The sequence below is a fragment of the Megalobrama amblycephala genome, linkage group LG20, assembly GCF_018812025.1.
Source record: "Megalobrama amblycephala isolate DHTTF-2021 linkage group LG20, ASM1881202v1, whole genome shotgun sequence".
Lineage (NCBI taxonomy): Eukaryota > Metazoa > Chordata > Actinopteri > Cypriniformes > Xenocyprididae > Megalobrama > Megalobrama amblycephala.
The window spans coordinates 20,032,660-20,155,046 of NC_063063.1; the positions used below are offsets into that span (position 1 = coordinate 20,032,660).

At 38.6% G+C, this 122,387-nt stretch overlaps 3 protein-coding genes across 5 annotated transcripts; all 3 read right to left on the reverse strand.

Moving 5' to 3' along the window:
* Nucleotides 1-1,320: 1,320 nt before the first annotated feature.
* On the reverse strand, nucleotides 1,321-93,316 carry myo1d (myosin 1D). Its single transcript, XM_048169777.1, has 22 exons — nucleotides 92,602-93,316; nucleotides 75,100-75,308; nucleotides 73,175-73,268; nucleotides 71,524-71,689; nucleotides 71,152-71,205; nucleotides 70,754-70,849; nucleotides 69,780-69,896; nucleotides 69,481-69,684; nucleotides 62,678-62,823; nucleotides 62,450-62,564; nucleotides 62,138-62,308; nucleotides 52,653-52,723; nucleotides 51,653-51,727; nucleotides 51,421-51,553; nucleotides 50,216-50,382; nucleotides 47,690-47,897; nucleotides 30,563-30,786; nucleotides 29,508-29,646; nucleotides 29,306-29,410; nucleotides 29,078-29,191; nucleotides 25,216-25,370; nucleotides 1,321-3,215 (listed from the first exon to the last, which is right to left on the reverse strand). The coding sequence occupies exons 1-22, from the start codon at nucleotides 92,694-92,696 to the stop codon at nucleotides 3,059-3,061; spliced, it is 3,015 nt and encodes a 1,004-aa protein (XP_048025734.1). The 5' UTR covers nucleotides 92,697-93,316; the 3' UTR covers nucleotides 1,321-3,058.
* Nucleotides 93,317-94,564: 1,248 nt separating this feature from the next.
* LOC125255956 lies at nucleotides 94,565-100,669 on the reverse strand. 3 transcript variants are annotated; one of them, XM_048171564.1, is made up of 8 exons: nucleotides 100,618-100,669; nucleotides 96,677-96,751; nucleotides 96,493-96,555; nucleotides 96,341-96,403; nucleotides 96,057-96,126; nucleotides 95,489-95,938; nucleotides 95,317-95,412; nucleotides 94,565-95,199 (listed from the first exon to the last, which is right to left on the reverse strand). In XM_048171564.1, the coding sequence occupies exons 1-8, from the start codon at nucleotides 100,633-100,635 to the stop codon at nucleotides 94,796-94,798; spliced, it is 1,239 nt and encodes a 412-aa protein (XP_048027521.1). In that variant the 5' UTR covers nucleotides 100,636-100,669; the 3' UTR covers nucleotides 94,565-94,795. The 3 variants fall into 3 exon arrangements, with proteins under 3 accessions (XP_048027521.1, XP_048027523.1, XP_048027522.1); XM_048171566.1 differs by lacking the exon at nucleotides 100,618-100,669 and adding an exon at nucleotides 99,758-99,955; XM_048171565.1 differs by lacking the exon at nucleotides 100,618-100,669 and adding an exon at nucleotides 97,023-97,518.
* Nucleotides 100,670-110,593: 9,924 nt separating this feature from the next.
* Nucleotides 110,594-118,782, reverse strand: pdk2a (pyruvate dehydrogenase kinase 2a). Its single transcript, XM_048170575.1, has 11 exons — nucleotides 118,574-118,782; nucleotides 117,510-117,651; nucleotides 116,765-116,836; nucleotides 115,995-116,179; nucleotides 115,816-115,905; nucleotides 114,864-114,941; nucleotides 114,612-114,688; nucleotides 114,422-114,520; nucleotides 113,813-113,923; nucleotides 113,025-113,138; nucleotides 110,594-111,966 (listed from the first exon to the last, which is right to left on the reverse strand). Exons 1-11 carry the CDS (start codon nucleotides 118,689-118,691, stop codon nucleotides 111,823-111,825), a joined length of 1,230 nt encoding a protein of 409 aa, XP_048026532.1. The 5' UTR covers nucleotides 118,692-118,782; the 3' UTR covers nucleotides 110,594-111,822.
* Between the last annotated feature and the right edge of the window lie 3,605 nt (nucleotides 118,783-122,387).

Sequence of the window (122,387 nt, forward strand, 5' to 3'; positions counted from 1 at the left end):
ATTACAATTTAAAATAACTGTTTTCTATTTGAATATATTTCACAAAGTAATTTATTCCTGTGATGGCAAAGCTGAATTTTCAGCATCGTTACTCCAGTCTTCAGTGTCACATGATCCTTCAGAAATCATTCTAATATGCTGATCTGCTGCTCAAGAAACATTTAATGTGTACAATTGTACAAAATATTTGTGTACAATATTTTTTTTCAGGATTATTTGATGAATAGAAAGTTCAAAAGAACAGTGTTTATCTGAAATCTAATCTTTTGTAACATTATAAATGTCTTTACTGCCACTTTTGATTGATTTAATGCATCCTTGCTGAATAAAAGTATTCATTTCTTTAATTCCTTTTCAAAAAAATAAAAATTCTTACTGACCCCAAACTTTTGAACGGTAGTGTATAATGCTACAGAAGCTTTGTATTTCAGATAAATGATGTTCTTTTGAACTTTCTATTCATCAAGGAATCCTGAAAAAAAAAAGTACACAACTGTTTTCAACATTGAAAATAATCATAAATGTTTATTGAGCAGCAAATCAGCATATTAGAATGATTTCTGAAGGATCATGTGACACTGAAGACTGGAGTAACGATGCTGAAAATTCAGCTTTGCCATCACAGGAATAAATTACTTTGTGAAATATATTCAAATAGAAAACAGTTATTTTAAATTGTAATAATATTTCACATGACTGTTTTTACTGTATTTTTAATTAAATAAATGTAGCCTTGGTGAGCAGACGAAACTTCTTTTAAAAACATTAAAAATCTTAGTGGTTCCAAACTTTTGGACTGTACTGTAATAATATTCATGTCTGTAAATTACCAATGGTTAATTATTGCATTAATATACAAATGAAAAAGCTCTTTTTTAAACAAACACACTATAAACTGGATTCCCTTCTCGATTTGGTCCAAGCATGTGTAACATCTTTCAAAATTTTAAAACATTTTAAAATATATTAATTAAATAAGAGAAGTATAAAAGTAGGCACATCATTTGATCAGATCAGGCTAAATCTACAATATTAACCAAAATGAACAGGTATAATTACAACAAAGAACACAAAAGATCTGGGAACTGAAATTATTCGGCACATAAATGAAATCACCGGGGATCACGACAAGAAGGAAAAAAATGATTATATATTATAAAATGGTAATATATTGCATGTCAGAAAAAAGCAGACTGCTCCATCCACAAAATGGGCTGGATTGTATGCAAATGAACAATCATGTAACTCAAATTAAAAGAGTTTCTATCAGGTTTAGTGTTTGATTCAAGAAAAATAGACCTTCACATCTTTTAGAAAATGCTGTTAGTCCATTTATTGTGTTCATGTCTTTGAGCTAAAAAACAGGTGTCCGAGTTTATCTTCCTAAAGTACTGTTTTCATGCTTTTACTGACACACTTCAAGAGTCAAGAGAGAGAACAGGGACTGATGAAGAGGATGAGAGAGTGTTGAGAGAGAGAGAGAGAGAGAGAGAGATGGACAAGACATAAATATTCCTTCCTATGCAAAAGCAATTTAAAGAGAGCCACTGTTTGAAGCAAACATAAGCAGTAAAGCAAAATGGAGATTACGTGATCGGCATTCACATGTAGCCCGGCCGATCACTTGCTCATCAGTAGTAGTGGCTCACTAGCGAATCCACTTCCCCCATTTTAATCACACACAGTGGAACATCACTGACACTACTGATGTGAGCTTAGTGATATTTTTGGCCATGAGACACGATCCTAATTAACTGATAAAAAGATCTCTAGCAACTAGCCATGAACAAAACAATGAAACAATTATGGAAAACAGATTTATGCAAACGCTTAGAAATAAAGAACAGAAGTCAGTTTTCAGTTTGGCACTTTCTTTATCAGTTGCGAAAGCTTCAAACTGGGTCAGACATCTTGGGAGTTTCTACTCAGAACTCTGTTGATTTTGTTCTATGAATCAATACTGCTCTCTTTCTCTCTCATTTGAACACATTTATACACAAATGTGCAAGTTCGTAATATCAACACAGCTGTTTGCTGTGTTTTTCAAGCGATGTTGACAATATATTGAAATATGACTAGATATAACTGGAAAAGTAAAAATGGACCCTAATTGAACAACTATTATCTTGTGTTTTTGGTGACAAATGCATTTTTGGCTCATGTAAAATGGCTTTGTAAACATTTGAAGCAAAATGGCTTTATCAGTACAGAAATGGTTGAAATAACTTTTTTTTTGCTATAAGCCAGACTAAAGGGACCACTATTGGCGGCAGGGTCTATTATTTAAAAAATGGCAATTGAAAATAACATTGTCACCATCACTTCCTTCTCTGTGCCGCCCCGTCTGATTCTACTCCAAGATATGTGAAATATGTGAATAAATGACAGTTCTCCTCCTACCTACATTATATATATAGTGCATATACAGTACATTATATAAGCTATATCAAATATACAATGTGCTATAAATGACCAGCTATATGCAGAAAAAGAGAATGGTTTAAATTACGAGAGAGTTTAACGCTCCTCTCAGAGCAGTTAATGAGTTTAAGGATATGATCAACACATCCCGCTCAAGAACATCCGATCAAATTCAGCAGCAACCGCAGGACTGCTTATGATCTGTGCAATACGTCGGGACACAAGCAGAGCTATTCTTCATCCCGCATGAAGCGATGATCAAAAACCAACATATTCCCTTTTAAGGAAAGACCTCAAAACACAAGTTAGATGTTTTTAAAACCCTTCGTATCCTGTTCCTCATAAATATTACATTTATGATTACCCATCATTTTGGTTGTAATGTTTAATAAATAAACAGAGCCGGGTCTGGTAAATCTTCTTTGAGGGTCTATCTCACTACTTCCATGTCATCTTGTAAATAATCTAAACTGAAGTTTGGAATTTAGGGACAAACTTATATTCTTCCTTGCCTGTCTTCAGGCAAATTTGGTATGGCTTCATTTCTGAGGTTCAACTCAAAAGATTTGACTAGCAAAAAATAGATACCCTGCTGTCAATGTCCGGTTAAAGGGGCCTTTTTTGGATCCCCGGTCCTCTAGTTGCCTGGCACTGAGAGAATGTATCCCGATCGGCTCTTGGTGAAGTCTGGCTGTGATTGGTTGATCTTGGTTTCCACGATGATGGTGCACTTCCTCCCATTCATACTGCAGTGAATGGGGCTGACAATGTTCACCTGTAGCTTCCTCTTCTCACTAGAAACAGAGAGAGAGAGAGAGAGAGAGAGAGAGAGAGAGAGAGTCATTGAAATATTCCATATGTTCTTGTTTTTGTTTTGGTCCACAGAGCTCTGTGTACTTGTCGCATCTGGTTGGCTGTTTCTGGGTGGATGGGCATTTTACGCCAGACTGTCTCACTGAGGGGATCAATGAAGCACAAGAGTAATTGGCTGAGAGAGAGTGGCTGAGTTTTTAGAGAGGGGTGAATGGAAAAGAAAAAGTTCAACTGTATCACACACACTGTGCAGACTGTGAAGTCAATAGATACAACCACTAAAAGCCTCATTACACTCAGGAAACCTATTAGCTACATTTATATATATATATATATATATATATATATATGTCCTCACATCCTAACGGAAAGCTGTATTTCGATATTGTACAGCCATTTTGAACATGAAATTGAATATTCCAGGTTCAGTAGTACAAATCGAAAACAACATGAATTTCCACTCGTATCGTTTTCTTTAAATGCAAGTAAAGCCACACAACACAAACAATATGTGTGTTAACATTATTGTAGAAGAAACAATAGTTTGTGTGTGTGTGTGTGTGTGTGTGTGTGTGTGTGTGTGTGTGTGTGTATATATGTAAAGTTATATCCAATATCAGCCTTAAAATGACCAGAAAAATGACAAGAACAATTATGGATCAAATTATGGATACACAAGTTTTAAAGGGGACCTATTATGCCCCTTTTCACAAGACGTAATGTAAGTCTCTGGTGTTGCCAGAATGTGTCTGTGAAGTTTCCGCTCAAAATACCCCACAGGTAATTTATTACAGCTTGTCAAATTTGCCCCTATTTGGGTGTGAGCAAAAACACAGCGTTTTTGTGTGTGTCCCTTTCAGTGATGCGTTACTAACGCCGTTACTTTTTTCAGTAACGAGTAATCAAATGAATGACTTTTTCTCCCGTTACAACGCCGTTACCTTTACTGGCAAAAAAAAAAAAAAATGCAGCGTTACTATAATTGAGCTCACTGAAGCGGTTTTCATCCGAGTAGGCTCTCTCTCAGCCATAGGACCTGCAAAGTTTTTTCTCTGGTGTGTGCTGCGGTTAGTCATACACAAGTATAATTTTAAACTGATAATAATGAACTATGCTCTGTGTGTGTGTCTGTGAGCATGCGAGCTGAGCGCGAGCTCAAACCAGAACCCTGACATCCTAGATCGAAAATATGTAAAATAAGTTTCTTCTACTCAACTAGTTATTCATTTAAGCAATTAGTTGACTAATCACATTTATATTAATTTAATTTCTTAAATACTGGAGAGAATAAACCATAATAACGAGCGTTTACGTAATACAGTGGACTCAAGCGCATGCATAAAGCTTGCCATAAAGAACCGGCAAAAGTAATAATTATGAATGTGATAAAACACAGCAAGGAGACATTTTAATGGTTTATTAATAAAGTAATGTTTTCTGAATCAGTGTCAGCTGCGAAGATGAAGTTGACATTGCTGACTCTCATCATCTCCGCATAGCCGCGCCTAGAGAGAGAATGCACATTTCATTCGGTTTAGGCTACATGAGTAGCCTATTTCTTTTCGTTTTTAGATATTTCAAGCTTTCTATAGATATTTTTCTCATGTCTGTGAGCCAAGCAGCCTATACGCTGAGTTTCGGTTCATGTAGCAGGCTGTAAGACGCGCTCCAGTTCACGCGCCAATGATTGCGCCCGCGATCGCGATTGCGCCATGATTATATTGTATGCTATATTTGCTTCTTATTTATTAAATCCAGGCAATTGGTTGATGAAACATTGATTAAAATGAAGATACAATTTTTACAAAACGAAATTCACTTTAAAGAAAGGCTTTCTACAAAACAAAACTTAATGAAGTGGTCAAAATCATGTCTGACCCACTCCATGTCTCCCGATATATTGCACATCTTATGATGCATCTTACTCATGCTGTTCACTTTTCATAATCAAGTAAATTAATTTAAAACATAACATAGGACTATTTAAACATACATATGAACCTACATTTTCTTTAATGGCTACCAACATTGTACAGTACAGAGAAATTTCATAAGCAAGAGCGGATCATGAGTCACGAGTCGGATCAAGAATAATTTTATTCTTAGACTTATATTTAATATTAGGGGCATCCAAGTTATTTGACAAATTTTTTTAAAGTAACGTAATAGTTACTTTCCTTGGTAATTAGTTACTTTTATAATGATGTAACTCAGTTACTAACTCCGTTACTATTTGTGAGAAGTAACTAGTAACTATAACTAATTACTTTTTGAAAGTAACGTGCCCAACACTGGTCCCTTTAAATGCAAATTAACTGCTGTGCCCCCCCCCCCCCTTTCCAAAAGAGAAAATGGTCTGTGGGGAGCTTTAACAGCTCGCGCTTCGGTTGCTCAACAACAACAAAGCTGGAGAATGTCACACAGCCAAAATGACGATTGTCAGTAATGGTGTTCAGCCTTATATTGTTTAAACCAGAGTTGGACACTGATGGAGAGACTCAGAAAGAACTTACAACTTTTAGACTGCAACTAGACGTTTCTGAATGGTTAGTGGATAAATTTATGTAGTTGCTGTGGAGTTGATTCAACTCATTGACTAGCATGTGCCATCATGTTAATCTTTTGTGCAAATCCAGCGTTGAACTGACTCTCGTTTGTGAAGCAGTCCGGCGTAAAATGATGGCATGGCAACAACACTCTACTATAACTCTTCCTCTTCTCTAAAGAAGTGGAAACTGGTACACCGACACCGTTGCTGCTTGCGAAAACAAAATGGCGGAGCCGTGGGTAGAAACATGCAGGTTAAGGGGTGGTAATATTACAGTAACTTCCCATTCCTATGACACTAGGGGAGCGAAATCTGAATGGCTCTTTTTTTCACATGCTTGCAGAGAAAGGCTTACCAAAACGAAGTTACTGGGTTGTCCTTTTTGACATTTTCTGGGTGGCTAGACGCACCGTGGACCCGATTATGCAACTTAAACGCGGAAAAAGTCAAATTTTTATGTTATGTCTCCTTTAACATAAGAATTAGTGTACAGTATAGGGCTGGGCGATATATATCGCATGCGATTGTCACGCGCATTTCGTCAGTAAAGCCGGGTCCCTGATTACCGCTAAATCGCCATCACCTGCTTTCAAATGGAGCGGCATTTAATAGACAGAGCCGTAGATCACTGAAAAGCCACGCAATATCGCGCTCATATCGCAGATGAATCGCCTTCGATAATGAACGCGATATTGCGTGGCTTATCAGTGATCTACGGCTCTGTCTATTAAATGCCGCTCCATTTGAAAGCAGGTGATGGCGATTTAGCGGTAATCAGGGAATCGGCTTTACTGATGAAATGCGCGTGACAATCGCATGCGACATATCGCCCAGCCCTAGTACAGTAAATGCTTTTACTATATAAAAATTATAAATTTCTGCATTTAAATCCTCTAAAACTGGCCCCATTTACTTTTTTAGTGTAGGTGTTTAACGGTTTGTTTTAAAAAAAAAAAATGAGAGAAGAGTCTAAATAAATTCACAGATTCTGTCAAGCATTGATCTTAACATATACTGAACCCAGAATATTCCTTAAATAAACTCACATGAAGAATTCTTTAACAATAACCTCCTCAAACTCAGTTGTAAACATTACTGAAGGTTTTATCTTTGTGTTTATTATAGTAGAACCACAACAACTCAATCATCTTCTAAATTAGAAGTCTGATTCAGAGGAGTGACCTTTACCAGGCAGCTTATGTAAGAAATCATGCAGATGATAAACTCTCCATAAGTTACTGTACCAGCAGGATGCTCCACCAGACGTTTCTATGGCAACCCAATGAACCCCATTATTTCTGTTGGCTGCTCCAGTCAGCCAACAGACTGTCTAAACCAGCATCAATCTCTCCTATCATTCACAATCATTTTCAAGGGTTTATAAACTCTGTTTTTACTCAGTGTACATGGTATAAAGTATACAATTCCTTCAGCTTCCTGTTGAGGCAAGAAAGAAAGGTCAGTCGATGAATTGCTTGAGGTGTAGTGGAGTTTTGATTGTAGCAGCAGGAAACGGCATGAAAACTGTAGATTTCCCCATACTGTGCGTCTCTCTGTGAGCCAGAATCTCTCACACAGTGCTGGTCGAGCAGACAGCTCTGCATGGCCCACTGGAAAATCAATTCTTTCCAGCCCTCCTCTCCCCTGTGCCTGTGCCCTTCACGCCAACTGACTCACCACCTTTGAGGCCTGCTCTGCTACCCAGAATAGAAGGAGTGTTAAGGGAAGGTAAAGGGGGAGGGGAATTGAGCACTCAGGAGATGCAGAGGTAACTGCTAAGTACCACTCAAGTCCAGTTGTCTATTGGCAGACAGCATCATGACTGTGTCTGTATATATAGCTCTTCTCATTCACACATTATTCTGTGATTTTTCAGTTGGGGGAAATTTTCAGTCCCAAAGCATGAAAGACAGTTTCTGACAGTTTCTGGTTTCTACAGACACAAAATGACACCAACAAGTATTTTTGACACTAAAATCACACACTATATCAAACCAAGTAGCATTTATTTTAAAAAACGATTTCCCAAGCATGCTTTGCAAGAAAACATTTCACCAAAAAATAAGTTTGTTGTACTTGTTGTAAAATGATATTTACAGTACATCATTTTAAAGAAATTTTATGTATACATTTTATATAAATTAATATATTATTAAACTATGCTATGTATGCGTGTAAACATGCACATATGCCATGTGTCATCATGTGTTTGCAGATATATTTGGTCATCCAAACCCCTTTGACAAAATATTTTCTTGAAGTAAAGTAACCCCTGAAATTTAAAATTCAGTAATTTTAACACACACATATATATATATATATATATATATATATATATATATATATATATATATATATATATATACATACATACATACATACATATATATATATATATATATATATATATATATATATATATATATATATATATATATATATACACACACACACATATATATACATATATATATTTTATTTTATTTTACATTTTTTTTAAAATACATTTTATTTTTCAAATTATTTATTTATATTAGTTTTACATTGGGAAAGTATGACATAGTGTCTCCAAATACTTTGGGACCACTTTATATTAAAATGACCATCAATGAATTATTAAATGAGCCCTAACTGACACTTTCTCTCCTACTGCCACACCAGCAGATGCAACTGAGGTTCAGAAAGCTCTTAAACAGTGTCTTATGTTCACTATTCTGCATCTGTATTTATCTGCAAAAGCAATTTTGGCTCTAGTACTGTAGATTTAGTGGGTCGAGGAGAGAGGGAAAATGGGAGGAGAGAAGAATGAATGTGTGTCTGCAACATAGTGACGCCCCACCTACCAAAATAGCAGATATGCCCTTGGGCTAATCCGTCTTTACATCCTCAAAAAAAAAAAAAAACTAAAAAGTATTATGCTTGCTGTGCACTTGAGAGAAGAGAGGCAGCATCCCAGCATCCTTCACTTCATACCACCCCACCCCAGTAATCAGACTGCACTGCCTTTCCTCACATGGTGCTATCACATACTTCACGTGTCTCTCACCCTTGCTCTCTCTCTGTCATTCACACACACACTTTCTCAGGCTGGAAGCACCTTTTTGAGGTTGCTATTATTAAACCTTGTCCTAGGGATTAGAATAGAGAGCACATGTTGTGATGGTGGAAGTAATTTTTCACCATGATCCCTAAATAAAAACTACGGAATAAATCCGGTCAAATTATACCTCATTGATTCATTAATGAACAATTAAGCTTTGCTACATTTGATTTTCATTGGCATTTAGTTGATTTTCAATGTGTGAAATCTACCAAAAGGAACATGATGTTCATTGAAGCACCAGCACCGATGATGAATAAGCTGAGTAGATAGATTACTGTAGGAAATATAATTATTCAGATTCCTCAAATCTGTCTGTGCTGTAAAGCCCGCCCTCTAAAACTACTATTTATCAAACACAAGCAGGAGCTTTAGCTTCTAATATGTATCAGATTAGTGGCAGGGCTTCATTGCCTTTGCTCTTTTTCACAATTTTAAAGAGAGCTGTTAAGGAGGAGATTACAAAGTAGGTCATTTAGAAGAACGGGGAGAAAAGGCTTAGCAAGAAGAAATATTGATCAAAGCTGGGGCTCTTCTCAAAGAACAGCAGGCATGAATGCGAAAGAGGGAAACGAGAGTGAGGAGGGGAAAAGAGATAGAGGGATGAGCAAGTAAGTGAAAATGAGAGAGCTGAAGTATAGGACAGGGAGAAAACAATGGACGACAGAGAGGCCAGACCTACAGGGACAACAGTTAAAATGTTGTGTCAGGTAACCTAAAAAATGTGCCTTATGTGGTAACATCTAAGGGTATGTTTACACGACAACGATGTACTAAAAATGGAAAAGTTTTTCCTTTGCGTTATTGCATACAGACGACAACATTGTCAAAATGATCCCCGTTCACAAGGATCCTCGGAAAATACTTCAAACGCTGTATTGTTCATGCCAGGCCAGTAGTTGGCGATGTCACTTTGTAAAGAAACACTACGTGCCTATAGACTAAACACGTAATATGCATTCACATGACGTCACCTTTTTCAAAAATTCTTTTTTTTGTTGTTTACATGGAGACAATAAGAGTATAATTCTTAAAAATTTGCACTTTGAATCCCGTTTTCAAAATTTTTAGGCCCTTAAAACGCTGTTGTCGTGTAAGTGAACGGCTAAAACGCACAAAAAGTTTTACGTTTTTAGTTAAAAATGGTAAAAGTAATTAAAAAAATATATGTATAATGCATATATTATTATATTTAAAGGTGCCCTAGAATTAAATATTGAATTTATCTTGGCATAGTTGAATAACAAGAGTTCAGTACATGGAAAAGACATACACTGAGTTTCAAACTCCATTGTTTCCTCCTCCTTATATAAATCTCATTTGTTTAAAAGACCTGCGAAGAACAGGCGAATCTCAACATAACACCGACTGTTACGTAATAGTTGGGGTGTACGCCCCCAATATTTGCATATGCCAGCCCATGATCAAGCCATTAGACAAGGGCAGAACGTCTGGATGTGCACAGCTGAATCATCAGACTAGGTAAGCAAGCAAGAACAATAGCGAAAAATGGCAGATGGAGCGATAATAACGGACATGATCCATGATATCATGATATTTTTAGTGATATTTGTGAATTGTCTTTCAAAATGTTTTGTTAGCATGTACTGTTAAATGTGGTTAAAGTTACCATCGTTTCTTACTGTATTCACGGAGACAAGAGCCGTCGCTATTTTCGTTTTTAAACACTTGCAGTCTGTATAATGCATAAACACAACTTCATTCTTTATAAATCTCTCCAACAGTGTGTAATGTTAGCTTTAGCCACGCAGCATAGCCTCAAACTCATTCAGAATCAAATGTAAACATCCAAATAAATACCATACTATGATCCGATGTATGCAAGCAGTATGCATGATGAACATCTTGTAAAGATCCATTTTGAGGGTTATATTAGCTGTGTGAACTGTGTTTATGCTGTTCAAGGCAAGCGCGAGCTCCGGGGGAGGGGGAGCACGAGAATTAAAGGGGCCGCAGCTTGAATCGGCGCATAGTTAATGATGCCCCAAAATAGGCAGTTAAAAAAATTTATTTAAAAAAATCTATGGGGTATTTTGAGCTGAAACTTCACAGACACATTCAGGGGACACCTTAGACTTATATTACATCTTTTAAAAAGAAGTTCTAGGGCACCTTTAAATATATAATAATGACAAGGAAACCAGACATATATAAGGGTCAAGGGTCAAATCAATCATGAAGTTTTGGATTCAAAAAAACTCTGGTTAAAACGGCTCTTAATATACATCAAAGAGTTAATAAACATGACTCTAATATTAATCAACATGATTCTAATCAGATCAAATCAGGAAGTTGTACATACTTCCTATGGAATATCTGCAAGATTTCAAGCTTAACAGACACCTGCAGATCTGCTCATTGACTAAAGACAGACCCCTGTGTTCCAGTTATCAGGAAGTGAAATTATCAGGCAGCAGGTGCTGATGTGCATCAGTAATATTTAGGTGATAAGTTTGCTGATAGAGTGCAGATACACTTCCTGTTGAGAGTTCACAGAGACCAAAGTGGGATGGAAATTACCTGTGCTGAAGGTTTAGAATCAATAGAACTGAATCTGATGAACAGCAGGTGTGTAGGGTGCAGTATGGACCTAATAATCTGAACATCTTCCAGACTTCTCTCCCCATCTCTGGGAAGGTTGAAGAAAATTATTAACTGATTCAAAGTAGACAATCTGTTCCTCAATAGTCACAATACAATAGGACAGATGCCCCATGAAAATCAGCACACTTTATACATACGCCACCCATTGTTATGAGCCCTGCTGGCTACTGAGGAGACAATGTCACTTCCTGAAAGAATCCCCATGGGAGCTGCACAATCAAAATGACATTTTTGGGTGGGACAATACACTAAAACAGTCTGGGTCCATTTCTGGTCACTCAAATAATCCTGACTGGTAATGGGAGACACTTTTTAAAAATCGACATGCTGATATCATGATATAAAGGCCTAATAGCAAGAAATCAATAGTGTTAATGCAGATTTCCCAGAGCATGGTGGGTTGCACTTCATTTGCAGCAAGAGGCTGTTGCTGGATCTAAGCATGACTTACCAAACGTCCAGATAATGTCTATTTACCCAAGCTCCTTACTGTCATTCATCAGTGTCTAAACATCAAAGCACAGAGTAAAGCCTCAGCAGAGGATCACTGCAAGAGGGTCAGTGTAGGTGACAAGTGAAAGAGTTAGGTTAATAAGATGATAGAGATGTGAAGGAAAAGAGGATAGACTGAGAGGAAATGAGAGGCTGACTGAGGATGAAGGTGCTTTGAGTGATTTTGGATGTTTTGCTAACTCCACACCATTTCTCCAAAATCAAGCTTGATATCAGCAAAATGACTGACAGAAAGAGGTTGACTGGACAGAAGAGAGATGGACTGTTTTGCTCATTGACTAAAAAGGCTGTTTCTTTGACTAGTTTGGAGTCAGTAAGATATGTTAAATGTTTTTGAAGTGCTTATGCTCACCAAGGCTGCATTTAATTTAATTTAAAAAATAGTAAAAAAAAAAAAAATACATTTTAAAATGTTATTTATTCTTGTGAAATTTTCAGCAGTGTTACATGATCCTTCAGAAATCATTCTAATATTTGGTGAAAACAAGAAACATTTATTAGCTATTATTAGCTGTGTTGTTTAATTTTTTTTTTTTTTTTGTGGAAACATACATTTTTCAGGATTTTATGATCAATTTAAAGTTCAAGTTGAAAGAAAAAACATTCGTAATATTATTAATGTCTTAACTGTTACTTTTGATCAATTTAATGTATCCTTGCTGAATAAAAGTATTAATTTCTTTCTAAAATAAGAAACACATTACAAAATTAACTAGCAAATATACACATTAATCATCAGATACATACTTAAATTAAGTCTTTATTCTCTGGAAAACTCGACTGAAGTATTGATGACACATCCTGCACTACACAGATTTTCATCCAATCAAATGCTCTCTCCTTCTAGCATCATCTGAAATGACTAGTATGGCTAAATGTAACAGAAAACCTTCATTACATTAAAACAGCACATTAAAAAAAAGGAACGAGTCCTTCAATAAGTATTGTCCAAAACTGTGTGTGCTTTTAAATTCAGTTTAATTCCTGCATTTTAATTAAGGTAGCAAACAAGAAGGAAAATTCTAATTTAATTCAACTGATTTAAATCAAGTAGAATTAAAATAAACAGAAATTCATATAACTTAAATAAGTGTAATTTTTAAAAGGATGGACTATACTACACTATAACGTACAATATAATACTATACAAAAGGCCAAAAGCCAAAAAAATAACACTAATAACTGTAATAATGAGTAATATTGTAGCAGTAATAGAAGCAAAATAGTCATAATAGCAGCTTTAGAAATAACGTGTAATTGTATTAGTAATAGTAACAATAATAGTAGCAGCAATTACAAAGACAGAAACTGTAATTATGGTAGTGGTGTAAAGATAGCAACACAAATGTTAATGTATAAGCATTTGGTTATGTTCAGTTAGTGAGTGGAGATGAAATGAGAGGAACAGGAGGTGAGGTAAAATGGCTGTGGAGACATTAGATGCAGAGCAGGTGAGAATCACACAGACGAAAAGAAGGGAGAGGAGGGGGTTGTACATGAGCCAACTAAGCATCCTCCCATAATCACATCTCTGGCTGGTTGGAACACAGAGAGTGAAAGAATGTAAGACACAAGGGCAGTGGGGGTGGAGCGGTGTGAGAGAGAACGAGACGCAGCAATGCAGAGCTAGCACAGGAGAAAGTAGGTCAGATTCATCCACTCCAATTCAAACGCACACTAGCACAATATCATATCCATCCACCAACACTCCAACATCCATTTAAACCCCCCAACCTGTTCGTCAGCTAAGCCTTTCTCTCCATCAGTTCAGTTCAGGATGACTAAACACACAAACACATCCAGCTCATTAGATAGCACAAAGCTAATCTGACAGAGAAACAGCAGTTTACTGTACGTACTTGATGTGTTTGAATTTTCTCCAAAGACAAAATATTCTTATGATAAAGTAGATGAATGTCATATTGAATGTGTACTCTAAAAAACAGATTTATTCTGAAGCACTGTCCATAGTGGTGAAGTTTCCTCATTGTGTTTTTGAGTGCTGTGTCCATTTATGGAGCTGGTAATACAGCATGTGTGTTAATTAATTGTTGTGATTGATTGATATGTTGTGCCTGACAGTGTTTAGTGTTCAATTTTTTATGTCTGGAGTTGTAGTTGCACCACCTACTGGAATGGATGGTGAAGTGCTGGATGGGACACAGGAGAGCAATAGCGGTTGCTTCAACTTTACCGTAATGATAATAGACAAAAAATAGTAATAATAAATTAAAGATACACAACATGTTCTGGTTACTGTAATATTGTACACATAGTATATTATTATACACTATATCATTCAAAAAGGTGTAATATTTAATATATATACTTTTGTTCAGCAAGGCTGCATTAAATTGATCAAAAGTGACACATTTATAATGTAAATTTATAGTAAAGACACATTTATTTTACAAAACATTTCTAATAAATGCAGTTCTTATGAAATTTCTGTTCATCAAGGAATCCTGAAAAAAGTGTCATGGTTTTCACAAAAATATTAAGCAGCACAACTATTTTCAACATTGATAATAATAAGAAATGTCCAAATCAGCATATTAGAATGATTTCTGTAGGGTCATGTGACACTGAAAACTGGAGAAATGGTGCTGAAAATTCAGCTCTAACATGACAGGAATAAATTACATTTTAAAATATAATAAAATGGTTAACAGCTATTTTAAATTGTAATTATATTACAGAGTGTTACTGTTTTTACTGTATTTTGATCAAATAAATGCAGACTTCTTTTAAAACATAAAAATCTGTATTGACTCCAAACTTTTGAATGGTAGTGTAAATACACTATAAAAAAATATAGAGGTCTATTTTGAGTCAATAGTGTAGCATAAAAGGTTCCACCTGCCTTAAAACTTCAAACTGTTGACTAAAAAACAAATGCAGAGGAGACTTTACCACTGAAGTGTGTATGTATGTACATTGGAGATTGCAAATTCCCATTTTTTTTTTTTTTTTTTTTTTTTTGCTTGGATGGGGTGAAATGAGATTTCCCTCTGCAGCCTACTGTAAGCGACTCATTTACATACAAATTCCAGTATAATCACTGCAACAGGCAATTCATAGCAGCCTTTACCTTGGAAGGATAGGCAAATGGAGCTATTTAGAGAAGCATTGCTCCCTCTCTCTCTCTTTTACTCATTAGTATTCTAAACCGGCAGGCCAACTAATGGACTAAATATCAGACAGACATGGATAGTCTAGTTGCTATGGGAACTGCATCTGCAGCACCAAGAGTGAGGTGAGGTGAGAAATACAGAGGAAAAAAGAAAGAGAGACAGAATGAGAAACAGAGCTAGTGGAGGCTCAGATAAATAATGGAGGACAAAACAGAAGAAGGAAAAGCAAAAATGAAGCACTGGAGGGACAAGAGGGGTGCAAACTGGACAATCTGGAGCCTGAAAGAGCTTTCAGCATGATGATTGACCTTGCTGAAGGACACAATGGTTACAGCCAGCACCTCAACACAAAGTCGCTGGCAAACAGACTAATGAGGCCTGAAAAAAACATTGCATTATTGTGTGCATTTATAATACAGCACATTAGGCACAGAGTAGCTTTCTTGCTGTATCATGCCCGCTTCTCATTACACTGATGCTAGAACACACACTTAAGCCAGCAAGTGTCTTTGGAATTAGAAATCTGATCCCATCAATGGAAGAAATTCACTTATGCCTCTGCTCTGAAACTCTTCTCTCAAAGTCATGATCGATTTATAAAGAACGAAATGTGCTGCAGCACAAATTACGGCCTGGACAGAGATACTCTTATTCATGTTATATTTTGTGTTTTTACACTGACAACATAAATGTGTTTATGTGCAATTTTATACATAGGAAACTCGTATTTACGATAATTCTGTGAGCACGTGAAGGCAGCATTATAGGTTTATGGAGATTATTGCAATTTATTTGGAAGAAAATGATTAGCCACACTGTAATGTATCACTACCGTTCAGAGGTTTAGGGTCAGTAAGATGTTTTTGGATGAAGTATCTTATGCTGGCTAAAAACAGCAATATTGTGAAATATTACAATTTATTTATTTATGATCTATTTTTAATTTATTTTAAATTGTAATTTATAGGCAAAGCTGAATCTTCAGCATCATTACTCCAGTCTTCAGTGTCACATGATCCTTCAGAAATTATTCTAATATGCGGATTTGGCACTCAAAAATATTTCTCATTATTTTCAATGTTGAAAATAGTTGTGCTGCTTAATAATTTTGTGGAAACTGTGATACATTTAAAAAGTAAGATTCTGTGATGAATAGAAAGTTCAAAAGAACAACATTTATTTGAATTATTTATTTAGTTTTTACTCTCATTTTAGATTAATCTAATGTGTCCTTGCTAAATACTGACCTCAGTAACAGTAGTGTAGGAACAAATCATGTTTAACTCAAACCAAATGGCTAAAACTGAAATTTAATTTAAAGGATTAGTTCACTTCTGAATGAAAATTTCCTGATAATTTACTCACCCCCATGTCATCCAAGATGTTTGTCTTTCTTTCCTCAGTTCAAAAGAATTTTTTTTTGAGGAAAACATTCCAGGATTTTTCTCCATATAATGGACTTCCGTGGGGTTCACTGGGTGGAAGGTCCAAATTGCAGTTTCAGTGCAGCTTCAAAGGACTCTACATGATCCCAGACAAGGAATAAGGGTCTTATCTAGCAAAAGATTCAACATTTTCTAAAAAAAAAAAAAAAAAAGTATATACTTTTTAAACACAAATGCTCATCTTGCAGTAGCTCTGCGATCCGCACGCATGACATAATCACATTAAAAAGGTCATGCGTGACGAAGGCGGAAGTACAGATCCAGTGTCTACAAAGCAAACATGCAAAGATTAAGCCAAACGCCCTTTACAAAAAAAAAAAAAAAAGGTAAAACAAAGATATCAGACGATTTTGTAGTTGGAGGAGAAAATTAGATGAAGTTTTTCGCCCTTTTGTGGTACGTCATACGTGACCTTTCAACGTAATGCGTGGCACATCGCAGTGCAAGACAAGCATTTGTGGTTAAAAATTATATAATTTATTTTTTTTTTTAAATGACAGATCGTTTTGTTAGGCAAGACCCTTAAGGCCTGTACACACCGGGACGAATATCGCATGCGTTTATCGTCAGCATTTTTCGAGACGTTTTTTGTGTTCACACCCAAGCGATTTTCACCGGCGATGCGCCGAGTGAAAGTGCAAATTCACTCCCTGACAGTATGTGGCACTTGTGCTTAATGGTAGTGCAAATAAACATATGATATTAATAAAGTTAAAGAAGATAAAAAAAATATAAAATGGCATATATATATATATATATATATATATATATATATATATATATATATATATATATATATATATATATATATCAGAGGTTGCGTTAGACTTTAACATTGTCCGTCATTTTGACGGACAGGGTCGTAAAAATTCCGTCATAATCTATTACTACCCGTCATTTTAATTTCATATTTTAATTATAATAACACATTTAATTGCTTTTATTTTTGTTCACAAATAAAAGCAATTAAATGTGTTATTATAACATTTGAACAAAAATAAAAGCAATTAAATGTGTTATTATAATTAAAATATGAAAATTAATATGACGGGTAATTCACACGCGAAATTTCTCTGTAACGTGACTGTTGTATAGGCTACGTGTTGGTAGCCATTAAAGAAAACATAGTTTCATATTTATGTTTAAATAGTCCTATGTTATATTTTAAATTCATCTATTTGATTATGAAAAGTTAACAGCATGATGCATCATGAGATGCGCAGTATATCCGGAGATATGGAGAGGGTCAGACATGATTTTAAACACTTCATTAAGTTTTATTTTGTAGAAAGCCTTTCTTTAAAGTGAATTTCGTTTTGTAAAAATTGTATCTTAATGTTAATCAATGTTTCATTAACCAATTGCCTGGATGTAATAAATAAGAAACAAATATAACAGACAATATAATCATGACATGCATGGAGGCGCGGGCGCGATCACTGGCGGGTGAACTGGAGCGCGTCTTACAGGCTAAATGAACCGAAACTCAGCGGCTGCTTGCCTCACATACATGAGAAATATATCTACAGAAAGCTTTAAATACCTACTTTAACGAAAACGAATTAATTCAAAACGAAAAGAAATAGGCTACTCTGATTATGTAGACTAAACCGAATGAAGTGCATTCTCTCTCTAGCGCATCCATAGATGATGAGAGTCAATATCAACTTCATCTTTGCAGCCGACACTGATTCAGAAAACATTACTTTATTAATAAACAATTAAAATGTCTTCTTGCTGTTTTGCGCATTCATGAGACCAATATCGATTCGTAAACCATAGTCGATCTCTTGGTTGGCTATGCTGTTTTCAGTTGATGATTAAACAGTGCATTGTGCGCCTCCCATCCAATAAATCGCAATAGGCTTAACGCTTTGTGTTGCTTTTGATATGGAACAAAAGTCTCAGATTTCAAATTCTGTCCATTTCATTAAGAAATTCAAGCAATAAATACCGTTTTGGCGCTCTTTAATGTGGCGTGATAGAGAGTTGTAGCTTCTGGGTACTCGCCTGTGCGTTATCAGTATCAAACGCATAGCAAAAGATTCGTGCCAGTTTTTTTTTGTTCTGGATCCAGTGCTCTGCTGCTACATTGGAGCGCACTCGCCACCAACTGGACAGGGGTGTGAATTACAGTTACAATTTACAGTAGATCACCCTCAGTGTAATCTGTCACCGTGACGGACGGCCTTCAGATTTTTCCGTCATTGATAAAAAAAATTCCGTCAATGACGGAAAATTTTCGGTTAACGCGACCTCTGATATATATATATATATATATATATATATATATATATATATATATATATATATATATATATATATATATATATATATACACACAGTACAGTCCAAAAGTTTGGAACCACTAAGATTTTTAATGTTTTTAAAAGAAGTTTCGTCTGCTCACCAAGGCTACATTTATTTAATTAAAAATACAGTAAAAAACAGTAATATTGTGAAATATTATTACAATTTAAAATAACTGTGTACTATTTAAATATATTTGACAAAGTAATTTATTCCTGTGATGCAAAGCTGAATTTTCAGCATCGTTACTCCAGTCTTCAGTGTCACATGATCCTTCAGAAATCATTCTAATATGCTGATTTGCTGCTCAATAAACATTTATGATTATTTTCAATGTTGAAAACAGTTGTGTACTTTTTTTTTTTCAGGATTCCTTGATAAATAGAAAGTTCAAAAGAACAGCATTTATCTGTAATACAAAGCTTCTGTAGCATTATACACTACCGTTCAAAAGTTTGGGGTCAGTAAGAATTTTTATTTTTATTTTTTTGAAAAGAAATTAAAGAAATGAATACTTTTATTCAGCAAGGATGCATTAAATCAATCAAAAGTGGCAGTAAAGACATTTATAATGTTACAAAAGATTAGACTTCAGATAAACACTGTTCTTTTGAACTTTCTATTCATCAAATAATCCTGAAAAAAAATATTGTACACAAATATTTTGTACAATTGTACACATTAAATGTTTCTTGAGCAGCAGATCAGCATATTAGAATGATTTCTGAAGGATCATGTGACACTGAAGACTGGAGTAACGATGCTGAAAATTCAGCTTTGCCATCACAGGAATAAATTACTTTGTGAAATATATTCAAATAGAAAACAGTTATTTTAAATTGTAATAATATTTCACAATATTACTGTTTTTACTGTATTTTTAATTAAATAAATGTAGCCTTGGTGAGCAGACGAAACTTCTTTTAAAAACATTAAAAATCTTAGTGGTTCCAAACTTTTGGACTGTACTGTATATATATATATATATATATATATATATATATATATATATATATATATATATATATATATATAGTCAGAAACGGTAGTGCAAATAAGTCACAATGACAGTAGTGCAAGTGAACGGTAGTGTAAATAAACATATTTATGAAACAGACACTCAACTATATTGAGACTCATTTTGCGCGTCAAACCAAAAAAACGAACTCAAGGCGTTTTTTTAAAAATGACGCTTTTACGTCTCGCGTTTTTTGCGTCGGTGTGCACACTCACATTGGCGCCCATTGTTTAGTCACGAGGCGTTAAACGTCGGCGAAAATCGCGAGCGATCCTTGCCTGGGATCGCATAGAGCCCTCTGAAGCTGCACTGAAACTGCAATTTGGACCTACAACCAGGTGAACCCTACTGAAGTCCACTATAAAAAATCCTGGAATGTTTTCCTCAAAAATCTTAATTACTTTTCAACTGAAGAAAGAAAGACATGAACATCTTGGATGACATGGGCGTGAGTAAATTATCAGGGAATTTTCATTCAGAAGTGAACTAATCCTTTAAGTTTAAAAGTTATGGAAACACAAACTAGATTAAAGCAAAACTAAGTTTCATTATTTATTTATACATTTATTATTTTTATTTTTATTACTTAAAACTATTTATTTTTTTTCTATTTAATAAAATAAAGTGATCAGATGTACTGCTATTATAATCGTCAAATTGAGCTTAGTGTTTAAGGACAGCACATTGTCTTTACAATTAGTAATGTGAAACAAGACCTTGTCAGTCTTTGTCACACATGAAGCATGTCAACTCCAATTTAATTAACTGATCTGCTTCCTTCTCAAAAGTGCACTGGAAGGACAAAACCATGTGCTCTGATTGTTCAATGTGGCTTAAATCAACATCTCTGTCAATGAAAAACATTCTACAAATGGATCTTACTACACTACAGGATATTACATACAGCCTAGTTTAATCAGTTTAACAAGAAATCAAACTGGGGTAGTGAGGAAGCACCATTATCCCAGTCCCGTCATGCCTTGCAATCAGGTATCAACCCAAGGACTACTGCTATGAAGATTGCTCTAAATTCCTTCCCCTTCACACAAACACACATATTCAAAGTCTTTTTGCTGTACTGCAAATTAACAGAGTTACAGAGAAGTGAAGAATGGAATCCAGCCCAGTTTTGTTAGCGAGGTCATGCAGGTCATTCTGAGGCACTCTGGGTAATAAGCACGCAGAAAGTGATCAAAGAACAAACTGGGATCAATAAAGAGTAATGGCATGTGATTTTGCTGAGTTGAGAAAGCAAACAAAGAGAGAACAAATTAAAAGCAATAAAGCGAAGCCCAGAAGCTAAAAGAACGCTGAACCTGAAGGATGATTTCATATCAGTAACTTCTGATTATTGTCTGAGAGCATTTCAATGACCATGTGACCTTTTATATGCACATAAATATATAATTACAGTGACAGGAAATGCAAAGCCCCCCCACTTGCTTTCCTACTGCCTGAAGCACAAGTCTTTGACCCCTAATCCTTAACACTATAATGATGTCAGAGGTTCAGAAACGACACTCACTCAGACATCCAAAACTCCTGGTTACTCTCCCAGGAGCTTTGAAACAGGATTTGAGTCCAAAAGGCACCATTCATTCCCTCAGAGAAGTGTTAAAAGGAGACAGACTTAATGAATTCCTGTAGAGAATTCCTTCATTTAATTTCACAGGGCCTTTTAGTTCAAGCTACAGTGATCAATAGAGACAAGGGTCCTCATTCAGATGAGACACTAGCTGAGCTGACACCAACACCTTTGTTTCGAGCCCAATTTAAACAGATTACACAAACACACTGGATTTGGCATCTCTCAGTGGAATTCCCTCTTTTGAAAGAGTTACACAGGCTAATAATGGAGACTGAGGACTTTTCTTGCTGCAACAAGGTAGTCAACAGAACCTCTAGACTCGAAATAGTCTAACTAATCCTGATCCAGGTCTTCACACGTTCTATTTAGTGCATGAGTGAAGCGTTCCTTGATAACTGTGACAGGATGAGTGACAGCTACAGTGATGCAGACAGATGTGTGCGAGAGTGTGCGCATGTCGACCAGAGAGTGTGTGGGTGTGTATCTGCCGGGCTGTGGTTTGAAACTCTTTGAATAATGCTTAAAGGCAGGTGTGATGGCTGGAGCGTGGAGGCATTCCCTCTGTAGAGAGAAAGAGGTGCAGTGCTTCCTGTGTGCTGTGCATGCCAATGATGAAGAGCCCGGTTAAAAATAGAGCTGCAGTCACACAACCTTAAATATTTAATCTCCTACATCTCATCTCTGGAAAAGAGAGAGAAAGTAGGGTAGGATAAGAGAAATATTGAGCCTCCACAGGCAGCATTTTAAAGTGGTAGTTATAAAGAAGAAGAAAAAAATTGATTCTTCAATAAAAGGAAAATTTAAAAAATGTTGGCTTGGCACTGAAATAATTTTAAGCTGAAGCACTAAAATTACTAACTGGGAAACAAATTAAAAAAATAGCTGAATTTAAAAAAACTAAAACAACTAGTAATTTCAATTTCAATTGTCAAACAAATCGTTTAGCAACAGAATACTTCAATGTAAGAAAGAAGAACGTCATTTGAGAGTTTACGAATTTGGAATGGCATAAGGGTGAATAAATGATGACAGAATTTAAATTTGGGGGTTTACCATTCATTTTAGGCATCACACAGTAAGTAGGAACCCAATGCAAAGTTTGCTCCAAAAAGGTAGGCAGCATAATTTGCAATTTCAGTGGATATTCGGTATTAGCCATGCCCATGAACAGCATTGGCCAATACTGAGTGTGGTTTATATACCTCTCGGATATCATCTAAAATATCTTAATTTGTGTTCAGAAGATGAACGAAGGTCTTATGGGTTTGGAAATAACATAAGGCTGAGTAATTAATGACAGAATTTTCATTTTTGGGTGAACTAACCCTTTGAAGTACTGCATTGTTAGCTTAGCAATATGCTAACATAAAACTCAACAGTGAAACGAATGATACAGTGAGTCACCTGTGTGGTTTACTTGAGGTTCAGTGCTACCTAAATAGAAAATAGATGTTTTGTAATCGGGCAAGAGATGCTGCAATGATGGTGAGGATAAACACAAAGCAAGTTTCAGAGAAAAATAAAAATGTGGAGAGAGAAAATGGGCACTTAGAGAAATAATCCTCTTTTTACATAGAACTCGATTGAGTTATCAGAGACTTTGTTGACAACATTCTTACTGCAGATAAGAGGGTTACGATTATACTCGCATATGGCATAGGCTTTGCCAGTCAGACTAATTTTCAATAAATGGGATGCTCTTCCGATCTATTAATAGCACAGAAGAAACGGTTATGTCTGCAGTTTTCCCGTAAAGCCACTCTGGCAGAAAAGTCAAACCAGCTCAGTGTCAAACCTCACCGAAACGTGCCCAGAGATCCAAACTCACTTAACGTCCACATCATGCATAATGTGATGAGGTTCGGTATAATTGAAAATAATTTAAACAGACTACTATTTTTGTGTTACTAACTCTCAAAAGCTGCTATACAAGCTCTTTCCTGGATGTCACAGTTGAAATGGCAATAGGAAGTGAACTGAGAGAGGAAGGAACAGCCCTCTCTGCAGTGGCTAGTGCTCAGGCTGTTGTGCAGGACAGCAGAGGAGAGATAAAGGTTAAGTACACATCTACGGGGAGAGGAAAGCAGCAGAACACAGCAGCCTCAGAGCCTGGCCTTTTGTTCAGCGAATGGATCATGCTGATGGATGGATTCGGAGAGAGCTTACGGCTGCAGGTCATTAGCACCGAAACGTTAGCAAGGTGTTTTCTAAAAAACACCCTGCTTGGGGGACACAGGGGCTTTATTTACAGAAAAAGCAGTGAAGCATCTTTGTAAGAAAAGTCGATATCACTTAGCGCAGTTGTTTTTGTAGTCAAGCAACAGTCTTCATCTATCTGCCCAAGTATACATGATACAATGTGCATCAAAATTACATGTTGAGCTTTACCTCTGTATTTCAGAGCAAGCCTGAGGCCAATTGTAGTCCGATTAACGTGTATACATTCTGGACAAAGCCTAGGTCTGTTACTGTGCATGTTTTTAAAGGTTGTTTCAGGGCACTGTATATCTAGGGACACTGAGTTATGGAAGCTTGTTTCCGCCACTGAATAAAAAATAAAAAAGGTAATTGCGACTTTTTCTCTCACAATTCTGACTTTTTTTTCCTCGAAAATTGAGAGTTTACATCTCACAGTTCTGACTTTTTTCTCAGAATTGCATGATATAAACTTGCAATTGCATGTTATAAAGTCAAAATTGTGAGATATAAACTCGCAATTCTGAATTTTCTCAGAATTAAATTTATATTTTGCAATTCTGACTTTATGCAATTTTGAGTTATAGTCAGAATTGTGAGATATTAACTCGCAATTCTGAGAAAAGAAGTCAAAATTGCAAGATATAAACTCGCAATTGCAAGAAAAAAGTCAGAATCGCAAGGAAAAAAGTCAGAATTGTGAGAAAAAAAAAAAAAAAATCAGAACTGCGTGTTTATACAATTCTGACCATTTCTCACAATTGCATGTTTATATCTTGCATTTGTGAGATAAAAAGTCACAATTATCTTTTAAATTGTGTTATTCCGTGGCAGAAAGAAGCTTCCATAGTGAGTGACTTGTATTATGGAGTGTTTTCTTTTAAATCATAATCTGCCCTGTCAGGCTCATTTGACAAAAACACACAGATACGTAAAATGGAAACATTAATTCAGACTACCTTCATCTTACTCATATCTCTTGGCTTCCCTCTAATCTCAGTACATAGACAGACACACACACTCTACATACCCCAAATAACCTTTTGAGTCAATCTCATTTTTTTCTGATTCATAAGCCATATAAAAAAAAAACATCAAAAGGGCTGTTATAGTGTCTACCGCCCGTCGATTTCAGGACGTGTAACCCTTTAGCCATCACAGTATGACACACCAGGGCATAATTTAGCAAACATCAAGCAGAACATCTATCTCCTTTCTGCACCATGCACGGCTCTTGTGCAATCATTTGGCAGCTTCTAGAAAGCTTAAAGTAACTCTCAAATCTAAAAGACACAATTTTTCCTCCCGCTTCATAAAAAGCCATAGGAGGTACCAATCCGACAGGGCTAAGCTGGCTGCTCTGTCCTTAAACGCCCTGAACTGGCACCACATACAACAGAGTGGGTGAATTATTACGATTGGCATTCTTAGCCTTATGTGCCCTGGCCCCGTCCCCAGAGTCCTCTCCCAAATCGCTCTCAGGAGCGCCCCCTACTGGTGTCACCTTTTGAAGTGGCTGAGCAGGGTCCCCACCAGCTCTCCGATGCGGCTGTCCCCCGCTGGCACCATGCCTTGCAGGCACACGATTAGGTCCCGGTTGTCTTTGGTGTGGAAGACGACCAGCTGGTCCTTCCCAGGGGAAACACTCACTCCAGTCACCTGAGACAGAAAGACAGGGCGATGTGAGTTAAAACAGCACTCGTACAGACACAGAAGACCGGCGTGCACTAATAAGCCCTGCCATAATTTAGTTCTCATTATAGTCAGCATGCAAACGTGGGCCCTGGGTTTTGTAGGTGCACTCACAGGAAACATTACACATCTGTTGGTACATCAAAGTGTTGGAGCAACTCATAATTCACTGTGTTACAATGAATAAGGTGAGACGCACTTCCAGAGCAGATGACCTTCATGTTATTTTAGTATAATTTATATACTATTATAGTATTTATAAATATTATATTTTCAGTTAATTTAGTAATTTTGTTATAATTTAGTTTCATTTCAGTTATAGTTTTAGTAATTTTAGTACATCGACTAAAACTTAAGGGAACATTTCATATATTCTTTTAAGTTTTACATCTAATGTTTATCTTTTATTTTATTTCAGCTTCATTTCAATTAATTTGTAATAGTTTAATTTTAGTTAACAGTAACAAAACAATAATTTAACATGGGGCTGATGATAATTAAAGGGATATTAGATGTTTGAGTGCGGTGGGTTAGTGTTTGGGACCTTAGGTTCTAATTCAACCAGAACAGACTGCATATGTCAATGATGTTACATTTCTATTATATGCAAAAATAAATTAAAAACATGCTAGTCAAAAAGGCAAGGACTTAACTTGAAAACACCTCAACTATCTTCATCTTTTTCAGTGTAGGGCTTTAAGCAAAAATGTCAAAAACAATCTAGAGATTGTAATATAAAGAAAATAAAACCATGGTTGGTTTAACCATCATATATGAAGCCACGTTACTGTCAATTGACAAGAAAACCCTAAAACAGGAAATGATAGAGCTGTAGACACTCATGATTGGTCAGCAAGTCTCTTAAAAATATCAGATAATAATCAACCTTTTTATGACATGGCAAGACTAGCTCAGGTTGGCAAATGGAGAAAACACAAAAAAAGTAAAAAAAAAAAATCATGATATTTGTTAAAAAAAAAGTAACCTTGAAAAACAATGACTGAACATTATGCTGAAAATGCCAAATGTTCTTCAAAAGTATTTGAAAACAATGTGAATAAAGATTATATTTCTAAAACCTAGACTTTCAGACATATACTTATTTGACCCAAATACAACAGCAAGCCTCCGTACATAACTGCTCTTATCCAGATAAAGCACTTGAAAATGTGTGTTGCAGTTTCCTTAAGGTAAAATTTCTTTGTCTTTCATCCTCTTTATCTCTCTTATTCACCCAGATGGGGGCTAGGGTTCAACGAACACAGTCTGGGCTAAGGTAAAAAACAGCTAGGGGCAAATCGAGTGTACTAACTCCCCCATGGATCAGTATTCCTGGGCAAAAACCACCAGCTGAAACTAAGGTAGACTAAGAAACTAAGGATTCTACACCACACTGTCAAAAGATTTATCTAAAAATGAGCTTGGCTAGATGGGAACCATCTCTACAACATCTAAGATCTTGGCGATTGGCACATACAGAAATGATGCAAGGGGGCGACAGCTGGTGTGACCAAATTAGGACCGCATGATAATACAGTCATTATGGGATGCCGGATATGAGCAATTTGTCACTTACAGTATGAGTAAATATTTAAAGAACAGTTACGAAAGACAAATGTGATCATGACACTGATGACCAGGCCAGAACAGGTTGTGTTATCCTGATATCCATATAATGCTTGTGGAAATATAGATCAGGCACCCCTGGTGTCTCTAATCGGTAGGGAATGAGTCACATTACCACTGACTCCCTGTGTTCGAAAATAATTGAAGGAGTAGTATTGCTCTCACTGTTATGTCAAATATTTATTATGTAAGTATCATGCATTGTGATTTTGTGCATTATAAGCTACATATCTTCTTTTCCCCCTTTCTATAGTAATACTGGACAATTTTATTATCATTTCTTATTATCATGCTGTTATTAATGCACCAAACAAACAGCATTCGGGAAAATAAATAGAATACAAAGAGGTCTATGAAGAGTAAAAACAGCCTGCAACAGGAGAGAAGAGATGAAAACAAAGAAAGTCTATAGAAGTGTGAAGACACAAGCAAGCCTGAGCAGAAGGAAAACACAGAGGAGGCAAATCTGTGCACATGCCGGAACGATACTAGACATCAGCTGATCTCCCCTCCTGCTCCGTCACCATGACAACCCCATCCCCTGGGATGTTGGCATGACAACAGTGGAGAAGGAGATGGATGAAGAAGGAGGAGCGTAGCCGAGTTGCAGAATGGATTGTTTGGGGGGGGATTAACGTGGTGATTATTTATTTATTTTTTGGATAATATCGCTGCAATGTTTTTTTTTAGGACATGGTTGCAGCCCAACCATTTAATAATGCAATCAGTGTCCTTGATATCCTTTTGTCTTTGAGGTGTTAGCTGTCACATAAATCATTTTATCCATTTTCCTGACCTATGCGTTCTGTGACACCGGAGCAATAAAATATATGTGAGGGGCAGGAAAGGTTTAGCTGGGCAGTGATCTTTCACAAATCAAGAGATGTTAACTGCTCTTTTCCAGCACCCAAAAAGCAGATATTTTCCTGCATTGGGCAATTTCTTGTCCTATTTCTAATTCGTTTTGAATGAAGAAAAAAAGAATACTTAATTAATCAATAATTTTCATTGTGCGTCAGTTTCACAACTCGCTTCTTCTTCCATTACTAGTTCTGTAGAATTATAAAGTTTCTTGAGCACCAAATCAGTATATTAGAAAAATTTCTGAAGGATCATGTGACACTGAAGAAAACTCACATATTTCATATTGCGATTTTACTGTATTTTGATGAAATAAATGCTGAGACATAAGACCTTAAATAATTTTTTACACAGCCCAAACTTTTGAACAGTAGTGTATATGATTAAAAATACAAATATCACTAAAGTTAATTTGTTTACTGATAATATATTTATTGAATAATTTATAAAAAAAAAAAAAAAATAGCTCAAGCACTCAAAGTCAGAATTCCAGGTCTATATTTAAACCTAATCCCTGAGACAAAAGGTTTGATGTGAGCTTTATTTCAAGCATAACAGAGAATTAAAGACACAATATGTAAGATTTTTGCATTAAAATATCCAAAAATCACTAGCACGGTGTTATGTATTTTGTTCACTTGTGTACTTACTACTTACATTATCCCAAATGTTTCCAACAATGTTTAAATCCAGAGAAATGAGCAATTTTAATCAGTGTAACGTCCATCCTCATTGTGACGCCCAGATTAACCCCCCTGGAGCCACGTGGAGTATGTTTATGATGGATGAATGTATTTTATTTTTGAGCTGGTGGATGGGTGGTTTCTGTGCACTGCCATTATAAAGCTTTGGAGCATCAGGGTGATTATTAATATAACTCTGATTGTATTCATCTGAAAGACGAAAGTCATATACACCTTGGACGGCTTGAGGGTGAGTAAATCATGGGGTGAAAGTGAACTGATCCTTTAAGAAAATTATTGAAATGACTGTATTGCAATACTACAATCTGAATAACCATCAAAAATCTTGGTTACAATGATTCTCAAAATTCAGTTGACTTCTGATAGTCATTCTCTTTAAATCACCAAACTGTATTTAGCACTCTAAGTATGACTGGCAGTCAATTATGCTGCTGTGTGAACGCAACCTATGATTACATATGTTAGAATAAGGTAATTATTTACATTATAGAGTGGGATGCTCTTCATGGGCTTGTACAGCTTGACAGGGTCCATTTTGTAGAGGTGGCGATCAGTGATGAGCAACGCTCTGTCTTCTGCTTTATTGAAGCGATTGATCTGTTGAAATAATAATATTACATAGGTTAACATTACGTGCAAAGCAAATATCTAAGACTGGAGCAATGATACACATTAACTGAGAGTCTGAACAAATTATGATCAAGGACATACTTTGCGGACATTGCAGGAGAAGAGGATTCTCATGAACTTATCTTTCCTCTGCAGATCACTGGACACCAGAGTAAAGGAAGACGCTGTCCCAGGACTGTCCCTTTTCTAAGAACAGAAAAAACTTGGTGTTAAACATACGAAACTAAATGTATATTAATTTATTTTAAATCATATGTTAATCTGCATGGTTTTAAACACTGACCAGGTAGTTGCCCTCCCAGGTTCTCTGCAGTCCTAGATCTGCTCTCTGCCCCTTCAGGCACTCTAATGTGGCCACTTTAGCCCTGACCTGCACCATCTCCTCTGGAGACAGGTTTTTAATGAGAGTCCAGGCCCACCATCTAAAATGTATTCAAATAAATATCATAAACACAAACCCATCACCTGCAACAGACATATTAATTGTTAAAAGAATGTACACTGTAGCCTAAAAAGCTATCACAAGTCCATATAAATATACTGAAACCACACAAAAAATATGTAAAAAAAAAAAAAAATTGTTTTTGTTTTTTAAAAGAAGTAAATAAAGAAACATTAAGAAAGATTTTAAATAATTTTTTCAATAATTTAACAAAACGTTTGCATATTAACGAGTTCATGACATGAGAAATCAAATTGTACTTGATCTTTTGACATATAGGAGGTCTTTGTTCCATTAAAAGCAAGTTTCATAGTTTAAAACAAAGCATTTATTTAATTAAGCTCCAACAATGGCTCGTTTTGATATTGTTAGATTTTACACTCAAGTCGTTATGCTGATAATATAATTTATATTGGGGGATTTTTTTCTCTCTCTTTTTTTAAATGTTGTAGGTGCACATCTGCTGTGAGATTAAAAATCTAAACAGCAAGAATATTATTTTGACTTTCAGGTCATTTTCTACATTGTTTTCAGGGTCAGAGCTGTGTTAAGGCTCTTGTGAATAGATCTTCAACAAGGCTTTGATCCAAAGATCAATATGTGCCTCAGGCTCAACAGCCCTGTTGAACACAAGACAGCCTTTCCATACTTAAAGACCTAGGAAATACACAAGCCTATAGCTAAAAAATAACATTTCCTTGTCCAACAATGATAAAGAGCTGAAAGCATTGGAGTGAGTCAGAAACATTACATTGTTATGGTAACATTAGGCCAAACCGTGTTCCCAGTCACACGTCTGACGTTAATGCAGCACAGCTGAAGCCATACATGACTACCTCATGAGTCATGCAGAGCACCAGTGAGCCTGTCCACATCCTGTCCTCCGTAATTCTGACCTGTTGTAGATGTTCCTCAGCGCCTCCTCAAACTTCCGCAAGACCTTGGGCGGTGTGGGCCACTTCACGTGTTTGCCATGATCCTTCATGCCACGGACGTTTTTGAAGCGGCGGTTAACCTCTCGGATATATGACTTAACCTTGTATCGTCTGTATGCTCGAATGATGATAAGAGCGGCACGCATGCGGCGGTATCGCATTCTGGCCAGTGTCCCACGCCACACCTGAGTGAAAGAGTGAGAGAAAAGAGTGTGGGTGAAATATCAAGATTAACATTGTAACCTAATGCAAATATTACTATGAAAGGCAAATGCAAATAAAGAAAAGAGAAAAGCAATATCAACTACAGACGATCTTTACTTAAAGGGTTTGGAACGACATGAGGCCAAAATTTCATTTTTAGGTGAACTATCATTTTAAGTAAAGATCATCTCTAGTTGATATTGCTTTATTTGCATTTGCCTTGTAATAGGATGAGATAATTTCATTCCCAGTATTTCCGTTACTCTGTCTAAATATAGAAATTTTTATCTTGTTTATTTGTGTATGAGAATACCCCTGGTAGAGATACAGTATACCATTGTGCCATATATAACACATCTGCTCCTGTGTGGGATATAGCTGGACTCTCTAATGATATTTATAATCTGATCTGTGGCACCCAAAGTGCATTTCTGAGAGTGTAAGGCCTGTCTTAGACATGAATAATAGATGATAATGGACCTCTGGGGAGCTGTTTGAGTGGCTCAGTACTCAGTAAAAAACCCCACCATATGTTGTATCCACTTTACATTGACTCAGGTGGGAAGAAGTGAAAGGAGCCTTATGTCTGGCATATATGACATCATAAACATGTGGTTAAACTTGATGTGTTGTCCAAAGATATCAATTTCAATGTCCTTTTCTATAATACTGACTTAAAAAGTGAGGATGCCGCTTTTTTTTTGACCTGGACTGTCACTCATGCATGCATTATACTGTATTCAGTGTAAAATAAAATAAAAATCAGTGAGGGGCAGAATGGATTGCCCCTACATGGTCTCTAGTCTTTGCCTGTGTGCTAGCACTGACCTCAGGGAAGAACTTGCTTTGAGTTTCTGTGCTACCGTGACTGAACCCATTACGTAACGTAACTGTATGACTAATGCAGAGGAGTGAAAGAACAGCAAGACTCCACATTCATACTCAGCAAATCTGCTACCCTAGGTCCTGCATCACCAAATTGATGTGATGGACATGATGTACACAGGTCTCATTTCTAAAACACATACCAATCAATCAGTCTGAAAGAAATACAGTGCAATTCAGAAAATAACTTATTGATATTACTGATTAGGCATTAATTATGATGTACTATAGAGTACATAAAGGTAATTAGCTTTGCTAATTAGAGGTTGAAGGGTCAATTTCAAATCTTATACAATTCTGCATGTTGCCCAGATGTAGATTATGGGTTTAATACCTTTTTTTAAACACTCTGAAATTTGCTTTAACTACTGTCCTTAACTGGATGGAAATGAAGCTAAGGATGATTTACAACTGTAATGTCAAACTGTATTTACATATTACATAAGGGAATTGCTTATTGCATAACCAATTGTTTTTGTCAGACTAAAAATCTGAAAAGCTGTATTTATGCTGTTTCCATTCAAAGGGGTGAAAATGATTCTGAAATAAATCTTGACAACAAGGCATCAACAGTAAATGCATGTAGGCTGAATTTAAATTGAGCCACACATACAGTACATTTAAAGAGTTAGTTCACTCCCCAAAACAATTCTGTCATTAATTACTCACAAATCCGTAAGACCTTTGTTCACCTTCGGAACATAAATGAATACCTTTTTGATGAAGTCTGAGAGGTTTCTGTCCCTCAATAGAGATCCAACACAACTGCCACTTTCGAGGTCCAGAAAGGTAGGAAATGTGACTCCAGCAGTTTAACCTCAATTTTATGAAGTGAAGCGAGTGCTTCAAAAAAAAAAAAAATAATAATAATAATAATAATAACTTACCACTTTACTTAGTTGATCTGCAACATGTGTTCACAAGAGCATCACGACGATGTGCGTGTTGTGTTCAGACTCACCCGTCAACAATAGGCACATGCCCGAGTGTTCACTACAACACCAGGATTTGTGTTCACGTGAGAGATGACATTGTTGTGTGAACACGCTTTGGATTATATTATTTTGTGAATAATGTGGTAAATTATGTTTTTTGAGCAAACAAAGCACTCACGTCACTTAATAAAATTGAGTTTAAGTCACATGGAGTAACTTGATGTCTTTCCTACCTTTCTGGACCTTGAAATTGGTAGTTGCTTTGGATCTCTATGGAGGGACAGAAACCTCTCTGACTTCATCAAAAAGATCTTAATTTGTGTTCCAAAGATGAACAAAGGTCTTACGGATGTGGAACGACAAGAGGGTGAGTAATTAATGACAGAATTTTCATTTTTGGGTGAACTAACCCTTTAATATAAATTAAAATTAAAATTGTGTAATGCACACCTAGCTATGGATTGGTGACCTGGACTGTCACCACGGATGCCTCAAGCATGCATTATACTGTATTCAGTGCAAAAAAAAAAAAAAAAAAAATTGAAGGCATGAACAGTAAATGCATGTAAATTTAAATCAAGCCTTTACACATAGTGTACAGCACCATGCACATATACAAACAGCAGGGGTGCCCAATCGTGTTCCTGAAGATCGATCCTGCAAAGTTGAGCTCATCCCTGATTCACAAAGACCAACCTCCTTTAGTTACTGTTGCTATGTCCGACAAGCCATGCCACTCTCACGCCACACACCATGTTCTCACACAGTGAAAAATACATCGCGGAACAAAGAGGACACTGACAACGTATCGACAGACAAGACAGAACAGGTTACTTTTGATATGAAACAAATCTCAAATTTCTAATTTTGTCATTTAAACAATAAATACCGTTTTGTGGCTCTTTAATGTGTCGTGACAGATTGCTGAATCGCCTCAGATCAAGCGGCTCATGAAACGATCATCTCTTCTTACTAGTTAATTTATATCATCAAATAAACATGAATGAACCACATTTCAACCACAGAAAGACATCAGTACACATCATTTTTCAAGTTCAAGTCCACCAACATTAATACTAACTCCCCTGACCAGGGTTGCCAGGTTTTCACAACAAAACCCACCCAATTGCTTCCTCAAAACTTCGCCCAATCGCATTTCAGGTGGGTCCCACGATAAAAACAGTGTTCCGGGGGGTAAAATTCGCGTTATTGGAGGGGCTCCCCTGGTAAAATTCGCATTTCAGGGGGTAAATATCACGTTATTTTGGTCACTGCAACAGTGTAAAAGTAGCCCAATTCTGCGGGAAAACCACGGGCATTCTTTGTTATGATTGGTTAGATCGCCTGTCAATGCAAGGGTCAATTGAACCAGCTAATTGAGATTTTCAGGAACACTTGATAACTACAGATAAGTATGTTGGATCAGGGTTGGATCGGAACTGTGCAGGTAGGTAGATCTCCAGGAACAGGATTTGGCTCCCCCGTCTTACTTGGCAAAATCACGGTGACCACATTCCTATGCGAAAATTTAGTCCTAACCTTTTCCCAACCCCTAAACCTAACCCTACCCATAACTTATCGCTAAAATCAGAGGGAAATGATAGTTGAATAACACTGTTGTGGAAGCACCTAACCCAGGTTGTAAGCCTAAACTTGACATAAATGGTAAACTTGTCACTCAAATCTGATTGGTTGATTGGAATGTTGTTCCAGGATCAACACAGATGTTGATCCAGGAACATGTTGTACTTGGCGAAATCACGTTCACCCCTGATATACAGTGTATATATTGCATATATCAAATTAGCAAATAAATGTTTATGCTATATGATAAAACAATTGACATATATGCAAATATCTAATTTTACAAATGTTACTAACATAAAATCTACATCATTTCAATCATAACCAATAGCAGAATGTCTGAGTGAAAGCCAGCTCAGAGTCAACCAGAGCTGTTCAAATTGTGTTTATGGTCATTTAGGGAGTTTAGGCCAACTGCACATTCACACTGGCCATGCTGATGACATTGGAAATGCTTAAACAGTGGGGCGGACAGACGGTCTGTGTTTTTTTTTTTTTTTTTTTTTCAGAGAGAATGGTGGTAGTAGACGACACCCAGGGGAATGTGGGTAAATCAGGCCAATAACAGGACCTCAACTCACCCCGCCCCCACCAGTCAGCTTGTCTGATCAGCGTTTAACAAACCCAGCACAATACCGCCTCTCCACAGCAGATTTACACTCATCAAAGCCAAACTGAAAAAAGCTAAGACAAAGAAATCTCATGTATAAATAATTAATGCATAAATCTTTCAATCAAACCCATTGTTTAGCACTTTTTCTTTTTAACTTTCTTTTCGGGGCTGCCGAAAATGTTTGATTAAAAAAAAAGTGTGACAGGATAAGATCTATGTATTTTAATGGCTGTAACTGCTGCGCAAACATCTTTACTGAGGTGAAATAAAAATGATATATAAATAAAAATCTGTTGAATCTCTCATCCGGCAGAAAACAGGACAAAGAAATTCTAGCAGAATCTATTCAGATGTGCCATCAGGTGTCAAAATGCAATTACAGATGGCTGACAGAATGTGAGGTGACTTATCATTAATCAGAGAGGCAGGCAGGCAAATCCCACAATCCCTCAACACACACAATTTCACATACTGGCAGGACAGAATCACGGTCAGGGTATGTGACAGAGTTAAACGCATACACAAAAGATCCTAACCACAGACAACCCCACGAGACGGTGGGGGAGGAAGACACGAAGGAGCCATTTTCATAAATCAATAACATGTGCTTGGCAAACCATTGACTTTGTGATAGAAGCCTCCATCTTCCCTGTGTCCTCAGGCAGATTGTTGGACTAGTGTATGTGTGTGTGTGTGTGTGTGCGCGTCTGGGGTAGATGTTGGGGTGCTGCCACTTTCTTAGCCAAATAACAGCAAGGCTCCTTTTGCAGCTGTCACTACCTTCACATTTGACTGCTGTAATATTTATCTAAATTTGAATATTTTCTGAATAAAACGTGAGTTGTGCAAAACTAGGATACTGACATATATTTGTTAAATTGTTCTTAGTGTTTTCAGCATGTTACTATGTGGTTGCTAGTGTGTTTTGAGTGGTTGCTAGGTGACTAATTACCGTATGAAGTCAATACTTAAAGGGTTAGTTCACCCAAAAATGAAAATTATGTCATTAATGGCTCACCCTCATGTCGTTTCAAACCCGTAAGACCTTCGTTCATCTTCGGAACACAGTTTAAGATATTTTAGATTTAGTCCGAGAGCTTTCTGTCCCTCCATTGAAAATGTATGTACGGTAGACTGTCCATGTCCAGAAAGGTAATAAAAACATCATCAAAGTAGTCCATGTGACATCAGTGGGTTAGTTAGAATTTTTTGAAGCATCGAAAATACATTTTGGTCCAAAAATAACAAAAACTACGACTTTATTCAGCATTGTGTTCTCTTCCGGAATCCTTTCCATTGAATTGATTCCATTGAATCCTTTCATCTGTCGGCGTTGGTAATGCACTTTTACGCCGCGACATGCACACTTACGCACCATTTTAAAAAATATAGCAATACCAAAATACAAACAATGTAGAATAGCTTGAATACAGAGTGCGTCTCCCTCAGGCTGTAAACGAAGCTCGGGCGCACCAGAAAACACGTCAGCAGCGTCTTACATCAGCAGCGTCACTGCGGAGTTGTGAACCCGGATTGACAACAGACCCGGAAGAGAATACAATGCTGAATAAAGTTGTAGGTTTTGTTATTTTTGGACCAAAATGTATTTTCAATGTTTCAAAAACTTCTAACTAACCCACTGATGTCACATGGACTACGCTTGATGATGTTTTTATTACCTTTCTGGACATGTCTACCGTACATACACTTTCAATGGAGGGACAGAAAGCTCTCGGACTAAATCTAAAATATCTTAAACTGTGTTCCGAAGATGAACGGAGGTCTTACAGGTTTGAAACGACATGAGGGTGAGTCATTAATGACATAATTTTAATTTTTGGGTGAACTAACCCTTTAATTTCAGTTATACTTAGTTAAGCTGTTCACGTCCTAAGTATGAAAAATTGCAGCGGTATCTGTACTATATCTGTATTTTTATTCTTAGCCTCCACTACATTTCATAAAATTGTATTGTTCCTCAAAATTTCAAAATGAATAAATTGATACTCAAATTTGTAAAGAGCTGATTCTTTTTAATGACAGTGAATTATTTATTCGTGAACTGGACTGATCCGGTTGCAGCTGTTCTCAGGTCAACAACTTTGATTCAATGATCTAGTCAGACTGCATCTCCAGTTAACAATTCACTGAATTCTTTATGTCTGACATAAAATGCAAAAAATCTATAATTCACAGCTTGAGTGTGCATGTGGCTGATGGCACAAAACATTAGTTACTAACTGAAAAATTGTTTAGTGATGCTTGCCTTAGACATGGTTTGTCTATTAAAATCGTCTCGGTTACGTATGTAACCCTCGTTCCCTGAAGGAGGGAACGGAGACGTACGTCAGTAGTGACCGACGAATTGGGATATCGCTTAGAGAGCCCTATCAGCTTCGTGTAAACTAAAACAAGCCAATGGAATTGGCGTGCGATATTTGCATAATGCGCACCGCCCCCGACAGGTGTATATAAATAGGAAGCAGATGCAATCGCACTCTGTTTTTCGCTGAGGAGACAACTGGTGTCCGCGCTACAGCGAGGGTACAGAAACTGTGGCGACGGGACGTACGTCTCCGTTCCCTCCTTCAGGGAACGAGGGTTACATACGTAACCGAGACGTTCCCTTTCAGTCGGTCACGTTCGACGTACGTCAGTAGTGACCGACGAATTGGGATCCCAACTAAAGCGCCACAGTTACGAAACCCCTTCCAGTGCCCAGCGCAAGCTCAGCCGCCCATAGCACCGGCTGGCGGTGAAGGGGGCGAGCTTACACCGAGAGAGTCTACTGCTGTCTAACCACTACCCACTAAGTAAACTAGACACACTGGGGAAGCGAACCCGAAGGGACGCTGCGGAGACCACTACCTACCCAATGGGGGAGGAGTTTACGTGGGAATACACATATGGACTGGCCCGGGGGGCAGTACGCATATGGAGTCCCTGGGATGGCTCCACCTGGTTAGGGGGAGACTCATCTGACAGGTGACAGCAGAGCTGGCTCTGCTAAGGGAAAGACACGGACTCGGCCCGTAGGGAGTTTTAAACCGTGGACAATTACACATATGGGACTGCTCACGTAGAGGGGTCACGACATATGGGCCCCAGCCAACAGACAGCGTCAGCGACGGATGTAGGCCTGGCATCAGACACTCCGCAATGTCCGAGCCGAAGGGGGAGGCGGAGGAACTCGACAGGGTTCGCCAAGCGGGGAACTCGACTGGAGTGAAGTATGCACGTATCCGGCCAGTGGCGGGAATGGCATTGCAAGCCGACACTTAGAGCAGGTACAACACGTCTACCGACTAGTGGATGCGAGTACACGTGAAGATACTGGCTCTACACGTAGGCTATAAAACCTAGCGAACGTGTTAGGTGTCGCCCAGCCCGCAGCTCTACAAATATCTGTCAGCGAGGCGCCATGAGCCAGCGCCCAGGAAGAGGCCACCCCTCTGGTGGAGTGGGCTCTCAACCCGAGCGGGCAAGGCACGCCCTGGGATTCATATGCCAAGGCGATGGCATCCACTATCCAGTGGGCCATCCTCTGCTTGGAGACAGCCTTCCCTTCTGCTGGCCTCCGTAACAGATGAAGAGCTGATCTGAGGTCCTGAAGCTTCGCGTTCTATCCACGTAAACGCGCAGAGCGCGGACGGGACAGAGCAAAGCTAGGGCTGGGTCTGCCTCCTCCGAGGGCAGCGCTTGCAGGTTCACTACCTGATCTCTGAAGGGAGTGGTAGGAACCTTGGGCACGTATCCAGGCCGGGGTCTCAGAATAACGTGAGAATCACCGGGCCCGAATTCTAGGCACGTTTCGTCGACCGAAAATGCATGCAGATCCCCTACCCTCTTCAGGGAAGCCAATGCAACCAGAAGAACCGTCTTAAGAGACAATAGTTTCAGGTCGACTGATTGCAAAGGCTCAAAGGGATGACCCCGGAGAGCTGTGAGAACCAGGGTCAAATCCCAAGAGGGTACGGAGGAAGGGCGAGGAGGATTTAATCTCCTCGCTCCCCTCAGGAATCTGACGATCAGATCGTGTTTCCCCAGGGACTTACCCTCAACTGCGTGGTGATGTGCGGCGATAGCGGCAACATACACCTTCAGGGTGGAGGGAGACAGCCTTCGCTCCAACCCTTCTTGCAGGAAGGAAAGCACGGATCCGACCGAACATGATCGGGGGTCCTCTCGGCGAGAGGCGCACCATTCGACGAACAGGTTCCACTTCAACGCATAGAGACTCCTAGTGGAAGGAGCTCTAGCGGAAGTGATGGTGTCTACAACCGCTTGCGGGAGATCACTCAGAACCTCCGCATCCCGTCCAGGGACCACACGTGGAGGTTCCATAGGTCGGGACGCGGGTGCCACAGGGTGCCCCGTCTCTGGGTCAGGAGGTCCTTCCTCAGAGGAATCGGCCAGGGAGGGGCTGTCGCGAGGAGAATGAGGTCTGAGAACCAGGTCCGAGTGGGCCAATACGGAGCCACTAACAGAACCTGCTCCCCGTCCTCCCTGACCTTGCACAGGAGTTGTGCGAGAAGGCTCACTGGGGGAAACGCATATTTGCGCAGACCCGGGGGCCAGCTGTGTGCCAGGGCATCCGTGCCGAGCGTGCCGCCGGTCAGGGAATAAAACCACTGGCAGTGGGCAGTTTCCGGGGAGGCAAACAGGTCTACCTGGGCCTCGCCGAAACGCTGCCAAATCAGCTGGACCGCCTGGGGGTGGAGCCGCCACTCGCCCGCAAGTGGAGGCTGCCGTGACAGCTCGTCGGCTGCACGGTTGAGCACACCTGGGACATGAGTGGCCCGAAGGGACCTCAGATACTTCTGACTCCACAACAAGAGATGGCGGGCGAGTTGCGACATGCGACGGGAGCGTAGACCACCTTGACGGTTGATGTACGCAACGGCCGCAGTGCTGTCTGAGCGGACTAGAACGTGCTTGCCTGACAACAGCTTCTTGAAGCGGGCCAGCGCAAGACGTACCGCTAGCAACTCGAGGCAATTGATATGCCAATGCAGCTGAGGCCCCGTCCAAAGACCTGCCACTGCATGCCCGTTGTACGTGGCCCCCCATCCCGTGGCAGAGGCATCTGTGGAGACCACAGCGTGCCTGGACACTTGTTCGAGGGGTACTCCGGCCCGCAGGAACGAAGGGTCCGACCACCGGACAAGGGTGCGACGGCAGCTCGGTGTCACGGGGACACGGAGCGTGCCGCACTGCCACGCCCATCTCGGGACCCGGCCGCGGAGCCAGTGTTGAAGCGGTCTCATATGAAGCAATCCGAGCGGCGTGACCGCGGCTGCAGATGCCATATGCCCCAGGAGCCTCTGAAAATCTTTCAGTGGAACCGCTGTCCTGCGCTTGAGCGAACTCAGGCAGTTCAACACCGACTGGACGCGCGCCTCGGTGAGACGCGCAGTCCGTGCAACCGAGTCTAGCTCGAGACCGAGATAAGAGATCCTCTGCCCGGGGGCGAGTTTGCTCTTGTCCCAGTTGACCCGAAGACCCAACCGGCTGAGGTGAGCTAAAACCATGTCCCTGTGTTCGCACAACTGCTCTCGCGAGCTGGCCAGGATCAGCCAGTCGTCGAGATAGTTGAGAATACGAACGCCCTGTTCCTTGAGGGGAACAATGGCCGCCTCCGCAACCTTCGTAAAGACGCGGGGTGACAGGGCCAGCCCGAAGGGTAGGACTTTGTACTGATATGCCCGACCCTCGAACGCAAACCGGAGGAAGGGTCTGTGTCGAGGCAGAATCGAGACATGAAAGTACGCGTCCTTCAGGTCTATTGCTGCAAACCAATCCCGGGGACGGACGCATTCGAAAATGCGTTTCTGCGTGAGCATCTTGAACGGCATCTTGTGAAGATACCGGTTCAGGACGCGCAGATCCAGGATTGGCCGTAGCCCACCACCCTTCTTTGGTACAATGAAGTAGGGGCTGTAGAACCCCGACTTCATATCGGCTGGAGGGACCGGCTCGATTGCATCCTTCGCCAGGAGGACAGCAATCTCCGCCCGGAGAACAGGTGCACTGTCCAACGACACCTGAGTGAAGTGGACACCCCTGAAAACCGGGGGACGCCGGGCGAACTGAATCGCATAGCCGAGTCTGATAGTGCGAATGAGCCAGCGGGACGGGCTGGGAAGCGTGCTCCACGCCTCCAGACTCCGAGCCAGCGGGACCAAAGGCACCACAGACGCACCGGGGGTGGGGCAGCAAGGCAGAGAGGGACCCGACTCGGACGGCATGGGAGCGGCCCGGAGTGAGGTCGGACTCTGCGAGGCAGCAGTGCGAATGGGAGACGGCGCACGGGACGCGGTCTGCGGCACCACACTGTCGCCTACTGGCGAAATGGGAGGGGGTTGCGAGTGGCGAGGCGGGGCCTGGCACACTGGCAAACGCGCCCTCTTGTGACCTGGAGTTTGAGGAAACTGCTCTTTTTGTGGCAAAGTGGGTACCGCTGGACTCCGGAGAGCCAGCGGCGGTAGATGGACAGACGCCACAAAATCCCCCCGGCCCTCCTCCGGGGGTGGGAGAGCAGATGGAATACTCTCCCGAAGGGCAGGAACCTTCCGCTCCAGGTCGCCCGTCTCAGGGCCGAGTTTTCCCCGACCGCTTGCCACCTGGCTTGGCAGAGACGGGCTGGGCACCACGTCCGCGACCGGCACCCTGCTGTTTGGCTGGTGTAGGCTGCTGCTTTGCCGACTTAGCAGGGGCGGAGGAAGACGCAGGCGGGCGCCCTCGGCGACGAGCGGGCTGAGGCTGAGCCACGGGCGGCTGGGTGGAGGCAGCAGCGGACCGCCGTGGCATGACATGTCTGATAGCCTCAGCCTGCTTCTGTGCAGCGGAGAACTGTTGGGCACAGCTCTCCACCGCGTCGCCGAAAAGGCCGACCGGAGACACGGGGGAATCCAGGAACCGATGTTTGTCGGTCTCCCTCATGTCTGCCAAGGTCAGCCAGAGGTGGCGTTGCTGGACTACCAGAGTAGACATCGCCTGGCCAACAGAACGCGCTGTCACCTTCGTTGCCCGGAGGGCAAGGTCAGTGGCAGCGCGCAGCTCCCCAAGCAGCTGTTGGTCAGGACCTTCCTGGGGCATCTGCGACAGCGCTTTTGCCTGATAGACCTGCAAAAGGGCCATCGCGTGCAGGGCAGAGGCAGCCTGCCCACAGGCACTGTAAGCTTTCTCAGTCAGACCGGCTGAGAATTCACAGGCCTGGGACGGGAGACGCGGCTCACCGCGCCCGCCAGCGGCCGTTGGACACAACTGCATCGCAACAGACCGCTCGACTGGCGGGAGCTTCGCGTACCCCCTGGCTTCCCCGCCGTCCAGGGAGGTGAAGGCGGACGAGGGACCAGGCCCTGTACGAGCCCCATACGGAGCTTGCCAAGACCTGGTCACCTCATCGTGTACTTCCGGGAAGAAAGGCATTGGGGCGGGACGCTGGATTTGACCAGCGCGACCCCCCCCCAAGTACCAATCGTCCAACCGAGATGGGCCGGGACAGGGTGGAGGGTTCCACTCAAGCCCGACGCACAAGGCGGCCCGGGAGAGCACAGCCGTGAGCTCGGGATCCGACTCGGGCCACGCTACCGTCCCGGGCGGCAGCGCGTCCGGATCTTCCTCCCCGAGGACTCAGGCTCACCTTCCGATGCAGCGGTCGACATCCGATCCGCCGCCGGCACACCAAAGGTAACGGCTGGACAGTCCGTAGAGGGCCCAGCGGAAACCAACGGTGGCACGATGGGTTGCGGTGCTGATGAGGCGGCAGGGGCCCGAGGAGCGTTTCCGCTCGGCGGGGAAGCCCTGACCGTAAGCCTCAGGTCACCCTTCCTATACACCGCCGAACCGTCATCCCGGCCCGGGCCGGAAAAAACGGTCGAACGGGGCACAGGGGAGGGGGCCCCCGCTTCCTGAGACTTCAGGAAGGAGAGTCTCGACCTCAGCACCGCGATAGTCATGTTCCCGCAATGGGAACATGAACCATTCACAAAAGCTGCTTCAGCGTGCTGAATGCCCAAACACGAGATGCAACGATTGTGCCCATCAGCAGGGACCAGGGAACGACCGCACCCATTAACGCACAGACGAAATGACATACTGTCAGGGTTCGTCTGTAAAGCTCTTTTAGAAGGGGAAAACAGTCAACTCGCTCGTGCCGAAGCACACAGGGAGTGACGCGATGTGCCAGGTACACCACTCCCTGGACACACCGAGGAACCGGCCCAAATCGCAACACACACACTTTCACTCTAGGCGTGTGCTGTGAAAACAGCAGTTGAGAGCTATAGCTCGGATCCTCGGGAGCTCGCGACCTCGCTGTAGCACCGTTACACCGGCACACACGGCTTGCTGTGAATCCTCTTCGAGGCAGTTTAGTTCACACAAACAGTCTTCTTAAACAGGACACCACTGAATGGCTCCGAAGCGAAAGACAGAGTGCGATTGCATCTGCTTCCTATTTATATACACCTGTCGGGGGCGGTGCGCATTATGCAAATATCGCACGCCAATTCCATTGGCTTGTTTTAGTTTACACGAAGCTGATAGGGCTCTCTAAGCGATATCCCAATTCGTCGGTCACTACTGACGTACGTCGAACGTGACCGACTGAAAGGGAACACTGAACATTTCTCATCTTGTCTTATCTCTTGTCATTTTGTGTCCATACATTTCCTGAATATAAATATTTTCAATAAACAATAAGTTAATATTGAGTAACTACCATTTTAAACAAATAATTGCCAGTTACTTTGTCCATTTTTCTCCAAAAATATTTCCAAAGTAACAATAGAAATGTTCCGCTACTAAATAAATCCTTTTTTAAAATGAATCAGTTGAATTATTCAATGACTCACTCATAAAGACATTGACAAACTGGTTAAATGAATGATTCAGTGACTCACTCTTTGCCACCTACTAGCGCAATGATGTAACCTGCATTAAGAGAGAAAAATCCCCACCAATAATAGTATAAAGAACAAGAACGTTTAATGCAAATGTCAATAGATTCCTTGATAATGGAAACGGGTCGAGGAAACAGTAAAGATATTTTAATATATGGAAGACCTTGAGCACATCTGAATTGGCTCTTTTCAAGGACAGAATGGTAAAGCACATTCATTAGATGCAGTACATTTCCATTTCCCACTTTGCCAGTGATGGCGTGTCCCCATTAACTGTTGTTTCCTGAGCCATCAGGATGTGGATACTGCAATCATACATCACAGAACCAGGCAAACGTTTAACAAAAACCTACAGTTTGACATGACAAAATAGAACTAGAAGATGCCTCGTTTTCTTACAAAACAGTGTTCATCTACCACTGCAATCTGACGGAGCAAAAGGAAGAAAATGCAGTAGAAAAGATCTGAGCAAAAACAAACAATCCTAGAGGAGGCATAAGGGATTTATGGGGGGAAATATAAGAGATTTATACGGGGAGTCTGACATCTCTGTGCATTGAGTGTTTGTTTGACTCAGCATATGCAGTAAAAATCCACAGTGTATTTGGAAAGTCTTAAACCTGTTCTATCATTTCAAAAATTAGTGATAAGGGATTTAACCCAGTCCATAAAATAAACAGAGAGGTTCTCTCACAGCAGAAACCACAACTAACATGGCCGACGACGTGGATGCTGGGGCTTGAACGAATGAAATATTAATTAAAGGGAGGAAATTCATGAATAATTCAGCCACTCAATATTTGTGTTTTGTACAAGCTGATCCGATTGCTTCAAATTGCCTCCATTCAAAGACACATCTTGTTGATGAACCAAAACAGAGGGTCGTACGGCGAGAGTCAGCCTAGCATCTTGCCTCTGCCCAAAGGAGCTCGCTGGCAGAGCAGAGGATCCTGGGTATATTTTCATCACCTACGGGAGAAGCGCTAAAGTGTAACGGCTTAGAAATGGCAGTGGAATGAGGGGGCGGAGGAAGGCAATGGCACAGAAAAATGGCAGGAGATCTGTGAAGCAGTGGTGGGGTGAGACAGACAGGAAATCAGTGAGGAGAAAGTGGGAGGTGAGGAATAACTAAGCATTGATTGGGGGATTGGGGGGTTCTTTTGGTTTACATGCTTAAAAAAGATGAAAGATAAATGCATCCCCATGAGCTACGAACTGAGAAATGAGAGACAAAGAAGAGGAAGCAGAACTCAAAAACCTACAAACAAGGAGATTCATACAGATGAGCGTTGCATTTTCAAATTGGGTTTATTGGGAGCCTTTGGCACAAATGTTAGAACCGCTGGCAAAACCGGCACACTTGGCACGAGTCAATCCAGTCTGCCGTATGCTGATAAAGGGATTGTGTGTGAAAGAAATATGATCCAAACCTAAAGACACACACGGTTTCAATGTTTAGGGCCGACCATAAGCAGGTTTTTTGTTGTTGTTTTTTTGGTGCAAAATAACACATTAGCGCCTGTCACTCACTGGAGATTGACACAGGTGATATCAGCTCTGCTGGGACGCTCAGTTATTGCCTGGAGGTTTACAATATGATTAATACAGAGACAACATTCCCCCAAATACTGTTTTTCCCCCTTAGGGAACTCAAGATGAACCCGTTTCAGGACGACACCTGCTCTAAATCCATACAAAAGATCAAACAATCAATCTCCGATCCAGGCAGAGCAAAGATTTAACACTTTGATATCTGAATCTGCTCATGAATGTAGCAGTCTGGTGAGACTACAAGACAGAAAAACTGAGCCTAGAACTGAGAGTTTGATATTGAATGTAGGCGTGGTGGAAAACCATGTCAGTTTGTGTTTAAAAGCATCTCGATAACGGGTATCCCCTTATAACATCTTTTGAAATAGAGAATAAGATCTTGCAACAGGGGGAGTGGTAAAAAAAAAAAAAAAAAACACTCAATGTACAGACAGAGGCTGACAGAATAGATGCTTTGATTTCTAATAACTGTCAGTCACTGAAGACAGTAAAGCGAGAGTGGGGAATATAAGGTAGCGTGCTTGGACCCCGCAATCATTTTGTGTGACAGTGAAATGACACTGGCAGTCAATAAATCTGCCATTCAAAATATTTTCATGCTCCCGAGGAAAAATAAAAGTAGAAACATCCCTTTAAAAATGCCACAAAGCACTGTGAAAATGATACAAGAAAATGCTGTAATTCAGAGGGATTTACATGCCATATTGTTTTACTGTTGTCTTGTTGTTTTGTCTGCTGTGGTGTGAGGTCTGTTGTTGAAAAGTAATGGTGTCAATGAATCACAGGAACTTATGGTGCGGATAGTGTGTGCCGTAATGGAGTTTCATGAAATTCCTGATCAGAATTCATTTTTGAAAATCAGCTGAATACCAAATGGAATATGATGAATGTCTTATGAAAAACTGGCACCAAATCAGCATATTAGAATAATGTCTTAAGGATTATGTAACACTAAAGACTGGAGTAATAGCTGCTGAAAATTCTGTTTTGCCATTACAGGTATAATAGATTACATTTTAAATATATCAAAATAGAAAACAGTAATAATATTTCAATATTAATATTACTGTTTTAATTAAATCAATGCAGCCCTGATGAGCATAAGAGGCTTCTTTCAAAAACATTAAAAAATTCTTCCTGAACCCAAGCTTTTGAACAGTAGTGTATAATGAGTTAAATAAGGTTAGCCTTAAGGTCTAAGAATTTTAACATGACTCATAGGACCAAGCATGGATGAGTCTTGCACTTTGTGGGAGGACATTCGATTTTAAAAAGCACATCTATTTACACAGTTCCCCAAAACAGTATATTTGGAGACTTTTGTACTGAGAAGTCAGACCTGAAAATGTCTGAATGTCATTGAATTAGGTAATAAAATATCAAACCAAGTAGCATCAGCTAAAAATTGATAGTAAAGCTTTTTTTTCAGAACTAACTTAATTTTATCTTCAATTGAAGATATGTAAAGTCAAAATACAAATGCCATTGGTTTTAATATTTTGTTATATCATACAAGGACATTCATACATCTTAAGTATTTAGTATATTAAGTATATCTTAAGGCATTTAAAGGGATAGTTCACCCAAAAATGAAAATTTGATGTTTATCTGCTTACCCCCAAGCAATCCAAGATGTAGGTGACTTTGTTTCTTCAGTAGAACACAAATGATGATTTTTAACTGCAACCGCTGCCGTCTGTCAGTGGTATAGTGCAAGTCAGCGGGAACTTGGACTATAAGAGTAAATAAAACACGACAGACAAATCCAAATTAAACCCTGCGGCTCGTGACGACACATTGATGTCTTAAGACACGAAACGATCGGTTTGTGCGAGACACCGAACAGTATTTATATCATTTTTTTACCTCTAATACACCACTATGTCCAACTGCATTCATCACTCGATTCGTTTGGTCTGATCGCGCTCTGACAGCGGCAGTGATGTTTCGCGCATATACTTCAATGAGAGCGAGACATCACTGCCGTTGTCAGAGCGCAATCAGACCAAATGAATCGAGTGATGAATGCCGTTGGACATAGTGGTGTATTAGAGGTAAAAAATGATATAAATACTGTTCGGTTTCTCGCACAAACCGATCGTTTCGTGTCTTAGGACATCAATGTGTCGTCACGAGCTGCAGGGTTTAATTTGGACTTGTCTAAGCAAGTTTTATTTACTCTTATTGTAGAAGTTCCCATCCACTAGCATTATTTGACTGACAGACGGCAACGGTTGGAGTTAAAAATCATCATTTGTGTTCTACTGAAGAAACAAAGTCGCCTACATCTTGGATGCTCTGGGGGTAAGCAGATAAACATAATAAACATAAACAAATTTTCATTTTTGGGTGAACTATCCCTTTAAAATAAATGGCATCAAGCCTAAGCTACACATAACATGTCTCGAACCTTCTGCAGAAACAGGACGATCCTCTTCACCATCTCTGCTCTCTGCTCCTCCAGGCTGAAGATGGTTCGGGGAGTACGGATGAAAACTTTGGTCTTGCCGTAGGCCACATCGTGTTCGAACCCACAGCCCTGCAGTAGACGTTTCACTGCCTCCTTATCGGATGGCAGGTCATGATTGGGCCAGGTGAACTCTGAGATCATCTTATACCTGAAAAGTAAAAAAGAAAAGAGAATGGGTCAAGGATAGAGAGCAATGCTCAACAGTCTCATACTGTTTATAATATTCTCAGTATTTTAAACTTTTTTTCAGCATTCTATGACCATGCAGTTAAAGGATTAGATCACTTTCAAATGAAAATCAGCCCAAGCTTTACTCACCTTCAAGCCATCCTAGGTGTATATGACTCCCTTCTTTCTGATGAAAACAATTGGAGAAATATGAATAAATATCCTGACGCATCTGAGCTTTATAATGGCAGTGAACAGGGGTCACTAATATGAGCTGAAGAAAGTGCTTCCATTTATATCCATCCATCATAAACGTGTACTCCATCCATAAATGTGTACTTAAGCGAAACAATGCGTATGTGTAAAAAAATATCCATATTTAACAAGTTATGAAGTAAAATATCTAGCTTCCGCCAGACTGCCTTCTGTATTCTACATACAAAGAAAGTGTAAAAGTCTTGAAGTTCAAAAAGCTTACGCTACATCCTACGCCTTCCCTATTCAATTTACGGAAAAAGTGTACCTGGTGTGACGCCAGTTTACACTTTCTTCATAACTTTGATATGGAAGGCGATCTGGCGGAAGCTAGATATTTTACTTCATAACTTCATTTTTTTTTTTACACAAACTCATCGTTTCACTTTAAAAGGCCTTTATTAACCCCCCGGAGCCATGTGAAGTACACGTTTATGATGGATAGATTTAGAGGGAAGCACTTTCTTCAGCTCATACTAGAGACCCCTGTTCACTACCATTATAAAGCTCAGATGCGCAAGGATATTTATTAAAATATCTTTGATTGTGTTCGTCAGAAAGAAGAAAATCATATACACCTAGGATGGCTTGAGGGTGAGTAAAGCTTGGGCTAATTTTCATTTGAAAGTGATCTAATCCTTTTATAATAATAATAAAACGTTTAATAAATAAATAAATAAATTTATTTATTAAATAGTTTTACAGTTATTATCATTATTATTATTATTATTTTTATAACAACCTTTCTTTAGCAGGAAAGAAATAGTTACATATTGTTTTAGCAATAATCAAACTAAATTATTTTTTTAATGTCCCTTTAAGACAAGACATTTCACTCGGCAGCCATACTTGAAACGCCTCTCGGGCAGCTATTTCAGTAATGCAAGCACAGCTCTTATTTCTTTGAATCAGAGGAAGCTAGCCTGAATTACATCTAATTACATCTAGTTCACCAAGCTTATGATTACATTTCATATTTGAAATCACCAATGAAATCTGTCAACTACTTTTTTCTAAACACTCAAATCATGACAAACAAAAAAAAAAGCATTTTTTTTAGGCTGGACCAGCCAATGCGCATGTGCAGTCACAAGTACGTGTCTCAGAACGCTGACTAAAGGCAGCTGCAGTGACGCAATAACTATGCCAATTGGTGATTGCTTCTTTTATTTAGAGGCTTTGTATAGGCTTTAAACACGCCTTGTCCAATCAGAATATAGAGTGTGAGCTATCCATTTCATAACAAGCATTATATAACACACAGTGAGACTTTATTTAAGAGAGGTGTGAGGCAGGGCCCTTCGGATCAAATCCTCACTCGTCAAGTCTCGCCTCTTTAGTAGTACATTATATTCCATGCACATCTGCAGGCTTGACAGAAACACAAATCACTCCTGTGAGTGCTGTTAACACTGCATTCTCAATTAGATGTAATTCAGTCAAACTCCCTCCTAGCGACAGACTTTTTGTCAACTCAGGTGTTGAATCTCTTCAACTCATCAGAGTTGTGGCAAGGGTGTTTTATGAGATTCTTTCCTTTGAGCAATATACAGAGGCCTCAGAAATTCTTTGGACACTACTGGGACGTCAGAGAATATCTTATGGGGTTTATATATATATATATATCTCTCAAGAATCATTGTATATTCAGTACAATGTATGCTCTACTAACACTCAAGGCTATTGAAAAAGACTTCAGAATGAACATGGACTGCATGTCATTGTTACATAAAACCCTTCAGCAATCGTGACACTTGGAGAAGAAGAGACTCCAGAGGATGACAGCTTTCACACCAACAGACGTTGCGTAAGATCTTCACAATCTGATTGATCAATCTGTAGTTTCAGATGTCAGTAGCAACCAACGACGCAACAGTCACACACAAGCTGTCACAAGTGCATTGAGTTACAATTCATGAGCTGAGACCCTAAACTAATGTGACACTGTCAATTAAAAAGACTATTTAAACAGAAGATAGAAAATGTAATGCTTTGAAATGGACACATGTTGGCTATGCAAATGGAAAAAAATAGGATGGTCACCTCTGAAGGAACCGTGGGTAGGTTTGTCGGTTAGCAAAACCAGCTCGTCGTACCCGGACATTCTCCAGGAGGCCAAGATACTCCACTTGATGCTTGCAGCGTTCATGCTCAAACAGCAGCGGTGACTTCACATCATTTGGCTTTATGCAACGCACATAGTAGGGCTCCTATATGAACCAAAAGAGGGCTATGGTTAGTAATTGCGAATCTATAGAGTGCAACACTTTTTCAGCCGTCTTGGTTATGAAAGTAATTTTAAAAAAGTCTTTGTTAAAGAGTTATAATCCATGAACCAAACCAACCAGCTATGAGGTAAATCACAACATTACTAACTTTAATTTAAAGCAAACAATTCAAAGGTACAAGACTGTGTACTTAATGCTTCAATTAAGAAAAGCTACAATCCTATGAAGCATTGCAAATGATATAATCAAATTACAAATAATGGAGAAATATACTGATTTAAAGATATTGATTTTATTTATATATTATATTATATATATATATATATACACACACATACATACATACATACATATATATACATATATATGTTTTTTTTTCTTTTTGTCACAATCTGCTTGTCGCAATTGTGTGTTTGGTGGAGATTTTTCTGCAGAATTATGGGTAATGTAGATTCTAATCAGAAATCCCACTGTTAAACATGGTTATTTTAAAAAATACTTTGAAATAATGTGGGCTGATAGCTTCAGCAGAAGCATTTACCATTGATTATCAACCCATGTAGCTCACAGTAGGTTTGTCTTTTAAGATTTATAAGTTGTCATTGAAAATCACTTCCCCTATGGAGAAAATTAATGTGATTTTTACTTCCAGAAGCTGACTGTTGAAACCAGACTCTATTAAATGGCGTTCTAGACTACTTGACTCTGATTGGTCATTCAACTGTATGATAGACAATTTTTTCCTGATTTTCTTCATAGCTATGCTGACATCACATTGTATGATCTGGTGTCTATTTCTTCTCACATTAAAAAAAATCAACTGAAACCAATATTTAATGTCAATATATTCATTTATTTGGTAAGCTGTCATGTAATAAGCAGGATAATATACATTAGTCTGCCATTATCGCAAAACAACTAATCCCATACATTATTTCACAATAATGACTGTCTGTATTATTACTCATATACTATATGCATTGGTCATGGTCTACACAAAACTACTTCAAACACACTCACCTTGCTGGCCAGGTTCTCCACCAGAGAGATCATGGAGTTTTTGAAGAGTGTCGCAGCAGTCAGGGGTCGTTTGGTGACCTCTGTGATGCTCAGCTTGCCCTCTGGCCACATGGCCTTCAGCACGGGATTTGAGCTGTGAAACACAGAAGGAGAAGGACAGATATAAGTCACAGATGTCGTGTGACATCTGGCAGGTATGTAAATAAGGGACGTACTGTATGGTAATACTGACCTGTTGTAAAGTAACCTCTTGAAGTCCTGAAACAAGGTGTCCTTGTTCTTGTCAATGAAGCCCACAACGGAGTAACTAAAAAAAAAAGTAAAAAATTTCTTCTTAGGAGAATTACTTTTTTAACGATAACTTATAAACATTTAGACCGACTTACTGCTACGAGGTTATTAATTGATGGTATATGCTTTTGTTGATGACATTAGCACTAATATTTTATTGTATTTTCTTTAAAAAAAAAAAAATGGTATCAAGGTCCCGCCCACACCCCGCTCCTGCAGACTCAATCACAAACACAGCTGTTAATCATGACACCCCATTTTTATAGTATCAAATAATGATCTAAAACCAAACTTACTGAAAAAAAAAAAAAAAAAAAAGAGTCCCAACGTGAAATGACAAAAATTATTCGTTTTTTAATTATTAGTTTGCTCGTGTCTCATTCAATTACATGGAAAGGGAGGGGTTTATGACCTATACCGCAATCAAAACATTTTGGCTTCACTTTTCAGGACGTGTGCAGCACATTTGTCACTGACACAGAGAAGCTCCAGCTCATTAATTGAGAATATATATAATTTTAGATTTCATTCCCCTATCCGTTTCTCTCTTTTTCACACAAACAAAGAAGCCTGAGCATCAACAAGGCGTTTCAACATGGTGTCACATCACACCTACACCCACAGAAGTTTAGGAAATAACTGACAGCCTGCAATCTGGCAATCCACTGAAGTGAGAATATGAAGCTGCATTCACATTTGGAATAAACTTGTTTTTGCAGCCAGTGTTTACATCATTCGGATTGACTAATATGTTTGCGTCACTCAAATGTTTATTTACCATACCTTTTCAAACCCAATTCATGCCCAAGGGAGGGACTAGATCTCTTTCCACTTAGTTAAGCCTTCTGTGGGTTACTAACAGTGATTGTTAATTACAGCATTTAGGGCTTATGGTCCCAAACAACAGAGGGTGCACTTACGCCTCCTCTAAATGTACTTACGCCACATCTCCAGCATAATGACGAATGCGGAAGTCTCGGTCAAACTCCAGGTTTTTGTCTGTGGGGGAAAGCTGTGGAGAGAGAGATGGGAAATTTGAGTATTTTTTTGAACATAAAAGTAGACTCACAAAACTCCTTAAAATACTTGGAAAGCAACATCTCTTTCTGCAGTAAACAAGCCTGCAAAAAGTGCAGCAGTGTCAGAGAAAGAGCTAGGCAACTCAAAGCCTGGGAGGGGCATCTAAGTAAATCTGCACGTATGAAAGATAGATGAGATGCGCTCTTCTATCCAGCATAAGACGGTGGAGCTGAAAAGCTGTGCTGAAAAGATTTCAGTGAATGACTGTGAAAGAAATGGTGCCCTTTTAACTACACAATTCAGTTATGAGCGGCAAGTGTGCCTACTTAAAATATAGGGGTGTAACGATACCCTCATGTCACGATTTGATACATATCACGATACTGAACTCATGATACGATATTATTATTGTGATACTCCAAGACATATGGTAAAAGGATAACAAAATTTATTGTTGATTAAAATGCTAAATTTGGTATTACATTGGGGGTGGAAATTAATAAGCTTGGCCTTGGAGCTGATGACCCAACGCACAGGACAATGGTGACACCAGAATAAAAATATTCATGATTGTGAAGCTAAAAATACAGAATAATTTTAGATGAGAGTAGATATATTTAAAATAGATATAATTAATAGATATATAAAATATATATCTATCTAAAATAATGTAGGCCACATTTTACTGGTAACAAGACATTTGCCATTATCAGGACCACAAATATTCCCCCATTGCATTATTATACATTATATTCAGCATTAAATATAGTAGTTCAATGTAGTACTGACACTAAAACAATTTTTTTTCCTCACACAGTAATTTTCATATACTATACACAATACAGATTGTCACTATCCACGATACATATCGTTGCATTTTTTTTATTGCGATATATTGTGACACAATATATTGTTACACCCCTATTAAATTACAGTTATAAAACTGATAGTTCGGACTCTAAATTTTGATTTCATAAGCTGCATTCAAAGCTGTAAAATGCAAACCTGTGTCAACATGCTTTTATCAATGTATCAAGCTGATACGCAACAATAATCAGCCTACACTTATCTTTTATTACTATTTTACCTGCCAGGAGAATTGTTAATTCCAAATAATTTTATTAATAAAAGCTATTTAGCTATTATAAAGCTATTATATAGAGGCTATTAAACTTTTGATAAAAATTGATAAACTTTTATTATCATTATTTTTTTAAATAAATATATTTAATTTAAATATATTTTTAAATTAATACAATTTAAATAAACATTTTTTTTTTTTTAAATCTCTAAAAAGTAAAAAAAATAAAATAAAATAAAATATAGTCGTTATCATCACACACACAATATAAAATCCCCACCACCACACACTTTAAGGTTGATCAAGGCCATGATCAGATTTTTTAATTCTATGAAATTAAATAAATGTTTTAATATAAATAAATTGTGTTAAATGTGTTAAATTTTGCAATGCTACAACAAATTTAAGGCTCTAAGACTCCGTTATCAGTGCCAGATCACTGTCCTCCTTAAGGAGCCTCTGTATGCTGGGCAGCTAGTGCAGTTATATAAGACTCACTGTCATTCATAAAATACAGCAGTGACATCAAAGGCAAGCAGCCTCAGCTCTCATTAAGATACAGAATGCTGCTGATCCACTGTGTGAACAGGGACGCCCATTTCTGCGGATTAAAGCAGAACGGAACAATGAAACCCCGAATCCCCTCTAGCCATAAGCCATCACATGCCCACACACCGGATTAATTAAAGGATTGACTATCAGTAACTTTTAGTGAGCTTTTGTGTCGCAATCCCCATTGTGGTAGATGCCAGCATCTCTATTCTGTGTCGGGTGCCACTTTATGGGTCTCCGTTTGGTTTGTGTATGTGGTGACTCACTCGGCTCATTTCAACTGCAATACAGATAAAATGGCCCTCTAAGGAAATGGATGAGAAGCCACTATCTCTACCAGAGAGGACAAACCTAAACACTTCAGCCGAAGTGGAAGAGCAATCAGAATCAATTTGAATGGATGGCTGGAACTGTGTTGAAAAAAATTTATTCGTTTGAAATTGCAAAAGAGATTCACATTTGATGTGGGATATCTGAAGACTGCATTTCGGAAGAGTTTAAAGTTCCTTAGGGGTAGTACCCAGACCAGGCTCCGAACACATTCACTGGGTCTCTTAAAAATGTGATATATCTCAATTAGTCATGCCCGAAAACATGCATGCACATACAACAACACAATCTGTAAATAAATTAGGTCTATCAGTGTAATCATTGAATATATGGAGCCAGGCTGCATATGCCATTGTACATAGTAGAGGACAGATGACAAAAAGTCAAAATAGAGATGAGTCACAGCAGGAATTGAAAAGCAACTAAATAAAGAACGATGTTCAGAAAGACAAAAGTTGAGTCCCAAATGACACACTATACACTTATACACTATGTACTTATGCACTATGTACTCATCCATGTAGTGCGTGAATAGTATAAGGTTATTTTGTCATTTAACATCGGTGTCTGATCCCCCCCTCCCCCTCCACTATGTAATTAAAGCTTCGACAGTCGAGTGCATGAAGTGTCCAACATTCCACACTTTTTCCGTTTTTTCCGTTAATTTAGTGCATCATCCAGGTATTTCAAGTGTACTTTTTGTTTTTGGAATTTTCAGTGTGAACACACAACTCGCACTATTTATACTTAAAAATGTCATAGAATAGTGCAAAAGTACGCGAATTGGGATGCACCTAAAGTTCACAATCACACCTTTAAACCTAAAACATCCTCTAGAGAAAGAAACAGACATTTTTAGCAGTGTTTTACAACCTTATTTTGTCATGTATCCAAGTTTTTCTCTTTTATTTTAAACTCCTAATTCGAGACTGAGGTTTTGTTTTGCTCTATCCTCTGTGCTTCCTCATTCGTCAAGACGTCATGCGTGGTGATAGCTCATGACTCCTTAGGTATTGACTCAAACTCACATCATCAAGATAAGAACCACAGTTTCGGTCCACCTGCACTAACCTCTAGGCCACAGCTTCAAACCACATGCACTCCAATTCTATCCAGTCCAAATATACAAGGTTTAAAAAAAAAGTGTTTGATTGTTCAGACACGTTTAATCCTGGATCCTGCTGGTCGCACAGATGCCTCCCGGCCCTCCTACCCCAAGCTCTATTCACACCCCCCAGGAGCACACCATCCTGTCTAACACCTGTGCTTCTCAATACAGAGTACTGGTTAAGCCAACCATACAAACAATGGCACCTGCCAGTAAAGCCCAAAATCTGCCGTTCGCACATCAACAGCCAACAGCACCCAGGTTACCAAATCACAGTGGACTCTAGACGTCTAGACAAAACAATAAAAACATTTATTTGAGTTTAAAACAAAACAAAAAATCTTAGCGAATGCTTAGATACAAAAGGGAACAACAGGACTCATCAAATGTGGTCTCAGGATGCTCTTGGTGAATTTAAAGGGTTAGTTCAACCTAAAAATGAAATTTCTGTCATTAATTACTCACCTTCATGTCATTCCACACACGTAAGACCTTCGTTCATCTTCAGAACACAAATTAAGATATTTTTGATGAAAGAGCAATTTAACGACCACTTTCAAGGCCCAGAAAGGTAATAAAGACATCGTTAAAATAGTCCATGTGACGGTTCAACCTTAATTTTATGAAGTGACGAGAATACTTTTTGTGTGCAAAAACGAAACAAAAATAATGACTTTATTTAACAATATCTTCTCTTCTGTGTCATTCTCCCATGCTGTTTACGTTCAGCGCTTCCAGGTTCTACATCAGAACGCCGACTCATTATTGGTCGACGCTGTTAGTGTGAGCAACGCGACGTATGCGTGTGATGCTGACGCAGGAGCCGGCCAATAATGAGTCGGCTGTTGCTTTCCGGCGTAAATTGCTGTCTCTAACTCTCGGTCAGATACCTCTTGGATTTCATCAAAAATATCTTACTTTGTGTTCCGAAGATGAATGAAGGTCTTGCGGGTTTGGAACAACATGAGGGTGAGTAATTAATGACAGAAATTTCATTTAACTTTCAACTAACCCTTTAAATCAGTTCAAGAACTGAGGAACTATAACTGAAAAGAACAAGAACAACAGTTAACTAACAATAAGCAATAAATTTGTTACAGTATTTGATTGTTAACATTAGTTAATAAAACTTTCTGTAAACATCAGTTAATAAAAAGACAACTGTTCACTGTTTTTCAATGCTAGCTCAGGTCTATTAAATGATATTAACAGATACAACTTTAATTTTTATAATGTATTAAAATTAAAATTAAGATAAATAAATGCTTTATAAGTATGTGTCATTGTTAGTTCAGGTTAACTAACATTAACAAATAGAATCCCAAGATCTCTTCATAAAGTTTGAATGTTTTTAAACTTTTCTTGTTGCTTTATATACCAAAATACACAAGGCATAAATCATGGGAATGATTTTGAACAGAAAGATTTCATACAAATTGGCTGCACTCCGAAAGGTCAGTAGCAAGTAAGGTCAAAGTTGAAATCGCTTGAACTTTGAGTTGTGTTTGACCAGCACTGTGGGTTAAAGCTGAAGCGGAGTTCAATGCACTGGGCAACGCTAATGTGAGCCATGTGAAAAGAACCTTAAGAAAAACAACCCAACTAATGCTAATCCTGCAAAGCTGTGCCCAAAAATTAGGTACAATGACGTGTCAACCCATGTCGCACTGGGATTTCATACACCCAATTACCCAGTAACTCAAGTGTTAAACATGTGTCAGTGCTTCACAAGTCACTACGAAAACAACTACTTCCACTAAGATGAAAACAAGTCATGATCTCTTCCTAATGAACAGTTCTGCAGAAGAGCGGGCCACAGAGGCCAGCGGAGCTCTTCTCCAGGAACAGAAACTGACGGCTAATTGGCTGGTTGCTGCGGCCTACACAAGCCTGATCGGGTAATGAGCCTGCCCTTGCCTTCACACAACCAGGCATCTATGAGCTCCCATAGCAGCATCCGCTCACACGGCCACACCTGCAATCGGCACGTGATGAAGAGAGGGAAAACAAGGGGTGAGGGGAGGGCGAAATTGGGATCAAAGAAAAGAACAGGAGAGAAGAACGAAGCCCCCAACACATACTGTCAGGCAGCCGCTTGTGTCAGCAAATAACAGTAATTAAAAGCTGAAGGGAAAAGAGGCATTTTTATAGCAAACACCTGGAGGGATCAAAGCTATTTTAAGGGTGTGATGAGAATGTGGGAAGCACAGTGAACATCAAGAGCCTGTGAGGTACATGAAGGGAGACATAGACAAGCTGATAAAGCACAATGAGAAGGTGAAAGTGGCGTTAAATGAAGCACCTTATTGAGATGAATATGTCAGCTCAAGGCTAGATCTGCCATTACATCTGATGTTTTCATCTTAGATGAAGTGTAGAGAGCATACAGGCTGAGGCAAACTCTTTTTTTCAAGCAGTTAGATATGAAAGTACACTTTTACCACCAACAATTTTGTCTTTTGACATCTAAAGAGGGCAAAGTATTCTCAGAGAGTACTGAATCACTGAATCTCCCGTATGAGCACCAAAACTCAACATCTCACCACTAGACCATGACTCCAGCGACATTTGGCCTTTAAATGACATACATAGGGCAGGGATGTTTGGAATGCTCAATGAATACAATAATAATACCTTAATGCACAAAGCACTCACATTGGAGCCTCGGAAAGTTATCAGTAATGAATAACCAGTATAATCAGTAATAAATAATATATATATATATATATATATATATATATATATATATATATATATATATATATATATATTATATATATATATATATATATATATATATATATTATATATATATATTTAAATTATAATAATAATAAAGATTTGATAAAGTTCTCTCCTTCATATGAAAATATTTGTGTTGTTTTGGGCTGATTTACTATCAGTATTACAAAAAAAAAATCCTCATTGTTCCAGTCTGCATGAAAATAACATCTTATAGCCAATGGAAAAGGGCCCAAGACATGCAGAATTTGCAGAAGGCAACCCAGCATCCATTTGCAACAACTATTAATGTTAAAATGTGGACATATATACTGTATACACTGATCAGGCATAACATTATGACCACTGACAGGTGAAGTGAATAACACTGATTATATATTAGGCACCAAGTGAACATTTTGTCCTCAAAGTTGATGTGTTAGAAGTGGGAAAAATGGGCAAGTGTACGGATTTGAGCAAGTTTGACAAGGGCCAAATTGTGATGGCTAGACGACTGGGTTGGAGCATCTCCAAAACTGCAGCTCTTGTGGAGTGTTCCCGGTCTGCAGTGGTCAGTATCTATCAAAAGTGGTCCAAGTAAGGAACAGTGGAGAACCGGCGACAGGGTCATGGGTGGCCAAGGCTCATTGATGCACGTGGGGAGCGAAGGCTGGCCAGTGTGGTCTGATCAACAAACAAGCTACTGCAGCTCAAATTGCTCAAGAAGTTAATGGTGGTTCTGATAGAAAGGTGTCAGAATACACAGTGCATCGCAGTTTGTTGCGTATGGGACTGCATAGCTGCAGACCAGTCCAATCGAGCATCTGTGGGATGTGCTGGAACAAACAAGTCTGATTCATGGAGGCTCCACCTCACAACTTGCAGGACTTAAAGGTGCTAAAGAGGATCTTTTCGTCGACTGAGAAACCAAAGACTGTTACTGAGTTTTTGAAATGAGCGCATGCATGCGTAAGAACAACCCCCCTCCTTCGAAGGAACGCCTCCCAAAACTCGTAAACACTCGTATTTGAACACGAGTGTTTACCACCGGCATTCGCTGTGTTGTGTTAGTGGATTCATTATGTCGGACTCACCGCAGGTAACTCATAATCTGCAGTTGTTACTCCTGTCTCCGGACAAAACATAGCATGCGGCGCCTGTAGAGAGTGGAAAGTTACTGGAGCGCGCAGCCGCGCTCGTCTCTCACAAGGAACGTCACGGCAGTGATTGACAAGCCAGAGGGCCAATCGTTTACGTGATGATCGCGTAAACGATTGGCTGATGTTTTTAAGGCCCTACCTCGTGCACAGATGATGTATATTAATATTATTCCTTTCAGTGCACCTAATAAATAGTCTTTTATCAGTTAGTAAAGACAGTTTCAAGTAATATTGCAAAAATGTATAAAACAAAACATCCTCTTTAGCACCTTTAAAGGATCTGCTACTAACATCTTGGTGCCAGATACCACAGCACACCTTCAAGGGTCTAGTGGAGTCCATGCCTCGATGGGTCAGGGCTGTTTTGGCAGTAAAGGGGGACAACACAATATTAGGAAGGCGGTCATAATGTTATGCCTGATCGGTGCATGTGTGTGTGTGTGTGCACACGCATTACAATGATCATTGTTCTCCCCTACTCAAAAATGTATGCCAAAGATAGCATGATGTTGCTAGAAATTTGCCATGATTTGAATGCATAGTCATTCACAAATTATACAAAACATCTTAATTTAAGAGTGTGTTCACACTTGTAACTCAGTTCTCTTGATTCTTTTGGTCAGGAACAAAAAAGAAAAATTATACATTTAGTCCAGGTTCGCTTAGAGTTCACACTGTAATTTTTAAACACCAACCCTAAAAATACACACACACACACAAAAAAAGGCTTTTATGATGTATATTTTGCGACAGAACTTGTTGAACATCCAAAACAATGCTGTGTGCTGAGCTAAATGTACTCATTGTATGTGCATACATATGATGGTATATGAGCTGAAAGCTCATGAAGAGCTTACAAAATGTATAGAGGAAGTCAAAACAGCGGCAGGAATCCCTCCGTCACACACACAAATGAATATCTGCTGTGAGAAGACGTGGTTCTGATGCCTGTGTTTAGGGTCAAATCTTCTGACATTATATCCTGTTTTTGGTTCTCTTACATGTCTTTGGACCATGTTGCATACATGTATTTCAGTCGAACCGAACCAGAAAGTTTGTACAGGGTGTACAGAGACCCATCTTTTCAGGGGTCTCGCTCCACTTGTTCAGTGAGCACCAGGAATTGGATGGCAGTGTTCACGCTTATTCAAATGAACCAGAGTTCCAAATGTAAACACACCATAAAAGTCCAAAAAGAGCAACTTTATGAAATAATGAGCTATTTATCTCTTCCTCACTGCTGCAATCTGCTATGCTCTACGGCCAGTGCAGCTTATGGCAGAGCAAGTTCCATGTTTCATGTCAGGCCCAAGTTAAGAGAAAGGAACTACAGAGAAAGAACTCCGGTCCACAGAGCATACTTTTCATACTTGAAATCAACCAAGGGTGAAACTTCCCCTCTTAAACCGAGCTTGCAGAGGAAAAAAGCAAAGCAAAGGAGGTAGTGAAGAAAACGCAAGAGACTCGGACACAGATTTTTAACAAGCAACCATTAATTATGCTGTTAAAGTGGCCTGCACATTTCTCCCACAAACAAGCCTGGAAACATCTCAGAGGTGTCTGTGAAAGATGTATTTAATTGTGAGATAAACACACCTGAACATATAAGAGAGCTTTCCTTTTCCATTTTCACCTACTGATCCATCTGTTTCTCTTTCATATGCTCATATACCATGTCAAATTCGGTGAGAGTGGTGTTTACATATTTAAAGCATATACTTTGAAATGGATACACTCATGCAGATGTTTTGCTCACACGCAGCAGGAGAAAGACACATCATCTATCTAGCTAACAGGCCTGAGATTCCTCCACAGTGAGGAGTAACCCTCTGCATTACAAATGAGCTCTGAAGGACACTTATTATTCCTGCATCCAGGGAGACTTCTGATTATTCACACAGCCTGACACGGGGAATTATCTAGGGGCAGACGATGCCTGCTCGCTTTAGCTTCCTCCCTTTGGTATGAATGCAGCATGTGTGAGCTGAGGGCAGATTCTGAGCACAGTTTGATAAAGAAGTACCTGAACTGACCCTCATCTGGGTCTGTGCCCACTGCACTGCGTGACCAGCCCATCAGTGTCCAGAGACTGTCTAGAGCTCTGCAAGGTATGTTTACATTTTGTTTTGTTTACTGCCTTTTTCTATCTTTATCTCAGTCCGTCTCTATCCATAACTCTCCTACTCCCTCTTGCTTTCTGACACTTTGCCAAGGCTGAGACATCAGTCTCACTAGCTTCCATTGGTTGCCAGTGACATCACCGAAGTCTAAGTAGTGAGAAATACTGGAGGACATTTTTTCACTAACCATTATTGCCTCCTTGTGTTGATTCAGGGTAATGCATACAATTCAATTAAGACTACAGGATGATCAATATTGCTATTTTTTTCTTTTTGATCAAATAAATGCATCCTTAGCGAAACATAAACTTTACCCAGTTGTTATTTTCAATACCTTGCGGCTAGTGTAGTGGGCATGTTTTGCCAGTTTTCCATTGAGAGCCTGCAGGAACATCTCATCCGTCACCTTCCCCACATTCATGCACGCCTCATCCAGGACCGCAAAAATGCCTTTATGCTGCTGCTCCACCAGATCCACGATGATCTGATTGTTAAAATAGTCGATCTGTTTCCATGAGCACACAAATCACAACAAAGTTTATTTAGTTGCAGTAACGCTAGATCAATACGAAATGAGTTTCTTTTTGTACAACATAAACAGTGAAGATGTGAAAAGTTCATGGAGAAACCATCAAATGAAACCCACATGTTTCCAGGGGATGCCCTCACGCTGATACTCTTCCTGCTCTTGTTTCAACACCAGTTGAATGAAGAGCTGCTGTAGTTTTTCATTACAGTAGTTTATACAGAACTGCTCGAAGCTGGATAAAACAAGGAAGATATTCAGGAGAGACACTCTAATTATAGTAAACAGAGCTGAATAATACAACCAGTAAAGATCCTCATATGTGTACGGAACAGCATACTCTCTCACCTGTTATTCTGAAAGATCTCAAAGCCATAGATGTCCAGGACTCCAATGACTGTGTTCTTCCCATGAACCTTGGCGTCATAGTTTTTCACCTCAATGACGTCATTGATTCTTCCCACAATCCAACAGAAAAGCCGCTCATAAATGGCCTGTGAGTAGCAAATAAAGAGGAGTGAAACTGGTGGAAGAAGAAACGTAGATGTGAATAGTTTAATCAGTCAAACAAATTTGTCTGTTTTGTTCAAGCTTTTTATTGTAATTGTACAGCTACGACATTTTTTTTTCTCTATAGCTATGAAAGTATTGTAAAAAGAGTACATAAAGTCTCTTATGCTCACCAAGTCTCCATTAATTTGATCAAAAATACATTAAAACAGCAATTTCTGAAAGATTATTACAATTTAAAATAATTGTTTTCTATTTTTATATATTTTAAAATGTAATTTATTCCTGTGATGGCAAAACTGAATTTTTAGCAGCCATTACTCCAGTCTTCAGTGTCACATGATCCTTCAGAAATCATTCTAATATCCTGATTTGGTGCTCAAGGAAAGTTTCTTATAATAATCACAGTTGAAAAAAAAGGTTGTGCTTCTTAATATTTTTGTGTAAACCATGACTTTTTTAAGGTTTAAAGGGGTATTTTAAATAGAACATTTTGTTTCTTTTGGAAAGAAAAAAAAAAATAAAAAAATCTTACTGATCCCAAACTTTTGGTAGCGTGTATGTATATATGATATGTGCATATACACAGTGGGTACGGAAAGTATTCAGACCCCCTTAAAGGTGCCCTCGAATGAAAAATTGAATTTATCTTGCCATAGTTAAATAACAAGAGTTCAGTACATGGAAATGACATACAGTGAGTCTCAAACTCCATTGTTTCCTCCTTCTTATATAAATCTCATTTGGTTAAAAGACCTCCGACAAACAGGCGAATCTCAACATAACACCGGCTGTTACGTAACAGTCGGGGTATACGCCCCCAATATTTGCATATGCCAGCCCACGGTCCCAACATTATCATTATGAAAGGCATTAGACAAGGTCAAAACGTCTGGATCAACGTCTGAATCATCAGACTAGGTAAGCAAGCAAGAACAACAGCGAAAAACGGCAGATGGAGCAATAATAACTGGCATGATCCATGATATCATGATATTTTTAGTGATATTTGTAAACTGTCTTTCTAAATGTTTCGTTAGCATGTTGCTAATGTACTGTTAAATGTGGTTAAAGTTACCATCGTTTCTTACTGTATTCACGGAGACAAGAGCCGTCGCTATTTTCATTTTTAAACACTTGCAGTCTGTATAACGCACAAACACAACTTTATTCTTTATAAATCTCTCCAACAGTGTGTAATGTTTGCATGACGAACACTTTGTAAAGATCCATTTTGAGGGTTATATTAGCTGTGTAAACTTTGTTAAGGCACTGTTTAAGGTAAGCGCGAGCTCTGTGGGCGGAGAGCACGGGATTTAAAGGGGCCACAGCATAAATCGGCACGTTTATAATGATGCCCCAAAATAGGCAGTTAAAAAAATTAATAAAAAAAAATCTATGGGGTATTTTGAGCTGAAACTTCACAGACACATTCAGGGGACACCTTAGACTTATATTACACCTTAGACTTATTATTAAAAACATAATCTAGGGCACCTTTAAATTTTTCACTCTTTGTTATGTTGCAGCCATTTGCTAAAATAATTTAAGTTCATTTTTTTTCCTCAATGTACACGCAGCACCCCATATTGACAGAAAAACACAGGATTGTTGACATTTTTGCAGATTTATTAAAAAAGAAAATCTGAAATATCACATGGTCCTAAGTATTCAGACCCTTTGCTGTGACACTAATATATTTAACTCAGGTGCTGTCCATTTCTTCTGATCATCCTTGAGATGGTTCTACACCTTCATTTGAGTCCAGCTGTGTTTGATTATACTAATTGGACTTGATTAGGAAAGCCACACACCTGTCTATATAAGACCTTACAGCTCACAGTGCATGTCAGAGCAAATGAGAATCATGAGGTCAAAGGAGCTGCCTAAAGAGCTCAGAGACCCAAATATCACTGTGGCTGAGCTCCAGAGATGCAGTCGGGAGATGGGAGAAAGTTGTAGAAAGTCAACCATCACTGCAGCCCTCCACCAGTCGGGGCTTTATGGCAGAGTGGCCCGACAGAAGCCTCTCCTCAGTGCACGACACATGAAAGCTCGCATGGAGTTTGCTAAAAAACAACTGAAGGACTCCAAGATGGTGAGAAATAAGATTCTCTGATCTGATGAGACCAAGATAGAACTTTTTAGGCCTTAATTCTAAGTGGTATGTGTGGAGAAAACCAGGCACTGCTCATCACCTGTCCAATACAGTCCCAACAGTGAAGCATGGTGGTGGCAGCATCATGCTGTGGGGGTGTTTTTCAGCTGCAGGGACAGGATGACTGGTTGCAATCGAGGGAAAGATGAATGCGGCCAAGTACAGGGATATCCTGGACGAAAACCTTCTCCAGAGTGCTCAGGACCTCAGACTGGGCCGAAGGTTTACCTTCCAACAAGACAATGACCCTAAGCACACAGCTAAAATAACAACTCCGTGACTGTTCTTGAATGGCCCAGCCAGAGCCCTGACTTAAACCCAATTGAGCATCTCTGGAGAGACCTAAAAATGTCTGTCCACCAACGTTTACCATCCAACCTGACAGAACTGGAGAGGATCTGCAAGGAGGAATGGCAGAGGATCCCCAAATCCAGGTGTGAAAAACTTGTTGCATCTTTCCCAAAAAGACTCATGTATGGAAGTATTTTAATGCCAAATGTTTTTGAAATAAAAAGCTTGTTGAATTGCACTAATTGGAAAAAAAACATGCATCACATTAGCTGTGCTTGCATTTAGATGCATTGTATTTTTAAGGCTTGCATTTTTATGGGCTGAAATTCAACATGGTCGTATATTTAAGCTGTGAATATTTCAATAAAAAATATTTCACACACATTTTCATTATTAAAAATTCAATAATTTATTTTCACCTTTCAGATTTCAATTCCAAAATATTCATTCTGTTTAAAAATACAACCTATAAAATTTGACTAGCAATTTTCAGTCCATTTTATTTCGCTTTACAAATTCGCTTCCACAAATTCAGTGGTTCAAATTCGACAGAAAATTCAACATTTCACATCCGGGGAACTGCAGGAAAAGCAGTAGAGTGCCGATGCATGATCTCCATCTGCTGTTAGTCGACTTCACCAGCAGGTGCCGCTAGCGGCTGTTTACAAAGACGAGCAACGGCTAGTAAGTCATCATTCATTCATAAAAACGGATTTACAGAAATGGAGCAAGCGGTAAGTGAATGTGTGATGATTATCAGGGTCAGTATAAATGCAGAAAAGCTGATAAAGACACAAAAGCTGCATTTATGTTTAATTCAGTGTCTTTACGGTTACTTTCCCTGTTTAGTCTACATGTAAGCAGCTTTCTCTCCCGTGAACGAGATTATAACGTTATTGTCCGATGCTGGTGTACAGATCATACATTAAATCTGAGGTAGACATATATTTCTCTCTGTTGTTTAGTTTCCTTAACTTTATATCGCAGCACTGTGTTGTAATACTATGGTTTCCCTCATCCGTCATAGGATTCCCCTGCCATCAGGACATATAAAACTCTTAACACAGCTTAATGGACTCGTGTACAGTGATATAAAAGAGCAAACTCGCACCTCGTTTGTGATGTAAGTTATACTATATAGGCTCCAAGAAAGCAGATACTGGCATAAAGTTGTTTTGACGCTGAACGTTTGATTTTCGCAAATTTAGGGACCGTCTCTAAAGTTACGATATTGGTATTCACGTTTCTACCTTCAGTAGCGTTTAAAGAGAATGATTTACAGTCACAAAACCAACTCTAAAGTGTTCATCTAGGTTTCAGGTAATGCAAACCTTTTAGATTTTTGATGCTTATTAAAATAAAAGGTAACACTTTATATTATAGTTAGTTAATATGAACTAATAATGAACTGCACTTCTACAGCACTTATTAATCTTTGTTAATTTTAATTCCAGCATTTACTAATGCATTATTAAAATCAAGAGTTGTATTAACATTAGGTAATGCACTGTGAACTAACATGAACAATGAACCGCTGTAATTTTATAAACCCTACAAAGATTAACAAATACAGTAACAAATGTATTGCTCATGGATAGTTCATGTTAGTTAAGACATTATGATCCATCCATATTGTAAAGTGTTTCCAAATAAACTGTCAAGTAATATGTGAATATTGCTATGTATTTCACTACTGTATGGGATCATGCAAAAAATGCCATAATTTAAAGCTCAATAGCATTTGACGAGAATGATTTACAGTCACAAAACTACCTGTAAAGTGTTCATATGGTGTCAGGTCGAACAGTGATGCGCCCTTCTCTCTCTCTCTCTCTCTCTCTCTCTCTCTCTCTCTCTCTCACTCACTCACTCACTCACTCACACACACACACACACACACACACGTTAGGTTTTTGTGAATTGTGGGGAATTTCCATAGGCCGCAATGCATTTTATACTGTACAAACCGTACTTCCTATCCCCCTACCCTACCCCTAACCCTAAACCTAACCATCACAGGAACCTGTGCATACCTTTATTTTCTCACAAAACCACCATTTAGTATTTTTAATAATTAATTTACATTGTGAGGACCGGTGGCCGGTCCCCACGATGTAGGTGAACTCAGGTTTATATTACATCGTGGGGACATTTATATACATCCCCACGATGTAATATAAACAAGAACACACACACACACACACACACACACACACTTGAACTCACACAAACTCTTGTACGCACATGCACATGCATATTCATACACACCCCACTCAAAGTACATGCATATTATATACTATTTCTATTTTTTAACACGTTCATCACACAATTCATTCTACTTCATTTTCATTTTTCCTGCTCATATATTATCCTGCTTATACAAATTTTACATTGTGTTGCCAAAGCATTTATATGAGCAGGAAAAATAAAATTAACTAAGTAGAACGAATTGTGTGATGAATGTGTAAAAAGAAAAAAAGAAAAGAAAAAAAGTATGTGCATGTACTTTGAGTTGTGTGTGTTTGAATGTGTGTGTGTGTGTGTGTGTGTGTGTGTGTGTGTGTGTGTGTGTATGTGTGTGTGTGAGAGAGAGAGAGAGAGAGAGAGAGAGAGAGAGAGAGAGAGAGAGAGAGAGAGAGAGAGTAGGGCGCATCACTGTTCGACCTGAAACCTAGATGAACACTTTAGAGTTGGTTTTGTGACTGTAAATCATTCTCTTTAAACGCTACTGAAGGTAGAAACGTGAATACCAATATAGTAACTTTAGAGACGGTCCCTAAATTTGCAAATTGACGTTCAGGGTCAAAACAACTTTATGCCAGTATCTGCTTTCTTGGAGCCTATATAGTATAATCTACATCACAAATGAGGTGCGAGTTTGCTCTTTTATATCACTGTACACGAGTCCATTAAGCTGTGTTAAGAGTTTTATATGTCCTGATGGCAGGGAGCTATGACGGATGAGGGAAACCATAGTATTACAACACCGCGCGGCTGAATTAAACACTGAATTAAACATAAATGCAGCTTTTGTGTCTTTATCAGCTTTTCTGCATTTATACTGGCCCTGATAATCATCACACATTCACTTACCGCTTGCTCCATTTCTGTAAATCCGTTTTTATGAATGAATGATGACTTACTAGCCGTTGCTCGTCTTTGTAAACAGCCGCTAGCGGCACCTGCTGGTGAAGTCGACTAACAGCAGATGGAGATCATGCATCGGCACTCTACTGCTTTTCCTGCAGTTCCCCGGATGTGAAATGTTGAATTTTCTGCCGAATTTGAACCACTGAATTTGTGGAAGCGAATTTGTAAAGCGAAATAAAATGGACTGAAAATTGCTAGTTGAATTTTATAGGTTGTATTTTTAAACAGAATGAATATTTTGGAAGTGAAATCTGAAAGGTGAATATAAACTATTGAATTTTTAATAATGAAAATGTGTGTGAAATATTTTTAATTGAAATATTCACAGCTTAAATATACGACCATGTTGAATTTCAGCCCATAAAAATGCAAGCCTTAAAAATACAATGCATCTAAATGCAAGCACAGCTAATGTGATGCATGTTTTTTTTCAATTAGTGCAATTCAACAAGCTTTTTATTTCAAAAACATTTGGCATTAAATTACTTCCATACTCATGGCTGTATTAGATCAAAAGGGTGCTTCTACTAAATACTGAGCAAAAGGTCTGAATACTTAGGACCATGTGATATTTCAGTTTTTCTTTTTTAATAAATCTGCAAAAATGTCAACAATTCTGTGTTTTTCTGTCAATATGGGGTGCTGTGTGTACATTAACGAGGAAAAAAAATGAACTTGATGATTTTAGCAAATGGTTGCAATATAACAAAGAGTGAAAAATTTAAGGGGGTCTGAATACTTTCCGTACCCACTGTATGTGCAATTTTATTATACACTATATAAATACTAAAATATACAAGAGTACAACATATAATACAAACATACCTCAGATATACAGTGTGGAAGGTGACATTATCATTATCATTACCATTACAGTGGACCAAAACAGTCATGCATCATATTTAGGGCCTGTAGAAGTTTTAATTCAGACAATGGCATGAAGTTCATATGCAAATTATTGGTCCAGCAGGTTTATTTACAGCTGTGTTACCACAATTTTATTTGTCTCCTAAAAAAATACTCCCAGAGTCCCAATTCATACCTTGGCCAAGGCATCACGACCATAACTGGCCTCTTGATGAGTATGCTGTTTGTCAATCACATCACGCCCAGTGGCCACAGTGCGATAGAGCAGAGCCTTCTCTACATTCTCCTCTTTGGTGGACAGCAAATCCCCCAGCACAGACACTAGCTTAGAGTTCTCAATGAGAGTCACATCTCCATCACTTCCAAACTTCAGATTTCCCTGGAAAGATTCAATAATTCATCAATCAATAAGTTTGGGCAATACTAGCTGCAGTTGGAAATACTTTCTGAAAAAGCTTAGGAAATACTACACACCAGATGCAAGATGGTAGCCTGGATCTTGTAGACTGTCTGAATCTCCTCTACAGTGAAGCCAATGACCTTCATGGCATCAGCAACAGCTTTATATTCAGCACTGTCATTTATAGACGACTGCAAGATTGGAAAGAGAATCTAGGTGAGTTACGGTCACAAACAAAAGCACATCCTGACAGATTAAATAAAGTTTAGTTAAAACATCCTCTTCCTGATCTTGCTTTTAACAGTACATGCTATTAATTCAGCTTTAGGGATAACAGCACGGTCGTTCTTTACCGAAATGTAGACTGGCTAAAAGCCTTTCATTTAGTGAAGGTAAATCAATGATATTGAAATGGGAGGTCATTAAACCTACTATTAGTTTCAAATTGAATTGATAGCAGTGCAATTAAAAGCTGGAAATTGCTGACACAGCTACTAAATCCCCAGACTTCCTAAAGCAAAAGCGCAACACTCAAATTGGTAATTATGCTGGCATACTCATTGCTAACAGCTCCAGCAGAGTAACACTGATTTCATACAGCAGGAACCTTTTGCAGCCACAGTTGTGCTGGACAGAGTGTGAAGTTTAGCCAGCATGTTCACCTACAAAAGACTTGGGAACTGGCATGAAATGTTCAAAACACTCCAGGCTGTTTGTTTCAGACCTCTGTGAGCTAAGCAATCCAGCCTGTTCCATGACGACACCTTGTTTGTTGCTATAAATTTGTTTTCGCACCCGCTCGTTAAACTCCCTGCTGAAGCAATGGAACAGTGCTGGGTGACTCAACAGGCTATTACAAATAGGTTTTAATATGCACCAATGGCTACTGTACCCAGGAACAACAATAATCAAATTCCCTGCACAATTATTTGTGATTGCCCCTGCAATGATTTTATTTTCCAGAGATCCCAAAGAAAGTTTTCTGTATAATATTACACGCACAATACCACCCATAATGGTCTCTTTTAATTTGTACATGGTGCAATACCTTTATCTGGCCTCCGACTTTAATGTAAGTGTATGCTGTGGGATCTCTTTGAATGTGCAGTGACCGCAGCTGAGCATCTGGAGCTCCTTTCACCAGCTGAAAAACACATTTAAAAGCACTTTTGACTTTCCCCACAGGATCATTTCTCTTGTGTTGATATGAAGAAGCATGTAAATTATAGCCTTAATAATAATGGTTTTCAGAGCACTAAAAGACAGATGGAATTGTTCTGATGTTTTGAAGCGATAGGACATTATTTTGTCAGGGCAATAAAAGTGAGAAATGATTGGCCTTTGAAGGCTCTGACAGTGGGGCCATAAACAGGTTTGGTAGGATTTGTCTGGTGTCTAGCATCATAAAAACAGCATCTCAACTCCTGCGACGAGTCCTTCACTCACCTGGTAGAAAGAGTGGAAACTCCTCTCTCCTTCCTGCTGAAAAATGACTCGGGACTAAGTAAGAAATCAAAAACAGATAAAAGTGTTAAGGATAAAAATCATATGCATTTATAATAAACATAAAAATGTCACAGCTTCTCCAGCACACATAATACGATCAAGCAAGACGAAACTGAGTGGTGTGTGCCCGAGCAAAACGGTCTGCAATAATGATAGGGTGTTGTGGGTGGTTGTTTTGTGAATGTTTTAAGTCCATTTCTAGGGTGGTAGTTAGATGGCAGCTTTTTTGGGTGGTTTTTGAATATATGATACATATATATTTGATCCTATGAAAGAGTCAGTTCTAAGCTGCTCCTCTTTAGCACCCCCTACCTTCTCAAGCAGGTAGTTGTTGATATGGCCACCAATGGGGTCTCCCTTAAAATCAAAGTTGATATCCATGTACTTGCCGAACCGGCTGGAGTTATCATTACGGTTGGTCTTGGCATTCCCAAAAGCCTCCAGGACACAGTTGGACTTCAGCAGCATGTTTTTCACCCTGTATAAACACACACTCTTTTCATTTCTACAACATTTATGAGCCACTTGTGCATCATTTCACCACTATAGCTAAATGAGCGTCAGTCTCAATATGAGGCTGATGGATCTGATTGCTCCTGACATTTGGTATTAGAATAAATACACTAATCTGTCTGTTTGAAGCCTTTATGAGCCAGTGTGCATGGTTATATCTGGCTATTTTAGTGTATATAGTATCACCATGTGGTATCCCAGCATGGTGGTTAAGTGTGCTTCAGAGGATGATTTATGGGGCCTGCTGCATTGGTCAGACCACAGAATGCTCAGCATTGGTTCTCTTGCCGTACAGACATGCATGACCTACACTGCACATTGGAGGAAAGTGCCCTGCTTAGTGCCTGACAGGCTGAAGAGGTCCTAACTCTCCTGTTGCAAGCCTGTCAGGCATTAAGCAGGATATTTTCCTCCATTTTGTGACCCAAATAGCTTCAACATCCTGTAAAATTCCACTTTGCTTTTGCATTGGGCCTACAGCAGTGTCGCCAAACTTCTTTCTCATTAGGTACCCCAAAAGCATCATTAAAGTTAATTATTTTTAATTATCTTTTAACTGCCCTAATAATTTATTCATTTTAAAGTCATATTTCTGTTTTATCGGTTTAGCAAAGCAAAAGCAAAATCTTATTATCCTCTAAAATCTGCTAAAGTACCCCCTCAAGTATACTGTATGTTACCCTGGTTGGAAATTACTATAGACTACAAAAACCCCTGTTTTGGCATAACTTTAGATGGACTTCCTGGAAAATATTTTCCGCTGATCAATGCCCAGTTTTGAAAGAGCTTTAACCTTTAGCAAGCAGAGAAAATAAACCATATCTACAGGGTGCAATAACAGTGATATGAAATGTAGCACAAAGCACTATACATCTAAAACTGGATAACAGTTACAAAGCCTGATTTTATTGTTATTACTATTACTGCAGTCATAGTTAAGATACAAAAATGAAGGTCTATGCAGAATGTTGCCGTAGGGACATATAAAGATCTTTATGATTAAATAAACATTACAAGCCCAACATACTGAGCGCTATATTTTTTTAAGCTACATAGATAAAACAGAGATAAAGAATGAAGCACAGTAGATTTTCCTATCATTTATTCACCAAGCTCGACTTAGATCCATCATATTTCAATTAGTGTGACCCAGCACTATTTTAATCTCTGCCCTACATTTCACTTCTAACACTATTGCTCCCTGTGAGGCTAATTCCAATGTATTATTCATTCACTCACTACCATGAGAAACTTTGAAAATTCTGCTTTCTCTTAGTCGCAACCAAGCAAAGATTCGTATGATTATGAACGGCATCCACAAACACAACATCAAATACTCAGCAGTTGTTGTTTATAACATTAAGGAGGCATGCTATGCAGCATGGTCTTAATATGACTCATCACTGCAGCAGCGTGGAGAGAGGAACAGAAAGGCTTTTGTTGTACGTACCTCTCTACCTCTGCTCTTTGGCTGGGATTGGTGATAGCAGCGATATATTGCATAATGTATTTACTAGCCTCTGTTTTTCCAGCTCCGCTCTCCCCTGCAAAATAAACAAACAATGACTAATGCTTTATACTGTATATATAACAGTATAATTGGATAAAATGAAGTAAATACTATTACAATCTACAATGAAATATAACCACTGGTGAAAACGCCTCTATTTTGCATGCAAATTTATAAGAACATACATAAATAGCATACTAATTCGAATGAAAAATGAATTGAAATTTTTTAATTTGTAGCATTTTTATTTTTGAACTTCACTATACACGTCTGTTGAAAAGTTTGGTGTCAGTATTTTAAGAAATTAATACTCATTGCATTGAATGCATTAGGATGCATTCAATTGATCAAAAGTGAAAGAAAAGACTATGCATTGTTACAAAAGGTTTCCGTTTTAAATAAATAGTTCTTTTGAAAAAATATGTATCACGGTTTATTGAGCAGCAAAACTTTGACAATAAGAAATGTTTCACCAAATCAGGAGTCAAATCAGCTTATGATGATGATTTTATTAGGATCATGTGACACTGAAGACTGGAGTAATGGCTACTGAAAATGTAGCTTTCCATTGAAAAATGTAAACATTTTCCATTTCAGTTACTTTAATTGCAATAATATTTCACAATATTACTGTTTTTAATTATCATAAGTATCAAATACACATTTTTGCATTTCCCTAGAACAGAGAGGAAGTTTAGGAGGAAAAATTAAGGCTACAAACAAAAAAAGATCCAAATATCAAGAAGGGCCTTAAAAAGACAGTATTAAGCTAAAACACAAAAAAGTGCTCATGGAATTTATTTGTGAAATTAAGACAAAATTATGCTCTAAATAAACAGCAAGTTCCTCTGTTTGCCACAAGATGGCACCACACATACCAAATATTTTTGAAGTGTAGTCACCACCTGTGGTCACTCTCTGGATAATAATCCATGTTTTCTTATAGAGGCAATATCTGAGTGGTCACCAGATTATTCCCCTTGAGCTATGTGCCCCACCTCAGCATAGTTCCACAGCGACCCAGACAGAAAACAAACACCATCTCTGAGACACATTATTGTAGAAATTGTGAAACAACCATATTGTCGTTAATCTTTTCCACACAATGAGCACGTCTTGAGAAAGCAATTTGCTCATGCACTGAACTCTATTGTGAGCTTCTTCTCAAGAAGTCCACTGTGACTGGGAAACCACACACCACGTCAGTGCCAAGCAATTCTCATCTGACCACAGATCTAATCACATCATTCCTAGTCATACTGAGGCCCCGCACAAGAAGACTCCGGAAAGCCTGAATTCCAGTAAGGCCTGTTATTTAATCAGATAGAAGGAAGAAAATAGGCTATTTTTATTATTATTTGAAGATTAAAGGGATAGCTCACCCAAAAATAAAAATGATCCCATGATTTACTCACCCTCAAGCCATCCTAGGTGTATATAACCATCTTCTTTCAGACAAACACAATTAAAGATATATCTAAAAATGTCTAGGATCTTCCAAGCTTTATAATGGCAGTGAATGGGGGGCGTTCGTCAATATGTAATGCTTCAGAAGCCCTTTATTAACCCCCTGGAGCCATATGGATTATTTTTTAAGATGGATGCATTTTTTGGGCTTCAAAAATCGCACACTCCATTCACTACCATTACAAAGCTTGGAAGAGCCAGGATATTTTTAAATATATCTCCAATTGTGTTTGTCTGAAAGAAGATTTGGTTTGAGGGTGAGAAAATCATGGGTTAATTTTTATATTTGGGTGAACTATCCCTTTAAGTAATGCCTTTTTTTCCTTAAATCATAAGATTACTGCTCCACAGAATTACCCATAAGCTTGATTGTGAGTCACAACACAGACATAGTCTACCTGAGATAACAATGCAAGTGTCTTTGTTCCTCCTCTTCATGGCTTTGTACGCAGCATCTGCGATGGCGAAAAGATGTGGCGGTCGCTCGTACAACTCTCTGCCTTTGTACTGCTCGATGGTGTCCCGCCCGTAAATGTTCATGGCACGGTAAGGGTTAACAGACACCACCACTTCTCCGATGTAGGTGTAGATACGACCCTTTTCAAACCTGCAGCAGAAAGACGAGCACATGATTGATTTGCTGTATTCACATTCATGCATATGGACTATTTGTTTAAACATGACTTTATAAAAGATCTGTTTGGTTTGTGGTCAGTGTGGCTTGTATAATCATATTTCAGTGCCTTATGTAAAGAAAGGGCAGCTTAATGAATTATCTCTGTTAGGAATCAAAAGCAAATAAAAAGTGCAGGATGGTCAAGGTCATGTTTCATGAGCTGCATAATCTGTTTGCACAATAATAAATCCTGCTGAAAAGACCAGCATGAATTTTCAGGCTGGTTAGTGCTGGACCAGCACCAGCCAAACTGACTAGTCATTCAGACAACCCAACGACTATTATATCTCCACATCCACCCTAAACTCCTTGGACGCATGAAGCCAACAGTTGACGTTCACCCTGCTTTGAAAAAGCAGGCTGTTTTGAGCTCCATCCTCAGGGGAACCTGACTTCCTTGTTCTTCCGAACAGACCTGGGTCAAGCCTTGTAGAATAAGGCATCCTTTCTTCTCAACCTGTGGGATTGCCAAGCCTCCCTCAGCTCCATCCTGCCCCAGTCAGTGTGCTTAAAAGTTTGAGGCATGACCTCATAATCTCATACTGAACTAAAAAGCCGTATTATGCCCATTTACAAAGTCTTGATTTTGTTTTGGGTCTTCTAGAATCAAATAACATTATTTTTCAAATATTTTACATTGTTGCAGCACCTCTCTTCCCAGTCTGTCAGTTACTGTCTCTAGGAAGCTTCTCCTTTTGAAAGCGTAATGTGCTCTGATTGGTCAGCTAGACCTGTGTGTTGTGATCGGTCAACCGCTTTGAGCGTGTATCAGAAATGTCATGTTTTTATAGGATTTATTTAAAGGTGCAGAAGGAGAAATGCTGGGAAATGCTAACGTTAGCCTGCTAGCATCCACATGAACGCACATGCACACACACAGCTGCTCTCAGCAAAGCGTCACAAGAGACGGCGTTAAACTACCTCATGTCTCAAAGCACATAACACTACAATATTATTGAACGTAAACAACTCAGAGAGCTTGTACCTGACTGCTGCAGATTCATTTCGGTGTTGATACTGTGGACATGGAAATGCATAATTCCAAGTCTGACTGAACAGGTCCGGTTAGAACGTCACGGGTTGCCATCTCTTAATTACGGTAGTTATGGCGTGAACGCAGCATATGGTCATTGTTTTGCTAGGAACTGTAAAAGGTGGCTGGTGTTTGTTTGTGGTGCTTCCGTGACTGAGGTCTGTCTGTAACATGTACTGCATAGCATGAAAACATACACTGACAGGCAGGTAGGACATTGTATTATTTCATTTGGACTGAATATAAAGACTGGATGAACATTTTATGGTCCTACACCTTCCACAGATGATATATATTTATAAAAATACAGACCATTTAACATAGTGATAGCAATCAGGATATGAACAGACTTTCAACCAGTGTAAGAAAAAAATGTTTCTGTAGAAAATCACCTATTGCACATTTAAACTAGGAATTTTGTGACATGTATGTTCCCAGAAGAAAACTCAAGACTACAATCGAGGCATTTTTAGGGACTTCAGAAACAGTGCTTACTGATACAGAGAATAACTCCCTTTGGAGTTGACTTTTTTGCTTTGTAAACTTGCAGAATTTTTTATGCTCAAACAGCAACATTACACACTACAGAATGTTGAAAATATAAAAAAACACAATACATCCTCTTTGCATCCTCTTCTGACTCAATTAATTTAATTTAAACATCCAGGTATAAGTTGAACAGTTAGACTCAGTAGTACTGCATCAGTCCTCGGGGAGTACCTTACTTACACCCCGCAGAGCAGAAATGTACCATACAACAACATTCACATAAACAAGTCACAGAAAACAGGCCTCAATTCCCTTAGGTCTTCTTACAAATGCATCAGGGATTCATAGAATGAGCAGCAAACCTTTAAACAAGAATAAATCACCATGGACACATCATGAAGCATATTTAAAACAGATTCAGACAGCTCCAAGTGTGCACATGGTGTATGTATTTTAAACTCACCCAAATGAATTCACCCAAAAAACTAAAATTGTCAGCATGAAGTCACCCTTTCATTGCAACATTTATAATGTTACAAAAGACTTCTATTTCAAACAAATTATATTCTTTTGAACTTTCTATTAATCAGAGAATCATGATCAAATATTTATCAGTTTCCACAAAAAACATGAAGCAACATGGCTATTTTCAACATTGATAATAATAAGAAATGTTTCAGGCATGGCAGTGATGGCAGTGATGCTTGTGCCTTTGGTGGCAGCAGTCTGTCAGGCCAGCCCTGGAGCAGCATGCATGAAAAGGTTCTTTTGTGCCAGCCTGCGGGGTAGGATACTGCGGTGTACCCGCTCCATTGTTCTTCTGTCAATGTGAGGTCTGTGTGTAAGGAGCAGAGGCCAGGCCTCCACACCCCAACACAGCAGGCTGACTCTACTCACCCACATCAGCCCCTAAGGGACAACAAAGTCAACTAATGACAATGCCAGAGGGGTCATTTTGATCTATATGATCATATTTGAACTATCCATTTTTCTAATTAAGAAATTTAGTGTTCAATTCAGAACTTAAAGAGGCAATATCTTACATTTTTAATTTATTGTTTACATCTAAGGCCCAATTAAAATGTTAGTCAAGTTTTTTTTTTTTGTACCAAAATAGTCAATTTAGTTTTTCATAAGTTTACATCCTGATATTTAATCTTGAATTTTTAGAGTACAATGAACTCGTCTCTTTTATCTGAAAAGGAAAATGATTATATTATATTATATTAATGATTATATATATATGATTATTCCTCATAATTCAAAGGCATGTGGCATTGATGGCAACAAAAATCTATTTAAAAAAGTATATTATAAAAAAATATTTCATCACTCATTGTAATAAAGAAACTAACAGCTATAAATAAAGAAACTGGAAATGAATAATGCTTTTCTACGGTGTGAGCATAGTCATAATAATTGGATTGGTTAAGATTCAATGTTTTTAAAAGAAGTATCTTATGCTCACAAGGCTGCATTTATTTAATCAAAAATATAATACAATTTAAAACAACTTTCCTATTTTAATATGTTTAGTAATTTATTCCTATGAAGGCAAAGCTGAATTTTCAACAGCCATTACTCGAGTCTTCAGTGTTTTTGTTTTGGTGTCCTGGATCGCAGCAGAGGATTATATGTTTATAATGAGCATTTGACTGCAGATTGTTTTGTAAACGAGGCACACTGTAATCTAGAGTTTGCAAAGAAACTTTTGTTGAAAGATGAAGCAGCTAATGGTATTGGATCTGAGAGCTCCATCGCAAACCTTAAGAAAACAATTTCATAATGCTTTATCTGTAAATTAAGTTTTTTCCACATGTATATTTGTTTTTGTAAAAAAAATTATTAACATTATAAGTGAACCTCAATGAACATATTAAAATAAAAATAAAAAATACATGTCATGACCCCTTTAATGCATCCTAGCTGAATAAAATTATTCATTACTGACCCAAAACGTCTGAATTGTGGTGTACATTGTATTTGCAAACTCAGTGGCGATTTTTGAGAATATTCCAACCCTGAGGCAGCTAAAATCAAAACTCTAGGAAAGGACAACCAACGCACTTCTTCAGGTGCCATGATTTTCTTTCTCCATTGATACCACTCTCTTGACACCCTGTCATTAAGCCCTCTGTCAAAGTCATAGTCAAGACATATTGTTGAGATCACTTTCATTAATGCCACAGCACACAGCACAAGCCACTGAATCCCCCATCTGTCCTCTCATCACAACTCGGCCATGCAGTCGCCAATCCGCTACAATTCTGAGAACCTGTCGGTAAATCTTGCTAATTCCATCGCGTTTCATTTTCATCTAGAGACATGACTCAACCCTTTAGATTTGCCCTGCTCCTAGAGGAGTCATCCTCTAGTCATCTCCAATCTGCGATCAGATTATCAACATCTGACAAACAGGCCTATACAAAATATACTCTTGCTTAAATCAAGATGAAGCTTCATAGATTTACCCAGCTGTACTTTACTCATTTTACCCTTTACTCATTTTTTTTGGTTTAACTTTGAATCAGTGTTTCTGAAAATTCAGTGTTTTTGATCAGGCAGGTCAAAAAACAGAGAATGATGAAGTGTTTGCACAGAGGAGTGCTTTGAGGTGGGTCCAGGTTTTAGAAGTTTTCCTGGGAGTAAGCAGAGAGATCTGGGAAGGGCAGTAGTGACTGAGGCTCTGTCATCCTTTCTCCTCCAATTCCCAGAAGGCCTGGGGAGGGGTTGCTGCTTCATGGAGATTAAGGATACGTGTCAGACAGCAACAGGCCACATCCTTTAACAGCTGGATCTACTCCACAGGTTGAAGCATCAGCATTATTGTCCAGTAATTTATTTTTCTGAACAAAGTGATGTGAGCATACCTACTAGTAATTCATCACAAAACTGAAAATTCTGTCATCATTTACTCACCTTTATATTGATTAAAACTATGAGACTTAAAGTTGGGGGCATGTGTTGTTTTGGACCCCACTGACAGTTGTTATAAGGACAAAAACAGTTGAAGAGATGAAGTCACATATTTAGAAAGAAATGAGGGTGAGTAAATGTTGAACATTATATTTGAAATAATTTTTGGGCCAACTATCACTTTAATTGCTCTATACCTTTTCAATCACTTAAAAAAAAGAAAGAAAATAACGTTTTCAATATAAGCTAAAACATTTTAAAGTCAGAGCTACACCCTTCACCAACCTTTAAAACACTCGGGTCATACGAAGTCCCAGACAATATGAGCTTGACACCAATTTTAGAAAGGGATCACTTGCCAGGCTAAGGATAACTACTGGTTTCAGGCTTGTTTGGGTGGGTCTCTTGCGGTTATTTGCTCGTGGTTGACCGGGGTGGGGTGCAGTCTGTAAATTCCCTCACATCAGTTGCAAGTAAAAGTAAAAAGTGAGAGGAGTAAGAATTAACTGAACTGGACAGCAGTACAGAATAAATAAAAGAGGAATGGAGAAATAGAGACAAAGAGAGAGATGAAAAGATGATGTGCACACAGAGAAGAGGGAACACAGTAAAATAAACATTTACGTAAATGCATGCAGACTAAAGTGTTGAACTTATAAGATGGTCCAACCCCTAGATAGTGCCTCAAAGCCTGTGTATTCACAACCCCAGCAATGAAAGGATAATCTGTTCCTGATCCATGTTTATCCCCTGCATACAATTTACCACCAAGCAATCAGTGTTACTCAGTCCACAGCTTAACACAGAGCAGCAGGGTATGACCTGATAGCAAAATGCCCTCTGGACTGTCTATCATGCAACCCCAGAGAGGTTCAGCCCAGAAGACTTATTAGAGATCTCAGTTTTGTCTCAGATGTTTATCCTAAAATTCCTTAAGATAAATAAAAGAAACGATCGTCATAAGAGTTCTAAAATGAAAGCACAATAATTTGGGGAGAATGTGATGAGAAATGTTGGATGATATATTAAAATCTCTCAGATATGATTGGAAACTTTATTATCTTGGCAAGTGGCTCTGAGCACAGTTGGAGAATTTTTCACATCTTATTTGAAACTCTAGAGGAAACATGTAAGATTACTGGGGTCATTTTCTCAGCACTTATGCAAAAGTCTACATTTGACCTCCACTGAATCTCACGGTCTAGAGAAATAACTGAGATATTAAAGAGAAGTCATTTGTGATTTTTCTTTCCTATTGGCCAACATAGGGATGCTGACATGATAAGCTACTATTTTCATGTTATGGCATAGATGTCCAATAAGTAGCATCGTGATGAGACAGTTAGTTCACGAGACGAGACGAGACATGAGATTGAGTTCACAAGAACGAGACGAGATTTTTACACAGTATTTTTAAGAAATCCTAAATGACGAAGTACATAACTAGAAAAATAGTCTGCAGGTGCTTTTGAGATGTTTTAAAGGTGCCCTAGAATTAAATATTGAATTTATATTGGCATAGTTTAATAACAAGAGTTCAGTACATGGAAAAGACATACACTGAGTTTCAAACTCCATTGTTTCCTCCTTCTTATATAAATCTCATTTGTTTAAAAGACCTCTGAAGAACAGACGAATCTCAACATAACACCGACTGTTACGTAACAGTCGGGGTGTACGCCCCCAATATTTGCATATGCCAGCCCATGATCGAGGCATTACACAAGGGCAGAACGTCTAGATGTGCACAGCTGAATCATCAGACTAGGTAAGCAAGCAAGGACAATAGCGAAAAATGGCAGATGGAGCAATAATAACTGACATGATCCATGATAACATGATATTTTTAGTGATATTTGTGAATTGTCTTTCTAAATGTTTCGTTAACATGTTGCTAATGTACTGTTAAATTGGTTAAAGTTGGTTAAAGTTACCATCGTTTATTACTGTATTCACGGAGACAAGAGCCGTCGCCATTTTCATTTTTAAACACTTGCAGTCTGTATAATGCATAAACACAACTTCATTCTTTATAAATCTCTCAAACAGTGTGTAATGTTAGCTTTAGCCACGCAGCATAGCCTCAAACTCATTCAGAATCAAATGTAAACATCTAAATAAATACTATACTCACATGATCCGATGTATGCATGCAGCATGCATGACGAACATCTTGTAAAGATCCATTTTGAGGGTTATATTAGCTGTGTGAACTGTTTTTATGCTGTTCAAGGCAAGTGCGAGCTCCGGGGCGGGGGAGCGGGAGATTTAAAGGGGCTGCAACCTATATATCGGTGCATAGTTAATTATACCCCAAAATAGGCAGTTAAAAAAATGAATAAAAAAAAAAAATCTATGGGGTATTTTGAGCTGAAACTTCACAGACACATTCAGGGGACACCTTAGACTTATATTACATCTTTTAAAACGAAGTTCTAGGGCATCTTTAACTAATCATCTTGTAATGAATGTCATTTAAGTTCTACTTTCTGAATTTAAATTATCATATGCAGTAAAAGACAACAATACTCAAGCACTGTAAAAGGTTTTGCCACAAACTCAACTGACTGATTTCTCTCCTGTATGATTTCATATGAGTCTCTTCAGACTTAGAAGCTAGAACTGTACATGATTTATGACCTTCTACAACTTTTGACCTCCTAACTGAACTCCTTTCCACAAATTGATCATAGAAATAAAAACAGTATAAATAAAATTTAATTAACAGTTTTCTATTCGTCTTATTAAGTGCAACCATAATCAAAGTACAGTACTCTCTCAATATTCAAAGTGCAAATAGAGACCAATTTTTCTTTAAGCATGATGAAGAGCCAAGAGATGGTTACAACTACACAGCCCAGCCTAATATAGCTTTCATATTGGGAGATATTTGCATGCATCAGGGAGCCGCTTTCAAAATGCAGGATATTGAAATCACGTTTGAATGCGCGTTTTACTTTCGCTTTCGCGATACTCTGTGAATAGGGAGCTGCTGTGCTGGGCGCACATTTTACAAGATAAGACATTTGACAGACTCTTAGGCTCTGTTGTGCAACAAATCCTCCGCCATGGTCTTGTCAGTCATCATCACTTACTCTCGTCACGTGATCAGTGAACTCTGATTCCTGCTTTACTACGTATAAAACTCTGCAGCTTGTGTTGGATTAGCTGGATGGGATTGAAGCGACCTTTATCCAACTGAATTAAATAGTTTTTATTTCTATAAAAAGCAAAACAACAGTGGAGGCGTAATGTAAACATAGCAGTGGCATATTCTATCCTAATTTCACACTCGGTCATGGCAATATCGCGAGGCAGCTTTTCACCTCCACGAGAAATCTTGTCACATTCTAATCTCAAGAGATGACATCCTCATCACACCCCTATTGAGAAGTATAACAGTATAAATAATGGATATTCATTTTGAGACCTGTATTTAACAGTGTTGTTAAATTATGTGTTTTTTTAAAACTTTAAGTGAACATAAGATGACATAAAAATAATATAAATGTAAAAAGAAAATGAGCATGCACTATTAAATATCCAATATATCCCTCATTGTATAAGAGACAGCTGCTGTTCTCTTGGCCCTTGAATTTAATCTTTGAAGCAGCATGTGACCCCCACCACAACAACTCTTCTCACACATTCTAAATGAGTTTCTGTGCAACTTTACATTTGTTTGCTGTTAAACACCAGCTGTTTCTGTACTGCCGACAATCCATTAAAGCTTAACACACACATCCTTCAACAACAAAAAATTATTTTTCTGGAAAGCTCTTCATGCCCACTGTACTCAATTTGACTCACTCTTTTCAAGCTAACCTCCTTTACAAACATACTACTGTGTACAAAGCCTGAAAGGAGAAAATGTGTGTCCCACTTATTAAAGCTTCAAGCCAAGTCTGAAACGTGCAGGTTTCACGCTTTCATTAGCTTTGCACTGACTACCCAGGAAATGAGAGCCAGGTGTATATCTCAGAGCGCGCCAGTAAGCTGAGGTTTTTGTTATTTTGGCCCACTCCCTTCTTTGTCTCCCTGAGATCACAGGCACTTTTGTTCTCCCATCAAGACGAGGGAAAGAAAACGGAGGCATGTTTTGATGATTGTGTTTCAGAGGTCAACGTTAAAGTGACTAGACAAGGCCCTGAGCCAATTTCTAACTCATCTGAGCTTTTAGCACATGGTTCTGATCCCAATATGATGTCACTGAGCAGTAGCGGATGACATGACGGCCAACTCGAGAAGAAAAAAAGCAGACAAAAAGACAAGACTAGCCAAACAGAGTCAGACGTTACTCAGCAAGCTATTTCAAGAAGTGATCTCCATCAGGGTAAAAAGAGGGCAGGGATGGAAAGTACAAAAACAGACGAGAAAGAGAAAGAAGTACAGTTAATGAGGTAATTGGCTAAAAAATAAAGGAAATGGAGAAGCAGAGTGGAACATAGTGTGAATGTTACACCTGGCTGTAACACAGCTGCACCGACACAGCAGGACACAGACCTGCCTGAAAATATATGACTAAACTGTGTGATTGTCTGCATCAAAGAACCGAAATGAAGCAATGAAATACGTGACACATCCATCATTGTGTCCAAGCTAAATGTTGTTAGCTAGAACACATTATATATAATCTCATTAATGTGTCTGTGTAATGAAATCAAACCACATCATCGTTAGAGAGAGGAAATGGGCTTCCAGCAGTGGCGAATACACTATTTGGGAATTATTAAGGAGTCGATCATGTGCACAAGGAAAAACAGAATAATGAAATTCGGGGCTATGCATGTAGCCTGTCGTAAACATGAGAGAGAAAGGGGTTATTAAGAGGGTGAGGGGTCAATTCGAGACTGTAGGCTATAAAAGACAGTGAGGGAGCTCCTCTAACATGCCTAGTGATCTCAGTGACCGCCAGCCAAGGCACACAGTCCACAAATGAGACGTCTGTGGAGCTCGAAGCTTATTCTGGGGGAAAAAAGGCCAAAAAAGCAACAGCCTTGTTTATGTAAGGCCGGTGATATGTTTCAGATTACAGGGGGTTGTATGGAAATTCTTGAGGGCAGACAGGCCCTTTTCTTCGCTGGAGAGTGAGAGAAAATCAGGCTGTTTGTGAAGCAAGCTTCGAAGCAGCCTTTTGAGGGACATATTCACCTTTAGAGAGTATTATGTGAAGAAAGAATTTAATACTAGCATTGCTGGTCACCAGCATAGATCATGTTTTGGATGTTTGTGTCCTGGCCAGGCTACTTAACTAGCTTAACCAGCAAGATCTGATTCAGCAGAAAAATGGATATGATCTGAAAAGTTGTTCTAAATAAAAATGGGAAACAATTCTCCAAAACAACAGGTATACAGCTGAAACCTGTAGTAAATAAGGCTACATAAAAATAAAAAGTAAAATAAAATAAAACAAAATAAAATAAGTCATACAGGTTGTAGAAAAATGGTAGAAATCATAATATTCAAAATTGCAGTGGGAAAAATGAAACTCTTATATTTCATTTTTGTTGATTCATCATATATTGTTTCAACACAATCCTAACAAACAAAGTATTAACATTTTTCCCTATTCAAGTAGGAGCTGTACTTGCACACCTTTTGCCAAGATGATCAGACCGGACTTAGGTTTAAAGGGCTAGTTCACACAAAAATGATAATTCTGTCATTAATTACTTACCCTCATGTCGTTCCAAACCCGTAATACCTTTGTTCACCTTCAGAACACAAATTAAGATATTTTTGATGAAATCCGAGAGGTATATGACTCGTCTATAAACAGCAATTTAACCACCACTTTCAAGGTCCAGAAAGGCACTAAAGACATTGTTAAAGGTCCCGTTCTTCGTGATCCCATGTTTCAAACTTTAGTTAGTGTGTAATGTTGTTATTAGAGTATAAATAAAATCTGTAAAATTTTAAAGCTCAAAGTTCAATGCCAAGCGAGATATTTTATTTAACAGAAGTCGCCTACATCGAACGGCCAGTTTGGACTACATCCCTCTACTGCCTTCTTTAATGACGTCACTAAAACAGTTTTTTGACTAACCTCCGCCCACAGGAATACACAAGAGTTGCGTTTGTAGAGTGTGTTTGTCGCCATGTCGTCGAAACGCTGTTATTTTCATCCCGCAGTCCAATCACCGGGTCCGATTCCGGCTCAAATTGATAGGGTAAAATTAAAGACATGTTTACAATAACACTGAGCGCGTGCATCTCCACGTTATGGTAAGAGGCGCGACCTTTCCGGGCAAGGTGCGCTAAGCTGCTGTCGAATCACAACACAGGAACCGCTGGCACAATCAGAACTCGTTACGTATTTCTGAAGGAGGGACTTCATAGAACAAGGAAGTCATCAGCCCGTTTTTATGACAGTGGAAACAGCGGTATACAGATAAGTAAATTATGTGAAAAATACTGTGTTTTTTTACACGCGAAACATGAACATATGTTATATTGCACACTATAAACACAATAAAAGCTTCAAAAAAACCACGAAAAACGGGACCTTTAAAAAATAGTTGACGTGACTGCAGTGGTTCAACCTTAATTTTATGAAGCGACGAGAATATCAGTCGCTTCCGAAGATGAATGAAGGTCTTACGGGTGTGGAACGAGGCGGAGTAACTAATTAATGACAGAATTTTCATTTTTGGGTAAACTAACCCTTTAAAAGAGATTTTGGAAATTGAACAGGTAAATCCTGTCTCTAGTTGAGCAAGGAATACTATCTGTGATTATTTTATTAGAAAAAAAGACAGAAACTATGGAAGATTCGACCACACAAGAATCCAAAGCAGCAAGCAAGCATAGAACTCAAAGCAGGACAAGATGTACCATGTCTTTGGTCAGAGGCTATTATAACATCACAGGACAAATCCTTTGGGCTTATAACATTTATATGGAAAGTATTTTTTCCAGTGGAATTCTTTCTCCATCTCTCACACAGAGGACCTTTAAAAAAACATTGCTGGTCAAAGTACCTAAATATATACACAATGCACTGACCATATAAAGATTTGTATTTGTATCATTCTTTCTTACAGGCCAAAACGTACAGTATCTCTGTTGCTGCATCTATCCTTAATAGGATAGGGAAATATAGCCTTTGACCTTGTTTCTGGCTCTGCGCAGTGCACCTGAGCTCCGAGGACTTTGATCCCTCTGTTTGCTGTGCAGGATGGGAATCGGGTTGCCATGTGTCACAGCTGGACTCCACGTGGCCCTGCTGTTAAGGCAACAAGTGAGCTTTTACACCATTGATATGGGAGAGGCTTAAGTTAAGACTTATTCAGCAGCTTCACGGAACTGAAATCCTTAAGATATAAAATAACTATGACAGGAAGATCAGATTCAGGCACCACTATTATAAATGGTGTCTTTGTGATCTGCCCCATGAGGATTTTCATTCAAAGACGCATTGAGGCCTGAATTCATTTTCGTGCCTGAGTTTATATTTGTCTTCAGTTTGTTTTTGTACAGTGGCACTATAATGTAAATATGGAACAGAAACAAGCATCTGGGCTCAGCTTTCATTATTTCCTGTCGCCATCTTTAAACCTAACCTTAGAACCCTACTTACGCTTATCATCCGGCTGATTTTTCTCAACAAAGACCCTGATAAAAAGCTTTGAGGAAATGGCACAGATTTACAACCTTCTGCTTTAAAAGTTTCCCTCATTCCACTCTATGACCACATAACACAGCACGTCAATTTTTAAGCAATCATCCGCACTGGATGTGTAATTATTCTAAGGAAAAGGAAAGAAATTGACCCCTGTAACTACAGTATAAACCTGAAAAACAGCTGACTAGCAAGATATATTACAACAGTGGTTCCCAACTGTATTTTTATCGGGATACAGACTTTACATTTCACACCAAGTGACAAAAAGTTGACAATAAAGTCCTTAAAATTAAACATGAAAGTAATAATATCACAACGAACTGCACAACAATATCCAAAATTATTTACATGTTGATTTAGCAAGATGAAGAACATGAAGAAACACTGGGCTGAATTACTTTTTTTTTTTTTTTTATCCTGTTCTTTTGAACTTCCTATTTATCAAAATATCTGTACTGTATTTTGATCAAATAAATGCAGCCTTGGTGACCATAAAGTCTTCTTTCAAAGACATTAAAAAAAATCTCACTCAAGCCAAACTTTTGAATGGGAGTGTATATAAATGCAAAACGTGGGAAGATTACTCACTTTTAAATATATAAGCCTTCTGCAATCTGAAATACGCATGATTATGTGCATTCAGCCAGGCTGCCAACTCTCACGCATTCAGCATGAGACTCACGCAATTGTTCTCATGCTCTTGCTCCACACACTCATTTTCTCACACAATGAAAAAGCATCGCAGAGAAAAAAGGACAGTCATTGTGTTGACAGCCAAGACAGAGCAAGTAACATCTGATATGAAACTAAGCCTCAGCTTTCAAATTTTGTAAGTTTTATTTACAAAATTCAAATAATAAATACAATTTTGGAGCTCTTTAATGTGGCGTGACAGATTGCGGTTCCTCTTTACCACTAGTACAGCACAAAATAAACATGAATGAACATCCATCCTAGGGTATTTCAAAAGAACCAGTACAATTTAAACTGAAACAACTGAACTGAAGTCTCATGCAATCGCTAAGTCAGTTTCAACTCTGGAAAGACACCAATAAAACAGCCTGTAAACAATATGTCACATAATGTTACATTTACCCCAGAAAAGCCATTAAGTGTCCAAACAGCTAGTGAGAAACATGTAGGCTACTCTAGAGAGGAGCATTTTATAAATTACATATATTTTTACTTGTATATCATGAAAAAGTTATTATTATTAAAACAGCCCTATATGCAATCAGATGTTCATTTTAACCTTCAATAATAACGTAACAGCTGACAATGTTTCTTGTATAGTTTACAACATTGGTTAAAGGATTAGTTCACTTCAGAATTCAAATTTCCTGATACTTTACTCACCCCCATGTCACCAAGATGTTCATGTCTTTCTTCAGTCGAAAAGAAATTAAGGTTTTTGCGGAAAACATTCCAGGATTTTTCTCCATATAGTGGACTACAACGGCTACCAACGGCTCGAATGTCCAAATTGCAGTTTCATTGCAGCTTCAAAGGGCCCTACAAGATCCCAGCCAAGGAATAAGGGTCTTATCTAGCAAAACAATCAGTCATTTTCTAAAAAAAAAAAAAATAATAAAAATGTATATACTTTTTAACCACAAATGCTCATCTTGCACTAGCTCTGCGATGCACCATGGATTACATAATCATGTTGGACAGGGCCTTGCGTGACGTAGGCAGAAGTACAGAGAAAGTGTTTAAAAAGTGAACATGCAAAGACTAAGTCAAAAAAAAAAAGGTAAAACGATGTCAGACGATTTTGAAGTTGAAGGAGAAAATGAGATGGAGTTTTGAGCCCTACCGTGGTACTTCCGCCTACGTCACGCATGACCCTTCCAATGTGATTATGTAATGCGTGGCACATTGCAGAGATAGTGCATTTGTGAAAAAAAAGCATTTGTGGTTAAAAAGTATATACATTTTTATTTTATTTTTTAGAAAATGACAGATCGTTTCCCTAGACAAGACCCTTATTCCTCAGCTGGGATCTTGTAGAGCCCTTTGAAGCTGCATTGAAACAGCAGTTTGGACCTTCAACCCGTTGGTAGCCATTGAAGTCCACTATAAGAAGAAAAATCCTTGAATGCTTTCCTCAAAAACCTTAATTTCTTTTCAACTGAAGAAAGAAAGACATGAACATCTTGGATGACATGGGAGTGAGTAAATTATCAGGAAATTTTAATTCTGAAGTGAACTAATTCCTTTAAGAAAGATGTATATATTGATTAATATCCAAAAGAATCGATATTGAATTGAACCGAATAAATCGAATCACAATCTTATGACTCAAATCAAATTATAACATCATGTCCAAGCTGAACTGAAGTTGAGAACCACTGCATTAGGATAATAAAATCGTCAATCATCTGGTCCATTGTTTCTTCTGTTTCTCACTCTTAGAATGCCCAACACAAAGACTTTGGAACAATCAAAATCATTATGCTAGTGTCTAGTACTGTGAGGGTCAAAAGTTAAGTATCAGGAAAATGTCAATAGGAAGAGCAGCAAGGCCTCATAAGTTGCCAATACTCTTTTCCTGAGCCCATTCTTCCAGTCACTTCCAGCCACTACACTCTTAGTGCAACTACACAAGAATGGTTAAAGTAAAGTGGAAATATCTATCAAGGAAAGGTTCAACTATATATACATAAAGCATACAGCAGCACAAGTTCAAACCATGAAAATTACTAGTTTGCTGATTTTTTTTTAGACTTGACTTTCTTCTGAATGACACAAGACGTGACAGAAAGCTGGAAGGCACTGATTATCATCTGCAGTATCAGAGCCAGTGTCTGGAAGAATTTGGAGCATGGTCTCGGGCAGCACTTGTAATTGTTTTTGGAAATGTGCAGAGGATTGCCAAAAAAATTCCCCAAGATCCTAGCGTCAGACAAAACAACACTGCCATATAAAGTCAAGCCCTGAGCACACATCAAATTAAGCAGTGATTCCAGAGTGCCTACACAAACTCTTGTTCAAACAAGGGGGCGTTAAGTAAACACAGTCTTGGGCAGAGTTCAAATCACACTACAATGTACAGTATGTGTCAGCAGTCCTGACACTCGTTTAATTTTGACACCTCACTGTAAGAAGCTTAAACGCTCACAACTAAACAGACTGACAAAATTGCTTTAAATCTGATGGTTAAATATTCTGTCATAGCATTGAACAGAAAGGCTGCATTTCATATTTGTTATATAGGAGCTTTTTCAGTAGAGCAGCCCCAAGCTTGACTATAAACACAGCTGATTTCACTGGATAAAATGTATCTACATTATCCAAAGGAGTTCAGCCAGTTGAAATCAAGTTTTGCTTTAACATGATAAATAGTCTTTCTGAATTCAAAGCAAATGGCCTTCAAAAGGCATCACATAAAAAGCTATTTCCAGTTCAACAGCACTCTTCTTTATCACTCCAGAGGGCACAGGATGTGATCTGGCATCACATAGCTGCTGCTGTTCCAGCTGAAGCCCCAGACACAGATGTGGAGACTGAAGAATCAGGAAGCTGGCCTGGTCACACCCTCTGCAAATAACAAACTGCACACGCCATCCCCCAGCCAGAGAGAAAATCAGGCCATGGCTTAGAGAGAGGTGGGAAAAACAGACACCCTGTGCTTTGAATCACTGGAACCAGTAAGCATCTCCTGCTGCTACTTAAGTTGTTTATCCGCATGGCGTTTGAACAATTCATGGATTCATAATATAGCCTATATAGTATATACAATACTGTTCAAAAGTTTTGGGCAAGTAATGTTTCCCAAAGTAATTGATCAAAAGTGACAGTAAAGATTTTAATTTCAAACTAATTCTTTCCTTTTGAATTTTCTATTCATCAAAGAATCCTGAAAAAAAATTGTCATGGTTTTCAAAACTATTTATCAGTGCAACTATTTTCAACATTGATAATAAAAATATTTCTTGAGCATATCAACATATTATGATTTCTGAAGAATCATGTGACACTGAAGACAAAAATTCAGCTTTGCCATCACAGGAATAAATTATATTTATACGAAAATAGAAAACAATAGTGATTTTAAATTGTAATGATATTTCACAATATTACTCTTTTCTTTCAAGAGCATTTTAAAAATCTTACCGACTCCAAACTTTTGAATGCCAGGTTTAAAAAAGGGACTGAACTTTATGACCAACTGCAATTTCAGAGGCATTAATACATTTGAATTTATTATTATTTATAGTTTATTATGTGATTTAAAATACCTCCCTTAATTCACTGAAAACATTACATGCAATATCCCCAGAACTATAACAGGAACAAAATATGTAATTTCATGAAAAACATTTCATAATTTAGTCCCCTTGTGAGAGATCCACATATAGGTCACTAGTTAATTGACATTATCCAACTAATTTTATGGCATTGTTATATTACCCATTAACGAAAAGAGCTGTGTGCTGAAACTACATTCCCCATCTAATCAGAGCTAGCAGGTCATTTATTGACAGTGTGCTGATAAGGAAATGTGATCCACATCACCACAAACATAAACACAATGGTAGGATATCCACTGCAAACTTGTTTGAACAATAACGCCAATCAGAGTGGGTGTTACCATGGCCAACAAAGCTCAGGCCATCCCACAGCACTCTGGCTCAGCAGGTGCATCCAGTTATTTTAAGCAACAATAGATACAACACCAAACACAACAATGCCATGAATTCCTTTAATGTAGACATGAGATGTGTAATAATTTGTTCCCTTGACCTGAAAAACTTTTAAAGCTAGTTTATTCCAAATGCATAATGTATCTGTCCATTAATATGATTTCACACTTCAAGATGTTTTGCAAGATGATCTGAGTAACTCTTTCATCATGGCTTCACAAGATTAATGACAATGATTCAGATTTGCAACCTATTATTAGGTAGGCTACCGGTATCTAATTTCGTCACTAATTTGCATCACCATGTAAATTATTTTATATATATATATATATATATATATATATATATATATATATATATATATATATATATATAAAATTCAACATTATTGGAATTTTACTTCAAAACCCAAAGCAAAGCTTTTGTCCAAATACAGGTAGGCTACAATTATCATACCTGTCCTGTAGCCTACTAAAGCAAATGGCAACAGGGATGACGGTAGGTGAATTATCTTACCTGAGTTTTAGGTTGGCCATAAACTCTTCCAAAGATACATTGTCCAGAAGAACAAAGTCCGCCTTTCCGAACTCCAAACTTTCGTGTTCTGCCATTTTAACGCGTTAGGAATATAAAAAATCAAAAATTTAAAGCTAACTGTTGAATATCCCACGAATACACAAGTCAATTCGACAATAACAAACCGGTGCTATAATGCATTTTCCTGAATTTGTTTACATTTGCCTAGCGCACAATTCGTCGGCTTCTTTTCATGTTATTAGTAAAGAAAAAAATAAACACGGAATAGTTTGTTTTCGTCTGTTAAAGGCTGAAAAAGTTAAAGCCACACACTCGTCCGCCGCCTGAAAACTTCACACAACTTTTCGAGCTTCCCGGTGTTTGAGTGATAGTCCGCTACATCGAGAGTCGCACCTCTCATCCCTTTTTCCACGAGCTTCCCTCGTCTCGCCTAAACACACTGTGGATTCGGTATCCTGCCCGTCTCGCGTAAGCCCCTCCCTTCTCGGGCGCGGGCTAAACCGTATCTCTATACATGAATGACACAGTTACAAAGGTAGATACTTTTGCCGTCGAGTATTAACATCTGTCCCTTAAACTTTTGTCGTTACTAGCAGCAAACTTATTTTGATTAAGTAATCCCAAATTATCAACGCTCAGAATTCATAGGCTACTAGTTAGAAGTGAATAGTTGATCTCTGAAAGACAGATCACCATAGACCTACTACAGTAGGCTATATGGCGAAAATGTTTATTTAAAACGGAAGCTACTTGTTGCCACTATTTGAATATTGACTGCTGTGCTATATATAAATAGCCTACTGTAATGAATAAGTAGTAGCCATTGGAAAAGTAGTAGGTACTAGTAGCTTATCTAGTAAGTGAAATTGAGAAAAAAGGTTAGTATATACTGCACTGGATCGCTTACTAATGAAGAAAATAAAAATATGTGTGTTTAAAACAAAATACGTACTTCTTTGTTTAAAGGAGCCACTGTTAAAATGAGTTACCATAGTTAACATTTTAATTATCAATAATTTGAAGGGAATATTGACATTTGAATTGTGCATAGTTGGAATTCTTTAAAGACTATTAGTCATCATCAGTGAGTTTCTGAATTTCTCTGGAATGTCTTTCCTCTGACCATATAAGGCAATGCCCATAAAATCCCATTTGAGTGAACTGTCTAACAGTAGTTCAGTATAAAACTTCAGTTAATTACAACATATATGACAATAGAACTAACCAAGACCAAATTTACAGGTGTTCACAATGGTGGGTGACCAATTTTTGGTCTGCAAAAACATTAATAAAACACATTTTCGTTCATGTAGTAAAACATGATTCTGGCACGTGCTGTCAACGTGTTTGCGGTAACCTCGGGACACAAGAACGTGTTTAAGTTTAATGAGGACTGAAGATGGCTTCAGGTTGCTCTGTGCAGCTACTGTATCTGTGGCCAAGTGACATCCTCCCTGATTAAACACAATGAGTTGACTCTGCTGCCCCCACCTGTGTCTCTAGGACACTGGGACAATATTAGGCTACTTTATTTAACCTCTTAACTATTACTAGCTAGTTTTCCATTATAGTTATCTACTACAATAACAACAATAATAGTGTAAAAGAAAACAACAACATTTGTTAAAAAAAAAATATATATATATATATATACAATTTATAAAAAATAAAAATATTTACATGTAAATATAATTGAAATATATTACATGTAGGCTAGTATTAATATATAAAAAATATTATTATTATTAAATATTATTATTCACATTTAATATTATAAAAAATATTTGTTTGAATTTCATATATATTATTTTCTTTAGTTTACAGTATTATTATTGTTATTGTATTAGTCAGCTATTGTGGTAAATTATTTTTAAACAATATTATTTACAAAAATACAACATTTAAATATTATTAGAAATATATGTAGGCTGTATATATATTAATAATGACAAACATTTTTGGTTTATGGCAAATAAATTTTATAGAAAAGAAGCACTTATAAATTGGAAAGCACTTTTTGCATTGGAAATATATCTCTCAGTAAGACACATGTATTAAAATAGTTAAGCAATGAATAAACAGAACTAAGTCAAACATAGTTGGTACTATTAAATTCGCCTCTAATTACACTACAAATGTTCATAATTCTGCTCCAGTTGACTTTTACAATATCTTAGATCTTTCTCACCATAAGTAATGAACCCCCAAAAGCGATGGTGTTGGATGCACTAGTGGCCCAAGATCTGCCGCGATTTTGGGTCACATAAACCGTAGCACCTTTGCGCAGAGTCGTCATGTACGTAGAGAGATTCCCAACTGAGTTGGAGCCCTGAACATTACTATGGGAGACAGCCACCCAGTAATTATTTACAACAAGCCACAGGTCAGTTGTCCCACTCCCCCCAGTCTGTGTGGAGAAGAAGAACTGATAGACGCCTGAAAATGGAGCTCTGAATACCCCAGTGCGAGCGTTGAAAGCCTCGCCTTGATTCACATACACTTTCCTGTACACAATCGTGTTCACTTTTCCTGAGATGCTGGCGGGGTAGGTGGCAAAAAAATGGACGTTTGCTTTCACTACAGGAAAGAAAATGCTTCATTATTTTTATTAAAAGGTAGATAATTGTAATTATAATAACTACATTTCACAGCGTTTGTTCATTTAATTATTAATAATGAAGAGAAATGACTCACCTCTCATTTTGTTTTTCTTACACATCCAGGTAATTTTGTCTCTGCTGATGCAAGACTCACTTTTTTTGCACTTTCCACAGACAAGTGTGTTAATGTCTGAAAGGATGGTGTGCAACAGTCAATATATGCAATATTCATTATTTTCTTAAAGCCTGAGTGCATCACATCTTACCTGCACAATATGCCAAATGGCAAGCTTCCGGTCTGACAAACTTGTAGACGTAGTAGTTTCCCTGACATGCTTTCACTTGAATGGGAGGGGATTTGAACAAACAGCAGTTGTTTCTCCAGTTTCCACACACTTTGCGGGTGACCACTCCGTCTCGTATCCGGGGGTGACCGCCGACGAGCCACAGTGGAGCATGTGTGCCGCACATTTCTTTCTTCACACACCTCTCAGGCATCTGGATGGTTTTTCCACGGTAGAAGAGACGGTACCAGCCCTTCCACTGGACACTCCGGTCGCAAGAAACCTTCTTGGTGCTGTAGTTTGTAGCTCTCCAGGCTTGGTCCAACACGGTATAGTGAAAGCAGGGGTCAAGGGCCTCGTCACTGTCGTCCTCACCGGAGCCTTCTGCTCCATCTTCACCCTGGGTGAGGGTATACGGCAGATGGCTGCTGCCTATCAAAGACAAATTTATATAGCCCTTTGAAAACACACCCACACACACACACACATTTTAATAGGAAAAAATCTTAAAGACACCATACAAGAATAACTGAAAGAAAATAAAACTAACCAGTTTGTAGTGATGTCAAATTCATCTCCACATCTGTATCAATAGGTTTCTGTGAACAGTACGGTAATGCCTACAACAAAACAAAATAGTTTGTCACCATATGAATTCTAATGCATTGAGCCATATTTTGACATTGAGATGGTGCAATTAATCTGCATTCATTATATAGCTATTTTTTTTTTAACAGCAGCTTGCTTAAATTTTTCTGAATAGAATATAATTAGTATACTTTTTTATTATTATTTAACCAGCAAAGAGACTGTAATTATCAGCTTTAATATTACCTGGCTCAAGGCTTCTTGCTTTTGTTTCATTACTGCTTGTTCATGTTTCAAACTTTCCATCTCCTAAATAAATACACGGAGAAAGAAAACCAATGCTTATACCACTCTTCCTTTAGAAATGAAACATTCAATCACTTTAAATGCACCACTACCTTATACACAACAGCAAGTTGCTCCTTTAAAGGCTGGTCAATATTCCAAGCCCTGAATGTATACTGGAAGACATTGCAATGAAATAATGTGAAATAATATTTGCACAGTTAACTGCAGTTATAATGTAAGAATATTGTAAAATGTTGGTCTTATTTTATTTATAACCAATTCGATCATACTTACTGAAATATCTCTTTTGTCAGTGTCAGCCGAACAGACAGCCAGCACGGCAAACACTTGAATGCATAAGGAAAGCATCTAAAAGTTAAAGTAAAAACTGCATTAGACTTTGCATTATTTATCTATATACATTTTTTAAAATAAATATTAATATGAAGTATGCGTTTCTAATTTAAAAATGGATTTGCTATTAGGTTAATTTGCCTTAATCAAGAAGGCAAACTCTTGGGATTTACAGGTAATTAAATTACTGTGCTGAAGTGATTTTATTTTTATTTTTTTAAGTGATCTATTTTTTATTTTTTTTTCTTAATTTGTCTTTTAGAAATCATAAACATTTAAAGCTTACCTTTTCACAAAGAGCAGATCTCTATGCGTTATGCAAGTCAGCTATATAGGATAGAGTTTATATACTGCACTAGATGATGGGGTGGACACTACTGCCATGCAGAAGGAAGTTTCTGGTTAGACTTTCACACCAGTATTTTTTTACATGGAACTCTGGTGACACTGTTCACAAATAAGGTGCTAACATGCACATGAAAAGTAGCCACAGGCAGTTTTTTGAGCTCATGAGGTCAGCAAAAAATGGTGTGCAAAAATGAATTTGCATATATGCATGCAAAATATTATTACAATAAGTTCCTTGAAATAAGTTAAAATAACTTAAACTTGTTGGTAGAAATATTTACAATGTTAACAAATAAAGACAAAGGAGAAAAATGCATTAAAATATTGCTTTAAAAGGAGCAAGATCAAGGCTAGGCCAGTATTTTACACTAAACCAAGTTTTCATTGTGTGAGCATATGGAAATGTTAAAGGGATAGTTCACCCAAAGATTAAAATTCTGTCACCATTTACTCACCCTCAAGTTGTTTCAAACCTGTATGAATTTATTTCTTCTGCTGAATACAAAGGAGGGATTTTGAAGAATGTTTGTAACCAAACAATTGATGGACCCCTATAGAATTTTTTTTTTCCATACAATGGAAGTCAATGAGGTCCATCAACTGTTTGGTTACTGACATTCTTCAAAGTATCCTCTTTTGTGTGTGTGTTCAGCAAAAGAAAGAAATTCATACAGGTTTGGAACAACTTGAGGGTTAGTAAATGATGACAGAATTTTCATTTTTTTGGGGGGTGAACTATCCCTTTAATTAGCTTTTTGTGATCAACCAGGTTTTAGTCATGAAAGTTAGCAATTACTTACTCTCACAATGCAATTTAACAAGTTGCTTGACTGTTATAGATTTTGCCTTTTCAAGCATCATTCTGAAACCACATGACAAGTCATTGGTTAGAGCAAAAAAAACTATTTTTGCATTATCAGCGTAACAGTGACAAGACTTAAACTCCCTTTTGTTCAAACACACATTATGTTTAACATAATATCTTAATATAATACATTAAATCTGATTTGCTTCTTAAATCTAACATGTTAGTACAAATTAATATTAGACTCCTGAAAAATAAAGGAGATTATTTTCACATTTAAAAACAAAGGTTCAAAATCACATGGTGGGAGAAATATGGCCCTTAAGGAAGATTTAAAGAGAAATAAAAAAGCATAATTGATAGTTTCGTGTAAAATATGCGCTGTGAGTTAAAAGATGCGCTTGCTTTGACTACTGGAAATGCCAGTAGTGTCTGTGTGAAGGATGCGGTAATTCCTTGAAATAAATAAGTATCTGCAATAACGGAAGCCACCACTAGGTGGTGACCTCTAACCTAATTCAAATCATTGAGTTTGACAAGTTTACTGGACAGGAACTTGTAAATTACAAATCTGGTGAAATAAAGAATTATTCTGGTGAAACACTAATTATGTAATTGTTGAATCACCACAAACTAATGTTAAATCATAATTTTGAAACTAAAATTAAAACCATAATAAAATATTTTGTTACATAAAATAAAATTGTATTAAAAAAAGTACTAAAAAATAAAATAAAAATAAAGCTAAAATAAAAATTAATAAAAAACTATGTAGACATATTTAAAAAAATAATTAAAAATAATAAAAATGGGGAAAAAACAAAATTACTAAAACTTTAACTGAAATTAAAATAACAACTGAAAATATAAATATATAATAATCAAATTCAATCTATAATATGATCTAATTCAAAATATTGATAGAAAATAGTATCTCAGTGATACTAAAATAACATTTATTTTATTTTTTCGTATTTCATATTGCATTGTATATTTCAATTACTATTATTATTATATTTTTATTATGGCACATTGCATTCTGTTTTATTGTTATTTATCTCTCAGTGTGTGTGTGTGTGTGTGTGTGTGCTTGTTTTTGTGATTTATGAGGACACAAATTTGTATAATGACATGGGTATTACACTGGTATTACAACTTAAAATAGCTTTAAAAACATACTAAACAATATTTTATTATTTATTATTATTTATTTGTACAGTATAAAAACCATTACGCCTGGAATGTCCTCACTAAGATAGCAAAACAAACCCGTGTGTGTGTGTTTATTTTCCTTGTGTGAACTTGTGAGTACTGATGACAAACATCCCCATAAAGTACTTAACTGTAATCGTAAAAACAGATTAAACCAGGTTTAATGAGAAAAATGGGACTAATGTGTTTTCACTTGTGGCTCATTAAGTCTTAGAGTCCTTCTGAATCAATTAAATCCACTTTTATCTCCTAAGGGCACAATAATAGAATAGAGTCAATAGAACATTGTGCTTTGTTCTCGCTCCTAAACTGTAAAAACCATGCCACACATCATTTGGTAATGTATTAAAATACTTGGCAACCTCAGCTCTCACTGTCAATAGAGCAATGAGCAGTCGATTGTGTGATTAGATAAGACCAGTCCAGTCAGTACAATAGTCCACCCAGGAAAACATGTTCATGTTTTGATGTGAAGCACAGGCCTCAGCCTTTTTACATAAGCAGGAGACATCAGTAAACAGCCCTGGGGAATGACAGGCATGCTACAGAGAACAGCCGCCTGGACAATCCGATTGCAGCCTGTTGTGAACTGTGATACGTTTGCATACATTACTCACCCCTACCCTACCCTACCCCCACCCCCCATCTCCACTCACCCGTAGAGCAACACATACCCTCCATCATTTATGGCCTGCACTTAGGGCTGTACTTTTCCTATCGGGGTTCCTGGAACTGTCCCCATACAGTACAGCTCACTGCTGTACTTGCACGTCTCTGTAGATTCTAACACATGAGGGTTCAGTCTTTAACAGCTGTGTAACAGGGCAATCTATAGAGGAAGTCAACTGTTTCAGTCTCTTTTTAATACTTTAAAGGTGCCCTCAAATGAAAAATTGAATTTATCTTGCCATAGTTAAATAACAAGAGTTCAGTACATGGAAATGACATACAGTGAGTCTCAAACTCCATTGTTTCCTCCTTCTTATATAAATCTCATTTGTTTAAAAGACCTCCGATGAACAGGCGAATCTCAACATAACACCGACTGTTACGTATATGTATATTTGCATATGCCAGCCCACGGTCCCAACATTATCATTATGAAAGGCATTAGACAAGGGCAAAACGTCTGGATCAACGTCTGAATCAACAGACTAGGTAAGCAAGCAAGAACAACAGCGAAAAATGGCAGATGGAGCAATAATAACTGACATGATCCATGATATCATGATATTTTTAGTGATATTTGTAAATTGTCTTTCTAAATGTTTCGTTAGTATGTTGCTAATGTACTGTTAAATGTGGTTAAAGTTACCATCCTTTCTTACTGTATTCACGGAGACAAGAGCCGTCGCTATTTTCATTTTTAAACACTTGCAGTCTGTATAATGCCACAAACACAACTTCATTCTTTATAAATCTCTCCAACAGTGTGTAATGTTTGCTTTAGCCACGCAGCATAGCCTCAAACTCATTCAGAATCAATGTAAACAATATAACAGTATACAATACTCACATAATCCGACGCATGCATGCCGCATGCATGACGAACACTTTATAAAGATCCATTTTGAGGGTTATATTAGCTGTGTAAACTTTGTTAAGGCACTGTTTAAGGCAAGCGCGAGCTCTGTGGGCGGAGAGCATGGGATTTAAAGGGGCCACAGCATAAATCGGCGCGTTTATAATGATGCCCCAAAATAGGCAGTTAAAAAAATTAATAAAAAAAAATCTATGGGGTATTTTGAGCTTAAACTTCACAGACACATTCAGGAGACACCTTAGACTTATATTACATCTTTTAAAAACATAATCTAGGGCACCTTTAATACTCATGCAGTCTTCTGCACCTGTGTGGCTAAAAATGCAGTAGTGGCCAAAAGTGATGTCCAGCATATACTTTTTTTTTAAATATTATAAAAAATTTGTTAAAATGGGGGTTGTAATGCTATTTCATGCATTCTGACTTATTTACACAGTTAAAGAGCTGCATTTTAATGCTAAACATGGCCAAAGTTTCAAAACATGAGTTGGACGTATGACGGAGTATTTCTGTGCCAAATACACTACTTCCGGTATCGGACCGGGTTTCGGAGAGTTCTTTTCGAGTATTTTATTAGTTTTTTTTTTTTAAATATGACATCCTTGATGACGTATGCAGCCTTCAAATGCGATCTCCGAAGGACGCAGCCTCTGAAATGAGATGCAGCTCCTGTAAACAAAGGAGTGTGTTTTTGGTTGTGAGGGAAAGATTACATTTTTCAGCTTCCCAAAGAACTCAACGTTAAGGGAACAGTGGATGAAGTTTGTTTTTCCGGAGCAGCAACAGAGTTGTGCATGTATGTTTGTTTGTTCCGGGGATTTCGGTGATGAATGCTTTGTAAACAAGTCCCAGTTCTGCACTGGATTTGCAGTTGGGGAGCGGTGAGTAAAGCTGCATCAGATGTCTGTTTTGTTTTGTTTATAATGATGTCACAGCTTGCCGACGATCTCTACACAAAAGATCCGCGTGCTCGTGACTCTTTAGCTCCACCCACTGCACTGACAGCAGGCACGCCTCCAGGAGCTCGGCTGTTTTCGGAAAGAATTGGTTTAGCGTATCTTTTATAAATATGATCAAACTAAAGACTTTTCGGAGATATGAAGGATGCATTCTTACTCTATATGTACTCTAATCTACACTCTAAAATTCTAATTCAGGGAACCTTTAGTCATTACTTAAATATATATATATTGTTGTGAAATAAAAAATCAAGTTCTGAAATGCTGTTAGACATTTTACTTGTAATTGTTATTTTATTGAACTTGGATAACACACAAATTATGATTATTGATTCGATATACTATCATGACTTGTCATAGTTTAACATTTTCAGTTAATCAAAAATGTATTTAATTTTAAGTTCTGTTAATGTAAAATACAATGTGATGACGTGTAAATGTGTTTCATTGTTTTGAGTTGTATGAACACTTCTTTTAACTGGGCTGGGATTTATATTTCCCATCATGCTTTGCCCATGGCACTTGAAAGGGAGAGTAAATGCTAAAGTTAAGTGTTATATAATGTTTTTTGCACAAGATTAATGGTAAGGGAGATTTAGCAGATTAGGGTCTTGTTATGCTAATTTTAGAAGAGTTCATGTGTTAATGTGGGTTTTTGGAGAGTTACCATCATGGTGACAAGCGGTGCTTGGTAAGATCATGTTACTTAGAAATGCAGTTTTATTGTGTCCAAAAAGCATCTTCACCTTACTTAAAACAATAAGTTGGATCAACTTAAATAGTTTCATTCATGTTGACAATTATTAAGTTCATGTTACTTAGAAATGTGTTTTTATTGTGGCAAAAAAAACATCTTCACCTTACTTAAAACATTATGTTGGATCAACTCAAAATATTGCTTTGAATTAATGTAATTCTCCCAATTGGCTTAAGTTAAAAATTCTAGTGGAAAACGTTAACATATTTTTTTTTGTTGAACCAACGTTTTATTTTTTAGAGTGTATGTAACACTAATCTATATTTGTCACGTAAATAATGACGGATGCAATAGCAAGTAAATCTCTTTTATAAAGAGCTTCACACACAGATGGTCAGTCACAGATAACACAACGAACACAGCAGGAGAGTGGTGACGCAGGGACCTCGATGGGCGATGAGAGTCCAGATGAACGGTGACTGGTGAAGTGCGTCCGTGAAACAGTGCTGTGTAATCCGTGGGTGAAATCCAGAGAACAATCCAAACGAGGAAACAGGGAACAGGAAACAACGACGAGAAATCCAGTCCAAGGAACAAACAACACAAGCAAACACGAGACAACAACACCAGGACTCCAAACAACGATCTGACAAACAAGAGACGAAAGACAAGGCGTTATATAGGCAGGTGTAATTGCAACCAGCTGCCGCTGATCAGATAATCAGCGGCGACGCCCACACAAACAATCAGGTGACACACTACAGAACACACAGACACCAGAATGAGACAGCGGATTCATGAACCGTGACAGTACCCTCCCTCCTAGGAACGCCTCACGGCGTTCCCAGAGCTCCTTACCTGTCGATTGTAATCATCGATGAGGGAGTGATCCAGGATGTCCCTGGCAGGAACCCAACTTCTCTCCTCCGGACCGTAACCTTCCCAGTCCACCAAGTACTGGAATCCGCGTCCCCTCCGCCTAGAGTCCAGAATGCGATTGACCGAATAAGTAGGTTCCCCATCTACGAGTCGCGGCGGTGGAGGAACCGGAGTAGGCGGATTAAGATGAGAGTGAAAAACGGGTTTAATTTTGGAAACATGAAAGGCGGGATGAATCCTCCTGTACGCTGGAGGTAATTTGAGTCGGACTGCCACCGGACTAATGATTTTGGTGACAGGGAACGGGCCGATGAATTTAGGAGCTAATTTATTGGCAACGGAGCGGAGCGGAATGTTCTTAGTAGAAAGCCACACCTTTTGACCAACGACGTATACGGGAGGCTTCGACCGGTGGCGATCAGTCTTAGCCTTGGTGCGCGCCCTCACCTGCAGCAGAGTCTCACGGGCTCTGCTCCAAGTGCGGTGGCACCTCTGGACAAAGGCGTGAGCGGAGGGGACCGCGACTTCAGATTCCAGACTGGGAAACACAGGTGGCTGGTAACCTATACTACATTCAAACGGAGAGAGGCCCGTAGAAGACACTGGTAATGAATTATGTGCGTACTCAATCATAGAGAGTTGTTGGCTCCAGGAGGAAGGATTCTTGGACGCCAAACATCGCAACATTCGCTCCAAATCCTGGTTGGCTCTCTCGGTCTGCCCATTGGTCTGGGGATGGAACCCAGAGGAAAGACTGACAGTCGCCCCCAGCAGTCTACAAAACTCTTGCCAAAATTTGGACACAAATTGGGGACCCCTGTCGGACACCACATCTATCGGGAGGCCATGTAACCGAAAAATGTGGTCTACGACGGTAACCGCTGTCTCCTTAGCAGAGGGTAATTTGGTTAAGGGAACAAAATGAGTCGCCTTCGAGAACCGGTCCACCACGGTCAAAACGACCGTGTACCCCTGGGAGGGTGGGAGGGCGGTAACGAAATCTAGCGCAATGTGGGACCAAGGTCTCGAAGGGACAGACAGCGGTTGGAGTAACCCATCTGGGGGTCGATTGGAAGTCTTGCCAGTGGCGCAAACCGAGCAAGCCAAAACAAAACTGCGAATGTCACGAGCCATAGCTGGCCAACAGAATCGTTGCTTAACCAAAAACCTGGTCCGATTAACCCCTGGATGACAAGCCACGTTGGAACAATGACCCCATTTGATAACGCAGGACCTTAACTTCTCCGGCACAAACAAACGGTTCGGTGGGCATCCGGGCGGAGGCGTTACCCCTTCTAAGGCCGACAGGACCTTCGATTCGACCTCCCATGTAAGAGTGGAGACCACTAATGTCTCGGGAAGAATACACTCGGGAGTAGACGGGCGTTCGGAAGGATCAAAAATGCGAGATAAAGAATCGGGCTTGATGTTTTTGGAGCCCGGGCGGTACGATAGAGAAAAATCAAAACGTCCGAAAAAAAGTGCCCACCGAGCCTGCCTGGAGTTAAGTCTTTTAGCCGATCGAATATACTCAAGGTTCTTATGATCTGTCCATACGATAAAGGGTACCCCCGAACCCTCCAACCAATGACGCCACTCTTCCAACGCTAATTTGACTGCCAACAACTCTCTATTACCAATGTCATAGTTGCGTTCGGCTGGAGATAAACGATGGGAAAAATACGCGCAAGGATGCATCTTATCGTCCGTGGGAGAACGCTGGATAGTACTGCACCTACCCCCACCTCTGACGCGTCGACCTCCACCACGAACTGATGCAAAGGATCAGGGGCAATGAGAATGGGAGCCGAAACGAAGCGACTCTTCAGTTTGGCAAATGCAGCTTCCGCTGCATCTGACCACCTGAAGGTCGTTCTGGGGGAGGTCAAGGCGGTCAGAGGCACGGCTAGTTGGCTGAAATTGCGAATAAAACGCCGGTAAAAATTGGCGAATCCCAGAAACCTCTGTAGGGCCTTACGGGAATCTGGACTTGGCCAATCCACCACAGCCTTAACCTTGTCAGGATCCATGCGAACTCCCTCAGACGAGACGATGTACCCTAGAAAAGAAACAGACTGTGCATGAAACTCGCATTTCTCCGCCTTGACAAAAAGCCCATTCTCTAACAGACGCTGAAGCACTCGTCTGACGTGTTGAACATGTTCCTGGAGAGACGAGGAAAATATCAATATGTCATCCAGGTAGACATAAATGAACTGATCGACCATGTCTCTCAACACGTCATTGACGAGTGCCTGGAAGACCGCTGGACTGTTGGACAGCCCGAAGGGCATGACCAAGTATTCAAAGTGTCCTCTAGGGGTGTTAAACGCGGTCTTCCATTCATCCCCCTTCTGATGCGAACCAAATGATAAGCGTTCCTTAAGTCCAATTTAGTGAAAACGGATGCTCCCTGCAACCTCTCAAAGGCTGAAGACATCAACGGCAAAGGATAAGTATTCTTTACCGTGATGTTGTTCAGCCCTCGGTAATCAATGCAAGGTCGCAGAGACCCATCCTTCTTCCCCACAAAAAAGAACCCCGCCCCCGCTGGAGAAGAGGAAGGGCGGATGAATTTCGCTGCAAGAGAATCAGAAATATATTTCTCCATGGCCTCCCTCTCGGGAGCAGACAGAGAGTATAGTTTGCCCTTAGGCGGAGACTTACCGGGTACTAAATCTATGGCACAGTCATAGGGACGATGTGGAGGGAGAGAAGCAGCCCGGGACTTACTGAACACTTCCCTCAGGTCTTGATACTCTGCGGGCACGTTAGACAAATCCACCGCCTCCTCCTGTAACACAGAAACAGACACAGTGGGACAAGCAGACAACAGACAAGACCTGTGACAAAGAGTGCTCCACTCGGTGATGGTGTGCTGCTGCCAGTCAATCCGAGGGTTGTGTTTGGTGAGCCAGGGGTGTCCGAGAACGACAGGTGCCTGAGGTGAGTCCATGAGGAGAAACTGAATGTCTTCATTGTGATTGCCAGAGGAGATGAGAGTAACGTAGTCCGTAGAGTGAGAGATGCTGGGAAGTCGTTGTCCATTGAGTGCGTCGACAGTGATCAGGCGGGTGAGTGGGATGATGGGTAAACTGTTAAGTTGTGCAAAGTTGGTGTCCATGAAGTTCCCCTCAGCCCCGGAGTCGATGAGTGCCTGACAGGGGATGTTGTGAGTCGCCCATCTCAGTCTTACCGGGAGGAGGGTGGATGGTGAGGACTTCTCGGCGGAGATCCCACCCGATAGTAGCCTCAGATTTACTACCGGGCTTGATCTTTTACTGGGCAAGACCTGAGGAAGTGACCTGATGCTCCGCAGTAGAGGCATAAGCCTTGGGATCTCCGCCTTTCTCTCTCCTCCCGGGAAAGCCGAGCTCTCCCTACCTGCATGGGTTCGGGATCTAAAGAGGAGCCGACCGTGTCCGCTGTATTGGCCAACCGGCCCTCCGCTCCATGAGGCTTAGCGTTAGCAGATTCTAGACGTTCCAGCCTCTGAAGTCGAGCATCCACTCGCAGCGCGAGATCGATGAGTGCGTTGAGTGTCTGAGGAAGATCCAAGACATAGATTTCTCGATGGACACGGTCGGCCAACCCATGCAGGAACACATCCCACTGCGCCTCCTCGTTCCAGCGGCACTCCGCCGCGAGAGTGCGAAACTCGATGGAATATTCTGCGACCGTGCGGTTACCCTGCTTGAGTTCGGTGAGTTGTCGGGCAGCGTCCTTGCCAGCCACCGCACGGTCGAACACTCTCCTCATCTCGGCGGCGAGTGCCTGGAACGAGGCGCAGCATGGATCCTGGTTCTCCCACACCGCCGTTCCCCACAATGCTGCCTTCCCTGTCAGGAGCGTGATCACAAAAGCCACCTTGGATTCCTCCCTCTCGAAGGTGCATGGCTGCAACGAGAAATGCAAGGAACACTTGTTCAAGAACGCTCTACAAAAGTTCGGCTCACCGGCATAAGTCTGAGGAACAGGAAGGCGTGGTTCTGGCTGATCCCACCGCTCCAGCGGCGTTGGGGGAATCGGCGGTGGGGGTGGCGCAGTGGGAGCTCGAAGCTGTTGAAGTTGCTGGGAGAGCTCAGACACCTGCGTCACCAGCGCTTGAACAGCGCGTCCGGTGGAAGAGATACTCTCCTGCTGTTGGTCCATGCGAGAAATGCTGTGGTTGATGAACTCCGTCAAAGCTGCTGAGCTTGCTGCATCCATAGTTGGTCAGATCGTTCTGTCACGTAAATAATGACGGATGCAATAGCAAGTAAATCTCTTTTATAAAGAGCTTCACACACAGATGGTCAGTCACAGATAACACAACGAACACAGCAGGAGAGTGGTGACGCAGGGACCTCGATGGGCGATGAGAGTCCAGATGAATGGTGACTGGTGAAGTGCGTCCGTGAAACAGTGCTGTGTAATCCGTGGGTGAAATCCAGAGAACAATCCAAACGAGGAAACAGGGAACAGGAAACAACGACGAGAAATCCAGTCCAAGGAACAAACAACACAAGCAAACACGAGACAACAACACCAGGACTCCAAACAACGATCTGACAAACAAGAGACGAAAGACAAGGCGTTATATAGGCAGGTGTAATTGCAACCAGCTGCCGCTGATCAGATAATCAGCGGCGACGCCCACACAAACAATCAGGTGACACACTACAGAACACACAGACACCAGAATGAGACAGCGGATTCATGAACCGTGACAATATTAGTGTCTACACCAACAGACTATAACTTTCTGTTTATTATATTCAAGTTTTAGATTTTAGTTTCATAGACAGGCTTATAATAAGCCAGGCCTTAGTTAAATTAGGACATTTTCCCCCGGTTTCACAGACAAGGCTTAAGCCTAGTCCTAGACTAAAATGCATGTTTGAACTGTTTTAACTGAAAGTTAAGTTTTAATTTAGAGCTCCTCCTCTAGGAAGTCGATTTTGATTTCATGACGACTTTAAGCCTTTTCTGTGAAACAGGGCGTTAGTGTATTATTTAGAGCTCTTTAAAGTCGAGTGCATTCTGGTTGGCTGTTTTGATTGTTCATAGCTGGAAAACAAACAAGAAAAAAAATAAAACTGATTCCAACAATATCATTCCTCTGTGGCATAGTTATAGTTATCATTATAGTTATCCTTGTTGTAAGCAGGCCTTAAATTATGACATTTTTATTTTTAGGTCAACTATAGGCTAGTCTCAGCATCAGATGTCACGCTACGGACCATTGGTTGAACGTCTGATGCATATGACACACTTAACTGGAAACACTTCAGGATTTTAGAAGTCAACATCTAGTTGGTTGGATTCTACAGGATGTCCAGGAGACGTGTGTCTCGAGTTCTTTAATAGTCTGCCCGGAAACAAATGCCGTGATGCTAAATCCCCTCGCGAAAGAAGAATGCCATCATGTTTACGACTGTATGAACACTTATACCAGGATCAACTAAACGCTGGATTTTCAAAAGTATGTGAAGTTTGCAGCTCCATTGTTGCAGTAAACTTGCACAACATTCTTGAATAAGTAATAATTTATTAGATGCACGCTGGTCTGTTATAGAGTGCCTCAGAGATGATGTGTTTTTGTAGGACAACCCGGAAGTTGGCGGCACACGGGTTCCCTCGATTGAAAGCCTATGCATTTTTCCCATAGACTTTTGGAAAATCACATTTGGAAAATAAGCTCTGTATTTAACAAAGGGTTATGATACTTACACGTTTTGTCTATCAATATAATCTTTACAAGTTAACACAACATTTATACATTTCGAAGCCTAAAGTCGTCAGATATAAAAATACTTATCCACTTTTTCATGAGAAATGCTGTCCAAATGTCCTGTTTGTCATGATGACGTCTAAAGTCCCCGCCAAAGGAAGTAGTCCCTTTTAGCAACTTGTTAGCAACCCCTGTTTTTAAGACACAATAAAGGTTTAAAAATCACAAGTGGGTTATAACTGGTGTGTTTTATGTTATAGACCAAAACGTGAAAATATTTAGAGACTTTGTTAACCACAGATTTTATTTCAGTAGATTTAGCAAAATCCCATTCAAAAAAGACTTTAGGGCGATGGAACCGGAAGTCCTAAAATGCTAACTCGCTTCAGGATTTTGCATAAAAAACACATAATCTCTGAGGTACTCTATACTAGGGACATCAACTTTTTTTTATTTTTTTATTTTTTTTTATTAAATGTTTAACAGAAAAAAAAAACAATAACAACAATTGTCATCGTCATATAACACTAGGGACATCAACTTTACATTTTCACGCCTCTAAACATGATGCAGAACAAAACGTACTGTGATTGGTTGCATTACATGTCAAACATACTTTTGGGTGGTCTTTGGCCAGTGAAAGCTATGATAGAGTCCAGACCTTCTGCCATCAGATTAGGTGAACTTACTATAACCTTTTAATATGGAAGCCCATTTCTGCCACATAAGAAAAAAAAAATGCTTTGGTAAATCATAATTAGGACATAAAAAAATCTAAATTATGAGATAAAAAGTAATAATGAGATAAAAAGTTGTAGATCTCATAATTTTTTTATTTTTTTTATCTCACAATTTAGAGTCCCACTTTTTGTCATAAGTATGCTTTACTAATGCATGATTTTTAAAAAATTTCATTATTTTTTTATGGTGCAGAAATGGGCTTCCATACTTAAAGGTCAACTTTAGTGACTAAAAAATACCTATTAGTTCCTTTTTAAGGTTTCTGTCTCAGTGACAAGCTGTTGTATCACTTTTTTCAGTAAGTTAGGCTACTACTTTATCTGAGAGTGTGGAGATGTGTCCTATGAAAAACACATCATTCAAACATACTGAATATGTGCAGAAGCTGTCTATGATTGCTCAAAAATGAAAAGTAAATAGAAAGGCTATCACATTGATTTATTGTTAACCTAGGTCTAAAACATGCCAGAGGCTTCTGTACGTAAACAAGCTATCCGTCTAACCTTATATGGATTACCTCATAGCATGTGCTTTATGGTATGTGATACATTGTAAGAGGAGCACTTGTTTATCAAGCAGTTCTTGAGAAGGTTAAACCATCAAGAACACAGTAGTCTCTATGGACACAAAATGATCCTGATGGTTTCACATTTAGCAAGTACTAATTTTGTTCTATCACTGCCCGTCTGACCTTAATGTATTACAAATTGGCTAAGTTCATTGTTTCTTCCAGACTTGTTCCATTCATGCCTCTCATTGGTGACCAATGATCTCACTTTCCATGTAACTTCTGACCTTAAAAGGCATGTTGTTTACAATGAAATGTAACCTCTGCCTTACTGGGCAATAGATCAATGTGTAGTATCTCGATACACTTGTCAATCATCTTTGTCATCTCTATAATCCAGCCTTGCACTAAAGAACCATCAATAGAGTTCAGAGTTCTTGTTGACTCATAAATGTTGACATAAATGACATTTTTTTATTTAAATTCTATACACATCATTTGCTTAAGATGGAAAACATATTACAAAAATAAAGTTTAGATTTTCAGGAAAAACACGACAAAAACATAATACACAAAATATGGTCCTTACATGTAAGGTTATAGGGTACAAGTTCAAAGCAGATGGTTGATTTAATACAGTAGGCATGCTCTCAAAAGAGTAGGCTTAAAATTAGAAGCTATGATTTCAAGCTGTATAATATTCGCAGAGAACTAGAGGCCAAAGGCCCACAAATCTGAAAACGGCAACAACTGATCAAAGGTCTGAACTTCAGTCGATGAGGTATCTAAAATGCTTCAACATTCAACAACAAAACACTGTGTTTGAAATACTTGGTGCATATAAGCTGTAAGTGTTTCAAGTTTGTATCAATGAGATTATTCGTACATTCTAACTGGTTTTAAACCCATTTACATCAATGATCCCCTTCTAGTGCCTTAAACTCAAGTGTGAAGAAAATACCAGAGATCACATTGACATATTTGGCCACACACTAATAAAGTCAGAATTATGGCCTCTATAATGATCTCTTTCTGTCAGCTTTTGGCCACTCAGAGTATGAACACCCCTCCATTAGCAATCAAAGTCATTTAATTACAAGTATTCCTTGATTTCAGCATTACTAATGCAGTCCAGTACACTCTTACATAAATGATCCATCATGGGTTGAATATGGATTTTTATCACCCCATCTTGGCCCTTTATTTCTGATTTCATGTGCTTTAAAGGTTCCTTGGCACGTGCCTGTTGTTACTTGCTGGTTCCAACAACTAGTCTAGATGGCCCTTGTCCTCTAACACAGGCTTCGGAAAGTTAACTGAAAGTCTGGATCACTTCTCCTCACTGGAACTTCCACTTGACAGTCTTCCAATAAAAGGAAGAGGAGTTTGGTGCAGATTATTTTGGCACTTTGTTCCACTTCATATGAGTTAGTGTGGTCTGCAGGTAACACTGTGACAGCCTAGTTTCTCAAACCAAAAAAATTATATGATATAGTCATGGTGGTGATGCAGAGGAAAACCATTGCATGCAACAACTACGGTATTGCTGTGAGACTACGCGGCTTCACAGTGAGTGGAGAGTTAGGGCTCGGCCATGTGGACATCATGTCCTTCCCCATTCACTCATGTCAGTAGGTCAGAGAACTGTCCTATTTCTTTCCTGGAGGCTTCATACTTCATTTCACTTGGCCAGTCTGAACACGGCCAGGTCCAGAGGCTCTCGACTGGGAACGCACCAGTCATCTGCCCCCTGCGTGACTTCATAGTTTCGTCGAGCTGTCTTATTAAACACAGGGAGCCTCTCGACTGAGTCAGTGGACAAAGCCTGAGGGGAAAACATGATGTAATCTGTTAGAACACAGCACAATGCAAAATATTCTAAGTACTTACATTTCCAACAAGTTCAGAGCGTTTTTTAAAACATGTTTAAACAAGATTTTTAAGCAGGGGTGTCAAACTCAGAGTTTAGCTCCAAGTCAAGTCAAGTCACCTTTATTTATTTAGCGCTTTATACAATACAGATTGTTTCAAAGAGTTCACTACAGCTGTTAAGCAGCTCTAAAAGCTTGTTTAGCTGAAGTCAATTTAGTGTTGATTCAGTTCAGTTGTAAAGATCATCAATTATTAATTTAGTTCATTCATCTATAAGGCAGTTCTCCAACCTTAATTAGACAACTGAACCTGCTAATCAAGGTCTTCAGGATTACTACGGTGCATCTGAAATCTCATACTGTCTGAGTAGGTACTACTTGCTTTGCGACCATTAAAAAGTATGTTCTGTATAGTATGAATATGGGTAGTATGAACGAAATTCCAGATGTACTACATCCGCCATGCTGTTACTGTCACGTGACCTATCAGCGTCAGTTGCATTGCCATTCATAAATCCTCTCCCATGGCCTCATGGGATAGTAAAGTGTCAATCAAATGTGCACTCCAGAATCTCTGCGAAAGTAGTAGGTACTTTTTGCCTACTGTTTTTTTCTTTTGACATAGTTTTTTTCACATACTATACAGTAGGAAGTATTTGATTTTGACGCAGCACCAGAAACTTCTAGGCAGGTGTTTTGGAGATGGTTGGAGCTAAACTCTTTAGGACAGTGGCCTTCCAGGTGTGGAGTTTGACACATGCTTTAAAGGGGTAATTCCAAATCTATCATTAGTATTGTTCCAAAACTGTCAGCATTGGACCCCATTGATTTTCATTGCATGGACAAAATCAGTTGAAACATTCTTTAAAACAGCTTTTGTGTCCAGTAGAAGAAATGAAATCATACAGGTTTGGAACCTCACAAATAATGGAATGATGTAAATAATGACCTGAATATTGACAGAATTTTCAATTTTAGGTGAACTATCTCTTTATGTAGGGTTTAAATGTACCTTAAGGTGAATGACTGCATCAGTACCATGGCCCTCCATAGAATAGAGCTGGAGGTCACCCTGGAAGTACTTGGCATAGAGTCGAGAAATGGGCAGCCCATAACCAAACCCAGCCTGTAGACAAAAGGCAGCTAATATTATAAAAAAGCAGTGATATTTTTCCATTGAGATACTTTTAGGCCTGGTTTCACATACAGGGCTTAGATTAAACCAGGATTAGGCATTAGTTCAATTAGGACATTTAAGTAGCTTAGAAAAAAACATTATTGGTGTGCATATTGAGATAAAATAATGGCACTAACATATTTTAAAGTTGTTTTCCGTTAAAACAGCTCAAACATGCATTTTACTCTGGGACTAGGCTTGAGCATTGTCTGTGAACCCGGGGGTTATAGTTTTTATTCATATTTTGGTTTTATTTTTATATTTTCTGCTATTATTTTCATTTTAGTTAATGTTTTATTAATTTTGATGTTTTTGTAATTTTTATACATTTTTTTATTATTATGTCTGTATAGTTTTTATTATTTTTTATTTCAGCATTAGTTTCAGTTATTTTAGTATATCAAGTTAAACTAAAAGAAAATGAGAAATGTTGCCTTGGAAATTAGCTGAAATAAAAAGTTATTTATTTAATTTCATTTCAGTTAATGCTTATTTTATGTAACAAAAATGTTTTTTTCTGGTTTTAGTTTTATTTAACTATAATAACTCTGGAAAGAGGACACTTTAAATTATAAATCTTGCGATTCTATTTGTATTTAATGCATAATGCGGTGAAGACTCACCAGGGGAGCCCTTTGTTTCTCATCCATCTGGGGTGTTGGTGCTGTGGAGTACATGTAGCTGAAGAGATTCTCCATCTTCCTGAAAGGAACTCCACCACCTCGGTCACTCATCTACAAAGACAAAGAAGACATTGTTAGAATAAAAACTGGAGAGGTGGAAAAAAAAGAATGAGAGTGAATTAGGGACAGACGGTCACTAGCCGTGACTTTAACCCCTGATCATGACTGGTTAGCATGAACAAGACTTAAATCAGCATTGTCAAGGTAACTAAACAAAGCCAGTGAGCTCTCATGTACTGCGTTATGCAACAGCAGGTGTTTGACTGTTGGGAAAATGACCGATGGCTCTAGTTACATCAGAGTACAATCAATAAGGTGGCATTGAACTGACAAATCCTATGAACTTTTTCTGAGTTTAACAACCAAGTAAAAAAAAAAAAAAAAAAAGGGAATTAAAATAATAAAAAAAATGAAAAATAAATCATTTTAAAACAACTAAATGAATGGGTCATATCGAGGAAAATGTGCATAATTGCCATGAAAATGTCTAACAATAAAAAAAACTTTACAACATATTGCGATAATGCTGCTCGTTCAAATTAAAATCACCTTGATAGTGAGGTCCTCTCCACCTATGGCCACCATAACTTGAATGGGTGGAAGATTACTGTCTTCTTTATGGTTCTCAATGGTTGCCCTCATTGCATTCTGAAGAAGAAACCATATCGTCATGACAACATTCAGATCTTACGTAAACAGCATTGTTTCAGGGCAGAATAAGAGATGGGCTACAGCTCACCTTGAACAGTTCAAATAGCATATGGTACAGATGGGAAGGCACATACACTATGCTGATAGGCTGGCTCCTGTTATTAGCTGTAAAAGGAGGAACACAGTCACAGTGTCAATATTGTCTATAGCTGCGAAAACATATTATAACAGCTAAGCACTGAGCAATATATTTATATGTATATCTATATCAATCTATTCATAGATAGATAGATAGTGATTTTACATGCTATTTAACATGAACATAAAGATCTGTCCTTACTGTTGAGTTCCTGTAGTACCAGGTCAGGTGAGCTTAGGTAGTACTGATCACATAGCATCTTGGCACTTTCATATGCATCTGCATGAAACATGTGTTGACATAACAGTTTTTTAGAAACATATAAGAGTCTATGTGTATTGACTAAACAAATGGGTCACTGATTTCAAAGGGTTAGTTTACCCACAAATGAAAATTCTGTCATCATTTACTCACCCTCATGTTGTTCCAAACTTGTAAGACTTTCGTTCATCTTCAAAACACAAATGAAGATATTTTAATAAAATCTGAGATATCTCTGTCCCTCTATTGACATCCCACGCGACTACAGTTTTAACGCTTCAAAAAGTTTATAAGGAGATTGTAAAACTAATCCATATGAATTGAGTTGTTTAGTCAAAATTTTCTGAAGAGACTCGATTGCATTTATTCACATATAAAAATTCATCAACGCACACATCAGTTGTGGGAAACGGAAGCTCAAGCATGTTTGCTTGATGTGTGAGAATCAGTGAGGATCATTTTCGTATTACGCAGCACGTTTGAGCTTCCACAAGAACCAATGAGGTTTGTTCTTGTGCGTCAATCAAGTACGGTTGAGCTTCTGTTTATGTTCGCTGATCAATGTGAATAAAATGCCTAAATATAATCTATTCAATATATAAAGCAATCATGTCTCTTCAGAAAATTTGGACTAAAACACTTGATACATGTGGATTAGTTTTATCATCTCTTTATGAATTTTTTGATGCGACAAAATGGTAGTTGCATGGACTGTCAATGGAGGGACATCTTCATTTGTATTTCGAAGATGAACAAAAGTCATACAGGTTTGGAACGACATGAGGGTGAACTAATAATTTTTTGGGTGAACTAACCCTTTAAGAAGCATATTTGGTACAAACACCCACTCTACATGTTTGTGGTTTTATCAGATAGATGTTTCACACTATACCTTTAACAACATCTGCCACCTGACAATGAGGGTCTATACTGCCAATGGTATTGGGGTGAACTGGATTTGTGGCACCATCAAATACAAGAGCTGAAAAATCAGAGAAAACAACATGAATACAAGCAATTTAAGAAGCAATGATGCTCAGAGGTATTATTTGACCTGAATATTGTGCTTACTGTGCTGGTTGATGAGCATTCTGATGGATATCCGGCTCAAGTACAAACGGTCCAGGAAATACTGAATATTCTGATTCGTGACCGGATCTTGACCAAATACTTCTTTATATTCAATCACACCTTGGGCCATAGTGGGTACAACATCATTGTGTCTGTTTCGGATGTTGACCAGAGCATCCACAAACCTGTGTGCAGGGTCAAGAGTGTTAAAATACACGATGAACAAGGAAGAACATGTCTGGGGCATATTTGACCTGAAAATCAAAGGGAAAGAAATAAGAAGTGTACAACAAAGCCAATTTTTATGTGCAACATCATTTTCATGACAATAATTTATGACAATCTCTTTAATTCTCAATATAATTAAAACAAATTAAAAAAACTTAACATGAAACATCCTGACGCATTATACTAATGAGATTTTTAGTAGGAAAATGCAAAAATCTAAATATAATTTCTTGTTTTTCTTTTGATTTTGAGGTCAAACATAAGGGCCCGGTTTCACAGACAGGGTTTAGACTAAGCCAGGATTAGGCCTTAGTTCAATTAGGACATTTAAGTGGCTTTTATAAACGTACCTTAGAAAAAAACATTACTGGTGTGAATCTTGAGACAAAACAATGGCTCTGACATATTTCAAGATATGTCAGTACAAGTGGCTTTCAGTTAAAATTGTTCAAACATGAGTTTTAGTCTGGGACTATCTTAAGCCTTGTCTGTGAAACAGGGGGAAGATGTTTTCATGAAATTTAGATTGTATTTCTACTTACTCTTCTAATATGCTTTGGTCATCTGGATTTTTCTCCAAGAATTCCAAGACCTCCATCAAACTCTGAATATACCTTAGCACACAAACAAAAGCAATATGAATTGAATTTATGTCAATAAATGAGATAAAATACAGTGAAACTGTACATGAGCACTGTATTCATTGGGAAACTAGCTTGTCCAGAGACTCTTCTGCTAACTTCTTTGTAACATCATATATATATAGTTCATTTTGTAAATTATATTTGATATGAACGGCAAATCTGAGATTTCAGACGATAAATGTATTACACTACTAAACGAATACAATTCACTAAAACATTGACCAAGTATCTGTGGAAAAACAACCGTTAAACAGTTGCATATCATGCATAATAATGGCAGACTGTTTTGTTTTTGCCATGCCTAAGCTTCCAAGTTTCCACTCTTCCTAAAAGAAAAACCAGGGGAAGTATGACGCGTAAAAGCACGAGGTAGTGAAAGTGGGATAAAGTTCACAGCAGACTCCCTCCTTGAAGAAGTGTTGCTCCCACCCTGAAGTGGGATATGGGACAAAGTTCACGTGCACTACGTCACACAAGTTTAGAATTTGGCCTTGTTTCAAGTAGACCGCGGTTATTACGGATCATAGGCTACTAAAGATAAATAACACGCCTTTAATCGCCTTTTAAACAATTCGTCGTTTCAACAACAACACTAATCTTGGTAGATCCGTTTATAAATTCAGTAAAATGTTGTATAACTCACCAGCTTTGAACCATTTGTACAGAAGGAGTGGTAAGTAATCTTTTAGGGAGCAAGTTGATTTCTTTCATGATGTTTGACAGACGTACGGGCAGCTCTTGTCTCAGGAAAACAAAAGATGTTTTCTCGCATGCGTTGGTAGAACCTGGACAAATACAACATATGTATGACAAACTGGTAAACACACACTACACAAGTGTCACGTTGTATGCACGTTGCTCATAAATAATGCAGTTATTTCTACACAGTAGAATATAGATGCATAAACATCAGTGGTGCAAGGCAAAGCCAACAGCAGTTAAATGATGCAACAGTCAGCCCGTATGAACAGTGATGGGAATTCCGAGTCATAACCGCGAATCGGTTCTTTCGAATAGTTCGTTTCAAAGAACCGGTTCAGAAAATATATCGAGCCACACGTCATCACGTTGCCTCTGAGGAACTTTAAAACGTTTAAATAAAACATTACGTTAGAAAATATAGCAGTTTATTACATTTTTCGTCGATTAAATTGTATTAATATGGATGTTTTATGGTTTATGGATGCTTGAGTGTGCTATTTATTAAAAAATAATAATAATACGATCACGTCGAAAAACAATTCAAGTGTGTTTCAGCATTTTTGCTTTCTTTTAAAGTAATTTTAGCCCATCAGTCCTTGCTTTACTCCAAATTATCTTACTATCCGCTCAGTTCAATTTCAAATTTATCGTTCAGTCATTTTGGTAAACAAATTCAGACTGATTCTGAACCGGGTCAGCTGATTCACTGAAAAGATCCGAATCAAAAGAACAATTTGTTCCAGAATCGGACATAGCGACACAGCTGGTAGAGCAATACCAAATAATTTCTGCATCAGATAGTTGTAAATTGCACGAGCAACTACATAGTCATGCACGTAATCATGAACATAATATAGTGCATAATAATACCGGTGATATGAAGTGCCATATGATAAACTGTTCTGCAGCGTTTATAGGCTACTCAGGCTATAAATGAAGCTTATCAATCTAGGAATACATACAATTGCATACACGAGCAAACAACACAGCAGAAGGAGCACTCACCAAAATCGAGAAACTGTTTCATAGAAAGTGGAGAAGGTGAAAATTTGGAGAAGTGTTCGATGTGATGAGGCACACTGGCCAAAGCAGCATTCTTCATTATAAACCTGACGAACTTCATTTCGATGATTTAGCAGATATAGCAGCTGCAGAGATCCAGTTTTATCAATAGCTATGTTTATAATGCATGTAGGCTACTGCCCTGTATATAATGGTCTAAGAGGCAGCTGTTCTTCCAAGAGCACTCAACAGCCAATCAGAGTCCGAGTTTCCTATTACTACTCCAAATCCGTCCAATAGCATGTGGAGGCTTAAATATAAGCATTCAGTCATGGATATAAACACGTGTATAGTCCTCGAACACTGTGTTGTTTGCGTCCTGAAGAAGAAGCACGTCTGTTCTTTACATCCGAAACGATATCACAATGAAAAACATTAAAGCTAAATGAATATCAGAATCTAAGGCCTATTATGTTAATAATAATTAATTTTACCACACTGTAAAACATTCCTTTGATAACTTTAGTTTAATTAGGCTACTACATTCAAGATCAAAAATTTCAGCCTGTGGTAATAAATTAATAATTCGTTGTTGTTTTTTTTCAAGTATTTTGAATTTAATTACTCGCAATGAATCAAGTTCAGAAAACAGCATAAATATGAAAATATTTGCACTGTAATTTTACTTCAGAAATTCATTAGGCTAAAACTCCTTTTGAACTTTTGATCTTTTTAAGGACATGTGGGGACAAATCCATATAATTTTCATATCCAAAGTTTTCTGTTTTGAACGGTGAATTTGTGTTTGAGGACATCAGGTTCTATGAAAGACTAACGGGTCAAATCCATTCTTGCATAACCAGGACAGTCTCGAAAAGAGACAAGTAGTTATGCATATTTCATATTAAGTTAATCAGAGATATTCCCATTTTTATTCGAGCTTAGATGTATAACAAATGTCTATCTTTAAATGCATCTTTAAAAATGAATAAACAGATTAGTCAGCAGATTCCCATATGTATTCAGTATAATTATGGGTTATGCAGTGAGTCTCATCAGATGATTTATCACAATGGAGACCTAGATAAATCAATATTTAGTGGCTCTTTCCATTATTAAATCATTACAAATAACGTTTCCCATATGTTCAACTATACAGCTTCACGCTTAGCCAGTGATCAAAGGCGCCACCTTGTGATCAGTGTTGGAATATATTTTAACCTTCCACCACCCTCAATGGGGAATAAACCTGTTATTTTAAAACAGGGGTGAGCATTACATTTTTGGTTTTTCTGTTTGGGGAGAGAGAAATCAAACAAAACAAAAAAACAATTGGTTAAATGTAAAACCATGGCTGCTAAAACACTTTATTTGGCACCAAAGCCTGTTTATTTGGCTCTATAGTTTTAAAATGCATGGTTATGATGAACTGTGTTGTGTTAGGCTGAATCATCAAAGAGCAGATAAGTTGTAGTATATTTCTTTGCCTTAAACTGTGTTATCTAAACTCCAAAGCATTCTGTCTATGCACTATTGATTGTATAGCCATTAAGATGGGGACCTGGGGAGAAGAAAACATGCCCAGTGGAAATTTCCTTTATGGTCAGACACGGGCCATTGATGTGCTGTTTTCGTCTATGAATGGAACACAGCTTCAAGCCAAATGTCAAACTCGCTCTCAGGCCATTCCTTTTCAGGAGCTATTCTCATACCAAGTAACAGATTCCACCATAAATCCATTTAAATTACTTATAAATGCAGATTTGATATCCAAAAGCATCTTTATTTTTAATAGCTTCAGAAAATATATATCTAATTCTAAAGATTTTAACTTTAAGTTACAATATGTGGCATGTACTCTCACAGACTCCTGGCATAAAACATTAATAAGTACAGCAAATTCTCTGATTGGTTTTCTGTATTTTGCTGCCAGTTGTCTTTTTGGATTTACTCCTACCAGAGTTATGTGAATGATGCAGAATAAAAGCAGAAAGAGGGACAGGTTTTTGAGCTGTGCACTGAGACTAAAAATGCATAATTCCTTACTACAAACATAAATGTCAAATGAGTCAAATGTGAGAATACACAGTATTCATGAAGGCAGTACCCAGATGACATACTCTATCCGGAGCGAATCTAAAATGTATAACCAGATACTTTGCTGAGGAGCTGTCAGAATTAAAAAGATGGAAATGTATTTAAATAACACCAGCAATATATGGCCGGTTTTTCTGAAAAAAAATAGGGGCATAATAGGGGCACATGAAAAGTGCCCCTATTATGCTTTTTCAAATATTCATGCAGTGTGTAATATAGCTGTTTGTGAATGTAAAAGGTCCGCAAAGATCAAAGTGTTTGACAAATAAAGTTATTGTCTCCTACAAGAAAGAATTGATTCTGAACTGCGGAAAAAAGTCATCAGCAATTCCACGTAGAAGATGCTGTTTTCAGTGCTGCAAAACCACTTTGTATGCACTTCAAAAGTATTAAAGCTTGCGCTGGAATTGATATGGAAAAACAGATGCCATCGTTCACAGTGTTGGGGTAACGCATTACAAGTAACTTGAGTTTTGTAATCAGATTACTTTTCAAGTAACTAGTAAAGTAATGCATTACTTTTTCAATTTTCAACAAAATATCTAAATTACTTTTCCAAGTTACTTTTTCATATTTATTGACTGATAGCTCTCCTGTCCCCGTGTTGAGAGAAATAAAGTGCAGAGGTGTTGTGTAAACATGATGAGTATTGTAGTTCTAGACTAAGGGTACGTTTACACAACATAACAGAGAAGATTTTCTTTTAAGTTTTCCACATACAGACGACACCATTGTCAAAACGTTCCCCATTCACACAAATCGGCGAAAATGACTAAAAATGCTGTATTCTGCTGGCAGGCCATTAGATGGAGATGAAACACTATAGACTGAACATGTAATACGCATGTGCATGAAGTCATAATTTTTTCACAGATTCGCGTCTTTGTTGTTTACATGGAGACCGTTTTCAAAACCTTTCACTTTGAAACCCGTTTTCAAAAGTTTGCATTTTCAGGCACCCAAAACGCCATTGTCATGTAAATGAATGGCAAAAACGCATAAAAAGTTTTATGTTTTAGTTGAAAACGGTGTCGTGTAAACAGAACCTAAATGTGAACATGCATTACTCATCTCACTTTCACGAAAACATTCAGTATTCCTCAAAATGAATAAAAACATTGAAATGCAATTTCAGAATTTTACGCAAACGTCATAATTAACTATTAAATTACACAAATATACTTTCAAGTCAAGTCACCTTTATTTATATAGCGCTTTTTACAATGCAGATTGTGTCAAAGCAGCTTTACATTGATAACTGGTACATAATTTTTGCTGCACAGCAGCTTTTAAAGAATAGTGCCAATGCAGGCAGATCAAAGCACTGTTGAATAAATGTCAAGAATACTGTTGAATATCAAATGTCATATCAAATGTCAAGTGTCCCCAACTAAGCAAGCCAAAGGCGACAGCAGCAAGGAACCCAAACTCCAACAGGTGACATCAGGTGGCAAACAAGTGGCAAATAGGTGTTAAAATGGAGAAAAAAACCTTGGGAGAAACCAGGCTTAGTCAGGGGGCCAGTTCCCCTCTGGTGAAACACTTTATACTTGTTTGATTGAGCTGCGCCCTCTACTGTACAGGCATAAATATGCATTCAGCCTGAGGCTTATTCATTTCACTTTTGGTGTAAAAGCGCCTTAACATTTGCCAAAAAATAGAACTTTTTTTGTTATTAAAAAACCAAACAAGCAAGCCCAGCCCAGGTGAGAAAAAGTAA

Coding starts and splice junctions, on each gene's coding strand:
- myo1d (XM_048169777.1), bottom strand. CDS start 92,696: ATGGCAGAACACGAAAGTTTGGAGTTCGGAAAGGCGGACTTTGTTCTT. Junction 69,897..70,753: donor AAGTCGGAGGCCAGATAAAG/GTATTGCACCAT, acceptor CCAATCTTGCAG/TCGTCTATAAATGACAGTGC. Junction 50,383..51,420: donor TGGAGAACCTGGCCAGCAAG/GTGAGTGTGTTT, acceptor TGGTTCATATAG/GAGCCCTACTATGTGCGTTG.
- LOC125255956 (XM_048171564.1), bottom strand. Junction 96,404..96,492: donor AACTTGCTGTTGTGTATAAG/GTAGTGGTGCAT, acceptor GTATTTATTTAG/GAGATGGAAAGTTTGAAACA. Junction 95,413..95,488: donor CCATTTGGCATATTGTGCAG/GTAAGATGTGAT, acceptor CCATCCTTTCAG/ACATTAACACACTTGTCTGT.
- pdk2a (XM_048170575.1), bottom strand. CDS start 118,691: ATGAAGTTCGTCAGGTTTATAATGAAGAATGCTGCTTTGGCCAGTGTG. Junction 116,837..117,509: donor GTACAAATGGTTCAAAGCTG/GTGAGTTATACA, acceptor TTGTGTGCTAAG/GTATATTCAGAGTTTGATGG. Junction 113,139..113,812: donor AGAAACAAAGGGCTCCCCTG/GTGAGTCTTCAC, acceptor TTTTGTCTACAG/GCTGGGTTTGGTTATGGGCT.